The 128293-nt window shown below is 33.9% G+C and overlaps 9 protein-coding genes and 1 pseudogene across 16 annotated transcripts; 4 read left to right on the plus strand and 6 right to left on the minus strand.

Moving 5' to 3' along the window:
• Positions 1–1960: 1960 nt before the first annotated feature.
• On the minus strand, positions 1961–9468 carry LOC144562914 (putative disease resistance protein RGA3). Of its 2 annotated transcripts, XM_078312275.1 has the most exons (4): positions 8338–9468; positions 4891–7060; positions 3625–3715; positions 1961–2056 (listed from the first exon to the last, which is right to left on the minus strand). In XM_078312275.1, exons 1-2 carry the CDS (start codon positions 9373–9375, stop codon positions 4958–4960), a joined length of 3141 nt encoding a protein of 1046 aa, XP_078168401.1. In that variant the 5' UTR covers positions 9376–9468; the 3' UTR covers positions 1961–2056; positions 3625–3715; positions 4891–4957. The 2 variants fall into 2 exon arrangements, with proteins under 2 accessions (XP_078168401.1, XP_078168402.1); XM_078312276.1 differs by lacking the exon at positions 3625–3715 and having other exon boundaries at positions 1992–2056.
• Positions 9469–10352: 884 nt separating this feature from the next.
• LOC144562915 (putative disease resistance protein RGA3) lies at positions 10353–19061 on the minus strand. Of its 3 annotated transcripts, none has more exons than XM_078312277.1 (5): positions 17920–19061; positions 13203–15376; positions 12502–12555; positions 11029–11353; positions 10353–10601 (listed from the first exon to the last, which is right to left on the minus strand). In XM_078312277.1, the coding sequence occupies exons 1-2, from the start codon at positions 18973–18975 to the stop codon at positions 13274–13276; spliced, it is 3159 nt and encodes a 1052-aa protein (XP_078168403.1). In that variant the 5' UTR covers positions 18976–19061; the 3' UTR covers positions 10353–10601; positions 11029–11353; positions 12502–12555; positions 13203–13273. The 3 variants fall into 3 exon arrangements, with proteins under 3 accessions (XP_078168403.1, XP_078168404.1, XP_078168406.1); XM_078312278.1 differs by having other exon boundaries at positions 12465–12555; XM_078312280.1 differs by lacking the exon at positions 12502–12555.
• A 4120-nt stretch (positions 19062–23181) lies between these two features.
• Positions 23182–28223, plus strand: LOC144563640 (uncharacterized; annotated as a pseudogene).
• An 8893-nt stretch (positions 28224–37116) lies between these two features.
• Positions 37117–45225, minus strand: LOC144562613 (putative disease resistance protein RGA3). Of its 2 annotated transcripts, none has more exons than XM_078311815.1 (4): positions 43911–45225; positions 39819–41992; positions 39116–39169; positions 37117–37459 (listed from the first exon to the last, which is right to left on the minus strand). In XM_078311815.1, exons 1-2 carry the CDS (start codon positions 44955–44957, stop codon positions 39890–39892), a joined length of 3150 nt encoding a protein of 1049 aa, XP_078167941.1. In that variant the 5' UTR covers positions 44958–45225; the 3' UTR covers positions 37117–37459; positions 39116–39169; positions 39819–39889. The 2 variants fall into 2 exon arrangements, with proteins under 2 accessions (XP_078167941.1, XP_078167942.1); XM_078311816.1 differs by having other exon boundaries at positions 39079–39169.
• A 1264-nt stretch (positions 45226–46489) lies between these two features.
• On the minus strand, positions 46490–79259 carry LOC144562918 (26S proteasome regulatory subunit 10B homolog A). 2 transcript variants are annotated; one of them, XM_078312285.1, is made up of 10 exons: positions 79009–79259; positions 78555–78674; positions 78067–78203; positions 77794–77955; positions 77487–77573; positions 77308–77394; positions 77003–77140; positions 76481–76672; positions 75965–76063; positions 46490–46704 (listed from the first exon to the last, which is right to left on the minus strand). In XM_078312285.1, the coding sequence occupies exons 1-10, from the start codon at positions 79121–79123 to the stop codon at positions 46630–46632; spliced, it is 1212 nt and encodes a 403-aa protein (XP_078168411.1). In that variant the 5' UTR covers positions 79124–79259; the 3' UTR covers positions 46490–46629. The 2 variants fall into 2 exon arrangements, with proteins under 2 accessions (XP_078168411.1, XP_078168409.1); XM_078312283.1 differs by lacking the exon at positions 46490–46704 and adding an exon at positions 75285–75535.
• LOC144562592 (putative disease resistance protein RGA3) lies at positions 48001–55712 on the minus strand. Of its 2 annotated transcripts, none has more exons than XM_078311782.1 (4): positions 54548–55712; positions 50235–52408; positions 49534–49587; positions 48001–48347 (listed from the first exon to the last, which is right to left on the minus strand). In XM_078311782.1, the coding sequence occupies exons 1-2, from the start codon at positions 55610–55612 to the stop codon at positions 50306–50308; spliced, it is 3168 nt and encodes a 1055-aa protein (XP_078167908.1). In that variant the 5' UTR covers positions 55613–55712; the 3' UTR covers positions 48001–48347; positions 49534–49587; positions 50235–50305. The 2 variants fall into 2 exon arrangements, with proteins under 2 accessions (XP_078167908.1, XP_078167909.1); XM_078311783.1 differs by having other exon boundaries at positions 49497–49587.
• LOC144563673 (putative disease resistance protein RGA3) lies at positions 63518–69942 on the minus strand. The gene is made up of 3 exons (XM_078313146.1): positions 68889–69942; positions 64832–67005; positions 63518–64200 (listed from the first exon to the last, which is right to left on the minus strand). The coding sequence occupies exons 1-2, from the start codon at positions 69936–69938 to the stop codon at positions 64903–64905; spliced, it is 3153 nt and encodes a 1050-aa protein (XP_078169272.1). The 5' UTR covers positions 69939–69942; the 3' UTR covers positions 63518–64200; positions 64832–64902.
• A 3093-nt stretch (positions 79260–82352) lies between the features above and the next one.
• Positions 82353–84319, plus strand: LOC144563382 (peroxidase 72-like). Its single transcript, XM_078312852.1, has 4 exons — positions 82353–82630; positions 82728–82919; positions 83027–83192; positions 83722–84319. The coding sequence occupies exons 1-4, from the start codon at positions 82394–82396 to the stop codon at positions 84135–84137; spliced, it is 1011 nt and encodes a 336-aa protein (XP_078168978.1). The 5' UTR covers positions 82353–82393; the 3' UTR covers positions 84138–84319.
• Positions 84320–86649: 2330 nt separating this feature from the next.
• On the plus strand, positions 86650–89692 carry LOC144562917 (protein FAR1-RELATED SEQUENCE 6-like). 2 transcript variants are annotated; one of them, XM_078312282.1, is made up of 3 exons: positions 86650–86775; positions 86928–89400; positions 89498–89692. In XM_078312282.1, the coding sequence occupies exon 2, from the start codon at positions 86938–86940 to the stop codon at positions 89374–89376; it is 2439 nt and encodes an 812-aa protein (XP_078168408.1). In that variant the 5' UTR covers positions 86650–86775; positions 86928–86937; the 3' UTR covers positions 89377–89400; positions 89498–89692. The 2 variants fall into 2 exon arrangements, with proteins under 2 accessions (XP_078168408.1, XP_078168407.1); XM_078312281.1 differs by having other exon boundaries at positions 86681–86775; positions 86925–89400.
• Positions 89693–120231: 30539 nt separating this feature from the next.
• LOC144563642 (uncharacterized) lies at positions 120232–120621 on the plus strand. The gene has a single exon (XM_078313122.1). It carries the CDS (start codon positions 120232–120234, stop codon positions 120619–120621), a length of 390 nt encoding a protein of 129 aa, XP_078169248.1.
• Positions 120622–128293: the final 7672 nt, after the last annotated feature.

Genomic DNA, 128293 nt, shown 5'->3' on the forward strand with positions numbered 1-128293 from the left:
TATAAACAACCGTGTTGAGGCAGCACAGAAGCTTCTTGAAGAAATGCCAAAAAAGGTGCTTTAATTTGCCAGATGAGGTAAGTTATACCACGGTTTCTTCTGTGGTAAAACTAACGCCTCAACTTTATGTGGGAACTTTAGAATGAAGGAATGGAGGCCTATCACCTAGTGGCCCCGTTCGGCTAGGGCCTCCTTAAGCCTCCTTAAGGCTAAATGAGCATCCTTTAGCTTCCTTAGCCACTTAATCTTGCCGAACACTGGTTCCTTAGCGCGGATTAAGACAACCTCATTTAGCCTCCTTTTGCCCGGATCTTAATCCCCTGCCCGTTCCTTAAGGCACCTCCCCCCCTTCCTTTAGCTTCCTTTAGCCATCTTAATCCTTCGCCTCTTCCTTTAGCTTACCGAACAACCCCTCCTTAGCACGGATTATTATTTAATCCACCATGTGTTGCCGAACGGGACCTAGGGGTTTGCTCTCGGGTAGGGTACGGGTACCTCGGGTATACCCGGGACGGGTAGTCGGGTAGGGCGGGTATGGGTAGGACGGGTAGTCGGGTAGAACGGGTACAGGTAGGTCAGGTAGGTTTTTAAAAAAGTGTACCCTACCCGTTTCAAACCCGTGCCCGTCTCGGGTAACGGGTACAGGTACCTCGGGTACGGGTAGTCGGGTAGGGCGGGTAGGGTACGGGTATTTTTTTTTTTTTAGTTTTTTTCGTTTTTTAATACTATTTTTTCTGTTTTTTAGTTTTTTTTTTCTGTTTTTAATAATATTTTTTCGGCGGCAAAATAATTTTGAATTTTGAATTTAAAAAAAACGGGTAAACGGGTAAAGGTACACGGGTAAACGGGTAAAGTTGGTCGGGTAAACGGGTGCGGGTACGGGTAAAACAGGTGCGGGTAGACGGGTTTCGGGTACGGGTTGGGCGGGTTTTTTTCCCGAATCATTGAGTCCGGTCCGTCTCAAACCCGTACCCGTGTATCTGTTTACCCGCCTATACCCGGGCACGGGTACGGGTACCTCGGGTAACGGGTACGGGTCGGGTAAAACGGATAATACCCGAATGGGTATTAGCAAACCTCTACTATCACCTATGAGAGTGGTATGCAACCTAATTAATGTCATTACCCACATAAACATTGATTCGTGCTTTCTGCAAAGTTGTGCAATTTTAGCTAAAATGTTCATACCTAGACATAATTTGTAAGACTAAATAATATTAAGGAAAAATTAATTCCTATTCATTACAATTTTTTTCATATGTCTAGGATCCAAAGCTTAAGAAAACTCTAAAAAAATCATAAATATGACCATGAAATATATATGTAAAATATACTACATATATTTTGCTTGTAACTATTATGTGAATATTTTGAAATCATTTTAATTTAAAAAGTAATTTTCTTTAAAAATAATTTTAATTTAAAAAATGTTATTTCTTTTATAGTTTTATTTGGAAAGCAAAATTCGTTAAACAATGTTAGAAAATAAATCTCCTTAAATTGCACCATCAACGATATGCAAAGGAGGCTCCATAATAACGGATTAATTTTAATAAAAAGAACAAATAACAACGGTGCCACTGAAAAAAACAAAAAAAGAAGAAGGAAGAAATCAATCATAATATATATTGCTCGTCCTGATAATTAAGTAATCCAGATCATGTTCAGAAAACTTAAAACTATTTTTACCATACTAAACTTTCATCACAAACAAACACAAAAGAATAATGAAAAATATATATATACAGCCCATGACAAGAAATCAGGGGTGTCCAATGAGCATTAGACCAAATTTGATTTGTTTGATCTGCTATAAGATTTGTGTAGATCAAGTTCATATGAATCTTGATGTGAATTAAATGACTTTGATCGGACATTGACCTGAATTTGATTGGATACCCATCAAAATGTCACAAAACAACAAGCATAAGCAAAGCAAAGCAAATACAAAATTAACATCCTATATATTACAAAAAGTACTCCTCCTCAATGGTTTATTGTACCCTCAACACTTCTCTTTTCCAGATCTCAACATTGAAGCCTTTTGTTTCTAAATCTGCAAAGGTCCAAAAGAAAATATCAATGAGTTTTATAATACAGAAACTTTCATATATATATATATACTGCTTAAAATCCACAAACTAATTAAGGATTGTTTCAAAAATTAAACTTTTATGTTCTTTCTTCGTCCTATATTTTTATTTTTTGGATGAAACTTGACACCTGCATTACATAGCTCTAGATAATCCCAATTTGAATGACATACCTCAATGTAAAAAATGAAAAGAAAAATGGTGCCAATAACATTGTCTCATATTGTGTACCACTTAATGCCTATATTTATTTGTTAGTGGTTGAATTCTAATCTAAAATCCTTGAATTTGCTGCATTATGAAAGGAAAGATGTGGAAAACATAAAATATATAAAATTCAAGCACTATCTAAACACCCTCTAATACAAAATAATCCATGTTATATTTGCTTTGCATGGATTCAAATTGAAATATATATATATATAGAGGTAGGCTAATAAACAATCGATTGTTCCTAGCCTCCCGTGCAACCAAATCGTTTTCTGATTTTTAAAGTCCAAATGATCGATCCAAACCGTTAGATGTGATCTCCATATTAAAATGTGCTAGGAGACCAAATTTTACATTTTTTGGAAATTTTTTACTATTTATTAAGCCACTTTGAAAATCGCTGATCCAACGGTAGCTTAACCAAACAGTAAAATCAGAAGCTACCGTTGGATCAGCGATTTTCAAAGTGGCTTAATAAATAGTAAAAAAATTCCAAAAAATGTAAAATTTGGTCTCCTAGCACATTTTAATATGGAGATCACATCTAATGGTTTGGATCGATCATTTGGACTTTAAAAATCGAAAAAATACTTGGTTGTATGGGAGGCTAGGAACAATCAATTGTATATTATATATCAATTATTCAAAAAATAATCCATAGTTTTTAATTTATTTAACATTTATGGGTTGATTAATTAAAAAACCAGAATACACGAGTACAAAATTTGTATTACTTGTAGAGATATTAATTGTATGAATGTTATGAATTAGATAATTGTGATATGGTGCTATTTTAGAAAGAAAACAGGGGTCAGAAAACACAGAAGAATAATATAATAATATACTTAAAAAGTGAGTTCACTTCAGGACCGTCCTGGTATGGTACTAATTCATTTGCATAGGTGGTGCGTTTTGTTTTTGTACTTAGAAAACTAGGTACAAAAATTTGAATATGTACCCACTACATTTGTCAAAAATGGAAAATTCTGTTATAAGGACAAAAATGAAGCTAAATTCAGTTATGGAAATTATGGAATTGAGAATATAATTGCCAAATTGTACTTGTACCAACTAAAATACCAGACCAGTCCAAATTAAAAAGGAATCGGGGGTGTTCAATGAACATCGGATCAAATTTAATCTATCTGATCTACTTCAAGATTCGTATAAATCAAGTTTATCTGAATCTAAACACGGAACAAATGACTCCAACCAGGCATTGAATAGAATTTGATCCGATGTCCATTGAAACATCGCCCTTCACAAATGACCCCAAAAAAGCAAGCATAACCAAATTATATAAAAATAAAATAAAAACAACCTTTTACAAAAATCTCCTTCCGAATGATTTATTTTATCTTCAAACATTGCTCTTTTCTAGATCTCAACATGGACGCCTTTTGTTTCTAAATCTACAAAGCACAAAAAGAATATAAAAATTATATTTTTAGTACTTAAACTGTTATATATATAGAGAGATGGGCTACGGTGAGTTGCGAAGTAAAGATACTATTTTACTTAATGCTCATATTTTGTGATTTTAAAGTTCAAAATGTCGATCCGAACCATTCATCTTGTTCTCCATATTGAAATGTGCTTGGAGACCAAATTTTACATTTTTTGGAATTTGTTTACTATTTATTAAGCAATTTTGAAAGTCACCGATCTGATGGTCCAGAAAATTTTACTGTTTTTACTGTTCACAGCAAAACAGCAATTTTCAAAAATGCTTAATAAATAGTAAAAAAATTCCAAAAAATGTAAAGTTTGGTCTCCAAGCACATTTCAATATGGATTAAACATCTAAAGGTTCGGATTGGTCGTTTGGACTTTCAAAATAAAAATACGGCTTGAAGTAGAAACGTGTTTTATTTCGCAACTCACCGTAGCCCATCTCTCTCTCTCTCTCTCTCTCTCTATATATATATATATATATATATATATATATATATGTATGTATGTATGTATGTATGTATGTATGTATGTATGTATGTATGTATGTATCAAATCCAAAATTTATCTTTAATGTTCTTTCTTCGTCCTGTATATCTATTTGTTTAATGAAACTTGATACCTGCATTACTCAAGATAAATCCTAATTTAATTGACACATCTCATTAGAAAACTTGAAAATAAATAAATGGTGCTAATAACATTGTTACATGCTGAGTAGTGAGTACCGCTCAATGTCTAAATTGACTAGTTACATGTTAAATTCAAAACTCAAATCCATGTATTTGCTGCATTATGAAAGAAAACATGTGAAGAGCGTAAAGTCTATAAAATTCAACTACATTGTATTTGTACAAAGTGTAGTGGGTAATTATGGTAATAGCGCTAAGAAATGAAAATGCATCGTAATACCGCTAAGAAATTAAAATGTATGGTTAATATGAAACTGGCGGTACATTGCCACATTGTAAATTGGTGCAAACTAATATACCGGACCAATACGAATTTTAAATTCTATACTTTATGTGAGAATAAAGAATTCGGTGAATTTATCAAGCAAAGGATCTGATATTAGAAAAAAAATATATGATAATTAATATGAAGTTAGTATGATAAAGTGGAGGAATTAATATACCTGAACAAAAATAGTAATGGCAAGATCAAGCTTCTACCCTTGTTGTCACATCATCTCACATAATCTCTTAGCTTGTGCGTACATTGGTGGTGAAACTAAATGGTGTCTTTTGGTAAGTAGCACTGAAAGATTCACGAGGTGAGTAGATAGTCACCTTGGGAATATGCTTGAATTTGTTCCACTCAGATCCACTTTCTCCTTGACGTACAATCTTCACCAGCAACTCCTCACTACACGTGATTCTTAGCTTCTGTGGCATTGTTGTCCTCAAATAATTTGGTAGGATTTCCATGTTAAAATCAATTAAATTCATCATCTGTAAAGCTTTAAGGTTCTCCACAGCTTTTAGATTTGGGCATTCTTCGATTAGAATATATGAGATACTGGGCAAATTTGAAATCCTCTCCAAGTTTGGGTTTCTAAAAACACGAATTTCTTTGATTGATAGGAGGTTTTCTATTGTAATCAACTTGTTAGCACCTTTAATCTCTAGGTACTCCAAGGAAGTAGCATGATGCAAAAGACCATCCGGGAGAGATCTCAATAGGGGACAATCTCTAATAAATAATATTTTCAGCTTTGGCATGGCTACTTGTCCCTTATTCCACTGCCACTCTTTCCAATTGGGCATCCCTGTAAAGTTTAGTTTCCTCAATTTGGGAAATGCGGACTTATTGGCATGACAACTCGTAGCTGTTATATCTCTATTTTGGATGCCTCCCCACAATAACTCTTCTCCCACACTCACGACTGAATGTGCACCTATTATTCGAAGAAAATCCAAATTCGGGAGTTGGCCTAAGAACGCAAGCTCCTCAAAGCATGCACAATTTTCGACACTAATATATCTCAAGTATGGAAGGTTGGCCCTCAAATTTAGCCAATTAGGAAGGTGGCTGCCAAAGTAACCTACAATTTCAACAATTTCTAGAGAAGGTGGAGGACAAAGCTCATTTAAAACATCCTCAGTTGTCATCTTCTTTTCATTAGTCTGGGAAAGTTGTTCTTCCGGGCTCAATGTGTTGTAAAATAACCATAGTTTTTGTAAACGACCTTTGTTTAGAAGGTTTGCCATGTTTGCTATGTTCTTGTCCGATACTTTCTCTAAACTGCATAACGAGAGAGTAATTAGCTGTGATAGAGCTTCTATGCTGTCTAGGCTACTAAATCCTTCCAAACTATTTTCATCTGGCCTGAATCCGAATAGTTGAATGAGGTTGTTTAGTTTATTTAGGCCTACTGGGATTCCCCTGACTCCTGATTCCCTAGTATCAAGGAATTTCAATTCTTGTAGATTGGTGATACTACGAGGGACATCTGACAAACTTTCGCAACCAAGAAGTTTCAAATATGCTAGATATTTGAGCTTTCCAATGGAATAAGGAAGATTTCTTATATTTGAACCAGTGACATCCAAGTATCTTAGATGCATGAGGTCACACAAAGAATCTGGTAGGCTTGAGAAATTGGAGAAACTAAGGTCTAAGAGGCGGAGGTTTGAAAAGGCTTTACACAGATAATCTAGAGAAATTTCAGGCTTATCGCGAAGCAATAATGTTCTCAACCCATTTTTCTTTTTGAATAATTCAGTATTCACCTTATTTCCTTCTATAGATAACCGTCGTATTTTCAGTGGACCATCAGGCCTGGATAAAACATCTCCTTCCCTCACAATACAGTTCTCATCTTTTCCTAATTGGCGGGCAAAGGACCACAAAATATCATGCATTTTGCATTGTTCTTGATCATAAAATTTGTTAGTATCTTCCAAAAGATTTCGTACCAATAACTCATTGGAGTACTCTTTTCCCAACTCCCAGAAATCTACCGTATCTGGCAAAAATCCTTCTGCTAGCCATAGATAGATTAAATCTGTTTTAAAAAACTGAAAATCTTCCGGAAAGAGGGAACAAAAGATGAAGCATTGCTTCAAAGGTGGTGAAAGATCCTCATAGCTCAAATGGAATGCATTGTGGATACCTGACATTCCAACAATTGACCACATATTGCTATTTAGAACAGCTTGCCATTGGACTTTGGTTTTTGGCTTTGTACAAAGCACACCACCTATACTTTTGATAGCAAGAGGCAAACCATCACATTTTTCAACTAGTTGCAACCCAATATCCTTAAATTCTTGAATCTCACTCTCCTTCTCATTTTGAAATACCTGTCAATAAATGAATTAAAAGTTAGGAGCTTGGATGCTTCGATGATGACCATATAATTAAGATGCTTCAATTATTTTTCGCTGAAAATGGACATACAAAAAGTTCAATTAATTGAGATATATTTAGTTCAATTATTTTTCGGTGAAACTTAAATAAGTATTTTGCACTTCCAAAAAAAATAAAAATACACAATCTAATATTTATGACAGAAACGATTTCTTTCATGTGCAACGCAACCAGCTATAGAACATCTTTTGTTCAATGTGAAATTGAGGGTTACTGACAAGTTTATGATAACTTAATTTCAAATCTTCAAAAACTATAGATTTTTCGAATATATGTATATTAGGGGTGAAAACGGAGCGGATAATGCTAATAACAAATCTGTATCCATTTGTTAATGAGCAGATACGAATACGGATAGTAAACGGATGTCAAAATTCAAAACCAAATCTGCTATAAACAGATACGGATACAGACCGGATAATCTACAAATACGGATTCGAATACGGATACGAAACAAATAATTGATCATATGAACTTTAAGAAAAGAAATCACAAAACTAATTAAAAAAAAAACATATTTATGTAAATATAATACCTCCGTTTCTCCTTTTATTTTATAAATTACAAATTTATCCAAATATTAATATCGTTGTCTGTAATTAAAAAATAAAAGAAAATGGAGATGTCAATGACCATATCAATGAAGGCACGTGAAATTCACCCGTATTGAAAGCACACACAGCCACAGACCAAGAAAAAAATTGAAATCAGTCCTAAGTATGAATGAAGTGCAACTGAGATTGATTGTATGTGGCTATTAGAAAGAAATCTAATAATACTTTGGAAAAGCTCTGGTATTCTTTTAGTTTCCCTTTATAATTTAAAAGTAATTTCTTGAAATGAAAAATTCATTGTATATATATAATGCATGGCACTACAAGAATTTTTTATTTATAGAAAATATTATTATTAAATAATTAAGAAAAAAACGAAAGCATGCTGGGCTTTTTTGATAGCATAGATGGATAAGAAAAAAAATATATTGGATCCAAACTGTGGACCGGATTTTTTTCTACGGAAATAAAGTATTTTCTGTTTTAGAAAAAATTCAAGCTACTCTTTCGGTTTTAAAAAATTTCAGCTACTATTTAAAAAAAAAAATATTCCAGCAATCTTTCAAGTTTAAAAAAGATTAATAAAAAATGTATCAGCCACTCTTTCATAAGTAGGAATTAAGGCTAATTAAGGCTAAACAATTAGTAAAAATTACCTGTTTTATTAATAGGGACCACCCATCTTCATCAGATAACTTATGTACCCGATGTAATTTTGTTGCCTTCATTCCGTCCGCAACTCTTTCATTTCGTGTAGTGACAAGTAACCTACTCCCGTGAGCTCCGCTTTTCATGGGAGCTCGCAACAGACTGTTCCACACTGCTTGACTCTCTTCCCAAACATCATCGAGAACAAGAAGAAACTTTTTGTCCTGGACGAGCCTCTTGAGTATAAGCGCCAGATCCGCTCTTTCTTGTGCGGCACCGTGGTCACCTTCTGCCTGCTTAATCACTGATTTCAATAATTTTCCTCCTTTCACCTTCTTTGAGACACAAACCCAAATTTTTAACTGGAATTCTTCTTCAATCCTTCTATCATTGAAAATCTTACTTGCTAGAGTTGTCTTTCCAATTCCACCCATTCCCACAATTGCTAGAACCAAAATGTTTTCTCTCGCACTCTTCTCTTCTTCAGTCAACCAGTTCACTAGCATCTTAGTGTCTTCTTCAATCTTTTCACCCACAATATCATCTAGCACAATCAAGGGATCAGTCTTGCGGTTGATCATCGAATCCACTCGGGGAACTGGGTCTTGGAATTCAATCAAACCCAAATCAGTCTTTCTCTTAGCAATCCCATCGAGCCTCGAATTGATATCTTTGATTTTGGAACCAATCTTATGAGCAAAGAATGGGTTCCGAAAGCAGGACAGCAAAGGGCAGCCACAACGAGCATTTGATGAGGAATGGGAACTGGAACCAGGAAGGCGGTCCTTTGCCTTGATCTGACATAGGTCAATGATGTCATCGGCATCATACATGACATCCTTGAGCTCCATGAGCCACCGCTCGATGGAACTGCTCTTGTTTTGCTTCCTCTCAGCATCGGCAAGGACGCATTGGATGTCACGAACGGTCTCGCTGAGCTTCTCGATCTGGCCAGGGATGCCCAGAAGCATGCCCACCTTAGCCTGCACCATTTGCAGAAGAAGTTCGCTGAACTTTGATAGGAAAGCATCGAGTATCATAGCCATCTTTTTTTTGTGAATGAGAGCTGCCGGTACAGTGGTCAGGAGGAAGAGAGATTGGAATGGAGATAGTTGAAGAATGTGGTTCTAGAACACAATTGAATTCTTTCGTTATATTTTTGTTAGGATCAAAGAATACTTATTCCTTTCTTTCTATTAATTGTACCTTTTCCTTTTGATTACCTTTTCTCTTTTGTAAATTTGAAGCTTGGCCAATTGGTCGTAACTGGTTGTGAGATTGGAGCAAAATGGATGCAATGCTTTTGCTTTGTGCAATGTAGACACCCATATGTTTCATTCTTTGTTTCCTTATTGATGATATAAGAAAATTCGAAGCACAATGGCAAGACAAGGAAAGGGCAATGCTTTTGCTTTGTGCTATGTGTTTCATCCTTTATTCCATTGCTTTTGCTTTGATGACATGAAAATCCATTGCTTGAGCGACCAGCCAATTGTACTACTTGTTACAAACAGAGATTTTTTGGCCGGGTCTTTCTGTAGAGCGACGTTATCATACATTTCCAAAGCTATTAATTTTATTTTTATGAAATTATATATAATATGAGCTCAGGTTGCTACTAATTTCCAGAACATAATAATTTTTTATTTTATTAGAAATTAAGGTAACGATTTTTTTAATGATAAGAAAGATGGAAGGAATCATTCAGTTGAAGCAGATCAGCAATCAAATATATGGTTACTTTCATGCCATCTCAAACATGAAATAAAAATAAATTAGAAACACATATAACAGGAAATTTTCATGCCATCTCAATCAAATACTGCCATCTCAAATATATGGTTACTTTCATGCCATTTACGTAAATGCAGATATTTTGATAATGCTACAAAAAATAAAACAGGAAATTTTCATTTGCTGTTATGCAATCTCAAACATGAAATATGTACTTTTTTTTGCTTTTCTAATATAAAATAAATTAGAAAGAAACTACATAATTCTGATTTTAATAGAGAAATAAAAATTGAAGATAACAAGCACATAATTTAAAAAAAAAAAAAAAAAAACAGAGAGACCAAGCCGGTACATTGATATCAGTTTCTAACAGTACATTAAGGTGTACCTAATTCATTAAGCACGAACACAATGAACAAAAAGGTTTCCCATAAGCATTACTCACAACATTTGGAAATAAAAATTAATCCTTTCCAAAATCAGCACTGTAGTGTGCACTTGATTCCAACTTCTTTGCTTCATTCAGTTTCCTGACAGCCTGTATATACATTAGAGGTCAGGTTAATGATCTATTATCCTTTATGATTAGAGTGAGGCTATGGTAATATGCATAGCGTAGATTGGTCCATATTATTACGGATCAATATTTCAATTTTCAAAGTCCAAATAGTCTGAACCATTCAACATAATTTTTATATGAAAATATACTTGCAGACTACATTTCACATTTTGTAGAATTCTTTTACTATAATTTTAGATAGGTAGTGATTTTCTACCTATCTAAACAGATATTAAAAAAATTCTAAAAATTTTAAAATTTGATCTACAAGTACATTTTCATATGGAGATCATTGGGACTTTAAAAATGAAGATATTGATCCAAAAAGATTAATAAATGAAGACATCAAAAAAAATTAACATAATATTACACTTGAAAAGAGAAATATATAAAAGAGATCTGTTACCTTCATGAAATCTTCATGGATTACATAGTCCAATGAGAATCAGACCAAATTTGATTTGTTTGATCTGTTATAAGATTCGTGTAGATCAAGTTCATACGAATCTTGATGTCAATTAAATGACTTTGACCGGACATTGACTTGAATTTGATTGGATACCCATCAAAATGCCACAAATACCACAAAACAACAAGCATAAGCAAAGCAAATAAAAAATTAAATACAAAATTAACATCCTATTACAAAAAGTACTCCTCCTCAATGGTTTATTGTACCCTCAACACTTCTCTTTTCCAGATCTCAACATTGAAGCCTTTCGTTTCTAAATCTGCAAAGCTCAAAAAGAAAATATCAATGAGTTTTATAATACAAAAACTTTCATATATATACTGCTTAAAATCCACAAACTAATTAAGGATTGTTTCAAAAATTAAATTTTTCTGTTCTTTCTTCGTCCTATATTTCTATTTTTTGGATGAAACTTGACACCTGCATTACATAGCTCTAGATAATCCCAATTTAAATGACATACCTCAATTTAAAAAATGAAAAGAAAAATGGTGCCGATAGCATTGTCTCATATTGTGTACCACTTAATGCCTATATTTATTAGTTACTGGTTGAATTCGAATCTAAAATCCTTGAATTTGCTGCATTATGAAATGAAAGATGTGGAAAAAAAAAATCCATGTTATATTTGCTTTGCATGGATTCAAATTGAAAAAAAAATATATATATATATCAATTGTTCAAAAAATAATGCATAGTTTTTAATTTATTTAACATTTATGGGTTGATTAATTAAAAAACCAGAATGCACGAGTACAAAATTTGTATTACTTGTAGAGATATTAATTGTATGAATGTTATGAATTAGATATATAATTGTGATATGGTGCTATTTTAGAAAGAAAACAGGGGTCAGAAAACACAGAAGAATAATATAATAATATACTTAAAAAGTGAGTTCACTTCAGGACCGTCCTGGTGTGGTACTAATTCATTTGCATAGGTGGTGCGTTTTAGAAAGAAAACTAGCTACAAAAATTTGAATATGTACCCTCTACATTTGTCAAAAATGGAAAATTCAGTTATAAGCACAAAAATAGTGCTAACAAACTAAATTCAGTTATGGAACTTATGGAATTGAGAATATATATAATTGCCACATTGTACTTGTACCAAATAAAATACCAGACCAATCCAAATTCAAAAGGAATCGGGGGTGTTCAATGAACATCGGATCAAATTTAACCGGTTTGATCTACTCCAAGATTCGTATATATAAATCAAGTTCATATGAATCTTAACACGAAACAAATGACTCCAATCAGGCATTGAATAGAATTTGATCCGATGTCCATTGAAACATCGCCCTTCACAAATGACCCAAAAAAAGCAAGCATAACCAAATTATATAAAAATAAAATAAAAACAACCTTTTACAAAATTCTCCTTCCAAATGATTTATTTTACCTTCAAACATTGCTCTTTTCCATATCTCAACATGGATGCCTTTTGTTTCTAAATCTACAAAGCACAAAAAGAATAGAAAAAAATATATTTTTAGTAATTAAACTGTCATATGTATGTATCAAATCCAAAATTTATCTTTAATGTTCTTTCTTCGTCCTGTATATCTATTTGTTTAATGAAATTTGATACCTGCATTACTCAAGATAAATCCTAATTTAACTGACACATCTCATTAGAAAACTTGAAAATAAATATATGGTGCTAATAACATTGTTACATGCTGAATAGTGAGTATCGCTCAATGCCTAAATTGACTAGTTTCATGTTAAATTCTAAACTAAAATCCATGTATTTGCTGCATTATGAAAGAAAACATGTGAAGAGTGTAAAGTCTATAAAATTCAAGTACGTTGTATTTGTACAAGTGTAGTGGGTAATTATGGTAATAGCGCTAAGAAATGAAAATGCATCGTAATACCGCTAAGAAATTAAAATGTATGGTTAATATGAAACTAGCGGTACATTGCCACATTGTAAATTGGTACAAACTAATATACCGGACCAATACAAATTTTAAATTCTATACTTTATGTGAGAATAAAGAATTCGGTGAATTTATCAAGCAAAGGATCTGATATTAGAAAAAAAATATATGATAATTAATATGAAGTTAGTATGATAAAGTGGAGGAATTAATATACCTGAACAAAAATAGTAATGGCAAGATCAAGCTTCTACCCTTGTTGCATGTCACATCATCTCACATAATCTCTTAGCTTGTGCGTACATTGGTGGTGAAACTGAATGGTGTCTTTTGGTAAGTAGCACTAAAAGATTCACCAGGTGAGTAGATAGTCACCTTGGGAATATGCTTGAATTTGTTACACTCAGATGCACTTTCTCCTTGACTTACAATCTTCACAAGCAACTCTTCACTACACCTGATTCTTAGCTTCTGTGGCATTGTTGTCCTCAAATAATTTGGTAGGATTTCCATGTTAAAATCAATTAATATCATCGTCTGTAAAGCTTTAAGGTTCTCCACAGCTTTTAGATTTGGGCATTCTTCGATTAGAATATATGAGATACTGGGCAAATTTGAAATCCTCTCCAAGTTTGGGTTTCTATCAACACGAATATCTTTGATTGATAGGAGGTTTTCTATTGTAATCAACTTATTAGCACCTTTAATCTCTAGGTACTCCAAGGAAGTAGCATGATGCAAAAGACCATTCGGGAGAGATCTCAATAGGGGACAATCTCTAATAAATAATTCTTTCAGCTTTGGCATGGCTACTTGTCCCTTATTCCATTGCCACTCTTTCCAATTGGGCATCCTTGTAAAGTTTAGTTTCCTCAATTTGGGAAATGCGGGCTTATTAGCATGACACCTCGTAGCTGTTATATCTCTATTTTGGATGCGTCCCCACAATAACTCTTCTCCCACACTCACGACTGAATGTGCACCTATTATTCGAAGAATATCCAAATTCGGGAGTTGGCCTAAGAACGCAAGCTCCTCAAAGCATGCACAATTTTCGATACGAATATATCTCAAGTTTGGAAGGTTTGCCCTCAAATTTAGCCAATTAGGAAGGTGGCTGCCAAAGTAACCTGCAATTACAACAGCTTCTAGAGAAGGTGGAGGACAGAGCTCATTTAAAACATCCTCAGTTGTCATCTTCTTTTCATTAGTCTGGGAAAGTTGTTCTTCCGAGCTCAATGTGTTGTAAATTAACCATAGTTCTTGTAAACGACCTTTGTTTAGAAGGTTTGCCATGTTTGCTATGTTCTTGTCCGATACTTTCTCTAAACTGTGTAATGAGATACTAATTAGCTGTGATAGAGTTTCTATGCTGTCCAGGCTACTAAATCCTTCCAAACTATTTTTGTCTGGCCTTAATCCCAATAGTTGAATGAGGTTGTCTAGTTTATTTAGGCCTACTGGGATTCCCCTGACTCCTGATTCCCTAGTATCGAGGAATTTCAATTCTTGTAGATTGGTGATACTACGAGGGACATCTGACAAACTTTTGCAACCAGAAAGGTTCAAATATGCTAGATATTTGAGCTTTCCAATGGAATAAGGAAGATTTTTTATATTTGAACTACGGACATCCAAATATCTTAGATGCATGAGGTCACACAAAGAATCTGGTAGGCTTGAGAAATTGGAGCAACTAAGGTCTAAGAGGCGGAGGTTGGAAAAGGCTTTACACAGATAATCTAAAGAAATTTCAGGCTTATTGCAAAGCAATAATGTTCTCAACCCATTTTTCTTTTTGAATAATTCGGTATTCACCTTATTTCCTTCTATAGATAACCGTCGTATTTTCAGTGGACCATCAGGCCTGGATAAAACATCTCCCTCCCTCAATACACAGTTCTCATCTTTTCCTAATTGACGGGCAAAGGACCACAAAAGATCATGCATTTTGCATTGTCCTTGATAATAGAATTTGTTAGTATCTTCCAAAAGATTTCGTACCAATAACTCATTGTAGTACTCTTTTCCCAACTCCCAGAAATCTACCGTATCTGGCAAAAATCCTTCTGCTAGCCATTGATAGATTAATTTTGTTTTACGAAACCCAAAATCTTCCGGAAAGAGGGAACAAACGATGAAGCATTGCTTCAAAGGTGATGAAAGATCCTCATAGCTCAAATGGAATGCATTGTGGATACCTGACATCCCAACAATTGACCACATATTGCTATTTAGAACAACTTGCCATTTGACTTTGGTTTTTGGCTTTGTACAAAGCACACCACCTATACTTTTGATAGCAAGAGGCAAACCATCACATTTTTCAACTAGTTGCAACCCAATATCCTTAAATTCTTGAATCTCACTCTCCTTCTCATTTTGAAATACCTGTCAATAAATGAATTAAAAGTTAGGAGCTTGGATGCTTCGATGATGACCATATAATTAAGGTGTAATCTTGTACATCACTGTATAACTATATAAGGTACTTATTTAAAAAGAATAAAATATGAAATTGACTTTTTAATTGCCCATACATGGAAAAGAGAGAACTCTAATAAGATACAAAACGTAGTACTCATTTAATTTTCTTCAAAACCGGAGATACAATTAGTTCAATTAATTGAGATATATTTAGTTCAATTATTTTTCGGTGAAACTTAAATAAGTATTTTGCACTTCCAAAAAAAATAAAAATACACAATCTAATATTTATGACAGAAACGATAGTAAACGGATAATAAACGGATACGAATACGAACACGGATAGTAAACGGATGTCAATGAGCGGATACGAATACGAATACGAACACGAATACGAACACGGATAGTAAACAGATGTCAATGAGCTAATACCAAATATGTTTCCATTTGTCAATGAGCGGATACGAATACGAACACGGATAGTAAACGGATGTTAAAACTCAAAATCAAATCTGCCTTAAATGGATATGGATACGAAGCGGATAATCTACGAATATGGATACGAAACGAATAATTAATTATATGAACTTTAAGAAAAGAAATCACAAAACTAAATTAAAAAAAAAAAAAAAACATATTTATGCAAATATAATACCTCCATTTATCCTTCTATTTTATAAACACTGAACTATTTTATAAATTACAAATTTATCCAAATATTAATATCGTTGTCTGTAATTAAAAAATAAAAGAAAATGGAGATGTCAATGACCAAGAAAAAAATTCACCAGTATTGAAAGCACCAGTATTGAAGGCACGTGAAATTCACCAGTATTGAAAGCACACACAGCCACAGACCAAGAAAAAAATTGAAATCAGTCCTAAGTCTGAATGAAGTGCAACTCAGATTGATTGTATGTGGCTATTAGAAAGAAATCTAATAATACTTTGGAAAAGCTCTGGTATTCTTTTAGTTTCCCTTTATAATTTAAAAGTAATTTCTTGAAATGAAAAATTCATTGTATATATATAATGCATGGCACTACAAGAATTTTTTTATTTATAGAAAATAGAGGACGGTTCAAATGCACCCAAATTTTTGTGCACCCAAATGCATCCTATCATTTTTCTTCATTTTCAAAGTCTGAATAGTCAATCTGAACCGTTAGATGCGATCTATATATTAAGATGTGCTTGGAGACCAAATTTTACATTTTTTGGAATTTTTTTACTATTTATTAAGCCACTTTGAAAATCGCTGATTCAATGGTCCAGAAAATGTAAAATCAGCGATTTTCAAAGTGGCTTAATAAATAGTAAAAAAATTCCAAAAAAATGTAAAATTTGGTCTCCAAGCACATCTTAATCTATATATATTGCATCTAACGGTTCGGATTAACTATTCGGACTTCGAAAACAGAGAAAAATGATTTGAAAGATAGAGTGCATTTGGGTGCACAAAAATTTGGGTGCATTTGAACCCTCCTCTAGAAAATATTATTATTAAATAATTAAGAAAAAAACGAAAGCGTGCTGAGCTTTTTCGATAGCATAGATGGATAAGAAAAAAAAAATTGGTTCCAAACTGCGGAGCGGATTTTTTTCTACGGAAATAAAGTATTTTCTGTTTTAGAAAAAATTCAAGCTACTCTTTCGGTTTTAAAAAATTTCAGCTATTATTTCAAAAAAAATATTCCAGCAATCTTTCTAGTTTAAAAAAGATTAATAAAAAATGTATCAGCCACTCTTTCAGAAAAAAAAAAAAAAAAAATCACTTTGGACCCGGAAACAAATCGGTTTCGAAGTTTGGATCATTTTTTTTTTCAAATCAATCTATTCTATCATTAAACTGGAACACTATTTCTGTTTCTCTTTATTATTTAATAATAAATTGTATAAATAGAAAATTCTCAAGGAATAGAACATGTAATCATTATTAATCAGTACGGAGCTAGAGTACAACTTTGGAAGTAACATTCACAACAAATCATTGAACAAAATTTGTACACTATTGTTTTAAAGAGCTATTTGTATTTGAAAGCAGTAGTTTATATCGAAGACTGGAATTATTGCTCACCAAAAGTAGTAGACAAAAAATTGAAATAAACGTTTAAAAAGCAAAGATACGAAATATTTTAAAGAATATATTAATTGTTAAAAATTATTGAACAAAATTTGTACACGATTGTTTTAAAGAGCTATTTGTATTTAAAAGCAGTAGTTAATATTGAAGACTGGAATTATTGCTCACCAAAAGTAGTAGACAAAAAATTTAAATAAACGTTTAAAAAGCAAAGATACGAAATATTTTGAAGAATATATTAATTGTTAAAAATTGCAAATTAACGAGACATTAATTTGAAATTCCATTATAAAGGCAAATAATCATAGGCACTACATCTATTAATTGTTGTTTAAATAAGCTTGTATTTGTTATACGACTGTCAAATAGTTTGTTATAAGTAGGAATTAAGGCTAATTTAGGCTAAACAATTAATAAAAATTACCTGTTTTATTAATAGGGACCACCCATCTTCATCAGATAACTTATGTACCCGATGTAATTTTGTAGCACTCATTCCGTCCGCAACTCTTTCATCTCGTGTAGTGACAAGTAACCTACTCCCGTGAGCTCCGCTTCTCATGGGAGCTCGCAAGAGACTGTTCCACACTGCTTGACTCTCTTCCCAAACATCATCGAGAACAAGAAGAAACTTTTTTCCCTGGACGAGCCTCTGGAGCATAGGCGCCAACTCCGCTCTTTCTTGTGCGGCACCGTGGTCACCTCCTGTCGCCCGAATCACTGATTTCAATAATTCTACTCCTTTCACCTTCTTTGAGACACAAACCCAAATTTTTAACTGGAATTCTTCTTCAATCCTTCTATCATTGAAGATCTTACTTGCTAGAGTTGTCTTTCCAATTCCACCCATTCCCACAATTGCTAGAACCAAAATGTTTTCTCTCGCACTCTTCTCTTCTTCAGTCAACCAGTTCACTAGCATCTTAGTGTCTTCTTCAATCTTTTCACCCACAATATCATCGAGCACAACCAAGGAATCAGTCTTCCGGGTGATGATCGAATCCACTCGGGGAACTAGGTCGGAAGGTCCAGAAGAGATTTGGAATTCAATCAAACCCAAATCTGTCTTTCTCTTAGCAATCCCATCGAGCCTCGAATTGATATCTTTGATTTTGGAACCAATCTTATGAGCAAAGACTGGGTTCTGAAAGCAGGATAGCAAAGGGCAGCCACAACGAGCATTTGATGAAGAATGGGAACTGGAGCCAGCAAGGCGGTCCTTTGCCTTGATCTGACATAGGTCAATGATGTCATCAGCATCATACATGACATCCTTGAGCTCCATGAGCCAACGCTCGATGAAACTACTCTTGCTTTGCTTCCTCTTAGCATCAGCAAGAACGCATTGGATGTCACGAACGGTCTCGCTGAGCTTCTCGATCTGGCCTGGGATGCCTAGAAGCATGCCCACCTCAGCCTGCACCATTTGCAGAAGAAGTTCGCTGAACTTTGATAGGAAAGCATCGAGTATCATAGCCATCTTTATTTTCTGAATGAGAGCTGTTGCTGGTGATCAGGAGGAAGAGACGCTGAACTGGAAGATAGAGGTTGGAGAGAGATAGAACGTTGACCAGCTCTAATATTTATTATTGAGCCTAACTTTTCTGCATAAGAAAACAGAGATTCAGAGAAGCTAGTTTTCATCAGAGCCCCTACATTATAAACAAATCTCTTCTATGAAATATATGCTTATTAGTGAACCACATACATATTTATGATCGGCTGATTTTTCAAACACTTATATTTATGAGCTATGAGTACAATAATAAAAATAATCATGTTTTATAGATTATTAAAGATTAATAAATTACCTTTGTTTGAAGCTCAAAATATGTAGAACTTATTCTTAAAATTATTAATTTCCTAACATTTCCAAAGCTATTAATTTTATTTTTATGAAATTATATATAATATAAGCTCAGGTTGCTACTAATTTCCAGAACGTAATAATTTTTATTTTATTAGAAATTAAGGTAACAATTTTTTTAATGATAACAAAGATGGAAGGAATCATTCAATTGAAGCAGATCAGCAATCAAATATACGGTTACTTTCATGCCATGAAAAAAAAAAATAAACAATACCATATACTTCAATTTAACACAAGGGACAAAATGCATGGCAATATTTCATCCTTGTTAAATAAATAAATAAATAAAAGAGTGAGGCATAGCAATATATCAAAACCAAAGTTATTTAATCCATGAGAAAAAATTTTAGAGGTACAAACACAAAAGATGGTCGAAGTAGTTTGACATCTTTTATGTAAACTGTTCGCTTTGGTAGGTTATCTGAAAAGCATATGCACAATAACTCTCATATTTACTGAGTTATGACATTTTTTGAACAAAATAAAATTAGAACTGATTGATATTAACTTTTGCAAGGGGCTATAGGAAACAAGAAAAAGAAAATATGAGGGCTATAGGGAAATATTATGAGTTTATAATGAAGCCAGACAGCTAAGCTGGGTTTTGTTTGGGCTTAAACAGGCTGTGGGGCCCGTGAGATAAATTATTGTATGTCTTATATGGAGAAGCTTCCCCGAAGTTTCCTGGAAGTTTTGGGGGTTATACGAAGAAGTTTCCTAGAAATTTCAGGCTGGGTTTTGTAAATTCTTGGTCTTATACGGAGAAGCTTCCCGGAAACTTCCTGAAAGTTTTGGAGGCCGTGCACAATAATTATATATTTGTTTTACGTTGTTTGGAAAAGTTTTGTGGTTGTCAATGACACCCGTTTATCCATTCACTCAATCTCTATTTATTCTGTGTATCGTATTTGATAAAACGGATCTGAATAATTTTTTTTTGTTCACTTATTAGATATCTATCTGGATAATGATTTTTATTCGTTGGATAAACATATATAGTTACAATGACAACCACAATTTCTATTGACATGTACTGGTGAAGGGGTATAGCATCTTTAATGACAACCAAATACTATTTAACTATCATCTGTACTTGTTTCTTGATATTTCCTTTATGTTTGAACTTGAAATAAGTTAAAATAAAATACTCCATTAAATTTTATAATGCCTCAAACATTGTCCAATCACAAGTTTGTCTCTGCTCCGTTTGATATTAGAAAGAGTACAAAAGTAAACAGAAAACTGAAGATGTTTTCAATTATAAATATAAATTTAGACCATTGAACAATAAGCACTAAGATTAAATGTGACCCCTAAAAAAAACAATGTTTACTGGTTTGATGTACCATTAGCACTTTTAGAATGGTTATTGATCTCGGCATGAGCGGAACTAGAATTAAAATTTAGATAGGAGTAGTTGAAAAATAAGAAATAAAAATGGATGATATAGTAAGTAAGATTTGAATTCATTTACTCACAACCTTAATTAGTAACTTTAATTAGTAGACTACAAACAAATCTATTTTATGAGCAAAGCTAGAGTGTGATGTGCTCATCAAGAGAGTTTGATGAACACAACTTCAAAAGTATATCGGATCGACATCAAACGTCAAATTTAAACCGTTGAAATTCATGTACATCATGAGTGATGCTGATAAGCCAAAATGATATATGTTGAAACATAGGGTTTGTTGTGTAAATTAAACCGAGTTTTGTTGAAATTAGAATTTAATTAGGTTAGAAATGTTTCAAAGTTCAAGTTACTGCCCTAGTTGTGTTTATTTTGTAGGAAATCAAGTGCTTGGAGCTTAACGAAGGAAGACAAGCTATCTGGAGCAAGAAAGCACAAATCTGGCGAATTTTCACCTTTATTGCGGGCCGCAATTATTTTTATTGCGGGCCGCAACTAACGAGTCAGAGCCTATTTGCAGAACAGAACAATTTGTATTGTTATTGCGGCCCGCAATGGAAGTTATTGCGGCCCGCAATAAACAGTTCCAGAGCGAGATTTTTGCTATATTTAGTTGTTTTTATTTCTGGAAAGGAGATAACTGTTTTAGGGACGAATTTTAGACATTAGAAAGAGAGAAAAGCACAGGAGAATAAGGAGAACAAAGAGAGACAAAAGAAGGGAGAAGAAGATAGCGAATTCTTCGAGCGGTTACATTGATTTCTTTCTCTTAGAACTCTTTTACTTGTTTATTCTCTTGTGTGCTGCAGCCATGGTTGGCTAAGGTTATTTCTAGGGTTGATTAGGGTTAGAACTTGAAACTTATGTCATGGATTAGTTGATTTTATATTATATTTACTTGTTCCTTGGTATGATCTTTTCTTTATATTACTTGTTTGTGATGACTTAAGCGAAATTGCATGAAACCCTAGGATTCGGTATTTACAATTGAGAAATTGAATATTTAGTCCTGACCATGAAGAAAAGAGTATTTTGATAGGCTAAGTACCGAGAGGAGACGCTCATCTTATACGGGCTTAACCCGATAGGTTAGAAAATTGTACCAAGTACCGAGAGGTGACGTATAACTTTCTATACCAATTGGGACAGTTAAAGACTTAATAACTTTGGGTTAGTGTAACCAAGTACCGAGAGGTGACATTTATACTCATTTAAAGACGGTATTAACATAGAAATATCACTTTATACCGATAACATTAGACTGTGCCTTCATATTTATAAGAACAACCTTAATAAATCAATTAATCGTGACATTAGTGGATAGGAACCCTAAGAGACCCTAATTTCTCATTCTTGCTTTAAAACCACGTTTAGACCTAGAATTTAGTTAATTTAATTTGATCACCGACAAACCAAACCATCATAAAAACAAACAAATTACTTTTATTTCATTTTACTAAATTAAATTAGTTAGGTTAGGTTTAATATTCCGAATTGTCCCTGTGGAGACGATCCCTAAATACTACTTGACAAGGTTGTACACTTGCAACCGAATTGAGGGTAAATTAGGATTTATTACTTGTGTAGTAGTAAAAACCACATCAAGTTTTTGGCGCCGTTGCCGGGGACAACGGTGAATATTATTTTGGACCTAAGTAATTTAGTTAGTAATTGTTTTTAATTTTCTTTTATTTCCTTTCTCTTTTGATTCAGGTTGAAATCTGGCAGAGGAACCTCCTACTCCGGACGCCACAGATTTGGTAGAGTGATTTTCGAGGAGAGGATCAACTCATCTTTTTTACCAGAGAAGAAACAAGCACCCGACAAGGGGACCTTTCTTTCCCTTGAATCCACGCCGGTTAGACATGTCGTCCGGCAATGATGATGCTAGGTTTCAAAACCTCCAAAGAGAAAGGGATCGGATGGCCAATGAACTTCAACGGTTGAGGGCAGCTAACCAAGAGAGAGAAAATCTTGAAGCAGCCGATGCCAACCGCCCTTTGAGGGACTTTACTGCGCCTAGGGCTGAGGAAATCCACCTGGGGTACACTGCACCCACTATTAATGCTGAGGAATACCAAATTCCTCCTGCATGGGTTAGCATGGTGCAGCGTAATCTCTTCCATGGCCTGCCTCATGAAGATGCCACACAACACTTAGCCAATTTCGAAGAAATCTGCAGTACAATTAAGGTACAAACTGTTTCTCCTGATGATCTTAAAGTGATGGCTTTCACTTTTTCTCTTGCAGATAAGGCTAAAGGTTGGATAAGGGGACAACGGCCCGAGAACATGAACACTTGGCCTAAGGTGGCGAATGATTTCCTCAACAAGTTCTTTCCACCATCCAAAACTAACTCCTTGCGCCATCAAATCCACAATTTCCGACAAAGAGGAGATGAAACCATGAGCGAAGCGTGGGAGAGGTTCCAAGAGTTGCAGAGGTGCTGCCCTCACCATGGCATTGAAGGATGGAACCTGCTGCAAATCTTCTACAACAGTCTTCTGCCACAAGACAAGGGAATGCTAGATGCAGCCGCTGGAGGAAGTCTCATGAACAAAGGGGCTGTAGATGGATACAAGCTGGTTGATGACATGGCTCTCAACCAAAGTCAATGGCACAACCCTAGGGAGACCCCGGTTATCCTGCAACGGGGATTGAAGGAGGTGAACTCGAATTCAAGCATGGCCGCAGAAATTGCCGCTTTAAATCGCAAGATTGATCAAATGAGCGTAAAATCGGTAAATTATCCTTCTTCTCTTCCTTGTTCAATTTGTGGTGGGACCGATCATTTAGCACTAAATTGTGGTATAGGTAATGAGGTTAGTCATGAGGAAGTGAATGCCATAAACCAAGGCAATTTCAAACCAAATAACAATCCTTACTCTAATACTTACAATCCCGGTTGGAGGAATCACCCAAACTTTTCGTGGAGACAAAATGACCAAAATACCCAAGGTAACTCAAACTTTAATAGACCAAATCAAGGTTATGGTAACCAAGGGTATGGTTCTAATGCACCACCAAAGTCCAATCTCGAATTAATGATGGAGACTTTCATGGCAAGTCAAAATCAAAAATTCGATGAATTGACCAAAAAGGTAGACATGTTGGCAACCCAAAACAAAATGCTTGAAAACCAAGTTGCACAACAAGCTACACAATCTTCCCGCCAACCGGGTTCCCTTCCACCAAAACCTGAGAACAATCCCAGGGATGTCAAGGCGGTTAGACACACGCTTCGTAGCGGTGCGCAATACGAGGATCCACCCATGCCAAAGCATGCCTATGTGCAGCCGCAAGGTGAAGAGACAAGAACCAATGATGAGCACATCTCCACACACGAGGACTCCGCCTCAAAGGAAGCTACACAAATCGCACCAAGCGACCCTGCTATTCAAGCGAACCCATCTCAAGATGAGCCACCGAAGGTAAGTGCACAGGTACCTCTCTACATTCCTCCCCATAAATTTGCACCTTTTCCTGGTAGGCTTAAGAATGAGAGAACTGATGGGCAATTTGCTAAATTCCTTGAATTGTTGAAACAATTGCATGTAAACCTACCATTGACTGAGGTAATGACCCAAATGCCGGTTTACACCAAATTTTTCAAGGATATCCTTTCTAATAGGCGTAAACTTGAAGAAGTCCAAATGGTGTCCCTAGACTCAAACGGTAGTGCCATGGTAATGAATGAATTACCCAAAAAGTTGGATGATCCGGGTAAATTTTCCATACCATGTTCGATAGGTAATGTCCAATTCAAACGTGCACTATGTGATCTAGGGGCTAGTGTAAGTCTTATGCCAAAGTCGGTTTATGATAGGTTGGGTGTAGGGGAACTTAAGCCAACTAGAATTTCTCTCCAATTGGCCGACCAATCGGTCAAGTTACCCCTAGGAGTGGTAGAGGACTTGCCAATTCAAATTGGTAAATTCTTTGTACCAATTGACTTTGTTGTGGTAGACATGGATGAGGATATCCATACACCACTTTTGTTGGGTAGACCATTTCTCAATACGGCAAAAGCTGTGATTTATGTTCATGATGGAATTATTACAATGAACATTGGTGAAGAAAAATTAACATTTGACATCAAAAGATCAATGAAATATCCATCTAATGATCAAAGCGTTTGTAGTGTTGAGATTCTTGACAGGTTGATAGACGAGGAACTCATAAACAGCTTGGAAAAGGGTTCCTTTGAATGTTGGATGGATCAGGAGTGCGAAAAATCTGATCAAACGAGTTCTGTAGACCTTATTGCGGCCCGCAATGGAGATTATTGCGGACCGCAGCTAACCCAGTCAGAGCAGGAAGAAATTCGAGAAGTTATTGCGGCCCGCAATGGAAGTTATTGCGGCCCGCAACCAATCCAGACAGAGACCCTGCAGAATTCAGAAATTATTGCGGCCCGCAATGACCTTATTGCGGCCCGCAATAACCCTTCCCAGATTGACAAAAAGCCTATTCTGAGCCCAATTCTTCAGGTTTCAACTACCGAAACTTTCCCCAACTTTGCCGAACCCTCGAAGGACGCACCCAAGGTTGAACTTAAGCCATTACCTTCAACCCTTCGATACGAATACCTCGGTCCAAACCAAACCTATCCCGTTATTGTCAACGCATCCCTAAACCAAGACCAAACCTCACAACTTCTACAAATCTTGAGGATGCACCGAAAGGCCATTGGATACACCATTGATGACCTCAAAGGAATCAACCCTTCCATCTGCATGCACCGCATTTTCATGGAGGAAGGACACAAACCGACCATTGAAGGACAGCGGAGATTGAACCCGAACCTTAGCGAGGTGGTGCGAAAGGAGATCCAGAAACTTCTTGATGCCGGCATCATCTATTCAATCTCCGACAGCAAATGGGTGAGCCCAATCCATGTGGTGCCAAAGAAGGGAGGGACAACCGTGATAGAAGGGGAGAATGGCGAACCGATTGCAACAAGACTCGTGACGGGATGGCGTATGTGCATCGATTATCGAAAACTCAACACCGGCACGCGCAAGGATCATTTCCCTCTTCCTTTCATTGATCAATTGCTTGAACGGTTAGCTAAGCACTCTTTCTTTTGTTATCTTGATGGTTATAGTGGATTCTTTCAAATACCAATTCATCCTGATGACCAAGAAAAGACCACTTTCACTTGTCCATACGGTACCTTTGCATACCGTAGGATGCCCTTTGGTTTGTGCAATGCACCTGCAACATTTCAAAGGGCTATGATGGGTATATTTTCTGACCTAATTGAGAAGTCTATGGAAGTTTTCATGGATGACTTCTCGGTTTATGGTACCACTTTTGATGGATGTTTGTTAAACCTATCTAAAGTCCTACAAAGATGTGAAGAGGTAAACCTTGTTTTGAATTGGGAGAAATGTCATTTTATGGTACAAGAGGGTGTTGTTTTAGGTCATGTGATTTCTGCTAAGGGTTTAGAGGTTGACCGTGCAAAGATTGAGGTAATTGAAAAATTACCTCCACCAACAAATGTTAAAGGGGTTAGAAGTATTTTAGGACACGCTGGGTTTTATAGAAGGTTTATCAAGGACTTTTCTAAAATAGCCAAGCCCTTGACTAATCTTTTGTTAAAAGACGCTCCATTTGATTTTACCCAAGAGTGTCTAGATGCTTTTAATAAATTGAAGGAAGAATTGATCTCGCTCCAATCCTGCAACCACCAAATTGGAGCGAATCCTTCGAGATCATGTGCGATGCAAGTGATTACGCCATTGGAGCGGTGCTAGGGCAACGAATTGACAAAAAGTCGTGCGCCATCTACTATGCAAGCAAAGTTCTAGATGAGGCTCAAGTCAATTACACCACTACCGAAAAGGAGCTACTTGCGGTGGTCTTCGCCATCAACAAGTTTAGACCTTATCTAGTTGGTTCCAAGGTGATAGTCTACACGGATCATGCCGCGGTTCGTTATCTTCTCACGAAAAAAGATGCCAAACCCCGTCTCATCCGTTGGATTCTCTTACTCCAAGAGTTCGACCTGGAGATTAGGGACAAGAAGGGCACCGAGAACCTTGTAGCTGACCACCTTTCGCGCATCAAACCTGAACCAAATGAAGACTTACCCATCGATGACTCTTTTGCCGATGAGCAGCTTTACCAAGTGGGTAAAATCGAATACCCATGGTTTGCGGATATTGCAAATTTTCTTGCATGTGGAGTTCTTCCACCCTACCTCACATACCAACAACGGAAGAAATTCTTTGCGGATACCAAGCACTATTTTTGGGATGACCCATATCTCTTCAAGCTGGGTGTTGATGGGATTCATAGGCGTTGCATTCCGCAGGATGAGGTTAAATCAATTCTTCACCACTGTCATTCATCACCATATGGAGGACATGCCTCGACCAACAAGACCGCCGCCAAGGTCCTGCAAGCAGGTTTCTTTTGGCCAACTCTTTTTAAGGATACAAGGCAATTTGTTGTCTCTTGTGACAAATGCCAAAGGTTGGGAAGCATCACCAAGCGACATGAGATGCCTCAACAAAGCATCCTTGAAGTCGAATTGTTCGATGTGTGGGGGATTGATTTCATGGGGCCATTTCCGAGTTCATGCAACAACAAATACATCCTTGTAGCCGTGGATTATGTCTCCAAATGGGTAGAAGCAATACCAAGCCCAGGGGCCGATTCAAAGACCGTCAAACGCCTCTTCCAAAAGATAATCTTCCCAAGATTTGGTGTTCCACGGGTGGTGATTAGTGATGGAGGCTCACACTTCATAAATCGCTCCTTTGAAAGTTTAATGGAAAAGTATGGAGTCAAACACAAGGTAGCAACTCCGTACCACCCGCAAACAAGTGGCCAAGTTGAAGTGTCAAACCGAGAGATCAAGCACATCCTCCAAACTGCTGTAGGATTGTCCCGAAAAGACTGGAGTCTGAGGTTAGATGATGCACTTTGGGCATACCGCACGGCCTACAAGACACCAATTGGCATGACCCCTTTCAAGCTTGTCTACGGCAAGCCGTGCCATTTGCCAGTCGAATTGGAACATAGGGCATTCTGGGCTATCAAGGCCCTCAACTTCGACATGCACCAAGCCGGACAAAAACGCATCCTCGACTTGCATGAACTTGAGGAAATTCGTCTCAACGCGTATGAGAATGCCAAAATCTACAAGGAGAAGACAAAACAATGGCATGACAAGCACATCATACGAAGAGAGTTCAAGATGGGTGACTATGTTTTATTGTTCAATTCACGTTTTAAACTCTTTGCAGGCAAACTCAAGTCCAAATGGAGTGGCCCGTTTCAGGTGAAACGCGTGTTTGAACATGGGGCGGTAGAAATCTGGAGTGAAAGAACTGGCGCATTTAAAGTAAATGGCCAGAGGCTAAAGGTGTACAATCATGGAGAACCGGTTGAAGGGAAGATTAACATCTCCCTTACCGATGCACAAATGAACTAAAAGAGGAGAATGGTCGAGCTCAAGACCCTAAAAGAGCGCTTCTTGGGAGGCAACCCAAGCACTTTACCTTTTTGCAATTTTAAATTTCGTATTTTTAAATTTTATTTGCATTTAGATAGGTTAATTTAGGTTTTTCAGAAGATTTCAGGCTTCTTTGCGGTCCGCAATAATTTTTATTGCGGGCCGCAACTAACGAGTCAGAGACTTCTGACGATTGGCTTTAGTTTTTGAGTTAATTGCGGTCCGCAATAATTTTTATTGCGGGCCGCAACCAAGCAGTCAGAGAGTCAGAAAAAAGAAAAAAAAAAAAAGAAAAAAAAAAAAAGAGTCCATTGCGGTCCGCAATGACAGTCATTGCGGCCCGCAATGGAGGCCGAACAGACGCGAAAATATTGATAAAAGGGAGGGTTTTTCTGCAAAATCTCTCTCCCTTTCCTTTCCCTGCCGCCTCTCTCAATCTCTTTCTCTTTTTCTCTCTAACTCTCTCCCTATCTCTCCCCATCTCTACTCTCTCTCTCAATCTCTTTCTCTCTCCCGATCTCTCTCCCTCTCCATCTCTTCCCATCTCATCTCTACATCTCACTTTTTCTCTCTCTACTCTCTACAATCCCTCTCCCTCAAAGCACAATCCAAACCGCAGCCACCGATCAACAGCCGCCGCCATACCTCCACCTCTCCACCGCGCGAATTGCGGCCCGCAACATCCCTAATTGCGGCCCGCAAGACAGCAGCCAGAAGGATAACTCTTCACGCATACCCATTGCGGCCCGCAATTCCGTTTATTGCGGCCCGCAACGAAGAAGACAGAGGCCTCCAGCATTCAACATACCTTATTGCGGCCCGCAAAGAGACTTATTGCGGCCCGCAATAAAGCTCACAGAAGGCATTACAAGGCTGATTTTTCCGGAATTTGGCGGGTCGACTCGGCGTTTGGATTTCTCAGTTGCATCTACAGTTCACATTGGTTTGATTGCACACATTTGGTTGTATCTCTAACTCTATTTAATTTCAATTGCTTGAATTGAACCAAATTGGTAAATTGAATTGATCGTGAATTGTAATTGAATTGAACCAATCGAACACCAATCATGCCACCAAAACCAAGGAACAAGGGTAAGGCAATAGCAGAGGAGGAGTTCATCCCCTCTAAACGGTCCAAACAATATCGAAGAGGGGCCGGTACCGACAGTGGGTCTAATGATGTTGAAATGTCTGACCAACCTGACTGGACCACTCTACCTCAAGATCAGTGGCCTGAAAACAAAGACACTGATTATGGTCTTAGATTTGTGCATCCAAAAGCACGAGAAAACTTTCAAATTCTTAAGACCAAAAAGGTTGTCCAGCCCAAGTATGTTCACATACCTACCCTTCAGCAGTTGGGCATTCTAGATGAGGTTCATCTCCTCATGTCCTCCCTTGGTATCTGGGACTACTGTACCAGACCCTTTCCTGCGTACCGCACGCTGACCTATGAATTCCTGTCTACTCTGCACATGGAAGATGACACTTTATTGCAGTATTATTTGGATGGTGCAGAGTACCAGATCACAATTGAGGAACTCAGCAACCTACTGGGGTTTCCTCTCTGGGCTGATGCGGTGACGGTGCCAGATTGGGAGCCGGACTCCAGCTTCTACGAATTCTCAAGCCAGCTGATTGGTGGTCCGAGACGGACATACAAGGTGAGTCAGATCAGCCACCCGGTGTTTCGCTACATCCAGCGTGCTCTCTCCTTCACCATCTTTGCACGCGGAGAGACAGTGGGCACCTTGGGCGAGTGCGAGACGTACTTCATCTATGCCATGATCCATGCCCTGACCAATCCCGAAAAACTACCCCACGTTGGCAGCTTCTTCATCGACAATCTCCTGAACGTGAGGACAAATGCCACTCCGGGTGGTATGATCTCCTGCGGAGGCTTTGTGACCCGTCTTGCCATCTACCATGGGGTCATTCCTGCAGAAGGGCCAGTTTTCAAGGTCCTTGCCCATCGCCTCCAAAAGCAGACCGAATTCATAGATATGGCATATCTTCAGACGGCTAACATCTTCACTCGCGTCGGCAACTCTTTCTTCTTCCTCTCTAGCGGTCGGCAAATTCCCATGCCTCTCCGGATACCGGTGGATAGGACAGATCCCTCCACTTGGATTCTGCCCCTCGACATGGCTCAACCACCTGCCGCACAAGCCGCTGTTGATCCATTTGGGATCCCTGGACCTGAGCAGCCTCAGCCTCCTCCTTCATTTTGGGCTACTGGTACTGATCAAGTGACCCCGCAACAAATGTACGAGTTGATGCAGACCATGAACACCAACATCAATAAGCTGCGTGACTATGTGGATGAGCGGTTCAACTCAGTTGATCGCCAGATTTCTGATCTCCGTACTCACATAGGCGGGCAGTTTACTCAGCATCAGACCTACATGACGGGTCAGTTCAGCACTTCTCATTCTGACATGACTCGGCTCACCGATCAGATGGGGCGCATGCATGTCCAGTACACGGACCTTGCAGGGACGGTGGATGAGATAGCTGAGCAGCAGCATGCCACCTACTATAGGACGGACCGCATCTATGGGCACATGTCTGACTCTGGCTTTGTTTCTGCAGACCCGATACCGCGGCGCCGCAGACCTACACGTCCAGCACCATCAGTGACTGGTACATCTTCTTCTCAGGGGACTGCGCATCCACCTCCACCTCCTCCACCAGCCTGATTACTTTGTGAGTTTCTTTATTTCCTCTTTTTACCTTTCATAAGCTTGTTTATTGCACCGGGTCGGTGCCAATGTTTAGGCTTGGGGGGGGTAAAATGGTAGGAATTGTATCTTAGGTTTACCTTAGGTTTAAGTTATTTAGGGGTTACAATAATTAAATTTGAATGTTTTGAGAAAATATCACAATCTAAGTGGGGATTTCAATGGTATAACCACATGGCGCAAGTTGACATATTAATTAGTGAATTTATGTTTTATGACACTTTAGTACCTGTGATCTTAAATTAGAACCTCTATACATGTTGAAAATCAAGTCTCAGACGCGCAATGCCAAGAGTTACCGAAAGGCTTGGTGCCCGTAGGAAACTTTGCGCGAGATTCAGAAATTCTTTTCTAATTAGACTTAATTGAACAAAGGTGTAGGCTGAAAAAAGTGAGCTATGTTGGATTGAAGTCCTTAGGACAGATACATCCGCATATTAATAAATAATAAAAAAAAAAAAAAAAAAAAAAAATATATATATATATATATAATAATAAAATAAAAATGAGTGGAAAAATGAGTGAGCCAAAAACAGACGGATGCACAAGTAAAAAAAAAAGTCAAAGCATCAGGCACAGTCTACACCCTTAACAAAAATTAAATTTTTAAAAAAAAGGGATTTTCTGGAATTGGTTGTCACTTGTAGAATGGGGGAGAAAAATTTAGGATTAACTAATTCTGAAGTGTCATATAGATATAAACTTGCTTAATTAAAATCGAAACGTGTGTTTGTGATGTGAAGAAGATCATTGAAAGAAACCCGCATAATTGTTTGACATGCTCATGCTTTGAATTGAATTGTTTGAACCCTAAATTGCTTTGACTGACCAATTTTATTTTTAAGTCTTTAGGATAGTTTAGATAACTTGGTTTGAAATACATAAACAAAACCCGGGAATCCCTGTGAGGGTTTAGACTTGCTTGGGACAAGCAAGGACTAGGCTTGGGGGAATTTGATAAGCCAAAATGATATATGTTGAAACATAGGGTTTGTTGTGTAAATTAAACCGAGTTTTGTTGAAATTAGAATTTAATTAGGTTAGAAATGTTTCAAAGTTCAAGTTACTGCCCTAGTTGTGTTTATTTTGTAGGAAATCAAGTGCTTGGAGCTTAACGAAGGAAGACAAGCTATCTGGAGCAAGAAAGCACAAATCTGGCGAATTTTCACCTTTATTGCGGGCCGCAACTAACGAGTCAGAGCCTATTTGCAGAACAGAACAATTTGTATTGTTATTGCGGCCCGCAATGGAAGTTATTGCGGCCCGCAATAAACAGTTCCAGAGCGAGATTTTTGCTATATTTAGTTGTTTTTATTTCTGGAAAGGAGATAACTGTTTTAGGGACGAATTTTAGACATTAGAAAGAGAGAAAAGCACAGGAGAATAAGGAGAACAAAGAGAGACAAAAGAAGGGAGAAGAAGATAGCGAATTCTTCGAGCGGTTACATTGATTTCTTTCTCTTAGAACTCTTTTACTTGTTTATTCTCTTGTGTGCTGCAGCCATGGTTGGCTAAGGTTATTTCTAGGGTTGATTAGGGTTAGAACTTGAAACTTATGTCATGGATTAGTTGATTTTATATTATATTTACTTGTTCCTTGGTATGATCTTTTCTTTATATTACTTGTTTGTGATGACTTAAGCGAAATTGCATGAAACCCTAGGATTCGGTATTTACAATTGAGAAATTGAATATTTAGTCCTGACCATGAAGAAAAGAGTATTTGATAGGCTAAGTACCGAGAGGAGACGCTCATCTTATACGGGCTTAACCCGATAGGTTAGAAAATTGTACCAAGTACCGAGAGGTGACGTATAACTTTCTATACCAATTGGGACAGTTAAAGACTTAATAACTTTGGGTTAGTGTAACCAAGTACCGAGAGGTGACATTTATACTCATTTAAAGACGGTATTAACATAGAAATATCACTTTATACCGATAACATTAGACTGTGCCTTCATATTTATAAGAACAACCTTAATAAATCAATTAATCGTGACATTAGTGGATAGGAACCCTAAGAGACCCTAATTTCTCATTCTTGCTTTAAAACCACGTTTAGACCTAGAATTTAGTTAATTTAATTTGATCACCGACAAACCAAACCATCATAAAAACAAACAAATTACTTTTATTTCATTTTACTAAATTAAATTAGTTAGGTTAGGTTTAATATTCCGAATTGTCCCTGTGGAGACGATCCCTAAATACTACTTGACAAGGTTGTACACTTGCAACCGAATTGAGGGTAAATTAGGATTTATTACTTGTGTAGTAGTAAAAACCACATCAGATGCATATACATGCAAAATTTTAAAATTTTTGAGTTTATTTGTTACAAGGTCAAGCGGTCAAAAAAATAATAAAAATTGAATATATAAAACAACTTATAAATTAACTTATAAAATGTTCATTTCTTTGACCGCTTGACCGTGTAGAAAATAAACTTGAAACTTTCAAAATTTTGCATTTACATGCATCATTCATGAAGTACATAGATTTCAACAGTTTGGATTCGATATTTGAAGTCGATCTGATAAACTTTTGAAATTGTATTCACCAAACTCTCTTAGTAAATGCATCACACCCTAGCTTTGCTCCTATTATATATATATAATGTAACATCTCAATTTTCGAGGATATGAAATTAAGTTTATCTAACTTGAAGTAAAGCGATTTAAAATAGTAATGTAGGTTTTCGATTATATTTACTAACTTTGGTATTTTAAAATTCTAATGTCTCAATTTTTGAATATTTGAATATTTCACATAATTCAATAGTAGTTATATAGTAGTTATAATATGTTAAGATTTTTTTTGAATTTTTGTTAATTAAAATGAATAATTATTTTAAAATTAAATGATTGTAGAGTCAGGAGAATATATATGTTTTGATTCCATTTTGAAATGTTGTAAACTTTATTTGACGATATATTAATTAGAACGGTTAGTATTTTACAATTAAAGGTAAATCTTTAAATAAGTTTGATTTTAGTGAAACTCATTGATCAATATATATAGATAGATAGATAGAGAGAGAGAGATAGGCTAATATACAATTAATTGTTTCTAGCTTTCTGTATAACTAAGTCATTTTCTGATTTTTAAAGACTAAATGATCGATCCAAACCGTTACATGTCATCTCCATATTAAAATATGCTTGGAGACTAAATTTTACATTTTTTGGAATTTTTTTACTATTTGTTAAGCCACTTTGAAAATAGCCGATCGAACGGTGGCTCAACAAAATAGCAAAATCGGAAGCCACCGTTGGAATAACCATTTTCAAAGTGGCTTAATAAATAGTAAAAAATTCAGAAAAAAATGTAAAATTTTGTCTCCAAGCATATTTCAATATAGAGATTACATCTAACGGTTCAGATCGACATTTTAGATTTTGAAAATAAAAAAGTGACTTATAACCATATAAACTCATATGTTTATATAAGTAGAGTAGCCAACTTCTCTCTCTCTCTGTCTCTCTCTCTATATATATAGGAAAGACTAAATTTTACATTTTTTGGAATTTTTTTACTATTTGTTAAGCCACTTTGAAAATAGCCGATCCAACGGTGGCTTAACAAAATAGCAAAATCAGAAGCCACCGTTGGATCAACCATTTTCAAAGTGGCTTAATAAATAGTAAAAAAATTCAGAGGAAATGTAAAATTTTGTCTCCAAGCATATTTCAATATAGAGATCACATCTAACGGTTCAGATCGACATTTTAGATTTTGAAAATGAAAAAGTGACTTATAACCATATAAACTCATACGTTTATATAAGTAGAGTAGCCAACTTCTCTCTCTCTCTCTCTCTATATATATATATATATATATGAGTGGGGTTAAAATGCACCCTCCTTTTTGTGCTCCTAACGTGCACCCTCCCCTCATTTCTTCATTTTTAAAGTTCAAATAGTTGATTTGAATCTACCAACGTGTTCTACATATTAAAATGTGCTTGGAGACCAAATTTTACATTTTTTGGAAATTTTTTACTATTTTTTCAGAATTTTTGAAAATCATCACTGTGCTGAATTTTTTATTATTGTTTAGTTTAATAAAAAATTCTGAAAAAATAGTAAAAAATTTCCAAAAAAATGTAAAATTTGGTCTCCAAGCACGTTTTAATATGTAGAACACGTTAGTAGATTCAAATCAACTATTTGAACTTTAAAAATGAAGAAACGAGGGGAGGGTGCACGTTAGGAGCACAAAAAGGAGGGTGCATTTTAACCCCACTCTATATATATATACATAGGAAAGAGATGGGCTACGGTGAGTTGCGAAGTAAAGCGATTATTTTACTTCACACTCATATTTTGCGATTTGAAAATTTAAACGACCGATCCAAACCGCTCAATATGATCACCATATTGAAATGTGCTTGGAGACCAAATTTTATATTTTTTAGAATTTTTTTACTATTTATTAAGAAATTTTGAAAATCGTTGATCCGATGGTCCAAATTTTTTTACTGTTTTGTACTGTTCACAGCAGTTTTCCAAATTGCTTAATAAATAATAAAAACAATTCCAAAAAATGTACAATTTGGTCTCCAAGCACATTTCAATATGGAGATCACATCTAATGGTTTGGATCGGTCATTTGGACTTTCAAAATGAAAATACGGCATGAAGTAGAAACGCGTTTTACTTCACAACTCTATAGGAAAATGCTAATATGCTATGCGTAGCATAGAGGGCCTCCGTGCAATGACTCAATATTCGACTTTTTAAAATCCTAACGGTCGATCCGAACCGTTCATCTTGTTCTCCATATGAATATGTGTTTGGAGACCAAATTTTATTTTATTTTGGCAATTTTTTACTATTTTTTTAGATTTATTGAAAATCGTTGTTTTCAGCAAATCTGGACCATAAAAAAATAACGATTTTTAATAAATCTAAAAAAATAGTAAAAAAATTTCAAAAAATATAAAATTTGGTATCCAAATACATATTAATATGGAGAACAAGATGAATGGTTCGGATCAACCGTTTGAATTTTGGAACTGATTCATTTTCATTTTCTCCCTCCTTTATTAGCTCCCTTCTTAATTAATTTAGAAAGAATGAGTAAGAGCAAAATCGGAATTTAAGAAAAAAAATTCTCTCAGCTCTCAAAATATCAAATAATGCCTTTAGAATAGCACTCCCCAATTCAGAACCGTTAGATTAGGTTATAGATGTCAAATTCAAAGACAGATCCTGATTAATGCGGATGTTGGGTGAGTGCAGTCCACTCTGAACTGAAGGGGACGAGTCGGTCAATAATGAGCAATATTTTCTCCGTTTCCTAAAAAACGGACAAGTCCAGCTTCCCTTTAAAAGCTGAGGTAATTGATATCTCCAGTCCAGTGCCTCGGTAATTCGGAGGAAATGAAGCATTCATTAATTATGTGAACTGTGAATCTGTGATGGCGCGTGGGGTCCACTCTGAACTCTGAAGGGCAAGGCGACGCCTGAGACTTAAGAGGATATATAGCTTGAAATTTCTTAATTTCACTCCATTTCATAAGAAAGAATAAGTCCAGTTACTCTAAAAACACATGTATGTCATTGGTTTCTCTTTCTCCAGTGCTCTCACTCTTCCTTTTACAACTAGTATACAGTGCCATATATGTGTGTTCACAGTTTGGAAATACATAAATTAAATTATCTTTAAAAACAGCACACATCAAATTTAATCTTACTGACTATCAACTACATATATTTTGCTAGGATCTAAAAAATCATAAATATGACCATGAACTACATATATTTTGCTTTGCTTGTAACTATTATGTGAATATTTTGAAATCATTTTAATTTTAAAAAAAAAAATTAATTTAAAAAATATTATTTCTTTTATAGTTTTATTTGGAAAGCAAAATTCGTTAAATAATGTTAGAAAATAAATCTACTTAAATTGTACCATCAACGATATGCAAAGGAGGTTCCATAATAACGGATTAATTTTAATAAAAAGAACAAATAACAACGGTGCCACTGAAAAAAAAGAAGGAAGAAATGAATCATAATATTGCTCGTCCGGATAAGTAGTCCAGATCTTGTTCAGAAAACTTAAAACTATTTTTACTTTTTTACCATACTAAACTTTCATCACAAACAAACACAAAAGAATAATGAAAAATATATATATACAGCCCATGACAATAAATCAGGGGTGTCCAATGAGCATCAGACCAAATTTGATTTGTTTGATCTGCTATAAGATTCGTGTAGATCAAATTCATACGAATCTTGACGTGAATTAAATGACTTTGACCGGACATTGACCTGAATTTGATTGGATACCCATCAAAATGCCACAAATACCATAAAACAACAAGCATAAGCAAAGCAAATAAAAAATTAAATACAAAATTAACATCATATTACAAAAAGTACTCCTCCTCAATGGTTTATTGTACCCTCAACACTTCTCTTTTCCAAAATTCAACATTGAAGCCTTTCATTTCTAAATCTGCAAAGCTCAAAAAGAAAATATCAATGAGTTTTATAATACAGAAACTTTCATATATATATATATATATATAGAGAGAGAGACAGGCTAATGTGCTTCCATAAGCACTTGGTCCGAAGTGCTGCCACCCCATTTTCGGTTTTTCAAAATCCAAATGGTCGATCCGAACCGTTCATCTTGTTCTCCATATTAATATCTGCTTGGAGACCAAATTTTACATTTTTTGGAATTTGTTTGCTATTTATTAAGCCACTTTGAAAATCGCTGATCCAACGGTGAACTGCCAAACAGTAAAATCAGGGGTTCACCGTTGGATCAGCGATTTTCAAAGTGGCTTAATAAATAGCAAAAAAATTCCAAAAAATGTAAAATTTGGTCTCCAAGCAGATATTAATATGGAGAACAAGATGAACGGTTCGGATCGACCATTTGGATTTTGAAAAACCGAAAATGGGGTGGCAGCACTTCGGCCGAAGTGCTACCGAAAGCATATTAGCCTGTCTATATATATATATATATATATATATATTGCTTAAAATCCACACGCTAATTAAGGATTGTTTCAAAAATTAAACTTTTATGTTCTTTCTTCGTCCTATATTTCTATTTTTTGGATGAAACTTGACACCTGCATTACATAGCTCTCTAGATAATCCCAATTTAAATGACATGCCTCAATGTAACACATGAAAAGAAAAATGGTGCCAATAACATTGTCTCATATTGTGTACCACTTAATGCATATATTTATTAGTTACTGGTTGAATTCTAATCTAAAATCCTTGAATTTGCTGCATTATGAAAGGAAAGATGTGAAAAACATAAAATAAGTAAAATTCAAGCACTATCTCAACACCCTCTAATACAAAATAATCCATGTTATATTTGCATTGCAAGGATTCAAATTGAAAATATATATATATATATATATATATATATATATATATATATATATATATATCAATTGTTCAAAAAATAATCCATAGTTTTTAATTTATTTAACATTTATGGGTTGATTAATTAAAAAACCAGAATGCACGAGTACAAAATTTGTATTACTTGTAGAGATATTAATTGTATGAATGTTATGAATTAGATATATAATTGTGATATGGTGCTATTTTAGAAAGAAAACAGGGGTCAGAAAACACAGAAGAAAACAGGACCGTCCTGGTATGGTACTAATTCATTTGCATAGGTGGTGCGTTTTGTACTTAGAAAACTAGCTACAAAAATTTGAATATGTACCCTCTACATTTGTCAAAAATGAAAAATTCAATTACAAGGACAAAAATAGTGCTAAAAAGCTAAATTCAGTTATGGAAATTATGTAATTGAGAATATAATTGCCACATTGTACTTGTACCAACTAAAATACCAGACCAATCCAAATTCAAAAGGAATCGGGGGTGTTCAATGAACATCGGATCAAATTTAACCGGTTTGATCTACTCCAATATTCGTTTAGATCAAGTTCATGTGAATCTTAACGCGGAGCAAATGACTCCAACCAGGCATTGAATAGAATTTGATCCGATGCCCATTGAAACATCGCCCTTCACAAATGACCCCAAAAAAGCAAGCACAACCAAATTATATAAAAATAAAATAAAAACAACCTTTTACAAAATTCTCCTTCCAAATGATTTATTTTACCTTCAAGCATTGCTCTTTTCCAGATCTCAACATGGATGCCTTTTGTTTCTAAATCTACAAAGCACAAAAAGAATAGAAAAAAAATATATTTTTAGTAATTAAACTGTCATATCTATGTATCAAATCCAAAATTTATCTTTAATGTTCTTTCTTCGTCCTGTATATCTATTTGTTTAATGAAACTTGCTACCTGCATTACTCAAGATAAATCCCAATTTAACTGACACATCTCATTAGAAAACTTGAAAATAAATAAATGGCGCTAATAACATTGTTACATGCTGAGTAGTGAGTACCGCTCAATGCCTAAATTTACTAGTTACATGTTAAATTCTAAACTAAAATCCATGTATTTGCTGCATTATGAAAGAAAACATGTGAAGAGCGTAAAGTCTATAAAATTCAAGTACATTGTATTTGTACAATTCAAGTGTAGTTGGTAATTATGGTAATAGCGCTAAGAAATGAAAATGCATCGTAATACCGCTAAGAAATTAAAATGTATGGTTAATATGAAACTGGCGGTACATTGCCACATTGTAAATTGGTACAAACTAATATACCGGACCAATACATTGTAAATTGCCACATTGAGAATAAAGAATTCGGTGAATTTATCAAGCAAAGGATCTGAATATATTAGAAAAAAAATATATGATAATTAATATGAAGTTAGTATGATAAAGTGGAGGAATTAATATACCTGAACAAAAATAGTAATGGCAAGATCAAGCTTCTACCCTTGTTGCATGTGACATCATCTCACATAATCTCTTAGCTTGTGCGTACATTGGTGGTGAAACTGAATGGTGTATTTTGGTAAGTAGCACTGAAAGATTCATGAGGTGAGTAGATAGTCACCTTGGGAATATGCTTGAATTTGTTCCACTCAAATCCACTTTCTCCTTGACTTACAATCTTCACCAGCAACTCCTCACTACACCTAATTCTTAGCTTCTGTGGCATTGTCGTCCTCAAATAATTCGGTAGGATTTCCATGTTAAAATCAATTAAATTCATCATCTGTAAAGCTTTAAGGTTCTCCACAGCTTTTAGATTTGGGCATTCTTTGATTAGAATATATGAGATACATGGCAAATTTGAAATCCTCTCCAAGTTTGGGTTTCTATCAACACGAATATCTTTGATTGATAGGAGGTTTTCTATTGTAATCAACTTATTAGCACCTTTAATCTCTAGGTACTCCAAGGAAGTAGCATGATGCAAAAGACCATTCGGGAGAGATCTCAATAGGGGACAATCTCTAATAAATAATTCTTTCAGCTTTGGCATGGATACTTGTCCCTTATTCCATTGCCACTCTTTCCAATTGGGCATCCTTGTAAAGTTTAGTTTCCTCAATTTGGGAAATGCGGGCTTATTAGCATGACACCTCGTAGCTGTTATATCTCTATTTTGGATGCGTCCCCACAATAACTCTTCTCCCACACTCACGACTGAATGTGCACCTATTATTCGAAGAATATCCAAATTCGGGAGTTGGCCTAAGAACGCAACCTCCTCAAAGCATGCACAATTTTCGATATGAATATATCTCAAGTTTGGAAGGTTTGCCCTCAAATTTAGCCAATTAGGAAGGTGGCTGCCAAAGTAACCTGCAATTACAACAGCTTCTAGAGAAGGTGGAGGACAGAGCTCATTTAAAACATCCTCAGTTGTCATCTTCTTTTCATTAGTCTGGGAAAGTTGTTCTTCCGAGCTCAATGTGTTGTAAATTAACCATAGTTCTTGTAAACGACCTTTGTTTAGAAGGTTTGCCATGTTTGCTATGTTCTTGTCCAATAGTTTCTCTAAACTGTATAACGAGAGACTAATTAGCTGGGATAGAGATTCTATGCTGTCTAGGCTACTAAATCCTTCCAAACTATTTTCGTCTGGCCTGAATCCCAATAGTTGAATGAGGTTGTCTAGTTTATTTAGGCCTACTGGGATTCCCCTGACTCCTGATTCCCTAGTATCGAGGAATTTCAATTCTTGTAGATTGGTGATACTACGAGGGACATCTGACAAACTTTCGCAACCAGAAAGGTTCAAATATGCTAGATATTTGAGCTTTCCAATGGAATAAGGAAGATTTTTTATATTTGAACCACGGACATCCAAGTATCTTAGATGCATGAGGTCACACAAAGAATCTGGTAGGCTTGAGAAATTGGAGCAACTAAGGTCTAAGAGGCGGAGGTTGGAAATGGCTTTACACAGATAATCTAAAGAAATTTCAGGCTTATTGCAAAGCAATAATGTTCTCAACCCATTTTTCTTTTTGAATAATTCGGTATTCACCTTATTTCCTTCTATAGATAACCGTCGTATTTTCAGTGGACCATCAGGCCTAGATAAAACATCTCCCTCCCTCAATACACAGTTCTCATCTTTTCCTAATTGACGGGCAAAGGACCACAAAAGATCATGCATTTTGCATTGTCCTTGATAATAGAATTTGTTAGTATCTTCCAAAAGATTTCGTACCAATAACTCATTGTAGTACTCTTTTCCCAACTCCCAGAAATCTACCGTATCTGGCAAAAATCCTTCTGCTAGCCATTGATAGGTTAAATTTGTTTGACGAAACCCAAAATCTTCCGGAAAGAGGGAACAAAAGATGAAGCATTGCTTCAAAGGTGATGAAAGATCCTCATAGCTCAAATGGAATGCATTGTGGATACCTGACATCCCAACAATTGACCACATATTGCTATTTAGAACAGCATGCCATTGGACTTTGGTTTTCGGCTTTGTACAAAGCACACCACCTATACTTTTGATAGCAAGAGGCAAACCATCACATTTTTGAACTAGTTGCAACCCAATATCCTTAAATTCTTGAATCTCACTCTCCTTCTCATTTTGAAATACCTGTCAATAAATGAATTAAAAGTTAGGAGCTTCCATGCTTCGATGATGACCATATAATTAAGGTGTAATCTTGTACGTCACTGTATAACTATATAAGGTACTTATTTAAAAAGAATAAAATATGAAATTGACTTTTTAATTGCCCATACATGGAAAAGAGAGAACTCTAATAAGATACAAAACGTAGTACTCATTTAATTTTCTTCAAAACCGGAGATACAATTAGTTCAATTAATTGAGATATATTTAGTTCAATTATTTTTCGGTGAAACTTAAATAAGTATTTTGCACTTCCAAAAAAATAAAAATACACAATCTAATATTTATGACAGAAAGGATAGTAAACGGATAGTAAACGGATACGAATACGAACACGGATAGTAAACGGATGTCAATGAGCGGATACGAATACGAATACGAACACGAATACGAACACAGATAGTAAACAGATGTCAATGAGCTAATACCAAATATGTTTCCATTTGTCAATGAGCGGATACGAATACGAACACGGATAGTAAACGGATGTTAAAACTCAAAATCAAATCTGCCTTAAATGGATACGGATACGAAGCGGATAATCTACGAATATGGATACGAAACGAATAATTAATTATATGAACTTTAAGAAAAGAAATCACAAAACTAAATTAAAAAAAAAAACATATTTATGCAAATATAATACCTCCGTTTCTCCTTTTATTTTATAAATTACAAATTTATCCAAATATTAATATCGTTCTCTGTAATTAAAAAATAAAAGAAAATGGAGATGTCAATGACCATATCAATGAAGGCACGTGAAATTCACCCGTATTGAAAGCACACAGAGCCACAGTCCACAGACCAAGAAAAAATTGAAATCAGTCCTAAGTCTGAATGAAGTGCAACTGAGATTGATTGTATGTGGCTATTAGAAAGAAATCTAATAATACTTTGGAAAAGCTCTGGTATTCTTTTAGTTTCCCTTTATAATTTAAAAGTAATTTTTTGAAATGAAAATTTCATTGCATATATAATGCATGGCACTACAAGAATTTCTTATTTATAGAAAATATTATTATTAAATAATTAAGAAAAAAACGAAAACGTGTTGGGCTTTTTTGATAGCATAGATGGATAAGAAAAAAAATATATTGGATCCAAACTGTGGACCGGATTTTTTTTCTACGGAAATAAAGTATTTTCTGTTTTAGAAAAAATTCAAACTACTCTTTCGGTTTTAAAATATTTCAGCTACTATTTAAAAAAAATATATTCCAGCAATCTTTCAAGCTTAAAAAAGATTAATAAAAAATGTATCAGCCACTCTTTCAGAAAAAAAAAAAAAATCACTTTGGACCCGAAAACAAATCGGTTTCGAAGTTTGGATCATTTTTTTTTTCAAATCAATCTATGCTATTAATAAACTGGAACACTATTTCTGTTTCTCTTTATTATTTAATAATAAAATGTATAAATAGAAAATTCTCAAGGAACAGAACATGTAATCATTATTAATCAGTACGGAGCTAGAGTTCAACTTTGGAAGTAACATTCACAACAAATCATTGAACAAAATTTGTACACGATTGTTTTAAAGAGTTATTTGTATTTGAAAGCAGTAGTTAATATCGAAGACTGGAATTATTGCTCACCAAAAGTAGTAGACAAAAAATTTAAATAAACATTTAAAAAGCAAAGATATGAAATATTTTGAAGAATATATTAATTGTTAAAAATTGCAAATTAACGAGACATTAATTTGAAATTCCATTATAAAGGCAAATAATCATAGGCACTACATCTATTAATTGTTGTTTAAATAAGCTTGTATTTGTTATACGACTGTCAAATAGTTTGTTTAAGAACCCAATAATTAGATGATAATGTAGACAAATTAAGTAGGAATTAAGGCTAAACAATTAATAAAAATTACCTGTTTTATTAATAGGGACCACCCATCTTCATCAGATAACTTATGTACCCGATGTAATTTTGTTGCCCTCATTCCGTCCGCAACTCTTTCATTTCGTGTAGTGACAAGTAACCTACTCCCGTGAGCTCCGCTTCTCATGGGAGCTCGCAACAGACTGTTCCACACTGCTTGACTCTCTTCCCAAACATCATCGAGAACAAGAAGAAACTTTTTGCCCTGGACGAGCCTCTTGAGTATAGGCGCCAGATCCGCTCTTTCTTGTGCGGCACCGTGGTCACTGTGGTCACCTTCTGCCTGCTGAATCACTGATTTCAATAATTTTCCTCCTTTCACCTTCTTTGAGACACAAACCCAAATTTTTAACTGGAATTCTTCTTCAATCCTTCTATCATTGAAAATCTTACTTGCTAGAGTTGTCTTTCCAATTCCACCCATTCCCACAATTGCTAGAACCAAAATGTTTTCTCTCGCACTCTTCTCTTCTTCAGTCAACCAGTTCACTAGCATCTTAGTGTCTTCTTCAATCTTTTCACCCACAATATCATCTAGCACAATCAAGGAATCAGTCTTGCGGTTGATCATCGAATCCACTCGGGGAACTGGGTCTTGGAATTCAATCAAACCCAAATCAGTCTTTCTCTTAGCAATCCCATCGAGCCTCGAATTGATATCTTTGATTTTGGAACCAATCTTATGAGCAAAGAATGGGTTCCGAAAGCAGGACAGCAAAGGGCAGCCACAACGAGCATTTGATGAGGAATGGGAACTGGAACCAGGAAGGCGGTCCTTTGCCTTGATCTGACATAGGTCAATGATGTCATCGGCATCATACATGACATCCTTGAGCTCCATGAGCCACCGCTCAATGGAACTGTTCTTGCTTTGCTTCCTCTCAGCATCGGCAAGGACGCATTGGATGTCACGAACGGTCTCGCTGAGCTTCTCGATCTGGCCTGGGATGCCTAGAAGCATGCCCACCTCAGCCTGCACCATTTGCAGAAGAAGTTCGCTGAACTTTGATAGGAAAGCATCGAGTATCATAGCCATCTTTATTTTCTGAATGAGAGCTGCCGGTACAGTGGTCAGGAGGAAGAGAGATTGGAATGGAGATAGTTGGAGAATGTGGTTCTAGAACACAATTTAATTCTTTCCTTATTTTTTTGTTAGGATCAAAGAATACTTATTCCTTTCTTTCTATTGTACCTTTTTCTTTTGATTACCTTTTCTCTTTTGTAAATTTGAAGCTTGGCCAATTGGTCGTAACTGGTTGTGAGATTGGAGCAAAATGGATGCAATGCTTTTGCTTTGTGCAATGTGGACACCCATATGTTTCATTCTTTGTTTCCTTATTGATGATATAAGAAAATTCGAAGCACAATGGCAAGACAAGGAAAGGGCACTGCTTTTGCTTTTGCTTTGTGCTGTGTTTCATCCTTTATTCCATTGCTTTTGCTTTGATGACATGAAAATCCATTGCTTGAGCGACCAGCCAATTGTACTACTTGTTACAAACAGAGATTTTTTGGCCGGGTCTTTCTGTAGAGCGACGTTATCATACATTTTCAAAGCTATTAATTTTATTTTTATGAAATTATATATAATATGAGCTTAGGTTGCTACTAATTTCCAGAACATAATAATTTTTTATTTTATTATAAATTAAGGTAACCATTTTTTTTTAATGATAACAAAGATGGAAGGAATCATTCAGTTGAAGCAGATCAGCAATCAAATATATGGTTACTTTCATGCCATGTAAAAAAATAAATAAACAATAACATATACTTCAATTTAACATAAGGGACAAAATGCATGGCAATATTTCATCCTTGTTAAATAAATAAATAAAAGAGTGAGGCTATGGTACTATGCATAACGCAGTTTTGTGTCTGTACTAGGATCAATATTTTAAAATAAAAAATTTAATAGTTGATCCAAATTGTTTAATATAGTCATAATATGAATATGTAGTTGTAAAATATTTTTATATTTTTTAGAATTCTTTCTTATTATTATTTTAGATGTGTAGAAAATCACTATTTTTGGATGGTCCAAAATTTTTAGATCAAGTGATTTTGTAACCATTTAAAAAATAGTATAAAAATTATAAAAAATGTAAATTTTAGTTTAAGTACATATATTCATATGCAGATCATTTTATGTTGAACAATTTGAATCGACTATTAGAACATTTAAACTGAATACTTGAGTCATAGTGCAGGACAATATGCACTATGCACAGTACTATAGCCTCACTGTAAATAAAAAAAACATGTCTTATTTCTATGCTTCTTACATAAAACATTATAAAAATATAAAAATTAAAAAAAATTATAAAAGTATACTTAAAATTAAAAAAAATATAAATTTACGTAAATGCAGATATTTTGATAATGCTACAAAAAATAAAACAGGAAATTTTCATTTGCTGTTATGCAATCTCAAACATGAAATATGTACTTTTTTTGCTTTTCTAATATAAAATAAATTAGAAAGAAACTACATAATTCTGATTTTAATAGAGAAATAAAAATTGATGATAACAAGCACATAATTTAATAAAATAAAAAAAAATAAAAAAATAAAAACAGAGAGACCAAGTCGGTACATTGATATCAGTTTCTAACAGTACATTAAGGTGTACCTAATTCATTAAGCACGAACACAATGAACAAAAAGGTTTCCCATAAGCATTACTCACAACATTTGGAAATAAAAATTAATCCTTTCCAAAATCAGCACTGTAGTGTGCACTTGATTCCAACTTCTTTGCTTCATTCAGTTTCCTGACAGCCTGTATATACATTAGAGGTTTGGTTAATGATCTATTATATTATCCAATGCTTTATGAATAGAGTGAGGCTATGGTACTATGCATAGCACAGATTGGTCCGTATTACGGGTCAATATTTTTCATTTTTTAAATTCAAATAGTTACTTGCAGACTACATTTTTATAGAATTCTTTTACTATAATTTTAGATAAGTAGAAATTAAATCACTATTTTTAAATAGTATCTAGTGATTTTCTACCTATCTAAATAGATATTAAAAAAATTCTAAAATTTGACCTACAAGTACATTTTCATATAGAGATCATTTGAATTTTTAAAAATGAAGATATTGATCCAAAAAGATTAATAAATGAAGACATACCAAAAAAATATTAACATAATATTACACTTAAAAAGAGAAATATACGAAAAAGATCTGTTACCCTTCCTAACAAATTAGGCTAAATAGCCTATTTTGTATTGTAGCCGTTGGAGACTTTCCTAACAAATTAGATTCTGGATTTAGTCTAATTGAGAGAATTAAGCTCGGTACCTAATTTAGCGTAACAGCTATATTTTGATGCAAGCTGGAATTTTCTCCTTAAATAGCCTGTGATGATTTGCTGAGGCTATTTCCTTATTTATCAACAGCACACAATTCTCTCACCCGCCAAAATACCTCCTGGTACCAAGACGCGATCTAGAGATTAATTATGTCGATAATTTGAACTAGATATGGTCAAGTACCTGTTACAACAAATGAGGCTAGAACAGGTACTATGTAGAGAATGAATACCAGGATATTTTTCCAGTTTGCTCTCACTCTTCCTTTTACTAGTAAACAGTGCCATATATGTGTGTTGACAATTTGGAAATACATAAATGAAATTATCTTTAAAAACAGCACACATCAAATTTAATCTTACTGACTATCAACTACATATATTTTGCTTGTAACTATTATGTGAATATTTTGAAATCATTTTAATTTTTTTAAAAAATTCTATAAAATTTTTTTTAATTTAAAAAACATTATTTCTTTTATAGTTTTATTTGGAAAGCAAAATTCGTTAAATAATGTTAGAAAATAAATCTACTTAAATTGTACCATCAACGATATGCAAAGGAGGCTCCATAATAACGGATTAATTTTAATAAAAAGAACAAATAACAATGGTGCCACTGAAAAAAAAGAAGGAAGAAATCAATCATAATATTGCTCGTCCGGATAAGTAGTCCAGATCTTGTTCAGAAAACTTAAAACTATTTTTACTTTTTTACCATACTAAACTTTCATCACAAACAAACACAAAAGAATAATGAAAAATTTATATATACAGCCCATGACAAGAAATCAGGGGTGTCCAATGAGCATCATATCAAATTTGATTTGTTTGATCTGCTATAAGATTCGTGTAGATCAAGTTCAGACGAATCTTGACGTGAATCAAATGACTTTGACCGGACATTGAACCGAATTTGATTGAATATATACCCATCAAAATGGCACAAATACCACAAAACAACAAGCATAAGCAAAGCAAATAAAAAATTAAATACAAAATTAACATCCTATTACAAAAAGTATTCCTCCTCAATGGTTTATTGTACCCTCAACACTTCTCTTTTCCAGATCTCAAAATTGAAGCCTTTCGTTTCTAAATCTGCAAAGTTCCAAAAGAAAATATCAATGAGTTTTATAATACAGAAACTTTCATATATATATACTGCTTAAAATCCACAAACTAATTAAGGATTGTTTCAAAAATTAAACTTTTCTGTTCTTTCTTCGTCCTATATTTCTATTTTTTGGATGAAACTTGACACCTGCATTACATAGCTCTAGATAATCCCAATTTAAATGACATACCTGAATGTAACACATGAAAAGAAAATTGGTGCCAATAACATTGTCTCATATTGTGTACCACTTAATGCCTATATTTATTTGAAACTAGTTGAATTCTAATCTAAAATCCTTGAATTTGCTGCATTATGAAAGGAAAGATGTGGAAAACATAAAATATGTAAAATTCAAGCACTATCTCAACACCCTCTAATACAAAATAATCCATGTTATATTTGCTTTGCATGGATTCAAATTGAAAAAAATATATATATATCAATTGTTAAAAAAATAATCCATAGTTTTTAATTTATTTAACATTAATGAGTTAATTTAATTAAAAAACCAGAATACACGAGTACAAAATTTGTATTACTTGTAGAGATATTAATTGTATGAATGTTATGAATTAGATATATAATTGTGATATGGTGCTATTTTAGAAAGAAAATAGGGGTCAGAAAGCACAGAAGAATAATATAATAATATACTTAAAAAGTGAGTTCACTTCAGGACCGTCCTGGTATGGTACTAATTCATTTGCATAGGTGGTGCGTTTTGTACTTAGAAAACTGGCTACAAAAATTTGAATATGTACCCTCTATATTTGTCAAAAATGGAAAATTCAATTACAAGGACAAATAGTGCTAAAAAGCTAAATTCAGTTATGGAAATTATGAAATTGAGAATATAATTGCCACATTGTACTTGTACCAACTAAAATACCGGACCAATTCAAATTAAAAAGGAATCGGGGGTGTTCAATGAACATCGGATCAAATTTAACCGGTTTGATATACTCCAAGATTCATCTAGATCAAGTTCATGTGAATCTTAACACATAACAAATGACTCCAACCAAGCATTGAATAGAATTTGATCCGATGCCCATTGAAACATCGCCCTTCACAAATGACCCCAAAAAAGCAAGCACAACCAAATTATATAAAAATAAAATAAAAACAACCTTTTACAAAGTTCACCTTCCAAATGGTTTATTTTACCTTCAAACATTGCTCTTTTCCAGATCTCAACATGGATGCCTTTTGTTTCTAAATCTACAAAGCACAGAAAGAATAGAAAAAAAATATTTTTAGTAATTAAACTGTCATATGTATGTATCAAATCCAAAATTTATCTTTAATGTTCTTTCTTCGTCCTGTATATCTATTTGTTTAATGAAACTTGATACCTGCATTACTCAAGATAAATCCCAATTTAACTGACACATCTCATTAGAAAACTTGAAAATAAATAAATGGTGCTAATAACATTGTTACATGCTGAGTAGTGAGTACCGCTGAATGCCTAAATTGACTAGTTACATGTTAAATTCTAAACTAAAATCCATGTATTTGCTGCATTATGAAAGAAAACATGTGAAGAGCGTAAAGTCTATAAAATTCAAGTACATTGTATTTGTACAATTCAAGTGTAGTTGGTAATTATGGTAATAGCGCTAAGAAATGAAAATGCATCGTAATACCGCTAAGAAATTAAAATGTATGGTTAATATGAAACTGGCGGTACATTGCCACATTGTAAATTGGTACAAACTAATATACCGGACCAATACATTGTAAATTGCCACATTGAGAATAAAGAATTCGGTGAATTTATCAAGCAAAGGATCTGAATATATTAGAAAAAAAATATATGATAATTAATATGAAGTTAGTATGATAAAGTGGAGGAATTAATATACCTGAACAAAAATAGTAATGGCAAGATCAAGCTTCTACCCTTGTTGCATGTGACATCATCTCACATAATCTCTTAGCTTGTGCGTACATTGGTGGTGAAACTGAATGGTGTATTTTGGTAAGTAGCACTGAAAGATTCATGAGGTGAGTAGATAGTCACCTTGGGAATATGCTTGAATTTGTTCCACTCAAATCCACTTTCTCCTTGACTTACAATCTTCACCAGCAACTCCTCACTACACCTAATTCTTAGCTTCTGTGGCATTGTCGTCCTCAAATAATTCGGTAGGATTTCCATGTTAAAATCAATTAAATTCATCATCTGTAAAGCTTTAAGGTTCTCCACAGCTTTTAGATTTGGGCATTCTTTGATTAGAATATATGAGATACATGGCAAATTTGAAATCCTCTCCAAGTTTGGGTTTCTATCAACACGAATATCTTTGATTGATAGGAGGTTTTCTATTGTAATCAACTTATTAGCACCTTTAATCTCTAGGTACTCCAAGGAAGTAGCATGATGCAAAAGACCATTCGGGAGAGATCTCAATAGGGGACAATCTCTAATAAATAATTCTTTCAGCTTTGGCATGGATACTTGTCCCTTATTCCATTGCCACTCTTTCCAATTGGGCATCCTTGTAAAGTTTAGTTTCCTCAATTTGGGAAATGCGGGCTTATTAGCATGACACCTCGTAGCTGTTATATCTCTATTTTGGATGCGTCCCCACAATAACTCTTCTCCCACACTCACGACTGAATGTGCACCTATTATTCGAAGAATATCCAAATTCGGGAGTTGGCCTAAGAACGCAACCTCCTCAAAGCATGCACAATTTTCGATATGAATATATCTCAAGTTTGGAAGGTTTGCCCTCAAATTTAGCCAATTAGGAAGGTGGCTGCCAAAGTAACCTGCAATTACAACAGCTTCTAGAGAAGGTGGAGGACAGAGCTCATTTAAAACATCCTCAGTTGTCATCTTCTTTTCATTAGTCTGGGAAAGTTGTTCTTCCGAGCTCAATGTGTTGTAAATTAACCATAGTTCTTGTAAACGACCTTTGTTTAGAAGGTTTGCCATGTTTGCTATGTTCTTGTCCGATAGTTTCTCTAAACTGTATAACGAGAGACTAATTAGCTGTGATAGAGATTCTATGCTGTCTAGGCTACTAAATCCTTCCAAACTATTTTTGTCTGGCCTGAATCCCAATAGTTGAATGAGGTTGTCTAGTTTATTTAGGCCTACTGGGATTCCCCTGACTCCTGATTCCCTAGTATCGAGGAATTTCAATTCTTGTAGATTGGTGATACTACGAGGGACATCTGACAAACTTTCGCAACCAGAAAGGTTCAAATATGCTAGATATTTGAGCTTTCCAATGGAATAAGGAAGATTTTTTATATTTGAACCACGGACATCCAAGTATCTTAGATGCATGAGGTCACACAAAGAATCTGGTAGGCTTGAGAAATTGGAGCAACTAAGGTCTAAGAGGCGGAGGTTGGAAAAGGCTTTACACAGATAATCTAAAGAAATTTCAGGCTTATTGCAAAGCAATAATGTTCTCAACCCATTTTTCTTTTTGAATAATTCGGTATTCACCTTATTTCCTTCTATAGATAACCGTCGTATTTTCAGTGGACCATCAGGCCTGGATAAAACATCTCCCTCCCTCAATACACAGTTCTCATCTTTTCCTAATTGACGGGCAAAGGACCACAAAAGATCATGCATTTTGCATTGTCCTTGATAATAGAATTTGTTAGTATCTTCCAAAAGATTTCGTACCAATAACTCATTGTAGTACTCTTTTCCCAACTCCCAGAAATCTACCGTATCTGGCAAAAATCCTTCTGCTAGCCATTGATAGGTTAAATTTGTTTGACGAAACCCAAAATCTTCCGGAAAGAGGGAACAAAAGATGAAGCATTGCTTCAAAGGTGATGAAAGATCCTCATAGCTCAAATGGAATGCATTGTGGATACCTGACATCCCAACAATTGACCACATATTGCTATTTAGAACAGCTTGCCATTGGACTTTGGTTTTCGGCTTTGTACAAAGCACACCACCTATACTTTTGATAGCAAGAGGCAAACCATCACATTTTTGAACTAGTTGCAACCCAATATCCTTAAATTCTTGAATCTCACTCTCCTTCTCATTTTGAAATACCTGTCAATAAATGAATTAAAAGTTAGGAGCTTCCATGCTTCGATGATGACCATATAATTAAGGTGTAATCTTGTACGTCACTGTATAACTATATAAGGTACTTATTTAAAAAGAATAAAATATGAAATTGACTTTTTAATTGCCCATACATGGAAAAGAGAGAACTCTAATAAGATACAAAACGTAGTACTCATTTAATTTTCTTTAAAACCGGAGATACAATTAGTTCAATTAATTGAGATATATTTAGTTCAATTATTTTTCGGTGAAACTTAAATAAGTATTTTGCACTTCCAAAAAAATAAAAATACACAATCTAATATTTATGACAGAAACGATAGTAAACGGATAGTAAACGGATACGAATACGAACACGGATAGTAAACGGATGTCAATGAGCGGATACGAATACGAATACGAACACGAATACGAACACAGATAGTAAACAGATGTCAATGAGCTAATACCAAATATGTTTCCATTTGTCAATGAGCGGATACGAATACGAACACGGATAGTAAACGGATGTTAAAACTCAAAATCAAATCTGCCTTAAATGGATACGGATACGAAGCGGATAATCTACGAATATGGATACGAAACGAATAATTAATTATATGAACTTTAAGAAAAGAAATCACAAAACTAAATTAAAAAAAAAAACATATTTATGCAAATATAATACCTCCGTTTCTCCTTTTATTTTATAAATTACAAATTTATCAAAATATTAATATCGTTCTCTGTAATTAAAAAATAAAAGAAAATGGAGATGTCAATGACCATATCAATGAAGGCACGTGAAATTCACCCGTATTGAAAGCACACAGAGCCACAGTCCACAGACCAAGAAAAAATTGAAATCAGTCTTAATGTTGACTGTTGAGCGTGTATAGATGGATCCTAAGTCTGAATGAAGTGCAACTGAGATTGATTGTATGTGTCTATTAGAAAGAAATCTAATAATACTTTGGAAAAGCTCTGGTATTCTTTTAGTTTCCCTTTATAATTTAAAAGTAATTTCTTGAAATGAAAAATTCATTGTATATATAATGCATGGCACTACAAGAATTTATTTTTTATAGATGGATAAGAAAAAAAATATATTGGATCCAAACTGTGGAGCGGATTTTTTTCTACGGAAATAAAGTATTTTCTGTTTTAGAAAAAGTTCAAGCTACTCTTTCGGTTTTAAAAAATTTCAGCTACTATTTAAAAAAAATATATTCCAGCAATCTTTCTAGTTACAAAAAGATTAATAAAAAAATGTATCAGCCACTCTTTCTGAAAAAAAAAAAAAAATTCACTTTGGACCCGAAAACAAATCGGTTTCGAAGTTTGGATCATTTTTTTTTCAAAAAATATATTGGATCCAAACTGTGGAGCGGATTTTTTTCTACGGAAATAAAGTATTTTCTGTTTTAGAAAAAGTTCAAGCTACTCTTTCGGTTTTAAAAAATTTCAGCTACTATTTAAAAAAAATATATTCCAGCAATCTTTCTAGTTTAAAAAAGATTAATAAAAAATGTATCAGCCACTCTTTCTGAAAAAAAAAAATCACTTTGGACCCGAAAACAAATCGGTTTCGAAGTTTGGATCATTTTTTTTTCAAATCAATCTATGCTATTAATAAACTGGAACACTATTTCTGTTTCTCTTTATTATTTAATAATAAAATGTATAAATAGAAAATTCTCAAGGAACAGAACATGTAATCATTATTAATCAGTACGGAGCTAGAGTACAACTTTAACATTCACAACAAATCATTCAACAAAATTTGTATTTTAAAGAGCTATTTGTATTTGAAAGCAGTAGTTAATATCGAAGACTGGAATTATTGCTCACCAAAAGTAGTAGACAAAAAATTTAAATAAACGTTTAAAAAACAAAGATACGAAATATTTTGAAGAATATATTAATTGTTAAAAATTGCAAATTAGCGAGACATTAATTTGAAATTCCATTATAAAGGCAAATAATCATAGGCACTACATCTATTAATTGTTGTTTAAATAAGCTTGTATTTGTTATACGACTGTCAAATAGTTTGTTTAAGAACCCAATAATTAGATGATAATGCAGACAAATTAAATAGGAATTAAGGCTAATTAAGGCTAAACAATTAATAAAAATTACCTGTTTTATTAATAGGGACCACCCATCTTCATCAGATAACTTATGTACCCGATGTAATTTTGTTGCCTTCATTCCGTCCGCAACTCTTTCATTTCGTGTAGTGACAAGTAACCTACTCCCGTGAGCTCCGCTTTTCATGGGAGCTCGCAACAGACTGTTCCACACTGCTTGACTCTCTTCCCAAACATCATCGAGAACAAGAAGAAACTTTTTGTCCTGGACGAGCCTCTTGAGTATAAGCGCCAGATCCGCTCTTTCTTGTGCGGCACCGTGGTCACTGTGGTCACCTTCTGCCTGCTTAATCACTGATTTCAATAATTTTCCTCCTTTCACCCTCTTTGAGACACAAACCCAAATTTTTAACTGGAATTCTTCTTCAATCCTTCTATCATTGAAAATCTTACTTGCTAGAGTTGTCTTTCCAATTCCACCCATTCCCACAATTGCTAGAACCAAAATGTTTTCTCTCGCACTCTTCTCTTCTTCAGTCAACCAGTTCACTAGCATCTTAGTGTCTTCTTCAATCTTTTCACCCACAATATCATCGAGCACAACCAAGGAATCAGTCTTCCGGGTGATGATCGAATCCACTCGGGGAACTAGGTCGGAAGGTCCAGAAGAGATTTGGAATTCAATCAAACCCAAATCTGTCTTTCTCTTAGCAATCCCATCGAGCCTCGAATTGATATCTTTGATTTTGGAACCAATCTTATGAGCAAAGACTGGGTTCTGAAAGCAGGATAGCAAAGGGCAGCCACAACGAGCATTTGATGAAGAATGGGAACTGGAGCCAGCAAGGCGGTCCTTTGCCTTGATCTGACATAGGTCAATGATGTCATCAGCATCATACATGACATCCTTGAGCTCCATGAGCCAACGCTCGATGAAACTACTCTTGCTTTGCTTCCTCTTAGCATCAGCAAGAACGCATTGGATGTCACGAACGGTCTCGCTGAGCTTCTCGATCTGGCCTGGGATGCCTAGAAGCATGCCCACCTCAGCCTGCACCATTTGCAGAAGAAGTTCGCTGAACTTTGATAGGAAAGCATCGAGTATCATAGCCATCTTTATTTTCTGAATGAGAGCTGTTGCTGGTGATCAGGAGGAAGAGACGCTGAACTGGAAGATAGAGGTTGGAGAGAGATAGAACGTTGACCAGCTCTAATATTTATTATTGAGCCTAACTTTTCTGCATAAGAAAACAGAGATTCAGAGAAGCTAGTTTTCATCAGAGCCCCTACATTATAAACAAATCTCTTCTATGAAATATATGCTTATCAGTGAACCACAGAATCCACGTACGAGGAACTAAATTTAATTATTCTCGTCTTCCTATGATTTAATTATTCATATATTTTCTTAACTCGTTTATGAAGAATGTGGTTCTGGTCTTCTCGAACTAAATTTCTTTCATTATGTGTATTTTGTTTCCTGTCTACTGCTTAATTCTCGAACTAAATTCAGAAAAAGAATTGCATGCATTCTAGATGTATTTAATTCTGGACATAACTACAAATTTACAATACAATGTTATTAGAACCGGACCAGAAATTAGTCAATCCGGTAAAGTTTCGGATCAACGGTTTATTAATCTATAATTTTAAAAGTTTCTGATCGGCTGATTTTTTAAACATTATATATTTATGAGCTATGAGTACAATAATAAAAATAATCATGTTTTATATTAGTACAAATTTCCACATACATATTGAATATCACAAAATAAAATTAAAATTATAGATTATTAAAGATGAATAAATTACCTTTGTTTGAAGCTCAAAATATGTAGAACTTATTCTTAAAATTATTAATTTGATCATCAATTAATTTCCTAACATTTCCAAAGCTATTAATTTTATTTTTATGAAATTATATATAATATAATCTCAGGTTGCTACTAATTTCCAGAACGTAATAATTTTTATTTTATTAGAAATTAAGGTAACAATTTTTTTAATGATAACAAAGATGGAAGGAATCATTCAATTGAAGCAGATCAGCAATCAAATATATGGTTACTTTCATGCCATGAAAAAAAATAAATAAACAATACCATATACTTCAATTTAACACAATGGACAAAATGCATGGCAATATTTCATCCTTGTTAAATAAATAAATAAATAAAAGAGCGAGGCATAGCAATATATCAAAACCAAAGTTATTTAATCCATGAGAAAAAATTTTAGAGGTACAAACACAAAAGAAGGTCGAAGTAGTTTGACATCTTTTATGTAAACTGTTCGCTTTGGTAGGTTATATGAAAGACATATGCACAATAACTCTCATATTTACTGAGTTGTGACATTTTTTGAACAAAATAAAATTAGAACTGATTGATATTAACTTTTGCAAGGGGCTATAGGAAACAAGAAAAAGAAAATATGAGGGCTATAGGGAAATATTACGAGTTTATAATGAAGCCAGACAGCTAAGCTGGGTTTTGTTTGGACTTAAACAGGCTGTGGGGCCCGTGAGATAAATTATTGTATATCTTATATGGAGAAGCTTCCCCGAAGTTTCCTGGAAGTTTTGGGGGTTATACGGAGAAGTTTCCTAGAAATTTCAGGCTGGGTTTTGTAAATTCTTGGTGTCTTATACGGAGTAAGCTTCCCTGAAATTTCCTGAAAGTTTTGGGGGCCGTGCACAATAATTATATAACTCAAATTTTACTATTTATAAATGTTTGTTTCAAAATATTTTGTTTTACGTTGTTTGGAAAAGTAGAAGACCCTCAATCTCCATTTATTCTATGTGTATCGTATTTGATAAAACGGATTTGAATAATTTTTTTTGTTCACTTATTAGATATCTATCTAGATAATGATTTTTATTCGTTAGATAAACATATATAGTTACAATGACAACCACAATTTCTATTGACATGTACTGGTGAAGGGGTATAGCATCTTCAATGACAACCAAATACTATTTAACTATCATCTGTACTGGTTTTTTGATATTTCCTTTATGTTTGAACTTGAAATAAGTTAAAATAAAATACTCCATTAAATTTTATAATATCTCAAACATTGCCCAATCACAAGTTTGTCTCTGCTCCGTTTGATATTAGCCACTCTCTCTCTCTCTCTCTCTATATATATATATATGACTTCCACTTATCAAGGTTTTGTAATTGAATCAACTAGTAACTAATAGTAGCCTACACATTGTTAGCGACAATTAATCCTTTTGTAAGACTAAATACAAGACGACGTCCGTTATGTTAGATATAAATTAAGACACTCAATTTGCAAGTTGTGATGGCGTTTGATTTTGATCGCAAATTATAGAAAAATGGTAAGGGCATGATGGAAAAATATAAATTAAGGAATATTCAACTTTAAGTAATTAATTAACTCTATTAATAAACAGAACAATAAAATTAGAGTTAAGAGATGTATTACATACAATAAAGAATACGAAAGTAAATAGAAAGCTGAAGATGTTTTCAATTATAAATATAAATTTAACCCATTGAACAATAAGCACTAAGATTAAATGTGACCCCTAAAAAAAACAATGTTTACTGGTTTGATGTCCCATTAGCACTTTTAGAATGGTTATTGATCTCGGCATGAGCGGAACTAGAATTAAAATTTAGATAGGAGTAGTTGAAAAATAAGAAATAAAAATGGATGATATAGTAAGTAAGATTTGAATTCATTTACTCACAACCTTAATTAGTAACTTTAATTAGTAGACTACAAACAAATCTATTTTATGAGCAAAGCTAGAGTGTGATGTGCTCATTAATAGAGTTTGATGAGCACAACTTCAAAAGTATATCGGATCGACATCAAACGTCAAATTTAAACCGTTGAAATTCATGTACTTTATGAGTGATGCATATACATGCAAAATTTTAAAATTTTAGAGTTTATTTGTTACAAGGTCAAGCGGTCAAAGAAATAATAAAAATTGAATATATAAAACAACTTATAAATTAACTTATAAAATGTTCATTTCTTTGACCGCTTGACCGTGTAGCAAATAAACTCAAAACTTTCAAAATTTTGCATGTACATGCATCATTCATGAAGTACATAGATTTCAACGGTTTGGATTCGACGTTTGAAGTTGATCCGATGAACTTTTAAACTCTCTTACTGAATGCATCACACCCTAGCTTTGCTCCTATTATATACATATAATGTAACATCTCAATTTTCGAGCATCTGAAATTAAGTTTATCTAACTTGAAGTAAAGCGATTTAAAATAGTAATGTAGGTTTTCGATTATATTTACCAACTTTGGTATTTTAAAATTCTAATGTCTCAATTTTTGAATATTTGAATATTTCACGTAATTCAATAGTAGTTATAATATGTTAAGATTTATTTTGAATTTTTGTCAATTAAAATGAATAATTATTTTAAAATTAAATGATTGTAGAGTCAGGAGAATATATATGTTTTGATTCCATTTTGAAATGTTGTAAACTTTATTTGACGATATATTAATTAGAACGGTTAGTATTTTACAATTAAAGGTAAATCTTTAAATAAGTTTGATTTTAGTGAAACTCATTGATCAATATATATAGATAGATAGATAGATAGAGAGAGAGGCTAATATACAATTGATTGTTTCTAGCTTCCTGTATAACTAAGTCATTTTCTGATTTTTAAAGTCTAAATGATCGATCCAAACCGTTACATGTCATCTCTATATTAAAATGTGCTTGGAGACTAAATTTTACATTTTTTTGGAATTTTTTTACTATTTGTTCAGCCACTTTGAAAATAGCCGATCCAACGGTGGCTTAACAAAATAGCAAAATCAGAAGCCACCGTTGGATCAACCATTTTCAAAGTGGCTTAATAAATAGTAAAAAAATTCAGAAAAAATGTAAAATTTTGTCTCCAAGCATATTTCAATATAGAGATCACATCTAACGGTTCAGATCGACATTTTAGATTTTGAAAATGAAAAAGTGACTTATAACCATATAAACTCATACGTTTATATAAGTAGAGTAGCCAACTTCTCTCTCTCTCTCTCTCTCTATATATATATATATATATATATATATATATATATATATAGAGTTAGGCTGGGGTGCTATGGATAGCATAGAGGCCTCTATGCTACGGCTCAATATTCGAGTTTTCAAAATCCAAACGGTCGATCCGAACCGTTCATCTTATTCTCCATATTAATATCTGCTTGGAGACCAAATTTTACATTTTTTTGAATTTTTTTACTATTTATTAAGTATTTTACAAAATTGTTGATCCAATGGTGGCTGCACAAAACAGTAAAACCGTTGGATTAGCGATTTTCAAAGTGGCTTAATAAATAGTAAAAAAATTCAGAAAATTATAAAATTTGGTCTCCAAGCAGATATTAATATGGAGAATAAGATGAACGGTTCGGATCGACCGTTTGGATTTTGAAAACTCAAATATTGAGCCGTAGCATAGAGGCCACTATGCTATCCATAGCACCCCAGCCTAACTCATATATATATATATATATATATATATATATATATAGGAAAGAGATGGGCTACGGTGAGTTGCGAAGTAAAGCGACTATTTTACTTCACACTCATATTTTACGATTTGAAAATTCAAACGACCGATCCGAACCGCTCAACATGATCTCCATATTGAAATGTGCTTGGAGACCAAATTTTATATTTTTTGGAATTTTTATTAAGAAATTTTGAAAATCGTTGATCCGATGGTCCAAATTTTTTTACTGTTTTGTACTGTTCACAGCATTTTTCAAAATTGCTTAATAAATAATAAAAACAATTCCAAAAAATGTACAATTTGGTCTCCAAGCACATTTCAATATGGAGATCACATCTAATGGTTTGGATCGGTCATTTGGATTTTCAAAATGAAAATACGGCATGAAGTAGAAACGCGTTTTACTTCACAACTCTATAGGAAAATGCTAATATGCTATGCGTAGCATAGAGGGCCTCCGTGCAATGACTCAATATTCGACTTTTTAAAATTCTAACGGTCGATCCGAACCGTTCATCTTGTTCTCCATATTAATATGTATTTGGATACCAAATTTTATATTTTTAAAAAAAAATTTACTATTTTTTTAGATTTATTGAAAATCGTTGTTTTCAGCAAATCTTGACCATAAAAAAATAACGATTTTTAATAAATCTAAAAAAATAGTAAAATTTTTTTTAAAAATATAAAATTTGGTATCCAAATACATATTAATATAGAGAACAAGATTAATGGTTCGGATCGACTGTTAGAATTTTGAAAAGTCCAATATTGAGCCGTTGCACGGAGACCCTCTATGCTACGCGTAGCATGCTAGCAGGTTCCTATATATATATGTATAGTTATATATAGTTATAGAAACACTTGTCGAGCTAAATTCAGAACCGTTAGATTAGATTATAGATGTCAAATTCAAAGACAGATCCTGATTAATGCGGATGTTGGGTGAGTGCAGTCCACTCTGAACTGAAGGGGACGAGTCGGTCAATAATGAGCAATATTTTCTCCGTTTCCTAAAAAACGGACAAGTCCAGCTTCCCTTTAAAAGCTGAGGTAATTGATATCTCCAGTCCAGTGCCTCGGTAATTCGGAGGAAATGAAGCATTCATTAATTATGTGAACTGTGAATCTGTGATGGCGCGTGGGGTCCACTCTGAACTCTGAAGGGCAAGGCGACGCCTGAGACTTAAGAGGATATATAGCTTGAAATTTCTTAATTTCACTCCATTTCATAAGAAAGAATAAGTCCAGTTACTCTAAAAACACATGTATGTCATTGGTTTCTCTTTCTCCAGTGCTCTCACTCTTCCTTTTACAACTAGTATACAGTGCCATATATGTGTGTTCACAGTTTGGAAATACATAAATTAAATTATCTTTAAAAACAGCACACATCAAATTTAATCTTACTGACTATCAACTACATATATTTTGCTAGGATCTAAAAAATCATAAATATGACCATGAACTACATATATTTTGCATGTAACTATTATGTGAATATTTTGAAATCATTTAAATTTTTTTTTAAAATTTCTATAAAAAAATTTAATTTAAAAAATATTATTTCTTTTATAGTTTTATTTGGAAAGCAAAATTCGTTAAATAATGTTAGAAAATAAATCTACTAATTAAATTGTACCATCAACGATATGCAAAGGAGGTTCCATAATAACGGATTAATTTTAATAAAAAAAACAAATAATATTGCTCGTCCGGATAAGTAGTCCAGATCTTGTTCAGAAAATTTACAACTATTTTTACTTTTTTACCATACTAAACTTTCATCACAAACAAACACAAAAGAATAATGAAAAATATATATATACAACCCATGACAAGAAATCAGGGGTGTCCAATGAGCATTAGACCAAATTTGATTTGTTTGATCTGCTATAAGATTCGTGTAGATCAAGTTCATACGAATCTTGATGTGAATTAAATGACTTTGACCGGACAAATTTGATTGGATACCCATCAAAATGCCACAAAACAACAAGCATAAGCAAAGCAAATAAAAAAATAAATACAAAATTAACATCCTATTACAAAAAGTACTCCTCAATGGTTTATTGTACCCTCAACACTTCTCTTTTTCAGATCTCAACATTGAAGTCTTTCGTTTCTAAATCTGCAAAGCTCCAAAAGAAAATATCAATGAGTTTTATAATACAGAAACTTTCATATATATATATATATGAGGAGGGATCAAGTTACAACACTTGAAAGTTACAACAAAGTTACAACATCATTTTTTTTCATTTTCAAAGTCCAAATCGTCGATCCAAACCGTTAGATATTCAATCTATATTAAAATGTGCTTACAGACTAAATTTGACATTTTTTGAATTTTTTTTGCTATTTATTAAGATGGGTACAAAATTGCTGTTTTTAATGGTGCAGAATTTTAATAAAAACAGCGATTTTGTACCCATCTTAATAAATAGCAAAAAAATTTAAAAAAATGTCAAATTTGGTCTGCAAGCACATTTTAATATAGATTGAATATCTAACGGTTTGGATCGACGATTTGGACTTTGAAAATGAAAAAAAATGATGTTGTAACTTTGTTGTAACTTTCAAGTGTTGTAACTTGATCCCTCCTCTATATATATATATATATATATTGCTTAAAATCCACAAACTAATTAAGGATTGTTTCAAAAATTAAACTTTTCTGTTCTTTCTTCGTCCTATATTTCTATTTTTTGAATGAAACTTGACACCTGCATTACATAGCTCTCTAGATAATCCCAATTTAAATGACATACCTCAATGTAACACATGAAAAGAAAAATGGTGCCAATAACATTGTCTCATATTGTGTACCACTTAATGCCTATATTTATTTGTTACTGGTTGAATTCGAATCTAAAATCCTTGAATTTGCTGCATTATGAAAGGAAAGATGTGAAAAACATAAAATAAGTAAAATTCAAGCACTATCTCAACACCCTCTAATACAAAATAATCCATGTTATAGTTGCATTGCAAGGATTCAAATTGAAAAAATATATATATATAGAGTAAGGCTGGGGTGCTATGGATAGCATAGAGGCCTCTATGCTACGGCTCAATATTCAAGTTTTCAAAATCCAAACGGTCGATCCGAACCGTTCATCTTATTCTCCATATTAATATCTGCTTGGAGACCAAATTTTACATTTTTCTGAATTTTTTTACTATTTATTAAGTATTTTACAAAATTGTTGATCCAACGGTGGCTGCACAAAACAGTAAAACCGTTGGATCAGCGGTTTTCAAAGTGGCTTAATAAATAGTAAACAAATTCAAAAAAATGTAAAATTTGGTCTCCAAGCACATATTAATTTGGAGAACAAGATGAACGGTTTGGATCTATCATTTGGACTTTAAAAATTGAAAAATGACTTGGTTGTACGGGACCTCAAGAACAATCGATTGTATATATATTAGCCTACCTCTATATATATATATATATATATATATATATATCAATTGTTCAAAAAATAATCCATAGTTTTTAATTTATTTAACATTTATGGGTTGATTAATTAAAAAACCAGAATGCACGAGTACAAAATTTGTATTACTTGTAGAGATATTAATTGTATGAATGTTATGAATTAGATAATTGTGATATGGTGCTATTTTAGAAAGAAAACAGGGGTCAGAAAACACAGAAGAATAATATAATAATATACTTAAAAAGTGAGTTCACTTCAGGACCGTCCTGCTATGGTACTAATTCATTTGCATAGGTGGTGCGTTTTGTACTTGAAAACTAGGTACAAACATTTGAATATGATAGTGCTAACAAACTAAATTCAGTTATGGAACTTATGGAATTGAGAATATATATAATTGCCACATTGTACTTGTACCAAATAAAATACCAGATCAATCCAAATTCAAAAGGAATCGGTTTGATCTACTCCAAGATTCGTTTAGATCAAGTTCATGTGAATCTTAACACGGAACAAATGACTCCAACCAGGCATTGAATAGAATTTGATCCGATGTCCATTGAAACATCGCCCTTCACAAATGACCCAAAAAAAGCAAGCATAACCAAATTATATAAAAATAAAATAAAAACAACCTTTTACAAAAATCTCCTTCCGAATGATTTATTTTACCTTCAAACATTGCTCTGTTCTAGATCTCAACATGGACGCCTTTTGTTTCTAAATCTACAAAGCACAAAAAGAATATAAAAATTATATTTTTAGTACTTAAACTGTTATATATATATCAAATCCAAAATTTATCTTTAATGTTCTTTCTTGGTCCTGTATGTCTATTTGTTTAATGAAACTTGATACCTGCATTACTCAAAATCGATAAATCCTAATATTACTGACACATCTCATTAGAAAACTTGAAAATAAATAAATGGTGCTAATAACATTGTTACATGCTGAGTAGTGAGTACCGCTCAATGCCTAAATTGACTAGTTACATGTTAAATTCTAAACTAAAATCCATGTATTTGCTGCATTATGAAAGAGCGTAAAGTCTATAAAATTCAAGTACATTGTATTTGTACAATTCAAGTGTAGTTGGAAATTATGGTAATAGCGCTAAGAAATGAAAATGCATCGTAATACCGCTGAGAAATTAAAATGTATGAAACTGGCGGTACATTGCCACATTGTAAATTGGTACAAACTAATATACCGGACCAATACAAATTTTAAATTCTATACTTTATGTGAGAATAAAGAATTCGGTGAATTTATCAAGCAAAGGATCTGATATTAGAAAAAAAATATATGATAAATAATATGAAGTTAGTATGATAAAGTGGAGGAATTAATATACCTGAACAAAAATAGTAATGGCAAGATCAAGCTTCTACCCTTGTTGCATGTCACATCATCTCACATAATCTCTTAGCTTGTGCGTACATTGGTGGTGAAACTAAATGGTGTCTTTTGGTAAGTAGCACTGAAAGATTCACGAGGTGAGTAGATAGTCACCTTGGGAATGTGCTTGAATTTGTTCCACTCAGATCCACTTTCTCCTTGACTTACAATCTTCACCAGCAACTCCTCACTACACGTGATTCTTAGCTTCTGTGGCATTGTCGTCCTCAAATAATTTGGTAGGATTTCCATGTTAAAATCAATTAAATTCATCATCTGTAAAGCTTTAAGGTTCTCCACAGCTTTTAGATTTGGGCATTCTTCGATTAGAATATATGAGATACTGGGCAAATTTGAAATCCTCTCCAAGTTTGGGTTTCTAACAACACGAATATCTTTGATTGATAGGAGGTTTTCTATTGTAATCAACTTATTAGCACCTTTAATCTCTAGGTACTCCAAGGAAGTAGCATGATGCAAAAGACCATCCGGAAGAGATCTCAATAGGGGACAATCTCTAATAAATAATTTTTTCAGCTTAGGCATGGCTACTTGTCCCTTATTCCACTGCCACTCTTTCCAATTGGGCATCCCTATAAAGTGTAGTTGCCCCAATTTGGGAAATGCGGACTTATTGGCATGGCAACTTGTAGCTGTTATATCTCTATTTTGGATGCGTCCCCACAATAACTCTTCTCCCACACTCACGACTGAATATGCACCTATTATTTGAAGAAAATCCAAATTCGAGAGTTGGCCTAACAACGCAAGCTCCTCAAAGCATGCACAATTTTTGATACAAATATATCTCAAGTTTGGAAGGTTTGCCCTCAAATTTAGCCAATTAGGAAGGTGGCTGCCAAAGTAACCTACAATTTCAACAATTTCTAGAGAAGGTGGAGGACAAAGCTCGTTTAAAACATCCTCAGTTGTCATCTTCTTTTCATTAGTTTGGGAAAGTTGTTCTTCGGAACTCAATGTGCTGTAAAATAACCATAATCTTTGTAAACAACCTTTGTTTAGAAGGTTTGCCATGTTTGCTATGTTCTTGTCCGATACTTTCTCTAAACTGGATAACGAGAGACTAATTAGCTTTGATAGAGCTTCTATGCTGTCTAGGCTACTAAATCCTTCCAAACTATTTTCGTCTGGCCTGAATCCGAATAGTTGAATGAGGTTGTCTAGTTTATTTAGGCCTACGGGGATTCCCCTGACTCCTGAATTCCTAATAGCGAGGAATTTCAATTCTTGTAGATTGGTGATACTACGAGGGACATCTGACAAACTTTCGCAACCAGTAAGGTTCAAATATGCTAGATATTTGAGCTTTCCAATGGAATAAGGAAGATTTCTTATATTTGAACCACCGACATCCAAGTATCTTAGATGCATGAGGTCACACAAAGAATCTGGTAGGCTTGAGAAATTGGAGAAACTAAGGTCTAAGAGGCGGAGGTTTGAAAAGGCTTTACACAAATAATCTAGAGAAATTTCAGACTTATCGCGAAGCAATAATGTTCTCAACTCATTTTTCTTTTTGAATAATTCGGTATTCACCCTATTTCCTTCTATAGATAACCGTCGTATTTTTAGTGGACCATCAGGCCTGAATAAAACATCTCCCTCCCTCAATACACAGTTCTCATCTTTTCCTAATTGGCGGGCAAAGGACCACAAAAGATCATGCATTTTGCATTCTCCTTGATCATAGAATATGTCAGTATCTTCCAAAAGATTTCGTACCAATAACTCATTGTAGTACTCTTTTCCCAACTTCCAGAAATCTACCGTATCTGGCAAAAATCCTTCTGCTAGCCATTGAAAGATTAAATTTGTTTTACGAAACCCAAAATCTTCTGGAAAGAGGGAACAAAAGATGAAGCATTGCTTCAAAGGTGATGAAAGATCCTCATAACTCAAATGGAATGCATTGTGGATACCTGACATCCTAACAATTGACCACATATTGCTATTTAGAACAGCTTGCCATTCGACTATGGTTTTTGACTTTGTGCAAAGCACACCACCTATACTTTTGATAGCAAGAGGCAAACCATCACATTTTTCAACTAATTGCAACCCAATATCCTTAAATTCTTGAATCTCACTCTCCTTCTCATTTTGAAATACCTGTCAATGAATGAATTAAAAGTTAGGAGCTTCGATGGACCATATAATTAAGGTGTAATCTTGTACGTCACTGTATAACTATATAAGGTACTTATTTAAAAAGAATAAAATACGAAACCGACTTTTTAATTGCCCAAACATGGAAAAAAGTACTCATTTAATGACATACATTGGTTCAATTATTTTTCACTGAAAATGGACATACAAAAAGTATAGATTGAGATATATTTAGTTCAATTACTTTTCGTTGAAACTTTTAAGTATTTTGTACTTCCAAAAAACATAAAAATACACAATCTAATTATAACAGGAGCGATTTCTTTCTTGTGCTCAAATTAGAAAGCAATGCAAGCAGCTATAGAGCATCTTTTCTTCAATGTGAAATTGAGGGTTACTGACAAGTTTATGATAACTTAATTTCAAATCTTCATAAACTATAGATTTTTCGAATATATGTATATTAGGGGTGAAAACGGAGCGGATGATGCTAATACCAAATCTATTTCCATTTGTCAATGAGCGGATACGAATACGAATACGAATAGTAAACGGATGTTAAAACTCAAAATCAAATCTGCCTTAAATGGATACGGATACGGAGCGGATAATCTACGAATACGGATACGAAACGAATAATTGATTATATGAACTTTAAGAAAAGAAATCACAAAACTAAATTAAAAAAAAAAACATATTTATGCAAATATAATACCTCCATTTATCCTTTTATTTTATAAATACTGAACTATTTTATAAATTACAAATTTATCCAAATATTAATATCATTCTCTGTAATTAAAAAATAAAATAAAATGGAGATGTCAATGACCATATCAATGCTATGCTATATCCATAGCATTACTCGTGATAATAAAATATAAACTTAAATATGTATTTTGTATAGGGAAACAAAAAGATTAATGTTTCCTAAGTCTGAATTGCAACTGAGATTGTATGTGGCTATTAGAAAAAAAAAAAAATACTTTAGAAAAGCTCTGGTATTCTTTCAATTTCTCTTTATAATTTAATAGTAATTTTTAAAAATAAAAAAATCATTGTATATATAATGCATGGCACTACAATGCAACATGAGAATTTTTTATTTATAGAAAATATTACTATTAAATAATTAAGAAAAAAAGAAAATGTGCTGGGCTTTTTTGATAGCATAGATGGATAACAAAAAAAAACATTGGATCCAAACTGGGGAGCAGATTTTTTTTCCACGGAAACAAAGTATTTTCTGTTTTAGAAAAAAATCAAGCTACTCTTTCGGTTTAAAAAAATTTCAGCTACTATTTCAAAAAATATTCCAGCACTCTTTCTAGTTTAAAAAAGATTAATCAAAAATTATATTTCAAAAAAGTATCAGCCTCTCTTTCAGAAAAAAAAAAATCACTTTGGACCCCAAAACAAATCAGTTGCAAAGTTTGTATTTTTTTTTTTTCAAATCAATCTATGCTATCAATAAACTGGAACACTATTTCTGTTTCTCTTTATTATTTAATAATAATTTCTATAAATAGAAAATTCTCAAAAGTTAATATCGAAGACTGGAATTATTGCTCACCAAAAGTAGTAGACAAAAAATTTAAATAAACGTTTAAAAAGCAAAGATACGAAATATTTTGAAGAATATATTAATTGTTAAAAATTGCACATTAGCGAGACATTAATTTGAAATTCAATTATAAAGGCAAATAATCATAGGCACTATATCTATTGTTGTTTAATGATAAAAATTCACCATTGTTTGGATAGGATTAAATAAGCTTGTATTTGTTATACGACTGTCAAATAGTTTGTTTAAGAACTCAATAATTAAATCATAATCTAGACAAAGTAGGAAAGCTAATCAAGGCTAAACAATTAATAAAAATTACCTGTTTTATTAATAGGGACCACCCATCTTCATCAGATAACTTATGTACCCGATGTAATTTTGTTGCCCTCATTTCGTTTGCAACTCTTTCATCTCGTGTAGTGACAAGTAACCTACTCCCGTGAGCTCCGCTTCTCATGGGAGCTCGCAACAGACTGTTCCACACTGCTTGACTCTCTTCCCAAACATCATCGAGAACAAGAAGAAACTTTTTGCCATGGATGAGCCTCTTGAGTATAGGCACCAGCTCCGCTCTTTCTTGTGCACCACCGTGGTCGCCTCCTACCTCCCGAATCACTGATTTCAATAATTCTACTCCTTTCACCTTCTTTGAGACACAAACCCAAATTTTTAACTGGAATTCTTCTTCAATCCTTCTATCATTGAAGATCTTACTTGCTAGAGTTGTCTTTCCAATTCCACCCATTCCCACAATTGCTAGAACCAGAATGATTTCTTCCGCACTCTTCTCTTCTTCAGTCAACCAGTTCACTAGCATCTTAGTGTCTTCTTCAATCTTTTCACCCACAATATCATCTAGCACAACCAAGGGATCAGTCTTGCGGGTGATGATCGAATCCACTCGGGGAACTGGGTCGGAAGGTCCAGAAGAGATTTGGAATTCGATCAAACCCAAATCAGTCTTTCTCTTTGCAATCCCATCGAGCCTCGAATTGATATCTTTGATTTTGGAACCAATCTTATGAGCAAAGAATGGGTTCCGAAAGTAGGATAGCAAAGGGCAGCCACAACGAGCATTTGATGAGGAATGGGAACTGGAACCAGCAAGGCGGTCCTTTGCCTTCATTAGACATAGGTCAATGATGTCATCAGCATCATACATGACATCCTTGAGCTGAATAAGCCACCGCTCGATGGAACTGCTCTTGCTTTGCTTCCTCTCAGCATCAGCAAGGACGCATTGGATGTCACAAACGGTCTCGCTGAGCTTCTCGATCTGGCCAGGGATGCCCAGAAGCATGCCCACCTCAGCCTGCACCATTTGCAGAAGAAGTTCGCCGAACTTTGACAGGAAAGCATCGAGTATCATAGCCATTTTTTTTTTCTGAATGAGAGCTGCCGGTATAGTGGTCAGGAGGAAGAGAGATTGGAATGGAGATAGTTGGAGAATGTGGTTGTAGAACACAATTTAATTCTTTCCTTATATTTTTGCTAGGATCAAAGAATACTTATTCCATTCTTTCTGTTGTACCTTTTTCTTTTGATTACCTTTTCTTTTTTGTAAATTTGAAGCTTTCTTATTCGAAAGAGATGAAGCATAATGGCAAGACAAGGAAAGGGCACTGTTTTTTTTATATTTGTTTTTAACCAATAAAAATGCATTGTATTTGTTTTTGTTGTGAATACACGTGATAGAATCGTTCTCTGTTAACAGAGTAGACACTTTTCGCGAGAGAAAAAATGTATTTATGACAGTACTCCGTCGCAAATAGAAAAAGCAGAACAATTATGGTACTCCGTCGCAAAAAGTCATTTTTTTATTCTCGCAAAAAGTGTCTCATTCTTGTTGTTGAAGCCCCGATAAGATATACCACAAGAACTATGGTTAAGGGGCTGATTGGCAACCCTTAATCTTAAGCTCACCAAATTATGAAGTTGTGGAGTATATAGAGTAGAACTCGGGTGTTTTTAAGCTCATCAAGTCTCTTGTGAACTTAACTGAATTTGGTCTCCAAGTACATTTTTATATGGAGATCATGTTCAACAGTTCGGATCGATTATTTGGACTTTTTAAACGGAGATATTAATCCATAGCACAAACCGTTCCGTGCTTTGCAAAGTACCATAGCCTCACTCCATATAAATTTGGGAGAAATTCATGCATATCCCTCAAAAACTTCAAAATTACGTATTTTTCCCTCTAAAATTCATAATATCATACATGAAATTGTCAGTTTTCTAATTGGTCGGTTTTCGAGAACAAATGTGTCATTTCTCTACTTCTGACACTTACATATGTATATATCCAAATGTCACTGTTGGAGTACACATTTGCTGCAACAGAAGTGATAACAGTTTGCTGCAAAGTTAACCATGTACATATTTATATGCGCCGCAGAGAACAACATGTTTAAATAAATTATGAAGCTTGCTGAGGGTCTTCACAACACTTAGTATATGCTTCTTGGTTTTATTGAATCCCTTTCCTTTTTCTTGATATTGTTTCTTATTTTAAATGATTTTTTTTTTTTTTTTTTCAAGCTGTGACGAACATCTTTATCCCTTTTTAGATAACTTTTGTATTGGTCTAGCACAAGATTTTCTTAATTACTGCTTTCTACATTTGACTTCTAGGATGCCAATGATACATTTTAATGCACGCATATTAGGAAAGGAAGCATTTTGGTAATTTCTCTATATATGTTCTCATTACCACTAAGCTATAATTTTGCTTTTGCTGTTCACTTCTGTTGTAATTCTTTAATTTATAATTTTGCCTTTACTGCTCACTGTTACCCTTCTATATTTGAATTGCTGTTTCGGTTAATGGTTTTCTTTTTCTATTTTATTTTAATATGCTCATTTTTATTTCTAAATCACTCTTCCTTCGCTGGTAAATTTGTCAATGGCTTTTTTTTGTCTTAAATTTTTTAGTTAATTACCCTTTTAATTCAATTTAATAAAATGTTGATTAAATTTTCTTATACAAAATATTTTCTTGTACATTCTTTTTTGGTTTTTTGAGAAGTTACATTAAATTTACTGTTGCAAAGGCCCGATGATAATATAAGTATAAGAATGGAGATCGAAGAAACTGTTTCTGGTGGAGCCTGATAAAAAATATACATATGGTTGTCACATGCAAAGGTGATCGGGACTTGATATTCTTTCCAAGAGTATGGCATTAATTGTATATGATTGATGCGTTGTATGAAGCCAAAACTGGTCTGTCAATACCTTTACACCATTGTACATGATTTGTTTTTGAGGGGTATACTTGAAATTCCCCTTAAACTTAATATCTGTATCCTCCCAGGTACCTGATTGATTGCAAATTCTCTCTCTCTCTCTCTCTCTCTCTGTATGTGGTGTCAATGTATGTATCTTTACTAGTGCAAGCCTTTACATTTATATCTGTGCTCCAGTGAACAGCAGGTTGAAGCATGAATAATTACAAAGGATCCTGATAACACTATGTTTCTAATTTCTTATCCCTTTGTGTTTTTTTGTGATTGTTTGTGCTGTTCTGGATCTCCGTTAAAGATGACTGCTGTTATGGAATCAATTAAATTATTTATGCTGAATTATTTTACCCAAGAGTCTTAAAAGTTTAGATAATTATCCTTGTATATGATAACGTTAAAACATATAGCGAAAATCACTACTTTTTAGTACGAAAAATGATGAAAAAGCGTATGCAAAGTATCCATTTTTCCGAATTATTCATCGCAAACGTGTTTTAAGCTATTTTGGCAAGTTTTGGAGAAAGTTGCAAATTTAGGTCGAAAATGAAGCAAAAATGTCGTATTTGGGTCAATTATGAAGGAAACATCAAAATAGGACATCACGTGGAGTATGCAAACACCTCACATGAAGTGCACAACGTGCAACATGGCAAACTTCACTGAAATTCGGCTAAGTACAGTGCCCTGCGGTCTCGGCTATACCGCATGCGGTATAAATGCCTATGCCGCAGGGGCACACGGATTGGATCTGTGGACTGTCTAGTTTGGATTAAATCTCAGTCATTGAACAGCAACCTTCTAGAAGGATGAATCTCCGGATGTGGTAGGCTTTGCCTCGCTTTGAAGTCTATCTTTAATACTTTAAATATAGCATTTATGCAATACTTAGCACCCATGATCACCTATGATCTCCATGACTCCACTCCTTTAAGAAAGACTATATAAACCCCCATTGTAGTAGGAATTAGTGTGCATGTTTTAGTTGTGTAAGTCCATAGTTTAGAGCAGAGTATTGCGTATAATTTCTGAAGTTGTGGAGAAGAAAAGGCGATCGAAGTCCAACGCAGAAGAAGAAGAAGAAGTCATCCAAGGAAGAGGTGCATCTAGGTTTTAGATTATGTCTTTATTTTATTATTTCTTTTATTGTGTCATGGCTTTGAGTAGCTAAGCTTCTCTCCTCTAGAGAAGGATGTAATGAATTCTAATTGCTCTCTACTATAATATTTTTTTTATGTTTATTTGAGATTTCGTTATACTTAGAATGTTATCGAAATATGTCCTTGCATACATAGTTCTGTCTACAGATGGTCCAGTGTCCTCCACATACTTATAGGTGTTAAGTCATTGTATCTCGATGTGAGAAGGGATACAAGTAAGTACTACAAACACTTCGGCTAACGAGGCCTGGCCGCGGTTCAAAGGTTAGGGTTCGAACCCAGTGGGCTCCCTTGGCAGGATATAGATTAGATAACATCTCGAGGTTTAATTAGGAATTTATTTGTTATTTGTAATCCATATGCTATGAGGTTGCATAGTCATTGCGTCCTTGTGTTCCAAACATTTGTGACACACATGTAAGTACTAGCGCCTAAGCAACATGGTATTGGATCATTACTTGTAATGAATAGGGTTTAGGGTTATTACTTAGCGAGTAATAGGGAATATAATTGATTAGATTAGTGTGAGTAGTTTAATTATATTATATCATGTGATAATCTGAATTGTCTCCCACAAGCCAACCTTAGAGTTAGAGAACCTTTCAAATACGCATAGAACCGAACCCAAGCATCCGTGGGGATTATTTACCGGTATGCGGCTTTGCCTTGCGGGGTGGTCTATACTGCATATGGTAAGAAGGCCGTATGCAGGGCCAGATGCAGTAGTGACAGTGCCGTATGCAGGGCCGGATGCATGAGTACCATAAATATTGTATTGAGTTAATTAGAAGGAATTCGTCCAAAACCCTAGAGGCTCCCTAAACTTGGTTTACAGCAATTAGCATCTCCATTTATACCTTCGTCAGAGTAAACTGTAAAATCAAACTGTACCTTTATTATTATTATTATTATTATTATTATTATTATTATTATTATTATTATTTACACTTAATTTAGTATCCATGCTACTAAACAAATCCAATTGAACTAACCAAATAAACTCCAAAAGGACCTAGACTAGTGTTAACGTTGTTAAATAACTTAGATCTATCCCTATGGATCGACACCCGACACTACTACGTGGTAGGATTATGTGCTTGTAATCCGACATAGTAGCATTAGAGTAACTAAATATATATTTATATATTTCGAGTCATCAGTATACTGAAGTGAAGGTGTTTGTTTAGATGAGATGCCAAGTGAAGAATAAAATGTAGACTTGGATATTTGAACTTCTTTTTTAAATTTAAAAAAAGGATGATGACTTGACTGGTATTTCTCTCTGCTCTTTTCTTCTTCTTATTCAATAACTCTTTAATTAAAAGGTACGTATTTGGTGAGTTCTGACTCCATAATTTTTTGTTTTTCTTAATTTAAATCATTGAACTTCTCCTTAAAAGTTGTTTTGCAATATTTTGATGGGATGTTTTGGCATTTAGATATGTCTTTCGGCAAAAATGCAATTGTTTTTTTTCTTTCACCTTTTGCAAAGGGGTATAGGGAAAAAATAAAGAAAATTATGAGGGCTGTAGAGAAAAATTATGAGTTTATATTGCAGCCGCCAGCTAAGCTGGGTTTTGTTTGGGCTTAAAGCGGCCATACGGCCCAAAATCAGTTGCTTCCACAAATAAGTAAATTATTGTTGCCCGAGTGTGTTGTTGCTATTTTGCACCTGCTACCAATTTTTTTTTGCAATTTGACCCTGAAACTATCTGGTAGCAGTAGCACGCACAAAATTAGGTTGTAACTTGTAGTTATTTAATTAATCAGTTATCACATGTCACACATCATACTGAAAGTCTAAACAGAAGGGACATGATATATTTTGATATTATTATTGCTACTGTTGTCGTTGTCATTACCATCTTTAGAATTTAGTTTAATAACATTATCATTTAATACGATTTGGCCAAGTTTGAACGGGAAAATACAATAACAAAGCGGTAAAAAACCTCAAAAATTTTAATATTGAAGGGATCTTAATTATTTAAATATGTTATTCAGTTTATTGTCTTTCTCATTTATTTTATATGAATAATTTATCATAGAACCATATTTCGCCAACTAGAATTTGCGTACTTGATCGTGTCAGTAGAGACTTCTAATTCTAACTCCATACGATAAATTCTCTACAACCTCGATCTTCCGTAGTTCGTTATTGTTTGCTAATATGCTATAAAAATGAAACAGGAAATATTCATTAGCTGTTATGCAATCTCAAACATGAAATATGTACTTTTTTTGCTTTTCTAATATAAAAGAAAGAAATTAGAAAGAAACAACATAATTCTGATTTTAATAGAGAAGTAAAAATTGAAGATAACAAGCACATAATTAAATTTTTTAAAAAAGAGAGAGAGAGAGAGACCAAGCCAGTACATTGATATCAGTTTCTAACAGTACATTAAGGTACCTAATTCATTAAGCACGAACACGATGAACAAAAAGGTTTCCCCATAAGCATTACTCACAACATTTGGAAATAAAAATTAATCCTTTCCAAAATCAGCACTGTAGTGTGCACTGGATTCCAATTTCTTTGCTTCATTCAGTTTCCTAACAGCCTGTATATACATTAGAGGTCAGGTTAATGATCTATTATCCTTTATGATTAGAGTGAGGCTATGGTAATATGCATAGCGCATATTGGTCCGTATTATTACGGATCAATATTTCAATTTTCAAAGTCCAAATAGTCTGAACCATTCAACATAATTTTCATATGAACATATACTTGCAGACTACATTTCACATTTTGTAGAATTCTTTTACTATAATTTTAGATAGGTAGTGATTTTCTACCTATCTAAACAGATATTAAAAAAATTCTGAAAATTTTAAAATTTGATCTACAAGTACATTTTCATATGGAGATCATTGGGACTTTAAAAATGAAGATATTGATCCAAAAAGATTAATAAATGAAGACATATCAAAAAACATTAACATAATATTACACTTGAAAAGAGAAATATACAAAAGAGATCTGTTACCTTCATAAAATCTTCATGGATTACATAGTCACGTTCTGCACGGATGGCAGACATGCCTGCCTCAGTACACACATTACGCAGATCAGCCCCGTTAAATCCCTTTAATTATTAAAAAAACATTTATTAATAAAAAAAGCAAAATAATATATATCAGAAGAACCTTAAGGGGAAAGTCTCAATCTGAAGTCAGAACAGTTTAACTTGTAAATATACAACCCAAATTATGTAATATGACAAGCATTCTAGTAAATGCCAATCTCCTTATATCTTCAGATATATATCCAAACTGCTCCTTCCCCTAATTTTTTTAGAGGTACAAACACAAAAGAAGGTCGAAGCAGTTTGACATCTTTTATGTAAACTGTTCGCTTTGGTAGGTTATCTGAAAGGCATATGCACAATAACTCTCATATTCACAGAGTTATGACATTTTTTAAACAAAATAAAATTAGAACTGATTGATATTAATTCACAGAAACCCCTCAAGATGAAAATAAAAGTAAAATAAAAACATACTTCAGCTAGTTTTACAACAGCTTCATAGTCAATCTCTCCATGCTTGGCAATACTGGCCGCATGAATTTTCAGGACCTCCATTCGAGCCTGTTCATTAGGCAATGGTATCTCTATCTTTCTGTCCAGCCGACCTGGCCTCAGCAGTGCTGGGTCAAGCACATCAGGTCGATTTGTTGCCATTATCATCTTAACCTGTTATTCAAAAGCAAAGCATTAATCACTACTATCAATAATATCCTTCATTCAACACTGATTTTGGAATACTGGATTGGCATCCCAAAGTGGTATCTTGGTTAGAAGTTAATGCCTAACCCCAAATAAGTCCTCATCTCAATACAAAACAGATCTGACACTTGTTTTTCAGACATATCAGAAATTCTCTAAAAGGAAACACTAATGCCTTTAGTGACCGACAGACTTGATAGAAATATTTGTACTGTTGGTTTAGCAAACACTATGGAAGAGACCATTTCTTGTAGACTGGTAGTAATGCAAGTAATAGTAAACCAGAGAATTGATTACCTTGCCGAGTTCATCGAAACCATCAAGCTGATTCAGAAGCTCCATAAGGGTACGCTGGATCTCACGGTCAGCACTGGTGCCCTCACTGAATCGACGGCCGCCGATTGCATCTATTTCATCCATAAATATTATGCATGGCTACAAGAAATAACCAACTTAGTATTAGATCAAGCTACCGACATCATTTCTTCTGTCTTGTTAGGTGATTAATCCCCCATCTAAGGAGGGCCTAATTATGTTCTTAATTTTTTTTGGACCATGTAAGTCTGGAATTTAATTTTCTAAAGATAATAAATCAAAGTCACCTGATGGTCCCGAGCATAGTTAAACATTTCCCGAATCAACCTTGCACTTTCACCAATATATTTGTCGATGATAGCACTTGATACAACCTATATAATGAAATGCAACATCAATAAAAGTGAATACAACAACTCCAGTAAAGAAATATCTTCAAAGATTCAAAAGGGATAAGCTATCTAACCTTGAGAAAGTTGGCATCAATATTGCTAGCAATAGCTCTTGCAAGTAGTGTCTTTCCTGTTCCTGGTGGACCGTAGAGAAGCACACCCTGTAAGCAGAAATCATATTATTGACTATGCAAAATTATTCCCCTAATGTTGCAATTAAAGTGCAATTAAAGTGCGAAACAAGTAAAATACAGTTCACACTCTTAATTGCTCATTCTAGGGATTGAGAATTTATGTTACTTTTATGAAGAGAGAGTATTATATTCTAACTGCCTGCAAATATTATAGTTGAGAAACAAGAGAAACAGCACAAAACATTACCTTCGGAGGCTTTATTCCAACTCGAAGGAATAGCTCAGGATTCATCAAGGGCAATTCAATAGACTCCCTAAGTTCTCTAATCTGGTCAGATAAACCTCCTACAGCTGAGTAGCTCACATTTCCTGGATCCTCATGCAACATATTATATACTACAGGATCCACCTACAAAATTCATCAAATGTAACATTGAACTTGGGACATTTGCCATGATGACTAGGAATAAATTGAAATAACAAGGTTAATAATATACGAAGTATATATAATAATATATACCTCTCGTGGCAAAGCTCTCATGATTGTAAGTGTAGTCATATCAAGAACCACACGTGTCCCAGCTGTCAGCTTTTCTCTATCCACTTTGCTACGGCAACCCACTACATACCTAGGTCCGCTGCTTGCCTTTACGATTACTATGTGATTTTGAGAAGAAAAAAAAAGCAAGGAAACTTTTCAGATGCACCTATGCAAAGCATTTAACCTAGAAAAATCAGCTTTTCTCTCTGTTGATTTGTTCAAAATCACCCAAATGCTAAAGAAGTACCGTATAGGTCTCGGAATATTGTCTGTATGTCCCGTGTTAATCAAACTACCAAGATAACTTGACCATTTCAGGTATATGCATCACATGCTCAGAGCCAAAAAAATTCTCACATATTTCCAAATTTTTAAAGGTTAATGGATAAATAATCTAAGAACGGAATCCTTTTCTGAATATCTAATCTAAGAGGAAAAGGTATTAATCATTTATATCCTTGACTCACATCTCTCATTGTCAAGTGGTCGAAGAACCTCTCCAATTATTTGACCAACACTCTGCAAAGACTTGAGGTCATCTTCTGTCTTTGCAAATTCCTTCTTTGAGGCTCTCAAGTTATCTCTGACTGCATTTATCAGTTTTAACATATTGTTAGAATATCCAAAGAGTGTATGAAAAAATGCGGAAAAAATTAAAAAGTAAACAACAATACTTTCAGTTCATCCTAATTTTTCTACAATTGCAACTATCTTTCTGGTACAATTGTTAGGCTGAAAACACAGTTTTCACTAAGGAAATGCTTTTCCCAGTCTTCACGAATTAACATAAAAAACTGAAGCAACAAAGACCTCTAATCAACCCCGATCCCAGCATTTCTTCAACCTAACCGATTAACTACAAGAAACAACCATAGATCTCCTTTCAAAGAGCAACTAAATCAAGAGGGAGGGACGTTTTACCAGTGCGGAGGCGGGAATCGAGCTCCTTGTGCTGAAGCAGCTTCTTGCGGTACTCGTTGACGGCGGTCCTCCGCTTCAACGCCGCTTCGTCTCCACCCTCTCCGGCGCTGCTCATCCTTTTTCTACTTCGTTACTACGCGCTTCAATTCGATCCGAGAACGCAGAGAGAGAGAGAGAGAGATTGGGTATAATGGCGAGGTTTGCAAGCTTGTTGCCAAAGCAAGGTTCTCGGTTTATTAGCTGCCGATGTATTGGGCTTATCGATCCGGCCCAAAATATCTATCTCTTGGGCCTTTATCTGGATATATTAAATACTACTACTTTTCTCTGTACCGGCCCATGTTGATTTTGATCCATTTAAATAACGGGCCGAGCCCAAACGTAAGTGGAAGGTGCATAGTCATTAGTCATACATTGCTTCGTTGCATTTAATTAACACCATCCAAATTAATTATTAACGTTCCAATTTACAAATGAGGTCATGACAACATGTATGAAATGGTAGTACAATATTAATATTGGGTTTCTTTTTTTCTAAGTGAAGTAGAAGCAAAGATGTGTTGACCCTGCTGTCTGTACCAGTATTTCTGCTACGCATTCATGCATGTGCTTTTTCTACACCAACCTACTCACAAGAAATCAATTTACAAATCACAAAATAAGAAAAAAAAAAATTATCTCTCTCTCTCTCTCTTTTTCTTTTTATTGTCTTTACCATGGAAGGTAAAAAGTAAAAAACATCTACCTAGCAAGCGCCACTATACCTAACATCTGAATCATATATATACATATGTTTACTTGAAAGACATATATACTTGTAAAAAGAATAAATGAATATTGTAATGTAAAAGTTGTAAATTTTACTTGTGTAATTTATGTTATTTTTAATAAAATTAATTAGTTTATCTCTTTGTTAATGAAATATTTTTGTAATTAAAACAAAAAATATGGGTCGCTCTAAAATATATCTTGGTATATATTATATATATATATTTTATAAAATTTAGTTCTGGTATAATAATTTTCTGGTACCGTGTCGATTAAGTGCCAGTGAATTTTAATGTCTAACAGTGTAAGAGGTGTTGATATTAAAACATTTTGGTGGCAAAGATATAAATGTGAGATGTTGAGGTTTTACGTAAAATTAGCTGACAAAAGTGTTGAAACAAACCAAGATGCGTAGATTAGCCTCAAAAATCAAAATCAAAATCAAAATCAAAATCAATGAATAGCTTTTTTGGCCTATGAAAAAGATAATAGTTAGGTCCCCTAATTATCACAAACCCCTAAAGCGAATTCTAATTGCTTAGGTTGTACTTGCTTTTCACTTTTAGTTAGTTATATATATTTTATGGTCGGAGAAGAAGGAAGAAAAAACCTAAAAGGATATCCAACCATTACCAACTCTCAACAAACTTTTCTTTCTCATATATCCACATATATATCACATTTCCCGATTTTTTTATTTATATCCAAAATAAAATATAAATTTAAAAAACTAACCAACTAGCTAATGAAATTGCAAAACTATCCAAACCGGTTAACCATTAACCGGACTCAAATCAAATTTCCGGTTATTGGTTTCCCGGATCCATTGAAATAGTCCGGTTAACCATTAACCGGAAATTTGATTTGAGTCCGATTAATGGTTAACCGGATTTGTGAATTTTCCTTTTTTTTTTCTTTTTTTTGTATTAAAATATTAGAAATGTTGAATATATTTCTTTGAAAATAAATGGAATACAATATAATTTGATTTATTAGAAAGACTGCAACTAATAATCCGGATCAATATTTTTCAGGCCGGATTTTTCGCGGCTGTACGAAAAATTAATATATTTCTTTATGTGCTATGGGAAAAAAATAAAAATGCTTAGATTCTGAGTTATTGATCCCGGTTCAAAAGTCACTTCTATGCAATCTAGAAAATATTGTGATCCTTCTAGGACATTTAATTTATAAAAAGTTGTATCTATTTTGAGAATTCTTTTTAAAAACAATTATTAAATAAATTAAAGTTTTTGTTTTTTTTTCAAAAATAGAAACAACTTTTCATAAATTAAATGTCCTAGAAGGATCACAATATTTTCTAGATTGCATAGAAGTGACTTTTGAACCGAGATCAATAACTCAGAATCTAAGCATTTTTATTTTTTTCCAATAGCACATAAAGAAATATATTAATTTTTCGTACATCCGCGAAAAATCCGGCCTGAAAAATATTGATCCGGGTTATTAGTTGCAGTCTTTCTAATAAATCAAATTATATTGTATTCCATTTATTTTCAAAGAAATATATTCAACATTTCTAATATTTTAATACAAAAAAAAAAAAAAGGAAAATTCACAAATCCGGTTAACCATTAACCGGACTCAAATCAAATTTCCGGTTAATGGTTAACCGGACTATTTCAATGGATCCGGGAAACCAATAACCGGAAATTTGATTTGAGTCCGGTTAATGGTTAACCGGTTTGGATAGTTTTGCAATTTCATTAGCTAGTTGGTTAGTTTTTTAAATTTATATTTTATTTTGGATATAAATAAAAAAAATCGGTCACATTTCATTCCAGCAATATATATCTATATTATCAAACAACTCCAGTGATTCCACATATATATATCAAATTTCTTTTTTTATCCGTAGCATTTTTTGTTTAAAACATAACATTAAATCAACAAATTTCAAAAAAATAGCATATAGACAAACACTGATGTCACTAAATCAAATATTACTTAAAAAATTGAAGCAACGTTGTGAAACGTTTTCAATGACAATGTTTCTCTAGAGGTGAAATGTTTGTTCATTGATGACCATCTTCATTTCAGAAATTTTTTAAATTTCTAATCTGATGTGGCGATTTTAATTTTAATTTTAGAGATGTATTTCAATTTCTTATTTAGTAACTATTCGGCAAAAATTCTTATTAAGAAACTGTTTCTAATAGTCACGCTAGCCAAATAATTCGCTCAAATTATTTCTAATCACCACGTGGTCTATTTAGAAATTCTAAAATTAATTTCAGAGATATAAAAGTTTAGAAATTTTAGAGGCTTTAATTTGTAAATAATAGTAGACAATTATTTAGAAATTCATTTGAATTGCTGCCATTAATAACATTTGTGCTATGTTTTGAGATTTTTCATATTAAATGTCATAAATTTAAATTATTATTTTTAAATTCTACAGATTAAAAAAAAAGCAAGCCTAGGTAATTTAACAGATAATTAATGATAAAGCCATTCTGAAATGGACATGATACTAACCTAATGCTTACTTTTTTTCTTTTCTTTTTTCCTATAAAAATACTAAACAACTTATCCATGCAAACATACAACACAACACAACACATACCTTACCATCAATCAATTGTAGCAATTTAATATGGCATTTACAAGGAGCTTGTTCAACATTCTCTTAGGGATCACAACACATTGTGCTCTTTTTTCTTTTTGTTTTGGCATCAGCTCTGGTGGAGTCTACCTCTTTCCACAATTCTATGACCATACATGCCCACAAGCTCAAGCTATTGTAAAATCTATTGTTGCAAAGGCGTATGCTAAGGATCCCCGCATGGCCGCTTCTTTGCTTCGCCTCCATTTCCATGATTGCTTTGTTAAGGTAAACTAAAATATGATAGGTATAAATGAAAGCAATACGTAAATTAATGGACCACATGCGCATTGATTTAACCGCTTCGATTATATTTGCTTTGAAGGGTTGTGATGCATCAGTCCTGCTAGATACCAGTGGTACCATTGTAAGCGAGAAACGATCAAACCCCAACAAGGATTCTCTTAGAGGATTCGAGGTCATCGATGAGATCAAGTTTGCACTCGAGAAGGAATGCCCCCATACAGTTTCCTGTGCTGACATTGTTACCCTCGCTTCTCGAGATTCAGTTGTCTTGGTACGTTGTCAAGTTTCATCTTCAATTCTGTATGCATATATGTTTAGGATCGATATACCTGTATTATTAATTAATCAATTAATCGATGAAAAAAATGTGAAAAATAGACTGGTGGGCCCAGCTTTGAGGTCCCACTTGGCAGGAGGGACTCTTTCGGTGCAAGCGTACAAGGTTCCAATAATAACCTTCCTGCCCCCAACGACACTCTTCCCACCATTATCACCAAATTCAAGCTCCAAGGCCTTGACATTGTTGATCTTGTTGCTCTCTCAGGTACCTTTTACTTTCATTATATATATATATATATGAGTTAGGCTGGGGTGCTATGGATAGCATAGAGGCCTCTATGCTACGGCTCAATATTCGAGTTTTCAAAATCCAAACGGTCGATCCGAACCGTTCATCTTATTCTCCATATTAATATCTGCTTGGAGATCAAATTTTACATTTTTCTGAATTTTTTTACTATTTATTAAGTATTTTACAAAATTGTTGATCCAACGGTGGCTGCACAAAACAGTAAAACCGTTGGATTAGCGATTTTCAAAGTGGCTTAATAAATAGTAAAAAAATTCAGAAAATTATAAAATTTTGTCTCCAAGCAGATATTAATATGGAGAATAAGATGAACGGTTCGGATCGACCGTTTGGATTTTGAAAACTCGAATATTGAGCCGTAGCACGGAAGGCCACTATGCTATCCATAGCACCCCAGCCTAACTCTATATATATATATATATATATTGGAAAAATAAAATTAAACACATCATATTCACAATTCCTTAATTTGATATGAATTTAGGAGGTCATACCATTGGTGATACACGGTGCACGAGTTTCCGACAAAGGCTTTACAACCAATCAGGAAATGGAGCTCCTGATTACTCCTTAAACCCGACTTATGCTGCCGGGTTACGAACCAAGTGCCCCATCTCCGGTGGAGACCAAAATCTCTTTTTCTTAGATTTGATCACCCCATTTAAATTTGACAACCAATACTTCAAGAACCTAATCGCCTACAATGGCATTTTGAACTCTGACGAGGTGCTATTCACGCAGAGCGTACCGACGATGAATCTTGTGAAGTTATATGCCGAGAATAACGAGCTGTTCTTTGAGCAATTCGCGAAATCCATGGTCAAAATGGGGAATATATCACCTCTTACTGGTTTCATGGGTGAGATCAGGATGAACTGCAGAAAGATCAACAACCATTAATAATTAAGGAGAAATTAATTGAAGAGAAAAATGTATAATAATTAATTCTGTTTGTGTGGGTGAAAAAGGGAATATTTTATATGACTTTGTATTAATTAACTATGGTTTGGTTTTTCTTTGTTGATTTATTTGGGTGGCTTCTTGTAACCTTGAGTTAATTAAATAAGAGCATTTGTTTTTCATATTGGCTTTTAGAAAGAAGCATCAGTACATTAAATTTTTGTTTCTTTAATTTTGTAAGAATTTGCTCTTCTCTTCTTCAACTTTCAAATGAGAAAAACCAGTTTGAAATGCGTTTAAAAAATTTAAATCAAAATGTCAAAAATCAAACTCACATCTCTCTGGAAAAAAATAATATCATCATTGCCTATTGGCTCCTCAATATTTTTGTATATCCAAATCAAATTCTGATGAATGAACTACACCTTTTTTTTTTCAAAGATAATTATTTTTTGAATGAAAGATGAGGGTCAAGCCCTCAAATCCCTTTTTCATTTATAAGAGACACAAAGCAACAAAATTAAACTAAAATAATAAAATGAAACTACCAGAAAACACTGTTCCGTAACCATAAAGTACTTTTCCATACCAGAAAACACTGTACTGTACCAGAAGTACTGTTTTCTGCTATTTATGTAAAAACCAGCTTGCTTATTCTCGATTAATTTTTTTTTTTTTTTTTTTGTGAGAAGTAGGTATGCCCACCGATTTTCATTACTAAACAAAAACCATATTACAACATTTTTTTACCTTGGCACCATTACATTGGTAACCTCTACATTAGCTAACAAAATGAAATAAGAACATACATACAAAAGTAAGGCATCAAGATAATATCCACTTGCATATGCAACAGCAAAACAAAGTAAAGAAAACTAGCAGCATCTCCTAGCCAACTAAACACAGAGACCAATTCAAGTAAAAAAAGACCCTGTAAGGCTGTAACAAGTAAAAATTACAAAAAGCTGCATCCTTCAAACATCATTCTCGATTAATTTCTTCTTTTAATCTTTGCACCAATTCGCATTTATCTGTAAATATTCTTCTTCTTCTGACCTGCTGGTGCTGGTGCTGTGAGTTAGTGCATGATTGCTTCGCAATATTCTTGTGTTTGCACGTACTGGCATGTAGACAATTTGAAGTCTGTTTGTCTTTGCACATAACTGCACTCAATGAACAAATAACGCACCGATTCCTGTGAACTTTTACACATATAGAATATACTCGGTACTCACCAGCCTCTTCTCTTCAAATTATCAATCGTCAGAATATATCTTTTTCCTCAACATTAACCACGTAATTCTTGTTATGGTATTCCTACATAGACTATGATTATTGCATTGAAGGTGTTTTGCCTACAACTCCTCATCTCCTCAGAAACTTGGAGTTCGGGTTTGGATCCAAACTCAAAATTTGAGTTACTTTAAGGGATCCGGACCCAATAACTTGACTATAATGTGCATAATCTGAATAGTCAAAATATTTGAAGAGATGTATGTATTAAGAGATTACAATCTTTGATCCGATCCGATCCAACCTGAAGGTCTGACTCGTTAAAATCATGATTTGACTTATATAATCCTAGCTACTACTTTATCTTTTTATCTTGAATCAGATGCTTTGAGACTTTCGTCATCTAATTATAAAACCTTAATTTTGGATGCAAATTAAGTGACGTCAGCGATGAACAGTGCGCGCCCCCTGATCTGCCTCACGATTTAGTTAACTTGGACACATGAATGTTTCTTGTGAATCTTTACTAGCTTCTTAGCTTCATATGTAAATTAATTCTACAAGTTCATTTCAAAATTCTATTCTTTTAATTGTTTATCTTAAATGTTAGTACAAATATAATAATAGACTGTGGGTATGATACTATCATAGTACATATTGGTCTATTAAAACTACTTGCTGACTAAATTTTACATCTTTTACATTTTTTTTTACTATCTTTAAATAGATAGAAAATCACTTCTTTGAGTGGTGTACAATTTTTTTACCTATCTAAAAAAATAAATAAATAATTTATAAAAAATATAAATTTTGATCTACAAGTACATTTTTATATGGAGATAATGTTGTGCATGAGTGCACTGCTTTTGAAATTAACTTCAAATTAAATTCAGTTATAACTATTCTAATTTCAATCTAATTTTATAAAAAAAGAAACGAATTTTTTATTTAAATCTATATTTTTAATCTTGAATGAAAGAAAAAATTGAAAGCAAAAACAGACTAGGCCCCAAACTCTAAATATCTGGCCTGGCCCATCTTCTCTCTTCTCTGCTTCACCATAAAAACAGACTAGGCCCGGCCCAAAACTCATCCTAACGGGCTAACGGCCTGAGCCTACTTAGCGAATGACATCCGACAAACCCATCTTCTCTCTTCTTTCTCCTTTCAATTAACGAAACAAAGCTCACGCGAACCCCAAATCTCTCCCTCCGACGATCATCAATCAATCAATCAATCAATTACTCGACCAACCACACCCGCCTTCAAGCTCAAAAGAAAGAATCGGCGTGCATCACTGCTATTCTTCTTAACCCCGATTCGATTCGGTTTAAGCCATGGTAGCAACGCTACAATGGTCTACTTGCTATTTTCTATAGCACAAGTACAAGGTTCTAAGTTTTAGGTAAGCTACTTGAATCAGATGCTTGTGTGTCAGTAAATTTTGTTTATTACTGGCTTGCTTGATGTTTTTCTGTTAATTTTATAACTTTCTTAAGGAAGGTATCCATTTTTTTTGTTTTGTTTTGTTTTTTGCTGAATTGGTAAATTTAGCAGGTGTATACCAATGGAGGGTCTTCATTACAACACCCTGGCACCATTCTCTTTCCAAGACCACAACTCATCTCTTTCAAAGACCTCCAAAGACAAACCCTTATCAAAGGACCCAATCTTGGTACCCAAACAAGGCATGCACTTTGATTCTCCCGAAGAAGCCTACGAATACTACCTGTCTTACGGCTACCGCACCGGGTTTGGGGTATCGAAACGTAGTTGCCACACTGTTGATGGCATTAAATACCGTGCTACATTTGTCTGTTACAAGGGTGGCAAACCAAGGATTAAACCGGGTTTGAAGGCCCGTAGGAGGCTAGTGGCCAAAACTGATTGCAAGGCCATGATGGTAGTGAAGTACAACTCTCTCCAATCGAATTGGGAGGTGGTTTTTCTTGAATTGGAGCATAATCATCCATGCAACCCTGAAATGGTACGGTTTATGATGTGCTTCAAAGACCTACCCGACTGGCAAAATGAGCACCAGCCATTCAATGCCAAAACGCGCCTCAACCCGAAAATTCACTCGGGTCGGGGCCGGCCGCCCAAGCCAAAGGAGTTTGTTGAGAGGTCATTTGCACAGAGAAATTTTGGTAATGAAATGGGTAAGTTGAGATTTTTGGAAGGCGATGTGGAGGCATTGTTGGTATTTTTTGACAGGATGCAAGCACAAGATCCGAGTTTTTTTTACAGCTGGGATATGGACGATGAAGGCCGGTTGAAAAATGTGTGCTGGGCCGATGCTAGGTCAAGAGCCTCTTATAAGTATTTCGGGGATGTTGTTTCGTTTGATACTGTGTATCTGACAGACCGGTACGTAATGCCCTTCGTGGCATTTCTTGGGATGAATCACCACGGCCAGTTTGTGCTGCTCGGTTGCGGCCTCTTGGGAGATGAAACTGTAGAGACGTATCTGTGGCTCTTTAAGAAATGGTTGAAATGCATGGATGATAAACCCCCTGACGCGATAATCACGAGCCACACACCAGCTGTCGTGCAAGCGGCAGCCTTGGTGTTTCCAACTGCCCGGAGACGGTACAACCTCTGGCACGTCATGAAAGAGCTCCCTGACATGTCAGGTCGTCCTGAAGATAAAGAAACGGTTAGCTTGAGGTTTAAAAAGGTCGTGTACGACACACTAACCACTGCTGATTTTGAAAGAGAATGGGCAGATATGACAAAACAGTACAACTTATATGATAATCATTGGATGACTGCACTTTTTGAGGAGAGGGACAAGTGGGTCCCAGCATACATCAAAGACACTTTCTGGGCTGGTATTTCTACTGTACGTAGGAGTGAGAGGTTGGAGGCATTTTTTGACGGGTATATCACACCGGAGACTACTATCAAAACTTTCATAGAACAGTATGATACAGCAATGAAACTCAGGATTGATAGAGAGGCATACGATGATTTTAGGTCTTTCCAGCAAAGCCCGCAAGTTTTGTCAGGGCTAACTTTTGAAGATCAAATTGCAAAACTGTACACTATAAACATGTTCCAGAAGTTTCAAGACCAGGTGCGGCAACTGATGCATGTGAATTGCAAGGAAGTCAGCCGGACCGGGTCTATGGTCACATACACCGTGACAGTGCTGGGTAAAGATAGGAGGGTCGATTATCGTGTAGTGTTTAACAGCTCTGAGAAGGACGTGTGGTGTGTGTGCCGATCTTTTCAGTTCAAAGGCATTTTGTGTAGTCACGCACTAGCTGTTCTGCGTCAGGAACTGGTAATGCACATCCCAAACAAGTATGTAATGAACAGGTGGAAGAAAAATTACCGGCTTTTGCATGAAAGTGAAAATACCGAGGCAGTAGCATCCCCTCCGTCAGAGCCTGCAGCTCCATCACCTGTTCAAGAGCCAGCTCAGGCCGAAGAGGTGGGTCCCACAGACCAGGCACGGGAAACAAAGAATTATGATCATTTGTACAAACACGGGCACCAATATTTTGCAGATATAGTCGAGCTAGGTGCAATGGACCAAGATGCGATGGATTATGCACTCTCTGTGATGAAAGAGGCCAGAGAGAAAATTTTAAAGAAATTTGAGGAGTCGAGAGGTGGTGGTGGTACAAGCATTAGCGCCACATCAGTGTCAGAGGAGAAAGGGAAAGGGAAAGGGAAAGGGAAACAAAAAGACAGAGAAAAAGAAAGAGATAGAGACAAAGGTGGGGGTAATAAAGGTAAGACTGGAAGGAATGCCGGTAAAAGTACAGCTGTACCTGGTTCAAGTATGATCCATGGTTTGAATCCTATGTTAGTGCCACCTATGGGTGCACCACCACCTGGCATGATTTACATGCCAGTTCATCCCCATGCTATGGTATTCCCCTCATTTACAGGTGCCATGCCTCCTATTCCATCTCCGATTCCTGCTCTGCCAGATACCAGTAATGTGGCACCTGAAACTGAAAAACCAAAGAAGAGGAGGAAGAGACGGGGAAGTTGACCTGGTTTATTGCTAACTTTGCTTGTAAGCCCCCCCAATTCCCTCCTCTCTCTCTCTCTCCCCCGTCTATATTTCTCTCTTATTGCTTATCTCTTTAATTTTTTTTTTCTCTTTATTACAGGTCTAACACTCATTACATAGCGTGGTGTGCGGGTGGTACCAGGAAATCTGCTACTTCTGTTTTGATTTTTTTTTTTTTTCCCTTTTAGATTGGTTCCCACTAGCATAGTTGTACCATTACAATTTGCTGTTAAATTCTGGTAGGTCTTCCTAACTCGTGAGGTTGATTCCTGTAAATTGTTCTCTATTAAAATTAGACTGATAATTGTTAGTGTAGTTTGGAACAGGAGGCTTAGTGCAATGGCACGAGTTCAATTCTCGAGAATAGATGATGGGGTGTACTGGGGTGTACCGGGACCCTTTAATTAAAAAAAAAAAAATTGTTAGTGTAGTTTAGTAACCTTTTAGTTTGATTTAATCTCATCAATTTAGATTCATTAGTTGTCCTTCTCTCAGCAGGGCTTAAAGTTTATCTGTGTTTGCTTAGTTCAATAATGTAATTAATTTGGATTTCATTATAGGATTTAGCAGATTCCCTTGTGTGACACATAAGTGATAACTTTATTTTAGCCAGTGAGAATAGAGGCCTAAAATAAAATTAGCAACTTGACCCAACAGCCCCAAATCAAGAACTTACCCAAGATAATTAATTATCTGGCCCAATTAACAACTAACATTACCACTCTTTTTGTTTATTGAAGTTCCATCAGAGGTTCTCTTTTTGTTTATTGTTTAACGAGGGTTCAAATGTTTTTTTTATTTTGTGTGCTATGTCTCTACTTTTAGGGCAAGAATAATTTAAATAACTTAAATATATATATATATATATATATAGAGTACGGCTAACGCGCTTCCTCTAGCATATGAGCCGAAATGCTTCCGATAGAAATTTGAAATTTCAAAATCCAAAAAGTCGATCTGAACCGTTCATCTTCTTCTCCATATTAATATCTGCTTGGAGACCAAATTTTACATTTTTCTGAAATTTTTTACTATTTATTAAGCCACTTTGAAAATCGCTGATCCAATGGTTTTACTGTTTTGTTAAGGCACCGTTGGATCAGCGATTTTCAAAGTGGCTTAATAAATAGTAAAAAATTTCAGAAAAATGTAAAATTTGGTCTCCAAGCAGATATTAATATGGAGAAGGAGATGAACGGTTCAGATCGACATTTTGGATTTTGAAATTTCAAATTTCCACCGGAAGCATTTCGGCCCATATGCTAGAGGAAGCGCGTTAGCCGTACTCTATATATATATATATATATATATAATTTTTTTCATGCATATGTAGAGATTATGATATTTCGACTTTAATTTGATTAGTATCAATGCAAAAAGTACACTGATATGGATAATTTATATATGTTGATTCATATAAATTCAAAATTGAAAAGTGATAAGTTTTTTATATGCTAATAAAATAAATAATATAAATCACATCTAACAATTATATTGTAACGTACAAAGTTTAAAAAAATTGTTATTAAAATATTAAAAAATTATAAAGACATTTAAACCCTCCTCTTATGTTCGTTTGCATATGTTTATATATATATATAGAGAGAGAGAGAGAGATAGGCTAATATCAAAACGTTTGCACCAACCCCTCCCGTGCAACCAAGTCATTTTCCGATTTGCAAAGTCCAAACGACCGATCCGAACCGTTAGATGTTTAATCCATATTGAAATGTGCTTGGAGACCAAATTTTACATTTTTTGGAATTTTTTTGCTATTTATTAAGATGGTTTGAAATCGCTGTTTTCCAGTGGTGCAGAATTTTAATAAAAACAGCGATTTTCAAACCATCTTAATAAATAGCAAACAAATTCCAAAAAATGTAAAATTTGGTCTCCAAGCACATTTCAATATGGATTAAACATCTAACGGTTCGGATCGATCATTTGGACTTTGCAAATCGGAAAATGACTTGGTTGCACGGGAGGAGTTGGTGCAAACGTTTTGATATTAGCCTATCTCTCTCTCTCTCTATATATATATATATATATATATATATATATAAAAGCAATGATTTGCATAAATATATAAGTGTGGTGGTGGTGTCAAGGATAATCTCTTCTGACCAGACACATAATCTTTAATTAACACCTCATCTAATCCAACCCCCATGCATGATGCATGTATAACCAACCTTGTATGCGTGTGTGTGTGTGTAAGATAAGAAAATTAAGATGTGATTAATTAAAAAATGAAGAAGCTTCTTGATTTTATTGTCGGTACAAGTATGATCAATAATAGAAGAGATGAGGTGAAAGGTGTTGGCACCTTTTAGAAATGTCAAATTGCAAGATCTTTTCAATGTCAAGTCCATATACAAAATCATTAGCTTAGACTAATTAATTGGGTTGCTTCATCTTTTGATTTCTCGCCAACTAAGCCTACTTAATTAGGAGGCAATCTACACCTTCATTTTTAATTAATTTATTAATTTAAAAGGCCTAATATGTGATTTGTCTTCCCTTTCTTTTTGTCGGTTGTTGATTTTAAATTTCAATTAATTAGGAACCGCTTATTAGATACCTCTGATTTATATTACAGAAGAACATTTGTAGATTAATAGAAGTTTATATTAATATTAATCTACAATTAAAAGAAAATTTGTTATATTAATTTTGCGGCGTCCCAAAACCAAATTGAAAAAAATTGATAGATACAGATATACTTGTTTGTTGGATTCAGTTTCAATTTTCAAAGATGCACCGACGCACGTGTGCATATTACAGTTGTTTCCTCGTTCACGCAAGTAGCTCACAAATTTTATTTTTTTAGTAAGAGTAAGACTAAGGTGATACGGTTCAATATTTGAGTTTTTAAAATTCTAACGGCCGATTTGAACCGTTCATTTTGTTCTCCATATTAATATGTGTTTGGAGACCAAATTTTATATTTTTTGGAAATTTTTTACTATTTTTTTAGATAGGTAGAAAATCATTTGATCTAAAAAATTATGCACCATTCAGATATTTAATTTTCTACCTATCTAAAAAATAGTAAAAAATTTCTAAAAAATATAAAATTTGGTCTCCAAACACATATTAATATGAAGAACAAAATGAACGATTCAGATCGATCGTTAGGATTTTAAAAACTCGAATATTGAGCTGTAGTACCGTAGCCCTCTATGCAACCCATAGCACAGTAGCCTTAGTAAAGTTGGAGATTGAAGTATCAAATTGTTTTAGTATTTACAAGCATCTACTTCCTCAAACTATTAGAGTTGCTAATCTGATGTGACAGGTTTTAATCCAATTTCAGAGATGTGTGAGAGTTTCTTATTTAGAAACTATGCAGTAAAATTTCTTATTAAAAAAATATTTATAAACTCCATGCTGACTAAATGATTGGCTTAAATTATTTTTATTTTTTAATTTGTTGCTTACGTGGTTTAATAGAAACTCTAAAATTAATTTCAGAGATGTGAGAGTTAGAAACTTTAGAGAACTTAATTTCTAAAAAGTGATTAACAGTTATTTAGAAATTCAATTGAGTTGCTAGGATGTAGATGTTCTAAATAATTTTCTTTTGAATTTCAAACTAATGACTCTCTTACGGAAGATCATATTTATTTTCACTGAATTAAAGACTGACTCTCACAATTAATTTTATTAAAATATCTTATTAAGTGATTATATAATTAATTTAGGTTTAAGTGAGTACAATGATGATGATCTTCTTTAGAATTGGACCGCTTGAGGTGAATATAGGTAAAAAGATGAGACGAAAATGCATCCATTTATTCTTTTATTAAACATTTTATTTGCAGAATTTGCAAAAAGGCCCTTCACTTTTTCATAAATTTCATAGTTTGCAAAGTTTTCAAGTACTGAAAAAAGTGCCACTACAATCAGTCAACAAAAATTATGTCAGAAAATAATTTAGAATGAAACAGAATTTTACAATTATAAGTTTATATTTTATTTCAATATATCATATCCAAATAAGAATTGCATTACATTTTTCATATCCAAACAATTGTTTTTTTAATTATGGATTGTAGTAAGGTTTTCTGCAAAATGTCTCTTTCTGTTTTTTTCTCCTCTTTTCTTTTCAATCAGACAAATGAGGGGACATGCCTGGCCCAAATGAGAGAGACCAAATATGCGGCTCTGGATATTCTGTGGCACAATTCAGTGTTATTCAATGTATATAATCCTATTCTTTATTTTTGTTGTTTTATATCACCCAAACTAGGTTTTCTGAATCATTTCAAAGATAAGAGGCTAATTAATTAGGTTTTATTTATAATTGTTGAAACTTAATATTATACTATTATTAAGAAATTAATCAAATTATACATCTCACCTAACTTTTCTGCTTAAAAAAACAAACAAACAAAGAAAACTCTTCAACATACTATTTTATGCAGTTTATCAAGCAATTAGCATATTGAATTATAATTCAAAACTTCAACATTTGTCATATTTACATTTGTACTTACAAATTGATAATTATTTTACTTTTCTTAAGATGATAAATAAAATAGGATTGACATTTGATTTAAAAGTTAAAGGTGATACTAGATGGAAAATGGATAGTCCGATACGAACATAGATTCAATGCAATACCTAACTGAGTATAATTAGATATGAGCCGTCAGTTTTAACTTGACAGGAATCACAAAACAGACACCCCTATATCTAAATAGATACTGAATTCCAATCGCACGACTAGGAGTTAATGAGAACTAATTGTACACAGTTAGGTACCTAGGAGGATACATATTTGTCTGATTGTCCGATCAGACATGTTTGATCCACGTCAAGATTCATACATTCATTTAGATTCAGGGGTCGTAGGTCTGACCAGACATCGGATCGAAATTGATCCAATGCCATCAGAACACCAACACCCACACACACACACAATTATAACAGTATATGGGTGTTCACTTTTTTGCTAATAGTGTTGGATTGCTCCGGTCCAGACACAGAAGATCCGAATTATTTGTTGTTAGCTGGGGACAGCAGTCTCAGCACTTAAAAATAAACTTTTTTATCATTCAGGCTTGATACTATTTCTCTGTAATAATAGTAATAAAGAAAAGAGGGTGACAGGGACCTAATTGAAAAGTTTGCCATGAAGAGAGAGACATTCTCCAGAGTCCAGACTCCAAAGGCAAAGGCAAAGGGGAAATATATATTTTTTTGGGTAAAAAGTAATAAAAAAGATTGCAGAGAATCCCTTGAAAATGAGAAATGGGGAGAAGTGAAATAAGAGAGAGAAGGTAGCGTAAAGAACCCATTACCCATATGAAAAGGATTTCTGACTTTCATTTAAAATTTTGTTTCACTTGAGCTGACACGTATTGAGAATGAGATAGATCACATATTTTATTATTAAAAGATGATTTCTTTTTTTCTACGTACATGAAATGAAATGTGATCATTATTCTTGCGTTTGATAAAGTATAAAGTAGATCCATTTATTATTGCTTGGTGCCGACACTTTTCAGTTCTCAGTACGTAGAAAAACTACACCCAATAATTAACGTGTAGGGTAGATTTTTTTTTTTTTTTAAATAGAATCAAATTTAAATATTTCAACCAAACAAGCATAATGAATTTAATTTTTATGAAAAGAAGCTCCACCAACATAAGTGGACCCAGGATCTTCGTCAGGGAGGGTAAATAAATATCGAATCGGGTTTAAATAACTTATCAGATTTAAACCCATTAACTAATTGGGTACTCGATAAAAAAAATATTTTGATTTATATTTTTCAATACTCTGACTTATAATGTCTGATGTTTTAACTTATAATTTTAATCACCAATCATAATTCAAGAAATTTATTTTGATTTTAACACTAAATTTAACTCGAAATAGAAATCAAACATTCAGAAAGGGGCAAAAAAAATTCCAGAGAGGAGCAAAGTTGATCGTATCGATAGATCACCACTAAAACTCAAAATTCAGAGGAGCAGTTTACTATTCAAGTAGTAAGTATGATGGAGAAAAAAAATTTATGCCTCCACCGATCCTGGTGGAGCTGTTTTTCATAACAATCAAATTCAACATGTTTGTTTTGTTGAAATAGTTAAATTTGATGTTATTTAAAAAAAAATCGTATGAGTACAAGTAAAAAAAAATTGTTAGCTTATTAGATAAGAGCACGAATAATTAACAGCTATTTATGAAGCCATTACTAGAATAATAGATAAATATTATATTATATATAATATTTTTTTAATATGATTAGAACGTTTTATATGATATATTTTATATAACTTTTTAGTTAGTAATTTCATGACAAAATTGATTTATACAATATTTTATATAATTATATTTGATTACTAGTTAATAATTTTAAAATAATAGAATATGAATTTTTAAGTTTCATATTTATGATTTTACACAACAGATGTATTAATATATTTATCTATTACTTATATTTTTAGATTAATTATTTGTTTTGTTATCCGTGATCTTAACAGGTAAGATTAATTAGTAAAAATATTGATATGAATAAAATTAATTTTATGAGTATGAACCGATACTTTTATTAATATTCAACTTTTTATATATTTTATCACAAATAATCAAGTTTTTAATCTTTCATTAAAAAATACTCAAACCGCAATAAAATATTGTGGTTTGGAGTTAATTTTTTTTTTTTTTTACACTATAAAAACTCTGTTTCTCCTCCCTCTCAAAATCACTAGATATCAAAGAGAGAAAGAGAGAAAGACAAGGCGATTTCGGAGGCGAAAAAGGACGACAAAAAAAACATTTATGCAAAAAAATTATGGCCAATCTGCATGAGTGCGTCATCGATGTTTTGACAATAATAAAGTTATGGCCGTTTCGAGAACATGGGTGCGTCATCGATGTTTTGACAATAATAAAGTTATGGTCGTTTAAAGAGCATGGGTGCGTCATTGATGTTTTGGCAATAATAAAGTTATGGTCGTTTAGAGATCATGGGTGTGTGCGTCATTGATGCACTTCTGCCGTCATTAAGCCGGGCATAAAGCATCGGTGCGTTATCGGTGTTTTTGTACGGAAGCATTGTTTAAAAAAGAAAAACTTCAAACAACCATAACTTTGGCTAGGAAAGTTAGATTTGCGCGTATGACCCTAATTCGGAAAAGGGGGAACGAGGCGATCGGGACCTTGCATCGGGGATCATCCCCGAGCACTCAACGGAATCAGAATTGCAAAAAAACGTCGTTTAGTACCTCAAAAATTCAGTTTAAGTTTTCTATCAATGGTATATATATAACGACTGGTATTAAATTTTTTTCTAAAGCCTAAGAGATTATTTAAGAATTACCCATATAATTATTTTAAAATGCATTTACTATATTTATTGTGTGTGTTTGCTTAATTTTTGATGAATTACGATTTCATTTATTATTCAAAGATCATTAAAACTATCTATAATTGTTCAATATATGTCATTTACACGATAATTTTTTTTTAATTCAAAGAGATATATCAAGAATTACGTATTGAAGTTCAAAATCATTTATTATTGTTTTTTCAAAACTCGCTAACAGATTCTGACCCAATTGATCGCCTCTCTAACCTCCTGATGTGTTGCTCATCACAATCATCTCCTTCCTTTCCTCCCAGACAATAAAAAAACTCAAACTGATTATTACCTACGGTTCTAAAATATATGATATTGTGGGGTTCTGGTGATTTTGAGAGGGAGGAGAGAGAAACAGAGTTTTTATAGAGCAAAAAAATAAAAAAATTTCAAACCGTAATATTTTGTTGCAGTTTGAGTATTTTTAATAAAAGTTTAAAAAAATTAATTATTTGTGGTAAAATATATAAAAAGTTGGATATTTAGATGTCGGGGGTATGAACATACCTCGAGCCGATTTGTATTCCATCCGTTGACAACTCTGATGTCAATATGTCATTCAACACGGTCACGGTCAGTTATTACACTGGAAAATTTGACACTTTTGGCAGGAGGCGCAATTGCAAAAGGTCCTATTATCATCTATTGCACTGGAAAATTTGACACGGTCACGGTCAGCTATTGCTTGGATCCTTTTCGTTGTGGAAATATCATCTATAATTTGAGTAGAATTACAAAGAATGATTATAAAATATCATCTATAATTTGTTGTGGAAATATCCTTTTTTATTTATAGCTTGACTACAAAGAATGATTATTAAAACTAATTTACTTTACGAATAATGTATTTATATATAGAGGAGAGATCAAGTTACAACAAGCATTTTCTACATTTTCAAAGTTCAAATCGTCGATCCAAACCATTAGATGCGATTTCTACAATAAAATGTGCTTGGAGACCAAATTTTATATTTTTTGAATTTTTTTTACTATTTATTAAGATAGGTACAAAAACTAGTCAAATTCAGACCATTGAATTTTGTACCCGTTGTAATAAATAGTAAAAAAATTTCAAAAAATGTAAAATTTGGTCTCCAAGCACATTTTATTGTAGAGATCACATCTAACAGTTTGGATCGACGATTTGAACTTTGAAAATGTAGAGAATGCTTGTTGTAACTTGTTGTAACTCAAAAATTGTTGTAACTTAATCCCTCCTCTTATATATATAATTTATAAATTTTCAAATTAGTTTATTATAAATCAGGTGTAAGAAATTTATAAGTTAATTTTAATGTATTAATTTCTTGGGAACGACTAACAGTACCCCCATATCAGTCCCCTAAACGTCCCCCGTACTAAAAGACAAACAATTTTTGACAGGGGACCACTAACTGACTCCAACATCTGATATGGGGGTATTTATACTCTGAGTTAATAGTCAAAATGTATAGTATTCATACCTACGAATGTATAGTATTCATACTTATTATCAGAACCATTCGTCATATGTAAACACAAGCTGGAGGGGACCAGTAACGACCAGGGGGACCGTTGACGTCTTGTGACAGCCTGGATTGGGGACCGCAACCGTCTGAAAGCGACATTTGCCAAGATTGGGGACCACTACAACGAATCTATATATTATTCATATCTAACTAAAGAAGTATTCATATCTAAACAAATGAAGTATTCATACTGACGATTACGAAGTATTCATACATGTTTGAAATAATTTATACAATTCAAAATTCAAAGTTAGACCCTTTTTTTTGAACACCTCTTCTAAGAAATATTCATATCTAACAACATGAATGCATATCTAACAAATGAAGTATTCATATCTAACTAATGAAGTATTCATACATATTTGAAATAATTTATATAATTCAAAGTCAGACCCTTCTTCTTGAACACCTCTTCTAAGAAATATTCATATCTAATAACATGAATGCATATCTAACAAACGAAGTATTTATATCTAACAAATGAAGTATTCATACATGTTCGAAATAATTTATACAATTCAACATTCAAAAGTCAGATTCATCTCTCTCACCCCACCTCTTCCAAGAAGTATTCATATCTAACATGAAGTATGCATATCTAACAAATAAAATATTCATATCTAACTAATAAAATATTCATATGTTTCACTGTGACAACCTTCGTTGGGCTAGCATGGACCCCCTCAAATGGTGCACCACGCTCTCCTCGCCTAATCTTGACGGTGCACCACTCTCTCCTCGACGGTGCATCACGCTCTCCTCGTCGGATCTCGACGGTGTACCACGCTCTCCTCGCCGAGAAGAGGAGGAGGCCATCAAGGCTAGTGAAGGGGGTCGCGATCTCGGTGGCCGGAGGGCGGAGACCGTTGAGGTTTTTTAATAGAAGGATGATCAGATCTCTTCTCCTCCATTGAGATATTTTTTATTTTTTTATTTTCTTGTAAGATCGGGAAAGGTAGTTGAGAAGTTAGACTAGAAGAGAATCTGATCAATTAGGCTGTTGAGGGTGACTATTAGGGGACTAACTAGCGGGCGACAGTATCTTTACTCTAATTTCTTAACATATTTTAATTGTTTGATTTTTTTTTTAATAAAGGTTGGAGGTCAAGTTAACTAACTTTTAATATTCGTAAAGGGTTCCTTATTTGAGTTTCAAACTTACGACTTTCTACATAGAGGGTATTGTCTTTGTCAATAGATCAAAGACTAATTTTCAATTTTATATTAAATTAATTTTAAAAAATTATAAATTCTCCATATAAATATGTTATTTGTGAAGTAGATTAATTTTACTAATTTGAACTCCTCATTTGAAATTAATATAATAAAACTTTAAGCGTACCAAAGAGACTTTAAGAACATTCTAGTTCTACTCTTATAATTTAGATAATGTGTATCAAGTTATGTTATATATATATATATATATATATATATATATATGAGTAAAGCTAGGGTGTGATGTCCTCACCAAGAGAGTTTGGTGAGCACAACTCCAAAAGTTCATCGGATCGACTTCAAATGTCAAATCCAATCCGTTGAAATCCATGTGTTTCATGAGTGATGCATGTTCATGCAAAATTTTGAAAGTTTTGAGTTTATTTGCTACGGTTCAGATCGACTTTTTGGATTTTGAAATTTCAAATTTGGACCGGTAGCACTTTGGCCCATATGCTACCGAAAGCATATTAGTCAATCTACATACATATATACATACATACACACACACACACACACACACACACATATATAGTTGGGCTAAAATGAGCCATGGAGTAAAACAAGTTTTTGCTCCATAGCACTATATTTTTATTTTGAAAATTCAAACAACCGATTCGAACCACTCAACACGATCTCCATATTGAAATGTACTTGGAGACCAAATTTTACTGTTTTTTGGATTTTTTTTTTTTTACTTTTTATTAAGTCACTTTGAAAATCGCTGATCCGGTGGTCCAGAAATTTTTACTGTTTTTTTAATGTTCACAGTAAAACAGTGATTTTTAAAGTGGTTTAATAAATAGTAAAAAATTTCTAAAAAAATGTAAAATTTAGTCTCCAATCACATTTCAATATAGAGAACATGTTGGAAGGTTCGAATCGGTTGTTTGAATTTTCAAAATATTTTTATGGTATTGAGTACAAACGTGTTTTACTCCATGGCTTACCCAAGTCAACCTCATATATATATATATATATATATATGAGATGAGATGGGCTACGATGAGTTGCGAAGTAAAACACGTTTATACTTCACGCAATATTTTCATTTTCAAAGTTCAAATAGCCAATTCGAACCTTCCAACATGTTCTTCATAATAAAATATGCTTGGAAACTAAATTTTACATTTTTAAAAAAAAAATTTACTATTTATTAAGCCACTTTGGAAATCTGAAAATCCGGATGAACAGTAAAACAGTAAAAATTTCTGGACCACTGGATCGGCGATTTTCAAAGTGGCTTAATAAATAGTAAAAAAATTTAAAAAAATATAAAATTTGGTCTCCAAGCACATTTCAATATGGAGATCACGTTAAGCGGTTCGGATCGACGTTTTGAACTTTAAAATTATAAAATATGAGTGTGAAGTAAAATAGTCACTTTACTTTGCAACTCACCATAGCCCATCTCTCTCTTATATATATATATATATATATATATATAAACAGATTGTTTAGTGATCAAGTGCCAATATGTTAAATTTTCAAATTATTCGAGGGATAATCAATCATTTTCGAATTGCACTAACGATCCATAATCTAGCTAATATATATAATATTTTTATTTAAAAAAGTTTGTTGTAAATATGACATATTCCTTCAAGTCGACTACAAATCGATCTAACCTTATTATTTTCTAAAAGAAAACATTTATAATCATAATTATTAATATTTATCTGTTAATCGTAATTATATCTATCTATCATTTTTGACATACATGTATGTACATTTTACAACAATTTTAATCCTAAATAATTATATATATATTTTAATTAATAAATATATAAATAATATATATTAATAAATAATTAGGTGGACAGGAATTTGACAGAGGCGCTTCATTTTAGATTTAATTCATCCCAATTCCCAACCATGTATTTAAGCTGTTGTCTATTCGGTTATTTTCTGTGTAATCATCCGACAACTAATTAGATGGCAACAGATTCATTTCCCTTGAAAAATAAATTAATACAATGCCAAACATGCATGCTTGATTTGAGGTGAAATTAATGCTAAGATAAGGAATTTGAAGTATGAGAGTAGGGGTGTCAACAGGTACGATACGGATCGGATGGACATATTTATCTTTATTCGTCTTTTCGAATACGGTATGAGTTGGATAAACAGATAAAAAGATGTCATTGACAAAACTTTATTGTATCACGTATCATCTTCATACAAATATATATATAATTTTATTTTTAAAAATTATTTTATATGAAAACATGTAAGATAATGGAAAAAATCATTATTTTTAACCGTACTCAATAAATTAACAAAAAAAAAATCTTACTTTTACCTGTATTTTCAAATACAAAACGGATTGAATAAAAGAATAAAAAGGATGTCATTGACACTCTATATGAGAGAGAGAATTGAACATATTGTATTTTTTTTTAAATTATACTAAGTTTGACACATGTCTTAACTAAATCTTTCCTGGTCCCACTCTGATCACATTTCAATTTTATTTATTAAATAAGTTTGTAAATAGAACATGTTTGGAGAAATGTACAAGTGATAGGATTAAACTCAAAAGAGAGCTGTTTAATTTTTTTTTTTTGGGAAATATATTATGAGATTTGTAGGGTTATATATGGAAATGTTCAAGTCAGCTGTCAATTATTGTAATTTCATTGTAATTTTAATTTTAATTTTATGTAGAAATAAAAAGAGAAGACATACTGCAATCCTTTTTTGTTATCCTAAATCAAAATGCATAATTTTCCCTCTCAAAAATGCATCTGAAAAGATAATTAAAATGATAAATTATACTACACTTTCCTGCAATTTAAGTTGAATTTATAATGAAATTAGAAGTTAAATTGCAACTTTAGTTCTCAAGCAGATGAAGGAGAGCATGTCTCATCAAGATTTTTATGAGGACTTCAGAATAGGTCTGATGTTTATTGGACCTACTTTAGATTTAATAGACTTCAAAATCGTCTGATTTACTTTAAGATATGTGTTCTCATCTTTAATATTTGTGCGCACTCACAATAATTGTTGTGTGCACATATTTTGAAGTGAATCGGATGATTGTAGAGCCCATTGGATTGAAAGTTAGATCTAATGGGCATCAGACCTACTCTTTTTTGGGTCCGGATCCTTGAAAGTAACCCAACTTTTGGGTTTTGGATTGAGACCGTCTGATTCGAATCCGTTGCTCGAAATCATCTCGGGATTCGAATTCGTTGCTCGGGATGTGTGCGCTCCACTTCGGATGGATTATCACTAATTCAAATTGGACGGTCCCGATCTAAAACCCAACTTTTGAGTTACTTCACTAGATTTGAAGGTACTACAGAAAATCAGATATGTAGAATCACAAAATTTCATTTATCATGTTAAAAATATCATAGCCATTGTATTTGTGCTATTGGAACAAAATAAGATGAAGTATTTTTTAAGGCTTAGGAATTGACCAAATTACATAAATCAATCAAATCCTACGGTTAGTATTCACCTTTATTGCAATATATCCATGCATACAACATTTAAATATTATATTAACTATTAACGGCCATGTAAAGTCAAGTATTTAGAAATATTCTTCTAATATGGCTTTAATATCATAAAGCATTAATTCATTACAGAAGTTTAAATGATAAAATTTATGATAATTAATCAATTAAGAAGCAATATTATAACACTAATGATTCACCAAAAAAATTATATGCAGCTTCTTACTGAATAAAATATTTTTTTTTATAATATATATATTTATCAACTAAATGTGTTTTTTTTTGTATTCATTATGAAAAAATAAAAATAAATGATTAAGATTATGTAATGGCCTAATGGGTGGCTAGTCAATTATACAGTTACAAAAACAATTAATTAATTAAACAATTAATTAATTAAAATCTTAAATATACCAAAAAAATTTAATTGAAAGATATATTAATTTTATTAAGTCATTGACCAAGTCAATCTACGTTTCTAAATCATTCTATTAAATCATTGACAATCAAGTTCTAATTAATACACATGCTTTATTTCAGAGAAACTTGGCAGTTGGCACATAATTTTGGGTTCAAACAATATTTTATTGCTGACCAATAATTTTTTCAAAAAACATCAATTTTAGAGAAATAAATTTGTTCTCAATCAAGTAATTAAATGATCTAAACGACTAAAATGATGGATGGAGCACCGAGCACCTACTATAATTTTACATGCGACACGTAAATTGTAATTAAGAGTGTTATTTAATATTAGTACTGTGTCCGTGCATTATCATTGTCAAAGTCTATGCAAACAATTTAAAAACCTTCTCCTAGAGTCACTGTCGGGTGAGTCCAGAGTAACTTTTAACATTTAAATATTTGATCTCGGACCCACTTCAGATCCACCCGGCAGTGACTCTAGGAGCAGAAATTTCCTGCCCCTAAGGTGCAGGAGATTCGATCTCTCAAATCAGTACAAATTTGATCTAATAATGCCCCATAAGAAAATGCTCTCTACTAAAAATGATCAATGATTATTATTTTTCATTTAGGCTCTCTATTGCCGCGTAGAATATAAAAAAATTAATGTGGGTTCCAAATCATTGGGGAACAAATCATAGAGATTAGAAAAAATAAGTATATATAAAAATATAGAGATTAGAAAAATCAATCTCTTGCTTTATGGTAGAAATATAAAATAAGCCAAGGCTAATGAAAAATAATAAGATGGGATGTTGTTTTCAAATGAATGCATCATCGGTATTAATTATTAAATAGCTCGAATATTCTTTTTTGACTGCTCCAGATTCTGCAATGAAATGCAATAATTATCAACCAAGTTTGAATAATTTATTGTAATGTATTTTTATTTTATAAAAACAGTTAAAAAAATATTTATGTATGTAAAAATTACAAAATTTAATGCATAAAATTATAGATTTCCAATTTATAAGAATTAATTAGTCTCTTTTTTCTTCACTAATTCCATCCGCTTCTGTATGATGAATAAATAATAGGAGCTATATTTTCTTAAAATTAGTACAATTTTTTAAAGATAACAAACGATATGATCAAAATCAGGAGGCTGATGTTTATCAAAACCATATGATTGATTTGACGATCTGAGTAAAATTCAAATTTCCAGTAAACTAGAGTGTTTTAGTTTATTTTTTCTTTATTATAGTAGAAATAGAAATAAAAATTTGTTGTATGGCGTATGAAGATATATAAGATACGAATGGTATGTTTTTTCGGTTTGACTCTATTATTTGTTGTATGCCGTATGAAGTCAAAATAGCTTTGTCCATATTTTTATGACTTTATATATCCCACATCCTCTGAGATATCTCGTATTTAATTTGCGTGACTTTTTGGAAAATCTCAACCGTTGTAATACATTCTGCGCGAATCTCAAAGCTCAAATAATGCTGGATCAGCTTCCATTGATTTTCAGTGACAGAATGGTGTGGGTATACGTAATTGTCTCTGGTTCACTTCAGTTCTGTTTCAGTTCTAGAAAGGATCCACTACACGGATGGTTGCACGGTTTTCATAGCAACCAGCTTAAGAAAGTTGATATGACATCTAGAGTGGAAAAAACGTGCCATGTCATGTCATGTCATGGCGTAATCAAGTTAATTTTTTACGTGTCGTGCCGTGACTAAAATATCAAGGGGTGGTCATGACACGTGAATGATCATGCCACGTGAGCATGCCATGCATAAACATGTCGTGACCAAATGTGCCTCGTGTGACCATTTAATCATAATTTAAATTAGTTTATTCAGATTCACCATTTAATCAATATCTAATGGTCCTAATTACATGTGACTCGTGTGACTATGTGCCGTGCCGTGACTAGATCTTTCACGTGACGTGTCGTGCCGTGTCAAAGTTTCAAAAGATGATCACAGCACGCGAATGACCACGGCACGTATTTGACACGTGTGCCATGCCGTTCCGTGATGAAGCCGGCTCCGCTGTGCCATTTTCCCCACTCTAATGGCATCCTCTGAGATATCTCACTGTCGCAACGAAATCAGATTTTCGAACTATGGATTTCAAATATATATAGAGGTTATTACAGTTTCTTAATATTTTACTATAAATTATAAAGAAAATCATATATAAATATATATATTTTTTTAAATGAGAATCAATTCACCTCTCAATATTCTCTTTTTATCTCTGCCTCTGTCACTACGTGCGTGACTTTTTGAAAAATCACATCTGTTCAAATATACTCTACACGAATCTTAAAGCACAAATAATACTGCTCCTGCGCTATTCCCAAATAGGCACTGTACACGTCAGTCATGTACGCGGTGAGAATGAGATATCTCAGGGGATACGTTACATACGTACAAGATGGATGATGAATCCAACGATTGTGGAATGTGGACGGCTCTTTTCTAATACAAATAAAATTAAATATATATATTTAATTGGATTTTTTTTTAATAAAAATTAAATTAGGACTATCGACTATTAAACTTTTAGGGTCTTCGATAAAAAATAACCATAAAATAAAATAACATATATCTAATTAAATATTTTTGTAATAAAAATTAATTTAAAACTATTGACGAATAAGTTTTAAGGGTCTTCGGTACGTGAAAAATAGCAATAAAATAAAATAATAATTTAATTTATAATATCAACGATTCGTATAGTTGGAACAAAATAAAATTAAAACAAAATTCTATCTCCTTGTCGTTATCCACACAGCCAGCAAATGAAATTGAGTTTTTTGTCAAATTTTTGAAAAAAAAAAAATGGGACCGCATCTAGGAGATGAAGATCTCATAAATAGTTCGCATTCTCAGTAAATGGAGCTGCATTTTAGAGATGAGGCCGTATCAAAATTCAAAATTTTCAGAAATAGTGATTTTTTTATTTTTATGAAAAATGATATTTTTAAAAATTTCGGCGATAAAAGATGTCAAACGAATACAAACATAGATTCAGTTCTAAGTTGCCTATAAATAAAAAAAAATATGAATTATTCACTAATTCTTTTACGCATTGAAATATCAAGATACTCTCTCTCTCTCTTTTTGAAATGATGGCAGTAGCTGCCATACAAGTCTCTCTCTCTCTCTCTCTCTCTCTTTTCTATTATTTTTTAACATTTTCATATAAATAAAAAAATTATCATTTATGAAGGTGCAATGCATGGTGTTTGGTGGTTGCCTGTCATTCCTATGTTAATTGTACTACACGGTTTGCTCAAATATTGTTTTTTTATTTTTATTTTACTACATTCTTAATTTTCATTGTTTAAACATCCGATTTCGTAAGAAATCTTTGTTTTTCTTTTTGAGGTTTAGACAACTTTTGTTATTTTATTTTTTTTGATTGAAAATTCGTAAGCAGTTTTATTGATATAAAAAATTACAAAATAGCTGTTACATAATATTAAACAATCAGTGTCTGTGACAAACATACAGCTAAAATGCACATGACAACTTTTGTTATTAGTCCATTAATTAGATAAAAAAACATATTTTTGATATGGATAAATATGGGGTTTTGTAGTGGCACGTGTTAAATACAACTTTTGTTATTTTATTTTTTTTATTGAAAATTCATAAGCAGTTTTATTGATATAAAAAGTTACAAAACAGCTGTTACATAATATTAAACAATCAGTGTCTGTGACAAACATACAACTAAAATGCGCATGACAACTTTTGTTATTTAGTCCATTAATTAGGTGAAAAACATATTTGTGGTATGGATAAATATGGGGTTTTGTAGGGGCACGTGTTAAATAATATTATGTAACTTCTGTTGAGGAAATTATGCAATGTATGATTTCAAAATTAATGATTGCCAAACTATTGAATTTGCATCATTACAAATGCGAAGAAAAAAAAAAAACCAATTGTAGATCTCCACGCTATCTCTTGTAATTTGGCCATGATGTACACCCAACCAACCTAGATATATTAATTTATTCCCCCATTGCACGTTTTATTTATTTTTAATTTATAGGTGCCATTAATCACGAATTTTATTTTGTCGTCTTCTAGAGGAGAATATTGTGACTATTTTTTTTTAAATAAATAATCTAATTTTTATGCTAATTATTTTTTAATTTTATTCTTACTTGTGCAAAAATTTGAGCGTAGTCAGGAGTTATGTCAGGAGTACGCAAAAATGTTTACCGTTACAACTAGCATGTTGTGAACTATTATGAATTAATCAATTCAGATTGTGGATTGTTGTAAAATAAAAGAGTGAGTCTATGGTACTATGCATATTACGATTTGGCACCGTGCTATGGCTTTATATTTGAGTTTTCAAATTCTAACGGTCGATCCGAACCGTTCATCTTGTTCTCCATATTAATATGTGTTTGGAGACCAAATTTTACATTTTTTGAAATTTGTTTACTATTTTTTTAGATTTATTGAAAATCACTGTTTTTGGATGGTCCAGAATTTTCAGATCAAGTGATTTTCTAAATATCTAGAAAAATAGTAAAAAAATTTCAAAAAATGTAAAATTTGGTCTCCAAACACATATTAATATGGAAACAAGATGAACGGTTCGGATCGACCGTTAGGATTTGAAAACTCGAATATAGAGCCGTAGCACGGTAACAACCCGTGATATGCATAGTACCATAGACTCACTCAAAATAAAATATTATTTTTTCATAAATAAATAACAGCCCGAATTGTTGTGTATTTTAGGTATCGGATAATGGGTCAATTTAATACACTTTTTCACTTTTAAATTTATAAAACCTTAGTACACAATAATAGGTCAGTTGCAAGCATACAACCTATCCTTGTAGTAGTTTAGGTATCGATCCAAAGACAACGGGAAATATTACTTTTTACTAAATTAATTAATTCTAAAACAGTGCAATAAAAGTAAATGGGGGGGGGGGGGGGGGGGGGTTTGTTTGAAAATTGGTTTGTGGGTTCAATACCTGATTGAGAGTCTAAAAGTAAACAAAGCAATTTAAACAAACAAATAAAATGAGTTTTGTGATTTAATGAGATGGAAGTCTAGGGGCTTTCGGCATACAATCACTTGGTCAAATCAACACTTAGTTGGTTTCTAAATTCATGTTTGCAATTATGGGGTTTCTAAGCCTTAAATATCAAAAAAGGTCACTTTCGTGAATTAATGACGTGCCTAAATAATTCGGATTTCACGATTAAGTCCTTCACCCTAGCTATCTAGACCATAAGCACAGGTTAGCCTAGTTTATCCCTAAATATCAATACTTCACGATTAAGTCCTTCATACCAATATTTGGTTCAATTCTAGGGGTCCCAATCAAATATGAGGCTTCACGATTAAGTCCTTCACCTCAATTCAACCTTTGTTTCTTGTGGTTCCGGACTAAGAAATAGATTTGGTCATTTCTAATCTTAATCCTAAGGTTATTCATATATACAATTTGGTACCATCAATTCTTTGATCCTAGCACTTTAAGTTTGTTAGACCTAAACGGGACGCTAATTAACGAGCACACAAATCATACAAGCACATGAATTATAAAATCAACAAGAACAAACATGCAAGCAAACAATCATCATAGAGAAAAATATCAAACTAAGGTAGATTTTAACACAAGTTCATGTTTTAAGCCTAAGCCCCTAGAGAGGAAGTCTAGCCTCTCATGGGTGCGCTAACATCCAAGAGAAATACAAGAGTAAACATGATTAAAACTAAGAAAAACAAGAAAGAGAATAGAAAACACCAATCTCTTCGCTCGCTGCCCCTTGTCTTCACCTTTGCTCGCTCGAGAAAACCTTCAATCCTTCGCTCCAATCGCCTTCAATCACTTGGGGAAGATAGAAAAGATGTGTAAAGATGTGTAGAATAAAAGCTAAGTTGAAAGATGTCTTTCCCTGGTGTCTCCCTGCCAATATATACCTATTTTTGTGCATTGGGAAACAATCCCCCGAAATCTGGAAGGAAATCTCTTGTGCGGCCTTCACAAATTCTCTGCGGCCAGTGCAAATTTCCTGCGGCCTGCATAGAATGGAGAATTGGCTGGAGATCATGCAGGATTTTGTGTGGCCCACACAAAATTCCTTAAGGTCGCACAAAGGCCCGCACAACTCTCTGTTTTGAAAGGAGAAAACTTGATAAATTTCGAATTTTCTTTTCGGCTTGAATTTATTTTGTGTGGCCCGCACAGAATTCCTACAGGCCACACAAACACCCACAAAATTGCTCATTTTGCTCGATTTCTGCAATTTAAACAAGGCAAAGGCAGTAACTTGGTTCTTTGGTATATTCTATGTTAAACTAAGCTAAAATACAAGGAATTTGATGCAGTTTTAGAGGTAAAACCCTAACCGAAAGTATATATAATTGAGGCTTATCACGAATATACATAGACACACACCGGGTTTTTAAAATTCAGAAATAAATAATTGTCTACTCCTCATTCAATATAGTTTCGCCATTTATTCAATAGGGTAGGAATGTTTTAGTTATTTGAACAAAATTTGAAGTTACTAAAAAAATAAAGTTAAAATGCTCCATTGTTATTTTATACCTCAATCATGTCCCATATTCATATATTTATTTTTAAATTTCAAACAGTTGATCCGAATCGCTTAATGTGATCTCCATATTAAAAATAGGCTTTGAGTACTATTTTTTTATTTGTTGGATTTTTTTGCTATTTTTTTTTACATAAGTACAAAATTAATGTTTTTGAATAGTTCAGAATCTTTTGATTTTGTACCTATTTAAAAAAATATATATAAAATTTGGTCTCCAAGTACATTTTAATGTGAAAATCAAGTTGAGCAGTTCAGATCGACGTACTGCTTGAATTTTAAAACAAAGATAAGGATGCGGAGCATGATTGTGATACAAAAATATTGAGGTATTTTTACCCTACTAAAAAAAATTAGGTCAGACTTTTTTAATTGAGTTTTTTTTTTTTTGTCAATTTCATCGGTTAAAATTGTGATATTTTCAAATAAAGATAAATTTTGATTCAGGTCAAGATCAAATTAAGGTTTGATTTTTTTTTAGTCGGGTCATTTAAAGTTATGGTTCTCTTGAAATTTTGTTTGTTTTGTTTTTTGGATCGTTTAAATATCGGATTGTCTCACATTCAAGTTATTTTGAATTAGGAACAAGTCAATTTCAAATATGTTGATTTTTTGTATACTTATCCAATCAAATTAGATTTAAATTTTGATTGATTGGACGAATTCTTTGAGTCATATCAAGTAACAATGTCGTGCGAAAATTGTTTTTTTTTTTTTTTTAAATTGCAAAAGTGATGTGCTGCGGTCAACATTTTGGACTTATTTTTTTTTTTAATATGAGATGAGAATTCAAAATTCAAAATTTCACGAAACACTAGATGTGATTTTTTTTTTAAATTTTAGATTCTTCATTAATTCTGAAGATTACAACAAATGATTTCTTTCATCTTGAAGAGTTTCAAACTCAGGACTTATGACATAGAGACCATGTGTTTTTGTCACTGGACCAAAATATAATATAGTTTAATTTACTGTATAATTAATATCATTGCAAACAACAATATAAAAGTTAATTTTGGGGATTAATTTATGTAATGAGTAAGGCTTGGGTGCTATGGATAGCATAAGCCATAAGGCCATCCTTGCTATGGTTTTAAAAACCTATTTAATAAACTTCAAATTTCGATTTAAGTAGCTCAGTAAATTTGTTATATAATTAACTAGTAGAACACCAATTTTTACTATTTTTATGATTTATGAAAATGGCAAAAAAATAACTTAAAAATAAAAGAGAATTATCAATATTTTAGGTTATTTTTTGTCATCTTTCATAAATCATAAAAAATAGTAAAAAAGTTTCAAAAATAGTAAAAATTAGCATTCTACAAATTTATTATATAACTATTTTATTGAGCTACTTAAATCAAAATTTGAAGTTTATTAAATAGATTTTTGAAACCGTAGTACAGATAACCGTATGCTATCCATAACACCCAATTAAGCCTTAGTCTTAGATAATATATATAAGAGTATAAATATATGAATGCTTTTTTGGTTTATTAGCTTTAAAGAGGAGGCATCATGATGTTTTCTTTCCATAGGAGACTGGAGACTGGAGACATGTCAAACTCATCCCTCACGTAGGATGCAAGCTCTTCATGGCCACTACAACAACCCTACCTTCCATTTTTACCAAAATACCCCTCTCAGCCTCACCTCTTTATTATTTCACTACAAACATATATATATATTATTGAGTTAGGCTAATATGACATTGGTGTTATTTGAAACTAAATAACACCAAATCTTAAACTCTTAGATCTGCTTTAAGATTCGTACAAAATAAAGTGCTTGAACAGTAAAAGCGGATATTACGAATCTTAAAGCAGATCTAAGGGTTTAAGATTTGGTGTTATTTAGTTTCAAATAACACCAATGTCATATTAGCTTAACTCTATATTATTTTCCTTCTTTTGCATCTTTGAGAGAAATCTAGCAGCAAAATCACTTTATATCATTTATATAGTCTTCATGCATATTTTAACCGTTCGATCAAAAGTTAGGATCAATCCGTCCCGTGGTAAAATGTACAGGCCCCTTTATATTCGTGCCATAACAGAACGAACGGTCTGGATCCAAACTCAAAATTTGAATTACTTTAGGGGACCCGACTTCATAGTTGTAAACATTGGCGGATCCAATAATGCCTATCCCTAGATTTGAATTTTTATTTTCAATAAAGTATTAATTGTTCAGTGTGCCTACCCCTGATTCGATGTAGTGCCTACTTCTGGCCCGAACTTGTTTGATTCTTGAACTGATTCTTTCCGAGTATGGTCAATTTTGTGTATTTCATTTTTTTCGAATCTGCGATGCTCTATTTCGTAATAGAATGAAGAAGAATAGAACAATAAAAGTCTAACAGTGGGACTATCATTACAATTCTAAGAAAATGGGCTGGTTGAACTTTTTGGACCTTCTATTATTTAATACATATATTTCGTTTAAATTTTTATCTAAACTTTGACATCAATTTGCTAATTTGCTTGAACATTCTCACTTTGAACTATGCCAAATTAATTGTCAATTAGCTTAGAAAAAATATTTCAATACTGTGTCAATCAATTTTATACTTATAATAGATTTTTTTTTAAATAAACATAGTTATAGAAAATGAGTTACAATTGTGTACTTGATAAGTTAATGAGTTTGAACTCAATTACTGTCCTAACCTGACAGAAATTTTAGATCCACCTCTGATTGTAAATACCATATATGGTTGTCAAGAACTCAATTAGGGAATCAAGTGTATGTTCTCAAGCATCTACTGCAAGTTCTCAAAAAAAAAAAAAAACGTGTATGTTCTCAAACCCCTATCCTTCATTCTATATGTATGAGCACAAGTATTACACTAATTATTTATTATTTTCTTTGGAAAAAAAATAAATAGGAATATTATATTATATATGGGACCATATGTTATCTCATTAAAAGAAGAGGCATATATACTTTATATATTCATGGGTATAAATTATAGTTATGAAGACAATAAGTAGCACTAATAGCAGCAGCAGTAGTAACAATAATTATAATAGTTAAGAGTATTTTTTTACTACAATTTAACATTTACATGGACATAGAGAAAGGATTTTATGTGGCATTCAGGCCAATGCAATAATTTGACCTGGAGTAGTTGTACCTAGAGTGAGTGATAGAACAATTTGGTTCTAAGTTCTAACATGCAACAACTCGCTATATGGATGACTACATATGACATGACCACAAGAGAATCTGAACACTAAAACAGAAGAGAAACAGAGAGAGAGAGAGAGAGGCAGAGTAGAAATGTAAACAGGATTTTGATTGAGCACCTAACAAAATTAGTGGTCATATATCAAATCTCCTTGCTAACTTTCTCCATCTCACGTTATATTATTTGTTCTGTTTTGCATGATTTGTATTTCACCTTTACGATGTCCTTTTCTCTACTCTACCCCATTTATATATCATTCTCCAAGGAAAATTTTGTATACTACTGTTCACTAATACCTTCCAAAAACCATATCAAAATTGAATATTATTTATATCATTCATCATTCAGTACTTATTAGGTGAAGTCATATATACATTGAATTTTTTTTTTATTCTTTTCTTGTTGTACACATAGGAGAGATCTAGACCGTCTGATCAGAATCTAGACCAATCCAGCACAAGATGGAAATTCATGAATTCACATCCTCTCAGGTTACTGGACTGAGTACAATTGAATCGGATGGTCCAAAATTGTTCTTTTTAACTTGGCACGAATCTCAAAGTACAAATAATACTGCCCCTTAGTCATCCCGAGCAAGACCCGTGTGAAATTAAATCTGGACCGTTCTTTTCAATTGTGTTGAGTCAGGTACCTGGGAGGATACGGATCCCAAATTCATGGGGTCCCTCACTAGTGGAAAAACTGGAATCAGGATTAGCCTATCTAGATCGGCTATATGAAATAACCGATCCTAATAAGTACCTGGATCGGTTTTCTTAAAAAAACCGATCCTAAAAACTATTCAGATCTGGTTTTATTGTCAACCGACCCTAATTTATGAACTATTAGGATCGGTTGTTTGTTAGAACCGATCCTGATACTATCAGGATCGGTTTTTATAGACAACCGATCCTAATAGTTCATTCATTAGGATCGGTTGTTACTCAAAACCGATCCTAATAATTTATAAATTAGGATCAGTTGTTTATTAGAACTGATACTATTGGGATCAGTTGTTATAAACAACCAATCCTAATACATAATTTACTTTTGGAAAGTAATACATATTTTTTTAAGAAACTAGAAAGATAAATTTATTTTTGATTCATAGAATAAACATATGAGTTATACACATGGAATACAAAATTGGCCGATATCACATACTCCACTTGCTCTCTCTCTCTCTCTCCACACTCTGAATGGTTGTAATGGCGAAAAGATGTGGGTGCCGGTACTGCTGCAATTGAAGAAGTTAAGAAGGGATCACTGGAGTGGACGAGGTCCCATAGAGAGGCTAGAGGTATAAACAACCGATCCTAATAGTTCATTAATTAGGATCGGTTGTTAATATAGCCGATCCTAATTCCAGTTATTTTATAAATTACTTTATAAATTATTTTAATAAATTATCTTATAAATTATTTCGATGTAGCATTTGGCAAACTGGAAGAAGAAAGAGATACATTTCCAGAGAATAACATTGAAAAAGAAATTACTTGATTAACTGGAGAGTACATGAGATTGAAGCAAATTGAGCACTCCAGAAAGTCGGTATAGATTGTGGCTATTTCATTTTCTTCTCCAGTCTCGTTTTGAGGAGATGTAGGATTCAAAGTCTTTCGTCCATTGGTTTTACTCTAAGATGGAGGATTCAAAGTCCTTACTTCCTTGATTTTACTTTGAGAAGACGGAATATTCAAAGTCTTTCCTCCTTCGTTAGTCTTTCTCCGCTTGGCCATTTCGCCTTCGCCTTCTATGTCGTCCGAGGATAATTTCGCCATTGCAACCGTTCAGAGTGTAGAGAGAGAGAGAGCAAGTGAAGTATGTGATATCGACCCTTGGTTCATATGTTTATTCTATGGAATAAAGAAAATTATATCTTTCTAGTTTCTTAAAAAATATCAATTACTTTCCAAAAAGTACAATTGCAGAATTTATATTAGGATCGGTTGTTGCTCAAAACCAATCCTGATAGTATCAGGATCGGTTCTAACAAACAACAGATCCTAATAGTTGAACTATTAGGATCAGTTGTTTAGAACAAGTGATCCTGATACTATCAGGATCGGTTATTTATAAACAACCGATCCTAATAGTGCATATGAAAAGTTAATTCAGTCCAATTTTTGTCAGAAACTCGTCTCTCTTCCTAGGCCTCGCCTCTCTTAATTAGCGCAGCAGCTATTTCGCCCTACATTAATTCAGCTATCTCAGCTCTCTTTTCTCAGGTACATTTGATCATCTATTTTCTCAAGTTTGCTATTAATGGAGCACCATTTATTGGCTATGATTCGGTTCAAACCCTAAACCCTAAATCCTATACAAGAAGTGAGTTATGATCCCCGCTCAAAATCTAAACCTTATAAGTCTTGATTCAGCTCTTTTATTGGTTCCACAAGCTTTTAAGTTTGAATACATTTTCTCATTTCAAGTTTTTCTTTATATGTGGAGATTTGGATGCACATGCATATATGTGCTATATATGAGCAAATATATCAGCTATATATGAGCTATTCTTTATATGTAGAGATTTTCTTTATAAGTTTGAATACCTCTTCTTATTTCAAGATTTGCTTGCACACGTTTTTGAGTTTGCTATATATATGCTATATGAGTAATTTTTTTTTTAATTTCAACTTGTAGGATATATAGCATGTTATATATGTACATCTCTTAATTAAGTTCCGATCGATGGTTTAATTTTGTAGATTGGCTATTATTGAGAGATTTTGGTGCAGCGATCTTCATCTCACTCGATCCGGCATCCAAAAAAAAGTTGTAAGTATAACCTATAACTCATGTTTAATTAGTTTTGTGCATTAATGTATTTTTTTGGTAAGAGTGTATAGCTAGAGTACGTAGATGTATTTATATTAGGTATGTAGCTAGAGTATTGTCTTATGAGCCACAATCGCATGATTAATGCCTTTAGGTCATGATACATGTTCAAAATTAATCCATTAGGGATTAATTTTGAATAGTCCACATGTTAGTCGTGTTTTAGCATTTAAGAAAATTTCGGCAGCATTTCCCCTTATTAGTGTTAGTTTGTAATAATCTAGAAGTCAATAATACGATAAGTTAATCATAAAGCTTTGTTCATGAATTGAATGTTTATTTATATATCATTTTGTTGCCTTGAGTATTATTGAAATTATGGATCATTTCGAGTTCATGACTGAAATTGTGAAACTCCATAATATAGATAATATATACTCTTAAAAGTCACTGACCAAGGTAATTAGCAGGAACACTAATTACCGCGATAAGGTTAGCATGTGAATTAAAAGATGGTTAAGTTTTACAAACCACCTGACACGAGATGTCATTTTAATCACATGAATACATGTTATAGGAACATGGTATTTAACAGACCCCGAATGAAACATTAAATAGAATTGTGTTCGTGTCATTTATGTTTTCATTCAGTGTCAAAGTTCTAAAGTATGAGGTATTTATCGTTCCCACTAAGAAATATATATGAGTAAGTATTATCTAACGCTGTCCGTAAAAAGCAGCCATAACGGTAGCATTTCCATATATATAACTTAGCTGAGGAAGTGATAGTCTACCAAGAATACTACTTGTCCCTCGTATCTCTATACGAGCTATAGCATCACTGGGCCCCTTGATAGAGTTAGATTATCTGCATGCGGTATAATTACAAGAGTAATTATATTTGATAATCTACTCAAGATCAAGAAAAGATACAGTTACCAAGGATGACACACAGCTACCTTGAAACTGATCTGATAGCTATGAGGCAGAAGAACTGACACAAGTAAATTGTTTACTGGATCGTGATATTGTACAGTACAGCATCATCTGTGTAATTGGATGGTCATGATGTGTTGCCAGATGCCACCCATGACTAACAGAAGTTAAAACAGTTTTAACTCTGTTTACCAACATAACACAGATCCTATTGGGTCACACCATATAGGAGCTACTCGGAGAATCTTACTGATTAATTATAAATTGATTATAATTAATATTAAGATGGTTATAATTAATTATACGTGATATAATTAAATTATAAATGTCATTTAGAATGACAAGCAGAAACAACGGTTAATTTATAAACGTACACGTTACGTTGTATAAAAGTTACCGAACAATAACCGAAAAGAAATATAATTGTATATGACAATTATATATATTTGATTTGGAATTTTAATTGTTAATTATGGATTTGAATTATGGATTTAAAAGCCCAAAATGATCAAAGCCTTAATTAAAATTAAAAGCCCAAAGGCAAAAGCCCAAAATCAAAGCCTTTTACTATTCATCCTTAATGGGCCAAGGGCAAAATGGTCTTTTTTACCTTGGTGCCGACTTCCCATGTATTGACATGTGTCATGTGAGGTGGCAAGGGTATTTTGGTCATTTCACATGATAAAAGGGTGAGGTGTCAAGGGCTTTTGGTAAATAGATTTGTTTTGAGGGGTATTTTGGTCATTTGCAAACCTCCTCAAAAGTCTATAAATAGAGGGGTAGGGGTAGAGAGAAAGACTCACTAATTCACGTGTTAATCTGATTACTTCGTTAATCGGTTTTTCTCTCTTCCCTGATTTCGGTTATTACGAGATTCGGAAAAATATATTTTTAGATTCTGCGGTATTTCATGTTTTGCTTTATTAGTAAAACGGAATAACTTGCATTCTTAAATATATTTAAATTGTCCCTTTTTCGGTGAATAGTGTTTCTGCAGAATTCCGCGGTTTACGGTATTTCTGGCAGAAGAAATAAATCGCTCTCCGGTTAGTCCTGGTGGATAACCAATAGAGGTATCACACGTGTGATACTGCGAGTCGATTCCATCCCTGGTGAGGCTCTACTCGCTCGGTCTGCATTCCAACTGAGATTTGGAATCAAGGTATAAATTGTTATATTAATCTATTTAATTTGTAAATAGATTTAATGCTTTAGAAAATCAATTATGGAGTAGATCTATAAATGAATTAAATGAGGTTTTGATGCCGAAGGAATACTGAAGGTGGACCGCCTTGGAAGGTTTCCTGACATACCTCGTTTAATTTTTAGCTTAACTTAACCGTAAAATTTTTGTTTTACACACTTCCGCTGTTAAGCTAAACTAATGGGTTTGAACCGTTCCATAAGACCCAACAGTGGTATCAGAGCTCAAGGCTCTCCCGCTGATTGATTTTCTAAAGTTATAACTTATGCAAATAAGGTGCATGTACCGCGTATCGGTTTAAATTCTTACATTTGCAGCACAAGTCCAAAACCGATTAGAAATGAGATTTTCTTGGTTCGGTTTTTCCGACTAAGAAAGTTAAATTAGATTTACGCTTTCTTTATGCTTTCTTTATATTTTCGTTTTCAAAACTTTTGATCGCGTTAAAGTTCATCGAAGAATGTGATGAAGCAATAAAGTACCTTAGTAAGAGCTGTCATTTCCACACCGTAAAAGAGATGGTTCTGTCTAGGAAAGATTGAGTCTAAGCGGTCCTTGTGACCCCGATCTTTCCTGGGAGCCCCTTTTACACGTCCTAATGGCTGGCCGAAAAGGAACTTTGTCACGTTACCAAATTGCTTTAACGCTTTTGAAATGGCAAAATTTAGTGTAAATCTTTCGCCTTTTCGAAAACCTTCGGAAAATAAAGTTCATCGAAGAATGTGATAAAGCAATAAAGTACCTTAGTAAGAACTGTCATTTCCACACCGTAAAAGAGATGGTTCTGTCTAGGAAAGATTGAGTCTAAGCGGTCCTCGTGACCCCGATCTTTCCTGGGAGCCCCTTTTACATGTCCTAATGACTGGCCGAAAAGGAACTTTGTCACGTTACCAAATTGCTTTATGGAACGAAAAGAATATCTGTTTTAAAAACATGTAAACTGTTTATATGCTTTAAATGGTATAGAATAAAGAACTGAGCATAGCTGCAAAATAAAGAATTAGGAACTGATAAATATATATACCTGACTTGGTCCCGTATATAAGTAAATTAGATTTACTGCTTTGATATGAACTGAATAAATTAGATTTATCGCTTTCATGGTACCGTGAAAGAACGTGATGTCAAAGAAAGATTTGTGAAGGAACTCACCGTTGTCTTTCTGGCAGACGACTTTCACGTGTCCGCTAGAATGTCTAAAGTCAGTTGCAAGAACTGACTGCTTAACAAAAGCTAAGTATATGAAAGAGATACTGCTAAAAGAAAAGAAAGTAATGGGGATCATATTCGGTATCCTTTCTAGACTTCCTTTCCACGACTGCTTAATGAAGCATATGAAAGAGGTCTCTTTAAATACGAATAAAATCACATTAGTCGTTCTTTCTGGCACGCTAAGAATAGAAAGTAATGGAGATCATATTCGGTATCCTTTCTAGACTTCCTTTCCACGACTGCTTAATGAAGCATATGAAAGAGGTCTCTTTAGATACGAATAAAATCACATTACTCGTTCTTTCTGGCACGTTAAGGATAGAAAATAAATGCGATCACATTTCGTACTCTAGACTTCCTTTCCACGACTGCTTAATGAAGCATATGAAAGAGGTCGCTTAAAGATACGAATAGAATCACATTAATCATTCTTCCTGACATATCTCTTTTAGAGATTGCTGGCACTGTTAAGCATAAACACCAACCCATTAAATACTAAGTAGTATGCCCTTCCCACTCTATCCTCCTCAAACTATTGTTCATTGGTTGATGATTAAACTACTCAGTAGACATCGCCTTTTACCTTTGGTGGTCGAGGGTTATGTCCGACATATCAAACCAAATAGAGTGAGGTTACTTACCAATGATTTCCAAAACAGTTTTGGGCTTGGGGCAAAGTTTTCGTTAAATACACGTGATGTTTTAATGAAACCAAGAATCGCAAAGAGATGTGATTAGCAAGTTTGCTTACCTAAGATAACTGATAGCCAAGATATGCATACACTGCCTTGGTTGTTAGTGAAAATAGGGATCTTGGTCCTACTGCAAAACGGGAATAGAACAAATTTGCAGTGGGAGTTTTATCATTAGAATAAAACATTACATGAACAAAGCTAAAATCTTTACATTTTAAACATTGTAGTAATATGGCTAAAGAAACATCCTTCTCTCTACGCTCCCTGCTCGAGAAACAAACACTGAAAGAGGACGGATCCAATTTCACTGATTGGTTCCGTACTCTCACCATTGTACTAAGACGTGAAAAGAAAGAATATGTCTTAAACTCACCTGTCCCTGCTGAGCCAGGAACAAATGGAAAACCAGAGGATGTCACTAAGTACAACAAGCACAAAGAGGATGAGCTTGATGTACAAGGTCTCGTAGTAAGTATTATGGGTCCTGAATTGCAACGCCGATTCATGGATACCAAAACTTATATCATATGCGATCAGCTCAAGAACATGTTTCAAGAGCAAGCGCGTATCGAGAGATTTAAAGTGACAAAATCTCTACTTGGTCACAGGTTGACCGAGTGAGGCTCTATGGGAACTCACATGCTCCGTATGACGAGCGATGTTGAGCAGCTCGAGAAGCTGAATGCTCCGATAAGCAAGGAATTTGCTACGGACATTATCCTGCACTCACTCCCTCCAAGCTTTTCGGGGTTCATCATGAACTTCCATATGCTAGGAATGGATAAGAGTCTGCAAGAGCTCCAAGGGATGCTTCGGATCGCTGATGGGGACATGAAGAAAAAGTCTTCTGTTCTCATGATCCAAGCTGGTGGGAAAAAGATAAAGAAAGCCCCAAAGAAGGTGGCTCCCAAGTATCAAGGCAAAGGGAAAAAGATTCTTAAACCGAATCCTCCCAAGATAAAGGTTGCTGCTTCCTCTGAATGCTATTACTGCAATAGCAAGGGTCATTGGAAGAGGAACTGCCTGAAGTACCTAGCGGATCTGAAGTCTGGAAAGGTTTCCAAGGCTTCAACCTCAGGTATTTTTGTTATTGAAGTTAACGTTGCTACCTCTATAAATGATTGGGTATTAGATACTGGATCATGTGCTCATATTTGTTCAAATATGCAGGTACTAAAGAATAGAAGGAAGCTACGTAACAAGGAGATACAACTCCAAGTTGGAAACGGAGCACGAGTTGCAGCCGTAACAGCTGGTAGTATAGAGTTGTATTTGCCCAGCGGGCTTGTAATGGAATTAGAAAATGTATATTTTGTTCCTAGCATTTCCAGAAACATCATTTCAATCTCATGTTTAGAGATGAATGGTTTCTCTTTTGTGATAAAGGACAATAGATGTTCTATATACAAAGATGAATTATATTATGGATCTTCTTATATGATGAATGGTCTTTATATACTGGAAATGAATAAACCTGTGTTTAACATAAATAACAAACGACTCAAAGCATCACATGAAAACACGACTTACATGTGGCATTGTCGCCTTGGTCATATAAATGAGAAACGCATCAAGAAGTTACATAAAAATGGGCTTCTTGGTAAATTTGATCTTGAATCAATTGACACATGCGAATCTTGTATACGAGGTAAAATGACCAAAGCGCCTTTCTCCAAAAAGGGCGAAAGGGCAAGTGACTTATTAAGTCTAATACACACAGATGTATGTGGACCTATGAGTACTTGTACAAGAAATGGTTTTTCTTACTTTATCACGTTTACTGATGATTACAGTAGATACGGTTATGTCTACTTGATGAGACATAAGTCTGAATCCTTTGACAAGTTCAAAGAATTCAAGACTGAAGTAGAAAATCAATTAAACAAAAGTATTAAGGCTCTACGATCTGATCGTGGAGGCGAATACTTGAGTTTTGAGTTTAAAGAATACTTAAGGGAATGTGGGATAGTCTCACAGCTCACACCTCCGGGGACACCACAATGGAATGGTGTTTCTGAGAGACGGAATCGAACTCTACTAGATATGGTTCGATCCATGATGAGTGAAGCCACTCTGCCAAAATCCTTCTGGGGGCACGCACTAGAAACTGCTGCACGAACAATAAACATGGTTCCATCCAAGTCAGTAGAAAAGACTCCATACGAGTTATGGTTTGGGAAAATCCCAACTATGTCTTATCTTAAAATTTGGGGTTGCGAAGTATTTGTCAAACGTCCGACGTCTGGCAAACTTGATCCCAAAGCTGACAAATGCTTTTTCGTAGGGTATCCTAAGGAAACGAAAGGATATTACTTCTATTACCAATCCGAGAACAAAATAGTTGTTGCTCGTCATGGTATATTTTTGGAGAACGAGTTTCTCGCAAAAGGAAGTAGTGGGAGTAATGTAATACTTGAAGAAATTCAAGATACATCACATAATACAATATCTGAACCAGATCAGATTAACCCACCTCTTGGTACTTCGGCTGATGAGCATCTGGAAGTTCCAAATCCACAAGTAGCTGTGGATGAGGTTCTAGTCCCGAGCTCAAGTACTTCAACGCAAGTTGAAGTAGAACTGGATCCGCAGACAGTTGTGGATCAAGTTCAACAGCCCGAAGAACGAGTACTACGTAGGTCAACAAGAGTAGTCCATGCACCTGAAAGGTACTTGGGACTGCACGAGATCTCAGCCTATGACACTGAAGATCCTTTGACCTATGCGGAAGCAATGGATAGGCCCGACTCTGATAAATGGCTGGAGGCCATGAGATCCGAAATACAGTCCATGTATGACAACACGGTCTGGAACCTAGTTGTACCACCTGATGGGATAAAACCCATAACTAACAAGTGGGTTTTCAAAATGAAAACAGACATGGATGGTAAGATGACTGTATACAAAGCACGGCTAGTAGCGAAAGGTTTCAAACAGATTCTCGGTGTAGATTATGATGAAACTTTTTCGCCCGTGGCTATGTTTAAGTCAATTCGGATACTCCTAGCAATTGCCGCATTTCATGATTATGAAATATGGCAAATGGATGTCAAAACCGCCTTCTTAAATGGAAATTTAGAAGAGGATGTGTACATGACACAGCCTGAGGGTTTTGAGGATTCAAAGAATGCTGGGAAGGTGTGCAAGCTTCTTAAATCCATTTATGGACTGAAGCAAGCATCACGGAGTTGGAATCTTCGATTTGACGAAGAAGTCAAAAAGCTTGACTTCGTCAGATGCGAAGAAGAACCATGTGTATACAGAAAGACTAGTGGGAGTGCCATCGCTTTTCTTATCCTATATGTAGATGACATACTACTAATGGGAAATGATATTCCTCTTTTGCAACAAGCCAAGTCTTCGTTGAAGAAAGTCTTTTCAATGAAAGACTTGGGCGAGGCTGTCTATATACTAGGCATAAAGATCTATCGAGATAGATCAAATAGACTTATAGGTTTAAGTCAAAGCACGTACATTGACAAAGTGCTGAATCGGTTCAGCATGCAGGATTCTAAGAGAGGATTCCTGCCAATGTCTCATAGTGTTCAGCTAAGCAAGACTCAGTGTCCTTCGACAACTGATGAGCGAAGCATTATGAGTAGAGTACCATACGCTTCGGCTATTGGCTCTATCATGTACGCCATGTTGTGCACTCGCCCTGATGTCTCGTACGCTTTGAGTGTGACGAGTAGATATCAGGCTAATCCAGGCAAAGAGCACTGGATTGCTGCAAAGAATATCCTTAAGTACTTGAGAAGAACTAAGGATATGTTTCTCGTCTACGGTGGTGATTCCGAGCTTGTGATTAATGGTTACACTGACGCCAGTTTCCAAACTGACCATGATGACTCGAGATCACAGTCTGGGTATGTGTTCATACTCAACGGTGGTGCTGTGAGCTGGAAGAGTTCAAAGCAAGAGACTACAGCAGACTCAACCACCGAAGCAGAGTACATAGCTGCATCCGAGACAGCTAAAGAAGGTTTCTGGATCAAGAAGTTCCTTAGCGAACTTGGAGTGGTTCCCAGTGTTCAAGGCCCTGTGGACCTCTATTGTGACAACAATGGAGCTATAGCTCAGGCCAAAGAACCGAGATCGCACTCGAAATCCAAGCATGTTCTACGGCGTTTTCACCTGATACGAGAGATCGTAAATAGAGGTGATGTAAAGATATGTAGAGTTGACACAGTCAGCAACACAGCTGATCCACTCACGAAACCTCTTCCTCAAGCCAAGCACCAGATGCATATTGCCTCTATGGGTCTGAGACACATAGGAGACTGGCTATGAGTTTTTTCTTTAGATCTACAAGATTTTTAGAATACTAGAGATTTGTGTAACTAGGGACTACGATGATTGGCTCCTAGCTTAAGTGGGAGATTGTTAGTTTGTAATAATCTAGAAGTCAATAATACGATAAGTTAATCATAAAGCTTTGTTCATGAATTGAATGTTTATTTATATATCATTTTGTTGCCTTGAGTATTATTGAAATTATGGATCATTTCGAGTTCATGACTGAAATTGTGAAACTCCATAATATAGATAATATATACTCTTAAAAGTCACTGACCAAGGTAATTAGCAGGAACACTAATTACCGCGATAAGGTTAGCATGTGAATTAAAAGATGGTTAAGTTTTACAAACCACCTGACACAAGATGTCATTTTAATCACATGAATACATGTTATAGGAACATGGTATTTAACAGACCCCGAATGAAACATTAAATAGAATTGTGTTCGTGTCATTTATGTTTTCATTCAGTGTCAAAGTTCTAAAGTATGAGGTATTTATCGTTCCCACTAAGAAATATATATGAGTAAGTATTATCTAACGCTGTCCGTAAAAAGCAGCCATAACGGTAGCATTTCCATATATATAACTTAGCTGAGGAAGTGATAGTCTACCAAGAATACTACTTGTCCCTCGTATCTCTATACGAGCTATAGCATCACTGGGCCCCTTGATAGAGTTAGATTATCTGCATGCGGTATAATTACAAGAGTAATTATATTTGATAATCTACTCAAGATCAAGAAAAGATACAGTTACCAAGGATGACACACAGCTACCTTGAAACTGATCTGATAGCTATGAGGCAGAAGAACTGACACAAGTAAATTGTTTACTGGATCGTGATATTGTACAGTACAGCATCATCTGTGTAATTGGATGGTCATGATGTGTTGCCAGATGCCACCCATGACTAACAGAAGTTAAAACAGTTTTAACTCTGTTTACCAACATAACACAGATCCTATTGGGTCACACCATATAGGAGCTACTCGGAGAATCTTACTGATTAATTATAAATTGATTATAATTAATATTAAGATGGTTATAATTAATTATACGTGATATAATTAAATTATAAATGTCATTTAGAATGACAAGCAGAAACAACGGTTAATTTATAAACGTACACGTTACGTTGTATAAAAGTTACCGAACAATAACCGAAAAGAAATATAATTGTATATGACAATTATATATATTTGATTTGGAATTTTAATTGTTAATTATGGATTTGAATTATGGATTTAAAAGCCCAAAATGATCAAAGCCTTAATTAAAATTAAAAGCCCAAAGGCAAAAGCCCAAAATCAAAGCCTTTTACTATTCATCCTTAATGGGCCAAGAGCAAAATGGTCTTTTTTACCTTGGTGCCCACTTCCCATGTATTGACATGTGTCATGTGAGGTGGCAAGGGTATTTTGGTCATTTCACATGATAAAAGGGTGAGGTGTCAAGGGCTTTTGGTAAATAGATTTGTTTTGAGGGGTATTTTGGTCATTTGCAAACCTCCTCAAAAGTCTATAAATAGAGGGGTAGGGGTAGAGAGAAAGACTCACTAATTCACGTGTTAATCTGATTACTTCGTTAATCGGTTTTCCTCTCTTCCCTGATTTCGGTTATTACGAGATTCGGAAAAATATATTTTTAGATTCTGCGGTATTTCATGTTTTGCTTTATTAGTAAAACGGAATAACTTGCATTCTTAAATATATTTAAATTGTCCCTTTTTCGGTGAATAGTGTTTCTGCAGAATTCCGCGGTTTACGGTATTTCTGGCAGAAGAAATAAATCGCTCTCCGGTTAGTCCTGGTGGATAACCAATAGAGGTATCACACGTGTGATACTGCGAGTCGATTCCATCCCTGGTGAGGCTCTACTCGCTCGGTCTGCATTCCAACTGAGATTTGGAATCAAGGTATAAATTGTTATATTAATCTATTTAATTTGTAAATAGATTTAATGCTTTAGAAAATCAATTATGGAGTAGATCTATAAATGAATTAAATGAGGTTTTGATGCCGAAGGAATACTGAAGGTGGACCGCCTTGGAAGGTTTCCTGACATACCTCGTTTAATTTTTAGCTTAACTTAACCGTAAAATTTTTGTTTTACACACTTCCGCTGTTAAGCTAAACTAATGGGTTTGAACCGTTCCATAAGACCCAACAATTAGTTCCCTGAATCTCCCCTTCAAAGTCCTTACTTCATAAAATTTCAGCAGCATTCAAAGTCTTTACTTCATTTAGGATGTAGCCACATGTTAGTCCTTGATTTCCCCTTGTTAGTACTTTTAATTCAAATTTCACAAAATTGAAAACACTTGTATGTCTTCTTTTTTTTAGGTATTGACACAAATTCATTAAGGAGGAATTTTTCGATGAGCATGTTGGTTTCATGGACCTCCAGCAAACGAATGCCACCATGCTGAATAATGACCGAGGAGGTACACTTCAATACATAGGGGAAGCACTCAAAGCAAATCGGGACAAGAGATTGATATTCATACCTTACCATCAGATGTTAGTGTTATATATATATTCTAATTTTATTATATTTCTTTCAATTCTAATAATATAATATGACATGCTACAAACCTAACATGCAGAAATCATTGGATATTGGCCGTGCTTATTCCAAGAGAAAGTGCATTATACGTGTACGATTCCGATAAGAAGAGAAAAAAAATGCTAATGATCACTACTGCGGTCGAGGAGTAAGTGTCTTCCTAAATTTTACATTTGTTTAGAATGCTAATGATTTTTTTATTATTTTATCATTTTAAATATCTCTCGTAAGTATTGATTGTTCAATGTGTTCATATTTCAACAGTGTCTTCATCAGGGTAATGGGTACTTCTTTAACGATTCATAATGATTGCAAGGTAATAGTTTCTATTGAGATATGATAATAGGGACCTAGATGCAAAAAATTGTGAATATCTAGACATATAAGCAAGTTCTATGCTCATTAACATACATTTCAATTTTTTCAAACTTGTTATATAGTGCCCACAACAACCTGCCGGCTGGGAATGTGCATATTATGTCATGTTGCTCATGCAAGACATAATAAACGAACACATCGATGCTTTTTCGAACTTAAGGGTATATATGCATTTATATATTTTTCAAAAGTAATTAAGCATTGTTGCTTCAAATATAATAAAATACACAATTAATTGTGCGTGCTCTTCTATCTTTTAAAAAATGCAAGATATTCTCGCTAAACATACTGTACAACGCTTGGGCGACTTTCGGAAAATGTGGGTTCAAATTTTCCTAAATGAAGTAAAGCCGAGAAGAAGTACAACAATTTAGGAAGTGATGTGTAAACTTAATTTGCATGAACATGAATTTTTTGTAATAATTTAGGATTTGTGTATGATATTTAATTTAGGATATGTATATCTATGATATACAATTTAGGATGTGTATGTGATTTGTATGCATATATATTTCAATATTTGTATGTGATTTGTATCTGTAGCATATTGGGCCAGCATATATATATGGAAGCTGGCCAAATAAATAAAATTTTATTTTTTAGATTCAACCAAACATCAGGATCGATTCTATTTAAAAAACCGATCTAGAAAACTATTTTTAATAAAAAAATTTTCCAAAAATCTATCAAGATCGGTTGTACAAAAAAATCGATCCAGATGCTAAATTATCAGGATCGATTGTACATAACAACCGATCTTGATAGTTTAGCATCTGGATCGGTTGTTATGTACAACATATCTTGATAGTGTAGCATCTGGATCGGATTTGGTTTTTTAATTAAAATCGATACTAATAAAGAAGAATCTAGATCGGGTTTAATTAAAACCGATACTAATTGTTTTTTTAATGGGTATTAAAAAACGGGAGAAAAAACTATTAGGATCAGTTCTTAGGTATAACCGATCCAGATAAGTGCCTATTAAGATCGGTTGGTTAAAAAATAAAAAACCAATCCTGATAGTATCAGTATCGCCTTTATCAGGATCG

Source organism: Carex rostrata, chromosome 12, assembly GCF_964058835.1.
Source record: "Carex rostrata chromosome 12, lpCarRost1.2, whole genome shotgun sequence".
Lineage (NCBI taxonomy): Eukaryota > Viridiplantae > Streptophyta > Magnoliopsida > Poales > Cyperaceae > Carex > Carex rostrata.

Bases quoted from the DNA above. Each gene is read 5' to 3' on its own strand.
- LOC144562914 (XM_078312275.1), bottom strand. From the start codon at position 9,375: ATGGCTATGATACTCGATGCTTTCCTATCAAAGTTCAGCGAACTTCTT. The intron at 7,061-8,337 runs GTAATTTTTACT...ATTTATTGACAG, and splicing joins GGTCCCTATTAATAAAACAG to GTATTTCAAAATGAGAAGGA.
- LOC144562915 (XM_078312280.1), bottom strand. From the start codon at position 18,975: ATGGCTATGATACTCGATGCTTTCCTATCAAAGTTCAGCGAACTTCTT. The intron at 15,377-17,919 runs GTAATTTTTATT...ATTTATTGACAG, and splicing joins GGTCCCTATTAATAAAACAG to GTATTTCAAAATGAGAAGGA.
- LOC144562613 (XM_078311815.1), bottom strand. From the start codon at position 44,957: ATGGCTATGATACTCGATGCTTTCCTATCAAAGTTCAGCGAACTTCTT. The intron at 41,993-43,910 runs GTAATTTTTATT...ATTTATTGACAG, and splicing joins GGTCCCTATTAATAAAACAG to GTATTTCAAAATGAGAAGGA.
- LOC144562592 (XM_078311782.1), bottom strand. From the start codon at position 55,612: ATGGCTATGATACTCGATGCTTTCCTATCAAAGTTCAGCGAACTTCTT. The intron at 52,409-54,547 runs GTAATTTTTATT...ATTTATTGACAG, and splicing joins GGTCCCTATTAATAAAACAG to GTATTTCAAAATGAGAAGGA.
- LOC144563673 (XM_078313146.1), bottom strand. From the start codon at position 69,938: ATGATACTCGATGCTTTCCTGTCAAAGTTCGGCGAACTTCTTCTGCAA. The intron at 67,006-68,888 runs GTAATTTTTATT...ATTCATTGACAG, and splicing joins GGTCCCTATTAATAAAACAG to GTATTTCAAAATGAGAAGGA.
- LOC144562918 (XM_078312285.1), bottom strand. From the start codon at position 79,123: ATGAGCAGCGCCGGAGAGGGTGGAGACGAAGCGGCGTTGAAGCGGAGG. The intron at 77,956-78,066 runs GTATATATTATT...TGAATTTTGTAG, and splicing joins TGAGAGCTTTGCCACGAGAG to GTGGATCCTGTAGTATATAA. The intron at 77,141-77,307 runs GTGACTTTGATT...TATTTCTTGTAG, and splicing joins ACTATGCTCGGGACCATCAG to CCATGCATAATATTTATGGA.
- LOC144563382 (XM_078312852.1), top strand. From the start codon at position 82,394: ATGGCATTTACAAGGAGCTTGTTCAACATTCTCTTAGGGATCACAACA. The intron at 82,920-83,026 runs GTACGTTGTCAA...TGTGAAAAATAG, and splicing joins CTCGAGATTCAGTTGTCTTG to ACTGGTGGGCCCAGCTTTGA. The intron at 83,193-83,721 runs GTACCTTTTACT...ATATGAATTTAG, and splicing joins TGATCTTGTTGCTCTCTCAG to GAGGTCATACCATTGGTGAT.
- LOC144562917 (XM_078312282.1), top strand. From the start codon at position 86,938: ATGGAGGGTCTTCATTACAACACCCTGGCACCATTCTCTTTCCAAGAC.
- LOC144563642 (XM_078313122.1), top strand. From the start codon at position 120,232: ATGGCTAAAGAAACATCCTTCTCTCTACGCTCCCTGCTCGAGAAACAA.